Genomic DNA, 115,409 nt, shown 5'->3' with positions numbered 1-115,409 from the left:
ACCAGAGCCCTGCGACATCCATGTGACCTGATGTGGTGCTGAGCAGTGTGCCTGCAGGCTGACTCGCTTGCTGTTGCTAGCTGGAATGTGGACAGAGCATGGCTGGGAGGGAGGTGTCACGCTGTCTGGAGTGGCCCATTACTGCGAGTACAAATCTCAGGGCAGACTGTCAGAAAACAGGGCAGACCCCGCCTCCCCGCCCCACAAACTGGTGGTATTTCCTATAATTAGATTTCATCAAGTTGGTAACAAATGTGCACTCCTGGATCACTATACCAGTCTCACCAGGGAGTCACAGCCAGTCTCCTTAGGCTTGCCAGCCCATCTTGCTATCCAGACAAACTGGACTTAATGATAATGGTCACATGAACCAGAAATCAGGTTACTCCCAATCCCAAAGGATCAGTCACTGACCCTAGATCCATTTGGTACTCTGGATCTCACACCAAAAACAAGGCTGGCAGCCAATTCTCTAGTAAGCTAACTAAAGATTTATTAGCTAAGAAAAAGAGATGAGAGGTTAAAGCAGGTAAAATACATTAACAGGTGAGTCAAAGTGCATAAGTCCAAAGTGATAGCAGAGATGTAGTAATCTGCCAGTTTCCCAAAAGTCTTTCAGGGTTACCCAGAATAACTCTGGGGATCTCCGTCCACTTGGCCAGATATTCCATGCTGTTAGAATCCAAACAGGCCAGAGAGGCAGCATCATTCCTTTGAATCAGTATTTATATCTTCTTCCCTCAGATAACAGCCTGACAAATGTTTTTAGTCACTCCCTGGCTCCTTGCTTTGAAATTTGCATTTCCTGTTACAGGGATATACATCTGGCCATTGCATTATAATAGGAATAGATACGTGAGAACAATACTAGTAACTGTCCATTCGTTTTCATGAAGTTCTAACATCTGATTACACTCCTCATTAATGTACACTTTGATCTAGGGTTAGCTAATTACAGGGTATACATAATGTATAGGCAATGTAATAGCAAACCGGATAGAGATAGGTGAAAACAGTACAGTCAACATCCCCTTTGATTTCTATTAACACACGAGTTAATTCATCTATGCCTACTAGTAGGTTTAACATTTCTTTGGTATTTCACACGCAAGTGAATTGGTCTATGGCCCAGGCGTGGTCTGGTCTGTCAGCATCCCACGAGGGAAGGCTGGTTAGTGGGAGCGGTGTGGGTACTGAGGGTGCACAGGGCAGTTTGGTTATGGGGCACTTTACCCCAACGGGGTTGTGGGGGACAGGGACACAGTTTATACCAACATCTCTGTACTCCAGCTCGGTAACCCTGGCCACCAGCTCTCTCTTCCCCGCCTTTGGTTGGAGTACTCTCTACCACAGGCTCCACATCCGTGGGGTGGGGACAAGCACACTTACCTACCGCACAGGGCTGTAGTGAGGGTTAGCTAGGGTCTGGCAGGTGCTTTGTACACTTAAAGTGCTGAGTTGGGGTGGGTGTACTACAGATGCTCGGGCCCAGCTCCTTACAAGGATTTAGGACTCTATGAAGTGAGACTGGAGAGACGCCCGTGCCACTGTAAGCTCGCGGTGTAGCCACTCTAAGCCAACGGGAGACAGCTCGCCCGTCAGCTTAACTACTCCAGCCCCCCTGAGCGGTTGTAGCTATGTCAGAAGGAGACATACGCTCTCCCGCCGACATAGTGCTGTCCACACCGGCAACTGCATCACGAACTCGCAAGAAAGCAGCATTTCTTTTTCATGGTGTGAAGACAAAGAACTTGTCCTGTGTAACAGCCCCTTCTGGTGACTCCTTCTATAACACTGTTAACAGCTGCCCGCCATGTACTCTCCTAAGGCTCCACACTGAAGTCAGGAGCTGCCTGCTGTAACTAGGTGGCTTGCCCCTTAAGGGCAGGGGGCCTGCAGCCAGCTACCCCTGATTACAAAGCCGCCAGATCTGGGCATGGATCAGATGATTTCCCTATGTTGGGAACACTGGGGCATGGCCACTAGGTAACTCGAGGGGATGGAAGACCACGAGAGTCGATGAAGCCCCCTCGCACTAGGCCCAAGTGTCCTTGGCCCCCCCCGCCTGGAGGCACTCACAGCAGTTATGCTGAGGATCTGCAACAATATGTTGCAGAGTCAGACTGCCTGAAACTGAGCAAGGCCAAACAGGGCGGATATGGAAGAACAATGCTGAATAAAGCAGCTTTATGTATAGTTTAACAAATGATACAGAGAACAAGGGAACTAGCTGGGAACTGGATTGGTTGGCTATATGAATACTTAGGGCAGGTTGCTATTGGATAAGTATGCTGGGAAAAAGGATGTATAAAAGCCTGTGTAACTTCCTGCTCTGGGTGCAGGATTTGAGATTCTATTCTCCCTGTACCTTTTTGCAGCTGCAAATAAACTTTTCTGCTTCTCCACCCCGTTGTGATTATTGGGTGTAGCACACCGGGTAGTGAACCAACTCCAGCTGTTGTTTAGCCTCTCGGCACTGGGTGCCGGCAACACCTATAAAGAGCAGCTGGAGGCTGCAGTGAAGTGGGGGAATTGTTTAGAGTGATCAGAGGTTGTTAGGAATGAGCAGCAAAAGAAGAAAAACTTTTGTTTTGTGTGGCTTTTTGTTGGACTTTAATGTAGGACTTGGAGTTTACTGTGAAGTGAAGCCAAGCAGACCCCAAGAAGGGGAGTGATGAATGGACAGTTTGGAACTGGTTTAAGAAGCCCCTGGTAGGGAAAGTGAGGCAGGTTGCCTGTACCGCAAGCCGATGCCATGAAAGGGCTGCTTGGGGAAGTGGCTGGCCCAGTTACAGCTGTTAGCAGGGATTGGCTATTGATTGTGTTCAGATCAAGGATTTAGTTAAAGGCTGCGTACTGTCTTGATCCACATGGAGTCCCAGGTCTCAGGGGAGCTGCCTGTGCGCATACAGAACCCAGCCTGCTCCCACCGAAGCCCACGGTAGCTCTGCCACTCCCTGCAGTGGGAGCAGGACAGGCCCTAGAGAGCAAATGGGAAGAAGGGGAGCTGCTGGGTGCTCTGCAGAATCTGGCCCTCTATGTTAGTGCCTCAGTAGCAGCAGAGCTCTTCTGGGCGCTGGTCATTACCCCACAAGGCCAGCAGGTTCCCAAGGGCCTCTGAGCTGGGCTCCCGCATTTTGGGGGGTCACAGTCGCGCTTGCTTTTTCAGACGTGCTGAACACTCGCAGATCCAAGTGCAGCCACTGGGAGCAGCAGGTATGTGGGTCTCTGTAAATGAGAGCAGCTGAGGTGGTGACTGATTAAGGTGCCCAGTTTGAAAGAGACTTGAAAGTCTGGCTGCAAGTTATATCTAGCCTAGCAGAGGCAGCTGATTAAACCAGGCAAATGTCCTGTAAGCCAGGCAGTGTAGAGTGCAGGCTGGGTCCGCTCATCTCCTCTTCCACTCAGGGATATCGCACCCAGCTGCATCAGTCCCGCTCTAGGAGTGTGCTGTGTGCCTTGCCCACACGTGAAATGCAGCATGCCTTGTGCAGGGTCTCTGGAGACAGCTGCTCACCCTGGCAGGGTCACAATCCTGGGACCCCACCACCAGCCCTGCTGGCAGGGGGAGCCCTAGAGCAGAGCAGGCTAGCAGGGGAGCTGCTCCACCCTCAGGCTGTCTGTTACAGGGGGAAAATTGATGTTTCTAGATTTGGTTTCAGTGCAGATTGGAGCAAATGGAAATATTTTTGAAATTTCCTGAAAAGTGGGCATTTCAAAAGAATTGTTTTAGGAGACTTCAAATGTTTGGTTTTATTTCAAATTGAATTTTTTGTTCTGAAATTTATTTGATTTTTTTTCATTTCATATTACTTGCCTGTTGTTTCTAGTATGTCATGACATGTCAGTAACTGAAGTGCATATAATGACACGTCCTATCATGTCAAGTCCTAATATGCACCGCTACTATTGACTCATCATTTAACAACTCCAGAAAGTTAAAAAATGACTCCATTTTCCTTCCCATGCAGCACGAAGAGTGGTGAAAGGAGCCCGAGGACACTGTGTGAACATCTGACTGATGGCAAGTAATGTTCACCTCTGTATTTCAAGAAGTGGCACAAAGAATTCTGGGTTGTTTATCAAAACAGGGAAAATAGGGCTGAATATTGGATTACAGGAGGAAATAGGTTGAGAACCACTGCTTTAGAGGATAAACAGCTTGTAGGAGTTCATTAAAAATCATAGGATGTACTTACGTGTCTGACACATTCTTAAAACCAGATTCTGAGATCAATTATACCTTTGTAAATTTGGAGTAACTCTGCATTTCAATGGAGTTACTCCAGATTTATACTGGTTTAATTGAGATCTGAATCTGGCCCCTAATTCATTTACGTTCAGAAGATATTTCTTATCAGTTAATTCAACTTCATGTGATTATGAAGAACTCTTATTAAGGTTCAACAAGTAACATGAGGTATTTCTTTTACATAAATATAACTCTTGTGTTTAATAACCAGTTCCTATGCTGTATTTAACGCACAATTGGTTTAATCAAACCTACCGATATAGTTTTGTTTTTATGTTTCCACTGTAAACCCTCATTATTATGGGTCAGGCACCTTCTCTGTGAAAAGTAGCTGCAGCGGGAACCCTAGCATAGAGCAGAAGAGTGTGTTCAGGGGATGGGGGTTTTGATGGAAATCTGTCTTCAGTAGCAGGTACGCACAGCGTTAATTTTACATGCACCGTGTGGAGCTGCCATCTTAGGTTGCTCATAGTTTTCGTTCTTCGTCCACATCCTATAAGAATAAAGCACCAGTGGTTTGGAGAAATGACTTGTTCTTGTTTCTGATTCTCAGTGCCTTGTCTTCACTGGCACCTAAGGGTGGGTGCTGCCCACTAGCACCCGCTATAGTTAATGCTGGAAAACAGTCTTTGCTTTACTGCTTGTGCTGATTTTTGTCACGTACTCAGGACTTTCTGCCGTTTTATCTGGTGTCCCCCATGTTGCAGCTCTGCTTGTAGCCAAATGAGTGTCAAAAAGCTGAGCCAAACGCTCTCTGAGTGTAGGGAGAATGGAAAAAATACCAGAACGTCTAAGCCCACATCTCCCCTTGGGCTAGGGCAGTTATGGACCAGTGAGTGCACAGGCATTGATGCTCCACCACCCTGAGGCCTGCCCGCAGCTCACTCCTCTCAGCCCTCCTCTGAGTGTCTCTTGCTAGCCGCCCAAGAGCTGGTCGGGGACCCGCCCAACAGATGATTGGCAGCCAACTCCGGCCTGCCCAACAGCTGTGGCTGGTGGGTGCTAAGCACCCCTATTTTTTCCTGGGGGTGCTTGAACCCCAAAGCACCCCTGGAGTTGGCGCCTCTGGCACGGGCGGCGGAAGCTTCCTAAGGGGAGGGTGGCCACCAGTGCCTGAACTGTGGCCCCACCCCTCGCACTGCCCTTTGCCCCAAACCTCTGCCCTCACACTGTCGCTTCCCCTGAGGCCCAAATTCTGCCTCCCACTCACTCTTCTCCACCCCTCGCTCGCCCTTACAGCTGGTAAAAAGGAGGAGGACCCTCAGGCCCCCACTGTTCCGGTGCCCCTGCTGGGAGGGGCTTTGCAGCCCCCAGAGCTAGATGCTGGTTTTTGAATGAAAGCTTCACTTCTGCTGAATGTAGCTGCAGGGAGCCGCCCCCCTGTGTCACTGGCGGCACCCACTGCAGGCTGAGCAGCAATCGCAGGGAGACAGCAGGTCTTGCCACGCCCCTGCCTGGCACCTCGACAGCAGGGAGCAGGCTTGTCCCTTCATCCTCACCCTGTCCCACTGGGGACAGCTGGGAAAGGGGCAACATCCTCCAGCCTCTGCCCTCCCAGATGCTATTCCTTGTCCCTGGTGCAGTGCCGTGCTACGGGAGGGCCCAGCTGGAGTCCGGTCCCATGATCATCTTCTTCTTGTGTCCTTGTGCCGCTTCCCACCACATCGGTGCACGTGCAATTGCTCAGTCGTTGCACTGCGCCAGGTCACCGGAGGAGCATTCGCACTCCAGCAGCTGGCGTCGCAGGAGATGCTTCCTATTTCGAGACTCTCTGATGCAGTACCAGGGAGAGGAGCCAGTGAGGTAGCCCCACTTAATCGTCATGTCTCTAGACCAGCCAATTCCAGTGCAGTCAGTTAAGACCACCCCATATAGCCCAGGGCTGATCTGTACTGGGTAGTAGGAGCTTGACTGGTGGGAGCCAGAGTATGCAGGCTACAGGATGGTTTTCTACTCTTCTTTGCCAGAGCTAAGCCATTGCCTGTCTGGGTGACAATACTGAGGGTGTAACATAGGCATGAAAACTTTGTTGTGACTTCAGTCAACTCAGCATCGGTGTTTCATCATACAGTGGATGTCTTGGATCTGTGTGTTGCCTTGTGCACTTGACTCTCCTAGCAAATTCCCGGCATATATCATGCAGAGCAATACCTGTGAGGTTGTGGGTGGGCTTAAGGCAGCCTGTAATACAGTGACAGGCGGTGTTAAGTACAGAGTCTAGCCTCTTTGCACGAGGAGATTGTGCTCACACTCCCACGTGTATTCAGCAGTGCAGGAGCAAAGCAACAGTGCTGTTGGTCACTGTGTGAACCTGCCTGCACCCCCTTTGATGTAACCAGCTTGCTGAGAAAGTGTCACACGCTAACCTTGGGTTTCATTTTCGCAGTGGGGGTTCTGCAAGCATGTGTGCAGTTGGGTCACACCGAGGTTTATGGAAGCAAGCTTCATCCCAAGCCACCTGATGCTGAGTTCTCATTTGGCCACTCCGTTTTTGAGATGGACTGCGCTGACTTAGGTGAGGCGGGGGGCCCAGTCGGGTGCAGTCCCGTGACACAGAGGACCTATCCAAGTATCCCTGTCCGGAGCCAGTCTGGATAAACCGTCACTGCTTGGGTAATTAGTTTCTCCCGCTGAGCTAGAAACCCGCTGTGTCCTGAAGATCTCACCCAAATGCCCTGAGAGACTGGTGTGAGCAAAGGGTGAGATGAGCTCCTGTGGTCTGTCCCCGCAGAGCAGCTGTTCCCTCCCCTGGCGTGAGTCCCGTTGGGTCTGTGTCCTTCGGCAGCATTTTGCACCAGACGCTTCCTGTTTTCGCTGTGGCCCAGGGCCGTGGGGATTATTTAGCAGGCCTGTGCAGCTGGGAATTCCTGTTTGTGTCCTGCTGACCCGGGGGGCTGTGTGTATTGAGTGAGCACAGCTAGACAGCATGTCTTCCAGTGGGTGGAGGCCTCTGACGGAGGCGTAATAGCAATGTATTGAGGTGTGGGGAAGGGCGGAGAGATGGAGGCTGCCTTGTGCATTCTTTGTGGCCTTTCTAACAAAGCCCTGGTTGGAAGGACATATCTGTCTGTGATCAGATATGTGCTGGCTGCCAGCCACTTCCCGAAAGCCCCTCTCACTACATCCCAGCAGAATTAAGCAGAGCTGCCCGTAACACGGCTGTCCCTTTGCTGATAAGAGACATATGGCTTTGTCAGTTATTCAGTGGTGCGTCCAGCTTTAGGACACGGTGTCTACAGGAAGAGTTCTGGCTATAAACAAAATGCAGAGCGCCACGTCCAGCAACAGAATTCCTTGAGCGGACATGCCGTCTGGAGGAAGCTGCCCTCTGCCAGAGGATCTGCTGGGAATTGGGAGGAATTCGGCTCCTTGGGTTGCCTTCAACAGAAGGTTGTGGAGGTGACAAACGCTGGCACGCAAATGGGACCTTCAAATCCTGCACCCAAAAGGGCCCTTCGAATCCTGCAGTTTAGGAACTTATATTGGCACTCGAGCCCACTTGATATGCTCGAGTGCTGGCCTAGTGTGAACCTGGAAATCATTCTTCTTCTAAGTGGAGCTGGCAACACTGGTCAGGTCATTGATTCAGAGCAATCTGGATCTCTTGCTAAACTGGGTGCAAGCAAACAATATGCATTTTAATATGGCTTAATGCAAATATGTACATCTAGGAACAAAAATGGGCGGGACTCTATCCTGTGGAGCCGTGACTCTGAAGAAGACTTAGGGGCATGGATAATCAGATAAATATGAGCTCCCAAGGTGACGCTGTGGCCAAAAGAGCTAATGCAATCCTGGGATATATAAACAGGGGGAACCTTGAGTAGGAGTAGAGGGGTTATTTTACCTCTGTATTTGGCACTGGTGCGACCACTGCTAAAATACTGTGTCCAGTTCTGGTGGCAACAATTCAAGAAGGACGTTGATAAATTGGAGAGGGTCAGAAAAGAGCCACAAGAATGATTAAAGGATCAGAAATCATGTCTTCTAGTGACTGTCATGGATCCACAGGACCGGTGCTGTGCCCCCAGTTTTGGAACAGTCTCTAGGAGGAAAACTTTCACTGTGTGTGATCCCTGTGGGGTCTCACTCTTCTTCCAGGGTAAGCCATGTGGCTTCACCACCTCCTTAGACTACATCTCTGAGCTGCCAGCGCTCCTGCTTCACACCAAGAGCTCTGTTCAGAGAGTCCAGCTGAGGTTAACTTGTATGCTCTTCAGGGACGAATGCACCATGCGCCAAGCATTTGCAGTGACACTCAGTGTTGGCCAAACAGCTGGGGTTTTTTAGTTCACTGGAACGCAGCATAGAAAGTTGGTTGGGTAGCACAGAGAACTGAAGGTTAAAGCATAGTCCATTCTGGTTAGTCCAGAGCCCAGTCAAGCTGTAGTGAACCCCTTGGTTCAAACTCTGCCTGTCTCTCCTCAGCCGTACAGCCTGAGCTACGCACTATGCATCTCCTGGGCCAGGTAGAAGGGACACTTAACTGTAACAGACAGTAACTAGGGAAGAGAAAACTGGGGCTGCCTCCTCCTCTCTTGGTTAGGATTGCCAACTTTGTAATATTTAAAAACTGGACACTTCAATAGGAGTGCCGGAACCTTCTCCGCCCCGTCTCCTGTTCGCTCTGCTCCCCCCCAGTCACTTGCTCTTTTTCCCCACTACCCGGCTCAGGAGGGACTCACTTGAAGAGCTGGGAGTTGCAGCCACCCAACGTAGGTAGGAGGTGGCCCTGGCTGAGTAGGGGTGGTGCAGGTGATGACCCAGCGCCTCCCCCGCACACACTAACTGAGTGAAGGATCATCCTTCAGGATAGGTTGTAGATCCTTGATGATGCATTGGAGAGGTTTTAGTTGGGGGCTGAAGGTGATGGCTAGTGGCGTGCCATTATTTTCTTTGTTGGGCCTGTCCTGTAGAAGGTAACTTCTGGGTACTCTTCTGGCTCTTCCAACCAGGGGTATTCTATCTGCTACACAAGATCCATAAACCTGGAAATCCTGGACGCCCCATCATCTCAGGCCCTACGCTACCAGCACTCCCAGCTATCTTCGAGACACCACTGACTTCCTGAGGAAACTACAATCCATCAGTGATCTTCCTGAAAACACCATCCTGGCCACTATGGATGTAGAAGCCCTCTACACCAACATTCCACACAAAGATGGACTACAAGCCGTCAGGAACAGTATCGCCGATAATGTCACGGCAAACCTGGTGGCTGAACTTTGTGACTTTGTCCTCACCCATAACTATTTCACATTTGGGGACAATGTATACCTTCAAATCAGCGGCACTGCTATGGGTACCCGCATGGCCCCACAGTATGCCAACATTTTTATGGCTGACTTGGAACAACGCTTCCTCAGCTCTCATCCCCTAATGCCCTACTCTACTTGCGCTACATTGATGACATCTTCATCATCTGGACCTATGGAAAAGAAGCCCTTGAGGAATTCCACTATGATTTCAACAATTTCCATCCTACCATCAACCTCAGCCTGGACCAGTCCACACAAGAGATCCACTTCCTGGACACTACGGTGCTAATAAGTGATGGTCATATAAACACCACCCTATACCGGAAACCTACTGACCGCTATGCTTACCTACATGCCTCCAGCTTTCATCCAGACCACACCACGATCCATTGTCTATAGCCAAGCTCTACGATACAACCGCATTTTCTCCAACCCCTCAGACAGAGACAAACACCTACAAGATCTCTATCAAGCGTTCTTACAACTACAATACCCACCTGCTGAAGTGAAGAAACAGACTGACAGAGCCAGAAGAGTACCCAGAAGTCACCTACTACAGGACAGGCCCAACAAAGAAAATAACAGAACACCACTAGCCATCACCTTCAGCCCCCAACTAAAACCTCTCCAACGCATCATCAAGGATCTACAACCTATCCTGAAGGATGACCCATCACTCTCACAGATCTTGGGAGACAGGCCAGTCCTTGCTTACAGACAGCCCCCAACCTGAAGCAAATACTCACCAGCAACCACATACCACACAACAGAACCACTAACCCAGGAACCTATCCTTGCAACAAAGCCCGTTGCCAGCTGTGTCCACATACCTATTCAGGGGACACCATCACAGGACCTAATCACATCAGCCACACTGTCAGAGGCTCGTTCACCTGCACATCTACCAATGTGATATATGCCATCATGTGCCAGCAATGCCCCTCTGCCATGTACATTGGCAAAACCGGACAGTCTCTATGTAAAAGAATAAATGGACACAAATCAGACGTCAAGAATTATAACATTTAAAAACCAGTCGGAGAACACTTCAATCTCTTTGGTCACTTGATTACAGACCTAAAAGTGGTAATTCTTCAACAAAAAAACTTCAAAAACAGACTCCAATAAGAGACTGCTGAATTGGAATTAATTTGCAAACTGGATACAATTAACTTAGGCTTGAATAAAGACTGGGAGTGGATGGGTCATTACACAAAGTAAAACTATTTCCCCATTTTTAACTCCCGCCCCCCCCCCCCGCGTTCCTCAGACATTCTTGTCAACTGCTGGAAATGGCCCACCTTGATTATCACTACAAAAGGTCCCCCCCCCCCCGACCGCCCGCTCTCCTGCTGGTAATAGCTCACCTTTCCTGATCACCCTTGTTACAGTGTGCATGGTAACACCCATTGTTTCACGTTCTCTGTGTGTATATAAAATCTCCCCACTGTATTTTCCACTACGTGCATCCGATGAAGTGAGCTGTAGCTCACGGAAGCTCATGCTCAAATATATTGGTTAGTCTCTAAGGTGCCACAAGTCCTCCTGTTCTTTTCACAGTACGGCGTTCGTGCTGTATTAATGTTTAACACTTTGCTGTATCAAGGCTAGGATTGCCAGGTGTCTGCTTTTCCACCGAAATGCCTGGTCAAAAAGGGACCCTGGCGGCTCTGGTCAGCACCACTGCCTGGGCCATTAAAAGTCTGGTTGGTGGCACGGCAGGGCTAAGGCAGGCTCCCTGCCCGCCCTACCTCCACGCCACTCCTGGAAGCAGCAGAATGTCCCCCCTCCAGCGCCTATGCAAAAGGGCAGCCAAGGGGCTCCCTGTGCTGGCCCCGCCTCAAGCGCCAGCTCCATAGCTCCCCATTGGCCGGGAACCGCAACCAATGGGAGCTGCGGGGGAGGCCCCTGCGGACGGGGCAGCACGCAGGGTTACCTGGCCACACCTCCAAGTAGGAGCCGGAGGGGGGACAGGCCGCTTCTTCTGGGAACTGCCTGTCCCCTGGAGCCTGCACCCCTGACCTCCTCCTGTGCCCCAACCCCCCTGCCCCAGCCCTGATCTTCCTCCCATCCTCCGAACCCCTTGATCCCAGCCCAGAGCACCCTCTTGCACCCCAAACCCCTCATACCAACCCCAGAGCCTGCCACCCCATGCCTCAACCCCCTACCCCAGCCCTGATCCCACTCCCACCCTCCGAACCCCTCAGTCGCAGCCCCGAGCACCCTCCTACACCTGACTCCTCATCCCCAGCCTCACCCCAGAGCCTACACCCCCAGCCAGAGCCCGCACACCACCCCGCACCCCAACCCCCTACTCTAGCCCAGAACCCTCTCCTGCATGCCGAACCCCTCTGCCTTATCCAGCAGCCCCCTCCTGCACCCCAAACCCCTCATACCAACCCCAGAGCCTGCAACCCCATGCCTCAACCCCCTACCCCAGCCCTGATCCCACTCCCACCCTCCGAACCCCTCAGTCGCAGCCCCGAGCACCCTCCTACACCTGACTCCTCATCCCCAGCCTCACCCCAGAGCCTACACCCCCAGCCAGAGCCCACACACCACCCCGCACCCCAACCCCCTACTCTAGCCCAGAACCCTCTCCTGCATGCCGAACCCCTCTGCCTTATCCAGCAGCCCCCTCCTGCACCCCAAACCCCTCATACCAACCCCAGAGCCTGCAACCCCATGCCTCAACCCCCTACCCCAGCCCTGATCCCACTCCCACCCTCCGAACCCCTCAGTCGCAGCCCCGAGCACCCTCCTACACCTGACTCCTCATCCCCAGCCTCACCCCAGAGCCTACACCCCCAGCCAGAGCCCGCACACCACCCCGCACCCCAACCCCCTACTCTAGCCCAGAACCCTCTCCTGCATGCCGAACCCCTCTGCCTTATCCAGCAGCCCCCTCCTGCACCCCAAACCCCTCATACCAACCCCAGAGCCTGCAACCCCATGCCTCAACCCCCTACCCCAGCCCTGATCCCACTCCCACCCTCCGAACCCCTCAGTCGCAGCCCCGAGCACCCTCCTACACCTGACTCCTCATCCCCAGCCTCACCCCAGAGCCTACACCCCCAGCCAGAGCCCGCACACCACCCCGCACCCCAACCCCCTACTCTAGCCCAGAACCCTCTCCTGCATGCCGAACCCCTCTGCCTTATCCAGCAGCCCCCTCCTGCACCCCAAACCCCTCATACCAACCCCAGAGCCTGCAACCCCATGCCTCAACCCCCTACCCCAGCCCTGATCCCACTCCCACCCTCCGAACCCCTCAGTCGCAGCCCCGAGCACCCTCCTACACCTGACTCCTCATCCCCAGCCTCACCCCAGAGCCTACACCCCCAGCCAGAGCCCGCACACCACCCCGCACCCCAACCCCCTACTCTAGCCCAGAACCCTCTCCTGCATGCCGAACCCCTCTGCCTTATCCAGCAGCCCCCTCCTGCACCCCAAACCCCTCATACCAACCCCAGAGCCTGCAACCCCATGCCTCAACCCCCTACCCCAGCCCTGATCCCACTCCCACCCTCCGAACCCCTCAGTCGCAGCCCCGAGCACCCTCCTACACCTGACTCCTCATCCCCAGCCTCACCCCAGAGCCTACACCCCCAGCCAGAGCCCGCACACCACCCCGCACCCCAACCCCCTACTCTAGCCCAGAACCCTCTCCTGCATGCCGAACCCCTCTGCCTTATCCAGCAGCCCCCTCCTGCACCCCAAACCCCTCATACCAACCCCAGAGCCTGCAACCCCATGCCTCAACCCCCTACCCCAGCCCTGATCCCACTCCCACCCTCCGAACCCCTCAGTCGCAGCCCCGAGCACCCTCCTACACCTGACTCCTCATCCCCAGCCTCACCCCAGAGCCTACACCCCCAGCCAGAGCCCGCACACCACCCCGCACCCCAACCCCCTACTCTAGCCCAGAACCCTCTCCTGCATGCCGAACCCCTCTGCCTTATCCAGCAGCCCCCTCCTGCACCCCAAACCCCTCATACCAACCCCAGAGCCTGCAACCCCATGCCTCAACCCCCTACCCCAGCCCTGATCCCACTCCCACCCTCCGAACCCCTCAGTCGCAGCCCCGAGCACCCTCCTACACCTGACTCCTCATCCCCAGCCTCACCCCAGAGCCTACACCCCCAGCCAGAGCCCGCACACCACCCCGCACCCCAACCCCCTACTCTAGCCCAGAACCCTCTCCTGCATGCCGAACCCCTCTGCCTTATCCAGCAGCCCCCTCCTGCACCCCAAACCCCTCATACCAACCCCAGAGCCTGCAACCCCATGCCTCAACCCCCTACCCCAGCCCTGATCCCACTCCCACCCTCCGAACCCCTCAGTCGCAGCCCCGAGCACCCTCCTACACCTGACTCCTCATCCCCAGCCTCACCCCAGAGCCTACACCCCCAGCCAGAGCCCGCACACCACCCCGCACCCCAACCCCCTACTCTAGCCCAGAACCCTCTCCTGCATGCCGAACCCCTCTGCCTTATCCAGCAGCCCCCTCCTGCACCCCAAACCCCTCATACCAACCCCAGAGCCTGCAACCCCATGCCTCAACCCCCTACCCCAGCCCTGATCCCACTCCCACCCTCCGAACCCCTCAGTCGCAGCCCCGAGCACCCTCCTACACCTGACTCCTCATCCCCAGCCTCACCCCAGAGCCTACACCCCCAGCCAGAGCCCGCACACCACCCCGCACCCCAACCCCCTACTCTAGCCCAGAACCCTCTCCTGCATGCCGAACCCCTCTGCCTTATCCAGCAGCCCCCTCCTGCACCCCAAACCCCTCATACCAACCCCAGAGCCTGCAACCCCATGCCTCAACCCCCTACCCCAGCCCTGATCCCACTCCCACCCTCCGAACCCCTCAGTCACAGCCCCGAGCACCCTCCTACACCTGACTCCTCATCCCCAGCCTCACCCCAGAGCCTACACCCCCAGCCAGAGCCCGCACACCACCCCGCACCCCAACCCCCTACTCTAGCCCAGAACCCTCTCCTGCATGCCGAACCCCTCTGCCTTATCCAGCAGCCCCCTCCTGCACCCCAAACCCCTCATACCAACCCCAGAGCCTGCAACCCCATGCCTCAACCCCCTACCCCAGCCCTGATCCCACTCCCACCCTCCGAACCCCTCAGTCGCAGCCCCGAGCACCCTCCTACACCTGACTCCTCATCCCCAGCCTCACCCCAGAGCCTACACCCCCAGCCAGAGCCCGCACACCACCCCGCACCCCAACCCCCTACTCTAGCCCAGAACCCTCTCCTGCATGCCGAACCCCTCTGCCTTATCCAGCAGCCCCCTCCTGCAGCCCAAATCCCTCAGCCCCACATCAGAGCCTGCACCCCTAACCAGAGCCCTCACCCCCTCCCACACCCTGAACTCCTCATTTCTGGCCCCACCCCGGAGCCCGCACCCCAACCCCCTGAGCCAGCCTGGTGAAAATGAGTGAGTGAGGGTGGGGAGAGTGAACAACAGGGGTGAAGTGGGCAGGGCCTTGGAGAAGGGGTGTTCGGTTTTGTGCGAGTAGAAAGTTGACAACCCTAATCAAGGCTTTCAAATTCTCTGGGTGGATGGCAGGTCGGAACAGTTTATATTACATTTTATTTGGTAATACCACTGGTGTCTACTTGTGGCTGAGTCACATGCTGACTCAACAGAAAAATACCCATGTTGGGGGCTAGGAAACCCTGCAAGATTCTGTTTGGTTGAGGGTTACTTTCTCCTCTAAACCTGAAGGGGGAAGTAGAGTTACAGATTCCAAGACCAGAAGGGACCATTGTGATCATCTCTTCTGATCTCCTGTGTGTGGCCAGAGAATTTACCCAAAATAATTCCTAGAGCTGCTGATCTAGTAGCTTTGCCCATTGTCTGATTTTAAATTAGCCTTTCAAAGAACAATGTAAGAAAGCAAACTGCACGGCCTAATTCTGAGGTAACCGTAAATGTTTTTGCATATCAGCCTGAACCTTAAACAATAGGTTTGGCTGGAGTCCAGTTGGGGGCTGCATTGTGTGCAGAAAGCTCTCAGAACCGTACAGCACATCGACTCTGAAGTAGCCAAAAGGATTCCTGCAGGGTGTCAAATGCGTGTTCCATCTGATGATGATTCCACAGAAAACAGGTACGGGACGGGATGCAAAGTGCAGTGACCTCTCCCAAAGAGTGTTAGCTTTGAGTCGCACATGGCAAATTAGGAGGGGTTGGAGCAGAGAGCCAGCCTGCAATCTAGAACTTGTGATCCTAGGGGGGTTAAAATAGCAGTCGTCTGCCAGAATTTCACTCAGTGCATTAAAAACCAGAAGGTCCAAAGAGCACATCTCAGCAGCAGAATTAGTTGAACTGTTCCCACAACTGGCTTTAAAAGCATCCCAAGCGAAACTTGTAGCTGCTTGAGTTACCAACAGTCATTTGTTTTCTTCACCTTTGCTTAAAAAAAAAAAAATCACTGACAAAAAACTGTTACCCCTGGGGAACCTTACCTCGTGTGTTATCTCATGCCCTTCCAGAGCCTCGAGTGCAGCAAAACTCAAACTTCTAAAAACCGGGAAATGAAGAGTTAAGGATGCATGGACGTTCACTTTAACTGTGCCCCCCCATCCCAAGCTAGGTGTAGCCATCCTAGCTGGCACCTCACAGCCACAGCAATTAATGACAGCCCCACAGCAGCTGGCTCGTCACTGCAGACACCAGCTGCAAAAGCAGAGCCATCGGCTGAAGGGAAGCGTGCTGGTTCCAGAAGAGACCTCGCTGTCTGCTAAATGCAGGAGAGCTCCAGAAGGGAATGGTGCAAGGGAAGGGAAAATTGGAACAAGCAGCTGGCTACAGTCTCGGCCCTAGCCTTACAGATTCCATCCCACGGTCCTTTCCCAACTATATCTTTTTAAATGTATTTTGCTAGCAACGCAGCACGTCCATACCTTATTAAACTCTGCGGGGATTAGCAGGGAGGGGTTAAGGGAGTTCCCCAGCTTGTGGTTTTCCATCACGTTGGATTGCGATGGCTACAGAGGACAGCTCGCTTACTTACCAGATCAGCGGTCGGCATCACCAATGACTGCCTTCCACCATTTCCGGGGGCTGCTCTCTCCTGCGTGCTAGGCTAGCCTTTGAGTTAATTGGGGTAAAAAACATCCCATTGCCGATACCAGCTTCAGTCTCGTAGGTGGCTACATAAAGAATGATTTGAGATTTGTGACAGACAGATTTTCAGTAAAACGCAGATTAAGTATAAACTTAATCACAATATGAGTAAGGCATGAAAAGTAAAACCGAATGACCCCCCATCATGCATACTTAAATCTTATGGGGAACAGCTGCAGTGAGGATGGAAGGGGGCTTGGCTTCCCTGGGCTTGGGGTTAAGGTTTCCACTATCTCACCCTCCCGACTTCCAACTAAGGGCAGGCCGTACACCTCTTGTATACACCTTTCCCTTACACATGTGGGGGGCCATCTTTGATTAAGTCTCCATCCCCTGCCCACGTTCTGGTATTGCAGGTGACCAATTTTAGGGCTCCAGCTGCTTGCCTGGCCAATTTGGGTCAGTGCATTTCATGATGGTTTCAACATGCCCGCGAAGTTTCAAATGCGCGTAAAATACGCGCCGTTAAGCCCAGACTGTTGTCATTCACATGTTTATCACACGATTCAGGACTGCGGCAGGGTTTCAGCAGCATGGAAGCAGTTGCTCAGTAGTATTGCTGACGGAGGGAGGTATCTGAGGCTGCAAAACACGCTCTGGAGCAGAACTGCTGTGTGTATTTTTCTAACTGGGACGTGGCCTCTCCTTCAGTAAAACTTCTGCTCTTGGCAAGGAATTATCAACCAGAGCATCACCCCTTGCACCATATAAGGAAAAGAGACTGCGGTAATGTCAAAAGACAATTCCTGAGTGGCCAGCACATAAATGGCCAGCAACTGATCTTGGCATGAAAACAGCAACTGCATGGCAAGCAGGGCATAAGCTGAACCATTGCTGTGCACAGCCCAGGAAAGCTCACTGGACCTCTGCGACGTAACTTGCAGGTGCCGGATGCAGTCAAGGCTGCGGACAGGCCCTAACGCTGGCAGAGCTTTGGGATTTTTCATGCCCCTGATGTTAAGGTCGGTTTCTTTCCTGGAGGATTTTGTGTTCCTGTGAGACAGCTGCAGTCTTCCCCCAGACTCGCTATCCCAGCAGCAGCTGCTGTGCCCAGTGGCCTGAGCTGAGCAAACACCTGTTTCTAAGAAAGCACTGAACAAGGGGTTCTGATGGGGTCTGCTTGGCAAACTAAATGGAAGCTTTCCCTGTCACGGACAGCTCTGAGCCACCCGGTGCCTTCCTCAAATGGTAGACTGCATCTCGTGTAAAGCGGGCTCCTTCCTCAGGTATTGCTGTTGGGGAGCATCGCCTGGCCCTTTTGTTCTCTGTTAATCACTTCCACATGTGACTCGAGATCAGATCTGTTTTTCTTCTTTCTTGAACCGTGAACATCCGAACCCTTTGACGCCCAGACACGCTTACCTTGCCTGCATTTGTACGGTTAATTTGACCTTGAATGGCCTCTAACCCTGCACCAGGAGTGAAAAGGTCATGAATTGGATCAGGGCCCACCAAGCCTCCTGGAATATTCCTGCTTTGTAGCTGCCATTATTCTTCATGCTTGTTCTGCTGCTTTCTCATAGCACCATGAAGAACTCAGGAGCCTTAGCCAGGCAGCGAATCGTACAGTAAATAATGCAGGGCCAGAGTGTGATGATGTTGAGTTACAGAACACAATCTGTTTTTTTCAAAATGTGTCTAGCCCAGTCCACAGTCATTGGGGGACCACAGCAGAATCAGACAGGCCGAAGGAAGGGGGAGGTACGGGATGAGGAATTCCAGCTCCGTCACAGCACCATGCAGGATGGGATCCCAAGCAACATACCCCCAAGGGATTACATCACTGTGGTTTTAAAATCATTCATGACTCCCACAGTCCAGTATAGTTAGGGCCCTTCGGTTTCAGTTTTTATTTTATTTATTTTTTTCCTGGGCATTTATCGAAGCTTATTACTACCACAACAAAAACAGGTGAAAATCAGTGGAAAAAACTATATTTTTTTCAGGGTAAATATCGGGGTTTATTTTGGTGGACAGAAGGATGGGGGGAAAGTATTCAGTAGATTAATGCTTTGAATTCAGTTCATCAATGTGGTTTGCTGCAGAACTAAAACAGAATTCAAAACACAATGCCACCTCTGAGTTTAAGAAAACAATGTATCTCTAATCCCCAAATAAAACTTTTCATTTGAATAAACAGTTTACTGTTGTAGACTTAGAACTGTTAACCTATAAATATTTACAGTAAGTAATTAGGCCCCACCATTTGCAGACCATACACTCCACTTCATCCTTTTCTCCTGTTTGTTTTTTAAACTTTTGAATACTTCCTTGTGTTCTGAAACATATTCTGATACAGATTTTCATTTTTTTCCCATTTTAGTGTGTCAGATCTTTAAACCATTATCTGCTAACAGTTTGAAATGTGTATGTGGTGGCACGAGATTCATCAGTACGTTCAGATGCGCTTGTGGGCATGCCTGTTTGTTTGCTGTGTGTATCTTCTAAACTAATACATAGCCTTACCTTCAACAGGCAGCTTTGCACATACACATCGACTAATGTATTATCGTAATACATAGATCTCATGCAATGTATTGTGTTTTCCTAATAAAACAAGTTTGTTTTTTTTTATTTGAATGATACAAAAGTAGGGTGAAAATTGGAAAAAAACAAATAATGCTTTTTTGTAAAACCTGGGATTTTTTCAGTAAAAATCGGTTTAAACTGACAACGAAGGGACTCAGCGTTCTCTAATATTCAGCCCCTAGAGCTGGCTGGGCGGCAGGCCACGTTTCTGGAGAGCTGCCACTACCATTTCTTGTCAACAGTCTGTTTTGTTAGCTATGCCTTGCCCCATTCACTCTCCTGGTTCCTTTGAAGCTATCCCCAGCGGTGCTCCCTGGATTAAATAACAGGGTACATGCTGCATGTAAATCCAGCATGTGGACCTGTTCCCACGCTGGAGGAGACCCGTCTAGTCCCTGCTACAAGGGGAGTGGACAGGTCTGGCCATCTGCTTAGATTTTAGACCTGTCTGGACTGTGGGACCACATGGAGCAGCAGTGGGGGAGGGCCAGCGCTCAAGCCCCTTCTGCAGCCACCTCCAGGCTTTCCCCTTCCCACCACCCCACGCCAGTCTTCCCTTATTGGGTGAAGTAGGTCTATCGCTATGATCTTCAAACAACCTAAGCACAGTGTGAGCGCAGGGGCCAGTGAGTGCCTGGGTCACGGCCCTTTCCCCGGTGCTCAGGGGGTGGGGAGTGGCTGAGAGCCCTTCCCTCGAGCTGGGGCTTATGGTCAGTGAAACATCAGGCGGTGCCCACCACCTAGTCTGCCACGTCCATAGTACCAAAGGCGGCCAGATTTGGCACTGATTTGCCCCTGGGTGGGTAGCCTCAGCAACCAGGCATAGGAACATCTGAACATGGGAAGTGCCAGACTGGATCAGACCCAGATCCATCCAGCCCAGTGCTTCAGAGGAAGGTGCAAGAACTCCACACCTGCTGGCTGTGGGGTTATCTGCCTGCCCTACAGGTCTCAGCCTGAGCTCCAGTCGGCAGAAATCGGTTTCGCTGTCCCTTCCAGGATGTTTGCTGTCAATCATTGTACTCACCCAGGCCCAGTCTCTGAGTGCAGGCCACAGCAGGCCGTGTGAGCGTCGCTGCGGGTCAGGGCTGAGGGAAGTTTGCTGCACCACTTCTGTGGATAAGCAGAGCATGTCAGCCCCAGGGCTGTTGGCCTGGCACCAGTCAGGAGCTGTAAGTGCTCCATAAATCCTCCTGGCCTGTTGCTATCATGCACAGCAGCAACCGTTCAACCCTGGGCCTTTGCCGAGATAAATATTTCACAACCTGATGGGTATCAGAATAGCCACAGGTCCAAAGGTCATGAGGTCTCCCTGGGAAAATCCCTCCCGACTGGCTTCCACAAGGGAGTAACTGTAGCTCTCTGAAGGCCAAGAAGCCCTGTTGTCCACCAGGCTGACACACAGGGGTGCGTTTGTAACGCCGACAGACCCCAGTCATCGATGGGCAGGATTGAACCAGGGACTTCTGGAGCTTAGTGCGTGAGCCTCTACAGCGTGAGCTAAAAGCCGACTGGCTGTTAGTTAAGGCTGTAGAGCAGACTCATTTTATCTCTCTCTTTAAGTGGCCTCTAGGTGGGACAGAACATCACCCCCAGGAGGTGTGTGGGTTACGCGTTGTCTGCCAAGGTGGGCTGACTGCCAGACCTGCCTGGGTTGCCACCCTCCTTTCCCATCATCAGTGTTTCGCGCAGGAGCTGGAAATGGGTCACTTCTTTATACTGTGATAATGCTGGTTAGCCTTCCCAGGGCCGACCCTGCAAGCTCTTCTCCTGGGTATAAGCCCTGTTCCCCGGAGTCAGTGCCCAGGCCCAACCGGGCAACCGCGATTCCAACAGAGCCATTTTCAAATCAAGCTAAAAGAATATTTTAACAGCGGGAACAAAATAAAAATACTTGTCGACTGGGCCCTTCCCCGCTCAGCATGAGGAGAGCGCCCAGAGACCAAGGACACGGCCGGGCTCCCGGTGCATTGGGGGGTTGTAACCCCCTGCCTGGCCGCTGGAGGTGTGTGAGTGTCCGAATCGTGGCTTTTATTAAGAATGAGTCCGTTTCTAGCCCTCGGGCAGCGTGCCAGGAAGCACAGCCTGCCTTCGATTCAATTTAGCAGCTCTGGTTTTCAGGCCGGTCTCATGATTTTGGAGAGCCTGGCTCATGGAGGTTGAACACTTCTAGCTAGGGTGACCAAATGTCCCGCTTTTATAGGCACAATCCTGATATTTGGGGCTTTTTCTTATATGGGCACCTATTACCCCCGTGAGCACACAAACACACACACTCTGTCCTGAATTTTCATACTTGCTGTCTGGTCACCCTACTTCTAGGTCATCTATCTTCTGTGTCTACGCCACGGCTGGCCCGTGCTGGCTGACTTGGGCTCGCAGGGCTCAGGCTGTTTAATCACGGTGCAGACATTTAGGCTCAGGCTGCAGCCCGAGCTCCTGGACCCTCCCTCCTTGCAGGGTCCTGGAGCCCGGGGTGCAGCCCAGGCCCCAGCACCTACCCTGCCGTTAAACAGCCCCTTAGTGCGAGCCCCCCGCGGCCTAGTCCACTGGCAGGGGCCAGCTGCAGGCGTCTAATTGCAGTGTCGACACTCTTAGAGCTCAGGGAATTGAGCCTGGGGTCCCAAACCTAGGCTCGCTGGCCTGTCATGGTGATGTCTCCTGGGCAGGGCAGGGGCAGGGCTGGGACTTCTCCTGCACTAGCGCAGGGCTGCTCTTTTTATCCCCTCTATTTTGAAGCCTGCGCCCCCCCGACGAATTCTGGAGCTACGCACGCTCCCTTCGCGAGAGGCCAGCTCCCTGCTGGGGGCCCAGCTACTAATTCAGCACATCGGCCCAAGCACTGAACCACAGAGGATCCATGAGGGGCAGCGTGGTGCAGCCGCATTGCCTGGTGGGATACAGTCCCTTTTGAAAACAAAGCCTGTGGCCAGCAGGAGAGAACCAAGATAACTGGACTCTGGATAAACAGCAGGCCTGGCTCTGGTGTGTTTGGAGCTGTCAGATCCAGCGACAGGGGCATGGTCCTTTGTTTATCTAAAGCACAGGAGTCCACAGTGGACATGCAGGTACATAGGACTCTTGTGCATCCACCCTTTGAGCTGCGAGCCAGGGGTTTGATCCTGGGGTTTGATTCTGCTGCTGTAATAAGAGGAAAGTGTCTCTCCTCACGACACATTCTGCTTCTCCATCTCAGCTAGGTGCACTTCCTTCCCATGTGAACTCCCAAACCTTCGAGCCCATCTCAGCCGGGCTTTGACCGCTGACCTTGCTCTTCCTTTCCGCCTGTTTCGGCCTTTCGCCCTTGACTCTGCTCTTCTGCATTGCCAGACTGCAGCGAGATAGGGCTGCAGGTCGCTGTCTGCAGGAATGTTGGATTTTAAGGAAAGTTGCGACTGCTGGAGGTGCAGCAGAAAGAGAGGAGCTCCGAGTGCGGCCCGCCCTTCCAGAGTGCCACGGCAAAGCACACGTCGTATTTCCTTAAGGCAACTGATTTGGCTTAAAGGTGAATATCTGGTTCCAGGATAGACCTTTGCCTCAGGTGGCTCCATTCCAGTCAGTAGGGTGGCCCCAGGGGTGGATTTGGCCCCACAGTGCTATTTGCTACTCTGGATTACGTATAGGGTGTACCATGGGTATTAGCCCTGTCCTGGCATTCTCAGAAGGCCTTGGGGCCTGCAGGCAGCCCTGCTGCCTTGGGAAGGAACCCGGCTTTCCTGCTACCTGACTGGCCTGCAGAGTTGAGGGCAGGACAGAGGCAGCAAGGGGCTCATAAGGGCAGAGCTGTGGGTCAGCAGGGGGGAGAGGAGCTGCTGGACTGGGGAAAGGGGCCCACTGCTTCTTTGACACTGCTTGCTTGTTCACACCTTGCCTGCTCATCCACTCCCAACTCTCACTGCAGCCCCAGAGCAGCATGTGGGGGAAGCAATCCCTGCCCAGGGAAGTGGCAGCCAGTAGCATCAGCCATTTCTGCCAGCCACTGGCATAGGATGGCAGAGATGCTGAGCAAAGGGGCCACCAGAGAGGGGCCCAGAGAGGGGCAGAGACTCCAGGGGTTAGGGTGGGGTAAAGGGAAGGCAGGAGACAGCTGGATCTGGGAAAGGGGCAGATAGGGAGGGGACACTTTGCATTGATCCCGGTGCTCACATTCTTATTGGCTGCTGAGATGCTCATTGTGGCTTTAATGTAAATCATTTAAATAACGAGTCAGGATCCCGGGATCTGACTGAAGAAGAGTGTGTCTTGCGGGAGATGCTTCTACATTATAGCATTCAGCAGGACTCCTGACACACAGCGGCTCATTTGCATTGCTCAGCTGTCACTGCTGGGGATAGCAGAGTTATTAGCTGCTGCCAAGCCATGCTAAAAGCCCTGGCAACCCTATGGATTTGTGCTGCTGTATAATTCTCCTCAGGGGACTTTCTTTGTCCTGTGGTATAGGAGTGGCCGGAGTCAAGCTGCCAGCCATACGCAAGGCTCACCAAGCTTGAACCTGCCACGCTCATCTTGGCTACTTCACTTCCCAGGCTGGAATTCCCCTTCAGACTACAAGAATGAATTGCTTCCGAACGGTTGTGCAAACTCCCATCAGCTGGTTTTGGCTCTGGCCTGTCTGCAAAAAATATATACTTCTCTTCCACTGAAATACTTCTGAAAGAGAGGGAAGCAAGCAGCCGAGATAGCCAACATTTGAAATTTAGCTCACTGAGGGCTAGAACCTTTTCTTGGCTTGAATGCAACTGGTTTGGATTTAACAGTTTGCCCATTGGAAAACTGAAAATTGAATATGCACAGGAGAAAATGTCCTCCAGTCTACCAGTGTGAACTTTAAACATTGTGTGTGTGTGCACAGCGGGTTAGGTTCACACTTGGAGCAAGGAATTAACCAGCTCTGCTTGAAAGGCTACCTAAACTTGTGTAAATGGTGCAAGATATTTATTTGCCAGACTTTCTTTTGTTCTTCTGTTGTCCTTTTCTCGGAGTGTGAAACCCTGGAAAACGAAATGCAAATAACAAAAGCCGGCACTTCCCACCAGTGGATTTCAAAGCACTTCAAAAAGGAGGGCAGTGTCATTATCCTACTCAGAGCAATGTTAAGGTTGCAAGATGCACTATTCAAAAGCCCAGACATCCCAAAAGTGAAGGTTGCTCTGGCATCAGGAACTTGGCCACACTAGTATTTCCGTTGGTAAGCAGAACCCCTGACTGTATTACTCCGTCTTGCTCAGGCGTACCACACTGCAGCAGAGTAGCTGACCTTACATTCCTGGAATAGCTGTTACATTGGACATATTCAGTCTGAAATGTCTGGACATGCAGCCTTATTGCTGCGCTCACCTCGTGCCAAGTTGTGATGTTTAATAAGGGGAGCTGGGAACACTCGGATCCTTTCTAGTTACGGTGGCTGGGCCTGGCACAGGCTTGGATACGGGTTTTGTTGTTTTACCTTCTCTGTCTCGATGGGGCTACTCCAAAAGGGGCAGGATGGGAGCCCAAGTGACCAATGGCAGGCCTCAGAAAGCCTGCACAAGGCTGGCCTCGTGAGCTGCGCCTGGCAGGGGCCAGGAGGGCAAGCTGCTGTGGGGCAGGGGGGTTAGAGCAGCCGCAGAGGACATAGCGCCTGGGTTGCTCTCTGCTACATGGCACCCACTTCTCTCCGCCGGGGCTATCCCCTGTGCCCAGTCGCCCTCCCTGCACCAGAGCCAGGGACAGCCAAAAGGAACCTCTCCAGCCAAAAGGGTACTCAGCTGTGTACAAGGCACACATTTCGGGGGGAAGGTCTGGGACAGAGAGCTTGCTGGGGTATCTCTGTAGTTTAATTCATGAATGGCTAGCTAGTAGCACTCAATACAGTGTAGCTGGGAGTGATTTTACATGCTAGAGGCTGTGTGTGAACAGGCCAGGAGTGGTTCTCACAGTGTAAGAGGCACTCCGAGTTGGAGAACAGAAGGGACACAGCTGTTCTACACTCCAGACTGCACCCTGGGGAATGTCACAGGGCCTATCTTTGAGGCTGTGGGCTTATGTCTGTCTTTTAGGTGACAAATCTGAGGAACTGTCCTAGACTGAGGTGTCATTAGAGGAGGTTTTTGGAACAAATTGATAAACTAAACTGTAATAAGTCACCAGGACCTGATGGGATTCACCCAAGGGCTCTGAAGGAACTCAAATGTGAAATTGCAGAACTACTAACTGTTGTCTGTAACCTATCATTTAAATCAGCTTCTGCACCAGATGACTGGAGGATAGCTAATGTGACGCCAGTTTTTAAAAAGGGCTCCAGAGGTGATCCTGGCAATTCCAGGCCGGTAAGCCTGACTTCAGCACTGGGCTAACTGGTTGAAACTACAGTATAGTAAAGAACAAAATTGTCAGAAACATAGATGAACATAATTTGTTGGGGAAGAGTCAAGATGGTTTTTGTAAAGGGAAATCATGCCTCGCCAATCTACTAGAATTCTTTGAGGGGGTCAACAAGCATGTGGACAAGGGGGGTCCAGTGGATATAGTGTATTTAGATTTTCAGAAAGCCTTTGACAAGATCCCTCTCCAGAAGCTCTTAAGCAAAGTAAGCAGTCCTGGGATCAGAGGGAAGATTCTCTCATGGATTGGTAACTGGTTAAAAGATAGGAAACAAAGGGTAGGAATAAATGGTGAGTTTTCAGAATGAATAGAGGCAAATAGTGGTGTCCCACAGAGGTCTGTACTGGGCCTAGTCCTATTCAACATATTCATAAATGATCTGGGAGAAGTGGTAAACAGTGAGGTGGCAAAATTTGCAGATGATACAAAACTACTCAAGACAGTTAAGTCCCAGGCAGACTGTGAAGACCTACAAAAGGATCTCTCAAAACTAGGTGACTGGGCAACAAAATGGCAGATGAAATTCAGTGTTGATAAATGCAAAGTATTGCACATTGGAAAACATAATCCCAACTAGTCATATAAAATGAGGGGGTCTAAATTAGCTGTTACCAAGATCTCAAGAAAGAGATCTTGGAGTCATTGTGGATAGTTCTCTGAAAACATCCACTCAATGTGCTGCGGCAGTCAAAAAAGTGAACAGAATGTTGGGAATCATTAAGAAAGGGATAGATAATAAGACAGAAAATATCATATTGCCTCTATATAAATCCATTGCATGCCCACATTTTGAATACTGCGTGCAGATGTGTTCGCCCCATCTCAAAAAAGATATATTGGACTTGGAAAAGGTTCAGAAAAGGGCAACAAAAATGATTAGGGGTATGGAACAGCTGCTGTATGAGAAGAGATTAATACGACTGGGACTTTTCAGCTTGGAAAAAAGACAACTGGATGGGGCGGGGAGGGGGAGAATATGATAGAGGTCTGTAAAATCATGACTGGTCTGGAGAAAGTAAATAAGGAAGTATTATTTACTCCTTCTCGTAACACAAGAACTAGGGGCTACCAAATGAAATTAATAGGTTTAAAACAGCAGGTTTAAAACAAACAAAAGGAAGTAGTTTTCACACAATGCACAGTCAACCTGTGGAACTCCTTGCCAGAGGATGTTGTGAAGACCAAGAGTATAACAGAGTTCAAAAAAGAACTAGATAAATTCATGAAGGATAGGTCCATCAATGGCTATTGTCCAGGATGGGCAGGAATGGTGTCCCTAGCCTCTGTTTGCCAGAAGCTGGAAATGGGTGACAGGGGATGGATCACTTGATGATTACCTGTTCTGTTCATTCCCTCTGGGGCACCTATTATTGGCCACTATCAGAAGACAGGCTACTGGGCTAGCTGGACCTTTGGTCTGACCCAGTATGGCCTTTCTTATGTTCTTATGTCTTTCCATGCAAAGATCACCCTGTGCACCCTTCAGGGGCCCTGATTCAGCAAGGGACTTAAACACCTGCCTAATTTTAAGCAGGAGAGTTCTCCCATTGACTTCAGTGCAGGAGTCGGCATCATGTCTGTACACGGACACACATGTCCCTAGTAAAAATGTTGAGGTCCATGGGGGGCGCTCACCTCGGGCAGCTCCCCGCAAGCAGCTCCCCATCCCTGCTGTTGCTGGCAGAGGTGCAGCCAGCCAGCTCTGCATGCTGCCTCCGTCCCGACTCCCGAGCACTGACTACTCGAATCCCAACCCATTGGCTGGGAACCACAGCCAATGGGGGCTGCGGGGGCAGTGCCTGTGGACAGGGCAGAGCGCAGAGCCGCCTGGCCATGCCTCCAGGTAAGAGCTGAAGGGAGGACATGCCGCTGCTTCTGGGAGTTGCTTGAGGTAAGCGCTGCCCAGAGCCTGCATACACTGCCCGACGCCCCACCCCATTGCCCCAGCCCTGATCCCCCTCCCACCCTCCAAACCCCTTGGTCCCAGCCCAGAACACCCTCCTGAGCCTCAAACCCCTCAGCCCCACCCCAGAGCCTGCACCTGCAACTGGAACCCTCACTCCCCTGTACTCCAACCCCCTTCCCCCGCCTGGAGCCCCCTCTCGTACCCTGAACCCCTCATTTCTGGCCCCACCCCAGAACCCACACCCCCAGCCCAGAGCCCTTGCCCCCCCCACACCCCAAATCCCTCATCCCCGGCCCCACACCAAAGCCTGCACCCCCAGCTGGAGCCCTCACCCCACCCCTGCATCCCAACCCCCTGCTCCAGCCTGGAGCCCCCTCCCATACCCTGAACCCCTCATTTCTGGCCCCACCCCAGAACCCACACCCCCAGCCCAGAGCTCTTGCCCCCCCCACACACCCCAACCCCTGCCTCAGCCCAGAGCTCCCTCCTGCCCCCCGCCAATGTCCATCACTAAGTCCGGTAATTTTGTCAAGTGTCCATCACGCAACATAGTGGTGCTGACCCCTGCTTCAGTGAGTCTATTAATGTGCTTCAGATTGGACATATGTTTAAGTACCTTCCTAAATCAGGGTTCAGATATCTGCCAGGAGCAAAATTAGAAATCAGTGTAACGCAGAGATCGTTCTATTTGTTGTGTAGCTTTGAAAATCTTGGCCTGTCTGACTGACATCTCCTTGTGGATGCCTCGCCATCAACTCACGCTCAACGTGGCTAAAACAGAGCTCTTCATTGTCACACGCCCCATGCCCTCCTTCCTCATCAGCATGGACAACACCGCTGTCCTGCCTGTCACTCAGGCCTGTAACCTTGGCATCATCTATGACTCAGACCTGCCTACATTTAAATCTTGCCAATTCTCTCTGCATAACATCTCTGCGACGTGGCCTTGCGTCTTGTTTACTGCAGTATTCTTCTCTCCGGCCTTGACAAAAGCAGGCTTGCCCCGCTCACGTCCATTCAGAACGCTGCTGAACAGAGCCAGTTCCTAGGCTGGCTCGCTCCTGCTTTCAACCAGCCCGTGATCCCTCCAGCCCCTGCTTGTTACATTTTCAAACAAGCCTCTTTGTGCTGTTGCCCAGGCTGCCCCTCGCTCCTGGGACTAACGCCCGTAAACATCTCCAGAGCGACCTCATTATCCACCTTTAAACCCTCCTCTGCCTGGATGCCTACAAAACACTTGACACCGGTGTGGTGACTGGTGGGTGTGTTGCTTTCCTGCTCCTGTTTTGGTTCCTGGCTCCTGCTCCCTGAACTCAGTGTGATGGTTCCTGTTCAAGCTGGCGGATGGGTGCGCTAGGGTGTCACTCCGGGCCCGTGGCTACATATCAGCCATTTGGACCGTGACCATGTTTTGGTCAGACTGTTGCTGACCTGCCCCGTTCAGGGTTAGTACATGTTTTGATTCACAGCCTACCTGAATTATCAGTCCTCACCCTCAAAGGAAACCTGCACAACACTTTCAAAAGATGAATTGAAGCTCCCAGGCTCATAACTTTGCTAGACACTGAAAATCATGCACTGAATAGAAACACTGGATTTATGGCTGATTACAACAATCTGCAACCCACTAACAATTCCCTCCCTCCCCCGCTTCCTTCGCCTTGAATGGTCCCTTAGAATATATGCTACTTACTTACGCTAAATAATCCATTCCCCCTTGTATTGAGCTGTGAGGCTGGGAATACCTTTCCCAGACCTGAAGAAGAGCCCTGTGTAGCTCGAAAGCTTCTCTCTCTCACCAACAGAAATTGGTTCAATAAAAGATATCACCTTACCCACCTTGTTTCTTGAACCTACCTGCATGTCTTGCTTTGGGTTTCCTGTGGTTTTGGGTTGCTGTTCTGGGGTCCATCAGAGTGTAATGAACAGTTAGGTTGCTAGTGGGCTGAGACCACTGTCCCTACTGGTGTTGTTGCATTCTTTTCTTGTACGACCCTGGCTGTCTGTATCCGTCCATCGTCTCTTGTCTCATACTGAAACTGGTTCCTGCCCCAAAGAGCTTCCATCTTTTTGCTCTATGTTTGTACTGTCCCTAGGACAATGGGATCCTGGTCCAAACCTGAAGCTCCTAAACCTTACAGTAACACAACTCATAATTAATACCTATGACAGAACATCTCTTTCCAAATCTGGTGCCAGCGTTTGCCTCATGGCTGTGAGGAGATGTCTCGTCTAGAGACCAGATTTCCTTGGCATCCCACCGTTTTCTCCATCAGCGGCAAAATTCTTTTCTTTTTGGAAAGGATTATTGCATGGGAATGTTGACACTGTTTGGGAATGCTTTCTCCTCCCACCTTTGGGATGGGAGTCCTTTGCAGGTCGGGCATGTTAGTAAATGGAGTGTTTGTTTTAGTGATTATATGGGAAGGTGGTGATTTTGCAATAGGAGCATTTTACACAACAAAATATCAACAAATAATTCCACGGCTTGTTGGTATGAGGCTAAAATGCCAGATTCCCCCATTAAGTTTCGTTCCAAACGGTTCATTAAAGATCCATAGTTATTTCACAGCAGTGGAGAGTCAGAGATGTGAAAGCCCGAAGGGACTGTCCAGAACATCCACTTGGATCTCCTGCCCAGCACGGGGCAGAGAACCTCACCCAGCAATCGCTGCAGCCAGCCGCTAACTTATGGCTGAGCTAGAGCAGACCTTTTCAAAACAGACATCCAACTATTGCGAGCCGTGGTTGTGAAAACAGTTTAGACCTGTGCAATGATGTTATTGCCTTTTTTTTTAAAGCTTGGCTGGAGTCATTACCACGAGGCTCCATAAATCATGGAGCAGCAATAAACTGTGAAGTGGGACTGGGTTTGTCTGAACTGTTCTTGCCTGGTTCAAATCTTATCTATCGCTCCAGGGTAGGGAGATAGCAAGGGATCATGCTGCTTTATCCCTCCTGGTGTTTCTAGCTCTGTCCTCAGGGTTCCAGGCACTTGTTTGTCGGTTACATGTTACAGCTGGGTGAGGTTTCTCTGGCAGGTTGGTTTTCCTCACAATGCTGGTGATGACAAACAGGCCAGTGAGCATGTTATGACCGGCCACCCCTGTGTCGGTGTCTCACACACCAGGAGTTCTCACGGTGCTTGACAGTTGAATTCCCCAACATCTGGTCCATCCCCTGCCTCTCCGAGGGGTTTGTGACACCATTCCCTGTGAGCTCTGGTGTGATCTAGTGCACTCGTGGATCCACCCTTGCAGTCACGGTGCAAACTCGATACTTCCCATCTTCTCACTGGCGAACACCACCTCTTTCCAGTGGTGTACCGAGTAGCTTCTAGCACTACACAGGCATTTAAGGGCCATATTCCCATATTCAGACTCCTGCTTACGGCATGCCAACTGTGAGCCAGGATTCTAATGGGGTATCAGGCTCTGCACATGTTACACCCAGCAGGCCAGAGGAGTTGATGTTATTTACTGTATGTCACTGCTGACACTCAGAGTATGTGGCCTCTCCTTGCCCTCCCCCGGGGCACACGTCTCGTGCAAGCCTGGAACGTGTCAGGGAGCGCTCACTCAACTAGTGTGCTCCCTAGGGGGAGTAAGGGGGGCCCAATCTAGCCCAGAGGATTTCTAGCCTTTCCGAAGACACCAGGCCCTCTGTTTTCGGGGTGCTGGCCTTCTTATTTTGCAAAATGCTGGGCCCAATTCAGACCTGGTGTAAGCAGTTGCAAGTCCACGGAAGTCAGTGGGGTTGCACCAGCTTACCCCAGTTCTGTATTTGGCCTATTGACTACAAGCTGCTGGAGGCAGAACATGATACCATGCATGCTCGTTTTTGAAAGACGTACAGTACAAAACCCGGACGGATGGCCTCTGGAAGGGAGAAAGCTGCCATCACATCTCACTCAGAAGTTAGCCAAAGCACCGGGGACTCCTAGCTTAACAAAGCCTCCGTGTGTGTGTGTGTTTCGGTGCCCTAGTGACATGTGGTGCATAGTGTGCTTGTGTTCCCATGAATGCCGTGGGTGGGAGAGGGGTCAGGGGGACAGCCCTGGGGACTTCAGCACTCTAGTTAGTCACAAAACAGAGACAGCCCAGACATCTTGCCCTCCAAGAGCGGGGGCCCCTCTCCAGGTCTGTCCAGTTCTTTGCCTTTCTGCTAGAACTTCCAGCAAAGGGGCCAAGAGGCGGACGTTTTTGTGACTTGGTCACCAAACTGATGGCATGTGGGCCCATGAACCTAGGCAATGCCTTTCGCTCGCTACTGAAAGGGGGTTGACTTTCAACCGATGACCTCCCAGATAAACGGCTCCATATCCCATGCGCCAGCCTGTCCGCCCGTCTTTGCATTGCATGGATCGTTCCTGCAGGAGGTGGGTAAATGTTGTATAAAGAAAGGCTGTCTGTGATCATGTCTTACGCTCACCTAGCATCTGAGTCTCCAGAGTGCACACAGCACTATTACCTGCTATTACATCCCATGGGGATGAGGAGAGAAAGTGCCAGGCAGGGCCAGCTGTGTTAGGGGCATGCTATGGGGCAAACACAGCAGCTCCTCAGAACAGGGGCGACGCACTCTCGCAGATAACATGGGGTCCGGGAGACATCTCCTGCGCCCTAGAACACACCTCCCTGGGCAAGGTGTGCAGGCTGGTGTGCTAGCCAAGTGCATCTCTTTGCACGCTCCTGCAAGAGAGCCTACACACTGCTGTTTGTGGGGAGGAAGGCCCCTCCCACCCTGAGCCCCAGTTCAGCAGACAGCAAGGTGGGACCCTGTCTTTCCACAATGATAACATGAGAGACCGTTGCAAAACACTCTGCCAGTCCACACGGGTGGGAGGGGCATTTCCTTACTCTGGAGCAATGGGTTGAATATCTTCTTTCAACTCAGCAGCCATGTTAGTCTGTATTCGCAAAAAGAAAAGGAGGACTTGTGGCACCTTAGAGACTAACCAATTTATCTGAGCATAAGCTTTCATGAGCTGCAGCTCACTTCACTGTATGCATCCCATGAAGTGAGCTGTAGCTCACGAAAGCTTAAGCTCAAATAAATTGGTTAGTCTCTAAGGTGCCCCAAGTCCTCCTGTTCTTCTTTCAACTTGTTGCCGCTCTGGGAGCCAGGCTGGGCAGCACAAGGGTTCAGCACACTATCGCTGCACAGTCATACCCACATGCCGAGAGGGGCAAACGTATCCCTGGTGTCAGGGGGTGGAACTCCGCTAACTTGAAGGTGATTATAAAAATGAGATGTTAGAGCATGGAAAAGCTGACGTTTCTCCTGGGCATGTATGGATAGGTGTGTCAAGACAAAAAGCATGCCCGCTAGCTAAGGGAGCCTCATCATTTGCCACAGTTTGCATTTGATTCCCTCCGAGCACATATATAAGGGTAGGTGGACGGTATGTGTTGAGAACAACGTAAACAGGCGACTCTTTCTGTTTTACACTAAGCGGGGGGCTTGATTCCTCCAGAGAAATGCTGAGCACAATCTGGGTGTGTCACATTCCCCGCAGACCCGAGGCCCGTTGCCAGCACACATTCAGCACTGGTGCAGTGTTAGATGAGCCAGATTCCCAGAGGGCTGGGTTTAAACAGTGTGGCCTGCTCTGCGGTGAAGTCAAAGATCGCTTTCCCTGCTGACTCAGCTGAGCGGCCGTGTCTCAGCTTCTGACACTGAGGTGTGTGCTGAATTACATAGTGCTCGGGAGGTAATTCTTCTGACCTATTTCCCCCCCTTCTTTAATCGTCTATAGTCCAGAATTTCAGTGCCGCTGCCTTTCTGCCAGGGAGATTTCTTTGAGTTCAGACAAATGCTTCTAATAAGAATGTAAGTGAAACTCTAAACCTGGGTGCCTACAGCTAAGCTCCTAAATCGACTGACTTCGGGGGGAGTTGCCGGGGCTCGGCAGCGCTGAAAATCAGGACCATTTTATTGAGAAGCCTAATTATGGATATAGGAACCTAAGTTAGGTGAGTAGCTTTCATTCTTAGGTTTTGTCTGTGCTAGCCTTTTTTCATCAAAGTGTCCCACCCCTGCTACCAGTTCAGCAGCGACCCCAGATGTTTTTCAGCCACTGGTTTGGGACGCGCTGTGTGGTTTCAGGCAGTCTAGGTGCTTCAGCGCTGATGCTTGGGTCACTAAATCCAGTGTCCCTCAACGCCTGGTCCGTGGACTGGCACTGCTCGCTGCGGTTTCCCTGACACTGCTTAGGAAAGCAGCAATCTGGTCCCTGGTCTCAGAAAGGCAGAGAAACACTGCACTGACTAAACCACCCCTTCTAGCAGTGGCCTTCCCCATCTGTGTGAAGGCTGCAAGACACCCTGCTGTCCCTGCTGGAGGAGTGCAGGGTGGGGCATGGCAGGGGTGCAGGAGGTCGAGGAGCACTTGGAAGACTTGAGAAATCTCTTCCCCACTCTGGGAAGCCCTGTGGAGGGGAAGGGGGCCCAGGGGAAGGGCTCTAGGACTTGGCTTGTGTACAGCGTGTGGCCCTGGGCTGGGCAGGGGAAGTGTCAAGGGTGCAAAATGACTCCGTCTTTGCTCGCATTGGTCTGGGGACAGCTTGGTGCCGGTGTGCTTCAGCAGTAAGCAGACCATGCTAGGGGGAGGGAGAATCTGCTGGGGGCTGGGCGGGCAGAGCCCCTTTCTGAGTGAGGGAAGGCTCTGATGGGGGGTGGGAGGAAAGCACTGAGTGGTTCGTATGTGGCACCAGTGCTGCCCTGCTATCAGCTCTGCTGGGAGCCACTTTTCGGCCCACGGTGGCTGGATCAACAGCTGTTGCCGGAGGATAAATGTAGAGTCAAGTGATTCCCTCGGGGCTGTTTCCTTGCTGAAGGGCTCCAGCCTTGTGAAGAAAGCGGGCTCTCTCCCTGTGTGAGAGCAAATGTGTGAATCCTGGGGAGGGACAGTTGCTTGGATCTTCCAGGGGTCTCTCCTAGGGACAAAGGAATCGCTGGGGAAGGCAGGTCCGGCTGGAGCATAGAAGCTAAAGGGCTGGGGGTCTCTGACCAGCACCATCTGGAAACAAAGTCACCTGGGCGCTTCCTGGTGACGCTGGGGCTAAATGCTAATAATTCCAGCAGCATGTCATGGAGATGGCCCCTGCTGCAGGCTCTCCCCCACGCGAGCAGCAGCTGAGCGGAGGCCCGGCAGGGCCCTGGGGGTTACTACTGTGATTTCAGTTAATATTTCACTTGGGGCTGTTTGTTTTAACCTCCCAGGGCAGGTGTGTAAATGCAGACAGCAAAAGGACCCTCATCTCTGTCTGTGGGCTGCTGCTCAGAGGCAGGACAGGGGCAGTCCCAGAGCCTGCACTTATCAGGCTTCGGCTGCATTCCTTGGACCTTAATGTTTTCAGTTGTCTCCTGTGACGGCCAGGTTCAAGGTTCTTAAATCCACCCTTTCCCCACGCCCTCACAAATAGCTGGGGCTTTGCAACAGGTGCAGCCCTGAGAGCACTCATCATTAGCTGGGAATGTTTGCCCTCCCTTCAGGTGTTTGCCAGCTCCGCTGTTCGGCTTTGCAACTTGAAATCTTTTGAGAGGGAAGAAAGGGCTAAACAAGTGAGTGGCAAAGCAAGGCTTGAGGGGCTCAGAGCCTCATACAGGCCAAGTTTTACAACACACCACTCCTGTTTTCCTCCTGCCCAACCCAGGATGCTGCTGTTAGGGAGAAGAGGTGCTGCAGAGAACTGAGTGGGCCTGGAGTACAGCTACCGCTCAGCCCCCTCTCGCTGGAGGGTGTCCTGTATCTTCCACCCCAGCCTGTATTAACAACAAGAGAAGCTAATAAATCACCTGCTTTGCGGCCACGGAGCGAGGAGACCTTCTGATGCAGGCTCCCTCAGTCTCTCCTGTTGAAGCTGTTCCACTTTGGCTAAATGACTGAATAGGGACAGGATCCTGGGTCTCCCACCTGCCAGGTGAACGCTCTAACCACAGGCTACAAAGTCATTCTCTCTCTCTCTGGCCTAGCAATTAGCACACTTTCCGGAGAGGATTTGAACTGGGGTCTCCCACCTTTCTCCCCTGAAGGCAGCAGGGATATTGACCCTGGGTCTCCCCCATGCTGGGTGAGTGCTCTAACTACTGGGCTGACAGTCCTAAGGGAGGTACCACCAACCCCTCCATGTATGAGACCCACCAGCCCTGAGAACCAGGCACTACCCGGCTAGACAACCATGAATGCTAGGGATCAGTGTGGGTAAGGAAGGAGAACATGACACTGCTGCCAACCCCCACTGGTCTGCCCAGTTCAGCACTTGCCTACGTGTCCTGCCCCATGGAATGTGGCCCTGGGAGACGTTACTCACTAAGCTGACGATTGTGTTTTCATTTCTTTCTCAGAAACATTCCTGACGTTTTAATTAGAACTTGACAGGGGCAAAGAAAGGCCCGGGGCTCCCTTTCCCCTGTGCTTCCTTACAAGGAAAGCTGATTAAAGCATTGAGCAGCCAGCCAGCTGAGACATCAGAGAAACCTTCTCCAGGGGCAGGCAGCACATGTCGTTTTGTAGCGCTCTGGTCTGGCCGGGGCTGTGGAAAGGAGGAACGAGGAGCCCCAAGATTAGCCTGGTGCAGAAAGCACAATTCCAACTGGGAATTATTACTGCCAGTTACTGTTGGAACTGGCCTAGTTCCCAATGCTCCAAGCAGGATCAGGGCCCTGCACGTACACCTAGTGAGAGACAGTCCCTCCTGTCCTGAAGTACTCATAGCTCTGGAGAGGGAGGGGGAGCAGGGCAGGCCTTACGGTCTGTCACTGCAGAGGCACCTATCTACGCTCATGGGCATCTGACTTGCGTTTAAAGCCCTGCCTAATGTGAGCTAGAGATGGGCGGGTGGCTGGAGGGGAGACAGTCAAGGCATCCCTTGAGCTCACACAGCAGCGAAGACAAGCCCTGAAAAGCAACATGACCGTGGTGAGGACGAGTCCCCACCTCGCTGGTTGCATTGCTTTGTGTCCCAAGCCAGGGGACATCTGAAGGGATGGGGAGAAGGAAACAATCACTCTGTCCAGGCTGTAATGTGCAGCATATCCACGTTCCACACTCTTCTCTACTGCTTTATCTTTGAAAATAAATACACAGGCGGCAGGATATGCTGCCGTTCCCAGCCTAAGCATCCGGAGCTGGCTGAGTTCTTGTGGCCTTGGGGGCTCAGCTGTCCTCCCTTACCAAACCCCTTGCTGCCCTCTGAAGCTGTTTAAAGATCTTTCAGGCCATTTGGAAATGGTCTTTCCAGAATCTGGAGCATGTCAGAGCCACACGCCAGCAGTCAGGCGAGCAAAAGGAGGCAGCTGAAAGGCAGAGACAACCCCCTCCCTCGGAAAAAGGCCATTAGCTGCCCTCCTCACACAGGGATGCGAAGGGGGTGTTGGATTTCTTTTGCTCTGCTCCTGCTGGGTCCCGGGCACTTCCCCTCTGAGATCTGTAGGTGCTGTGGTACGTGCATCTCAGGTGTTGTCCTCAGTGTGAAAACTTCTCGCCCCACCTGGTGACCAGCTGGTCTGGCTAGCAGCATCTCCCGGGAGCAGGGCTCTCCTCTGGTTTTGCACTGGAAGGCCGGCTGTGCCCCTTGCAGGCTGGGCTCATGTATGATGTGCGGGGCAGAGATGGGATGTTCATTATTTAGATGATCTGCCTCCATATAATAGAGGGCTGGGTCCCGGTATTGTTTGTGGGCCACTCACACCCCCAGCCTGTTGGAGGGCTAGCCTGGCAGGCCGTACCGCTCATGCTAAATGCAATGGCCTTGCTCCCCTCCCCCGGACTCTGGAAGGACCCCTGTATCCTCCTGTCAGGAGGTGGGATTTCTGCCCCCTGCAGGAAGGGACCTGGGACTTGTGCCCAGAGCTGCTGGACCTCAGGTCCTCCCCTGGCTGTGAGCCATGACCCACAACCCGGGGCTCCACAGGAGTGGCGCTGTCAGTTATCAATTGCTGTCAGTTTTTCTGCAGGGCTGGTGAGGGAAGGCAGCACAAGCCCATCACCCTGGCTTCCCCCCACCCCACCCCAGAGCCTGGGCCATGCCAAGGGGTGCCAGGAGGAGCCTGGAGCAGAACGTATCCATTCTGGTGCTGGGCTGGGCTGCTGCCTCAGTTTCCCTTCTTTCCCCAGTCAATCAGCCCTTATCCTGCTGGCATCCTGTCACTAACTTTCCCCTTTCTGGGAGTCTGCTGCATTGGCACAGCTCACATCTTCTCCCAGCCTTCCTAGGTGGCTCACACCTCTGTCCTGCCCCTGCCGCAGCTTTCCTCCTCGCCAGGGCTCTGTCCCTAGGTATTTTGGAGAGTTTCTTAGCCTAGGCCATCTCCCTTCCTATTCATCTCACTCTTTAATCGCTTGCTCACTCCCAGGTCCATGTTCCCTAGAATCTCTCCCCGGACTGAACTCATCCTGCGCCTGGTTAGTCCCAGGTGCCCCATCCCACGGCCTTGTCTTCATTCCCTGCACCCAGGGAGGAGGGCTAAGCCCCCATCAAAGGGCCAGCTCCCCCTGTGACAGAGCCCAGGAAAGGGTGGGAACCCGGAGATAAAACATTCACACGCCTGTTCTCCTTCAGTCCCTCTCCCGCCCCGCCTGCAGCAAGCAGTGGGGCTCACCGTGACTGCTCTTCCCTGGGTGGCTGTTCTGGGAGAAGTGGTCCCGAAGGTTCCTGCTTCCCCGCCTCACACGGTGCTGACATTCAACCCCCAATATTCCCTTTGAAGTCTGCCTGCAGTGTTAAAAACAACTCGCCTTCAAAGGAGGTGCGGCTGGGGGAGGGCTTGGTTCAAAGAAGCGTGGCTCTCTCACGCACCCGCTGCAAACCTTTCCAGCCAAACTGAAGCGGAGGCACTTGTGAAAGGTATTCTCCGGGGTGGGCTGTGGGAGAAACTAGCCTTTGAACCAGAGTGCTGCCGTAAGGCCAGACAACAGCCAGCGTCTAAGCTGGGACCTGGGCCCCAGCTCTGGGCCCCTCTTGCCTGGCTGGAGCAGAGGAAACTCTCTGGAACATGGCCGTGTTCTGCGGGTCCGTTCCCAGCCAGTGATGCAGGGATTGGCTCTCTCTTGGCCACGGGCCATGGCTTCTTCCAGTTTTCCTGCTTTGTTTTTAGCAATTGGCGAGGAGCTCTTTAGGAGGCAGGAAACCTCGGTCAGTTCCAGGCACGGCTGGGAGCGGAGGCTGCTAGAGAAGCACAAAGAGATGGGAAGAGAGCAAAGACCTATGTCCTGTTTGACTCTCTGATGCTCTTGAGGCATATTTTAGCCTCTCCTTGAAGGCTCATTGATGTAGGAAATTCACGTAGGAAAATAATGTCGGGTTTAGACCACCGCCTGTCATGCTGACCACTGTGTCCCATTGTCTACTTGGAGTCCCCCAGCTGTATGGCAGTAGCCAGCTGTTGTCTCTTGTCTGACACCAAGATTGTAAACTGGATGTGGGAGGGCCATCTTTTTATTCCATGTTTGTGCAGCACTGAGCACAATGGACTCCTGGTCCATGGCCCGGGCTCCTACCTGCTGTGGTGCTAATAAACAGCTGTGCCCTCGCTAGCCAGAGGCCGACAGGAGTGTTCTAACGAGCGGGCCGTTCACGGGGCAACAGCAGGGGGCCCCGGGGGCCCATGGCACGGTTGGGAAATGAGTTTCCTCGGTTTACAAGTTGCATCTGGCCATTCCCTAAGAGTACAGACAGGGTTACGCCAAAGCATGTGGTACAGTAACAGTCACCGTAACCATCATGGATACAGGAAATAAACTAACCGAATTCCGCAGCCCAGTGGAACCCTCCCTCCCTCCCCGGGCGAGGCCCATGTGGGTAGAAGGCCTTGCTGTATGCCCAGAAAGACAATTGATTTGGACTGTGTAGGCCTCTGGGAGGAATGAACGGCAAAGCCGAGGCATTACAATCTGGGGGCTGCCAGCTGGTCCCTAGTGGCGATAAAAGGAGTTGCTCATACAGATGACAGGGGCAGGGAAGGAGCGGAAGGTTATGGTACTAGGGAACCGGGCTGTGGTGCCATGGAAAAGATGGGGCTGGAGGAGATAGGGGAATCCCTCCCTCCATTTCCATCGCCGGAGTTATGGTGAGTGAGCTCCTCCCCATCCCTCCTCCCCACCTGAATCTCCCAAGGTTGTATGGTGACAGGTTGGATACTGAAGCTTGGTGGGATTGGAGGTGTGTTACGTTACCCAAGGTTAGGATGCTTTAAGGGCATGAGAACCCAACCTCTCTGGGGAAATGTCCCAGATGAGTGCTGCCAAACCCTGGGAATTCCGGAAAGCGAGAGGTCACCAGACAGGAAATTAACATTTACTGTCTTGTTGGAAAAGTCCCTTTTCCTGTTAGGGGACTGGGGATCCCAGTGCAGGGCCTAATGACCCTCCATGAGATAGGGTAAGAGAATGCAGCTTGTTCTTCAAGACGTGTATTGCACATGTTGGAGAAACTCTTGGATCACCCACCGGTCTGCTGACTTGGCCCTTTCTGGGACAGAAGGCCCAGGTCTGTCTTCAGAGCCCAGGAGCCACTCCCATTCCGCTGCTTGTGGATTCAAAGCTCCCATGTGTCTCAGACTAGGGTGGATTGGCTCCCGCCATAGGATATCCTTCACATTGGCACACGCTCTGCCTCTTCCCTGCTCTCTCAGACAGGGCAATCCAGAGACCTTGCATCTTAGCAGGGTGCCCTTGCTTGAAGACGCGTTTTATCCTTGCTGAGTGAAATACCCTGCATGCGGAAGTGTTTCAGATCCGTTCTGTGAACAGCACACTTGATGCTCGTCGTGGCTGTTCCCTTCTGCTTGTCAGCCAGCCCAGGCGGTGAGCTCCCCGCAGAAAGTGTGGGGGGCGCTCCGCGTCTCAGACAGGCTTGGGTCTCAGCACCCCTAGTGCTTGTCAGACTCTGCCCAGCTTGGCGACTTTCCAGGGTCTGCTTTCTCGGGAGGAGAGCTGTCCCCTGAGACGTGCCCCGTGGAGCCTGCTGGCGGCTTTCCAAAGAAATCAGGATGGGAGTGATTCCTGGGCCCTACCCCCCTTCCTGAGAAAGGCGAGCCCCAGAGTCACAGGAAAACATGCCCCTAGAGATGAAGGGACGGAAGGAAACGCTGGGGAAGTGCAGTTAATAGTGACCCAGTATGTCCCAGGCTAAGCACGTGTCCACACCAGGAGACATAGCTACTTGTCTCAGTTCTGCATGGGAGAATGGTGCCGTTTGAGATTTCAGAGTTAATCACACAGACGTGCTGAGCAATTGCGTATTCCAAACAAGCCGGGGAGAGCTTCTGGGAGCTACCCCCCATGTTGCTTACGAAGCTTTTGGAGTGCAGTTGGATTGCACTCCTCTACCTGCCGGCTTGGTAACATCTGTATCCGGGAGCAAGTCTCTGCTGTGGCAGCCTCCCCTGTCCCAGGCAGACTGGCTGTCCTGCAGAGCAAACCCGTGAGCAGGTGGACATAGGAGTGTTAGGAACTAGCATACGACCCGATCTTTAAAGTTGGCAGGAGCAGGCACAGAAGGGGCAAGGGCTGCAGCATCCATCAAGCTCCTTCTCAGGCATCCTCACCAGTAGTAACAGTTCTGCCGGGACTTCAGATCATGCTACTGACTGTCCCTGCACCACTCCCTAGAAGGCCTGGTGGCTACACAGGGCTTCCTGCGGTCACAGATGGGCCTACGCAGTCTGGTGGAGAGGTGTGAGAAGGGAAGAACCCAGCTTAACTCTCAGATCCCAAGTTGTGCTGGTGGTAAAGAAAACCATCGTTTTACTTGTTAGTTGGAGACACTGGCACAGAAGAAATAGCTCAGATACACGAGGGACGGGTGACTGTGAAAACTAGCCAGCTACATCCCCACAACGGCGTTTTCACAGCGTCACACTGCGGAGTAGTTCCCTGGATGAAAGGCCCCAGGGGGTCACCGCCTGCGTGCAGAGCGGAGCCCCAGGAGCAAGTGATGCAGGGGGAGGATAAGCGAGAGGGGAGGATGCGTGCTATTTCACAGCGTTCGGACGCAAGGAAGCGTAAAGCCTGTGCGGTGCAGAAGCGTCACTGCCAGTAGCCGTGTGCGAAGGAGCAGCCTAGCACTGCCATCTATGTGTCCAGCATGCTCATGCGTTAGAAGTTGGTTTAGTGGCCCGGGTTGCTGGATTCCCAGCTCCACTGTTAGTCAGTCGCGAACCTCTTGCAGCTCTACCTCTTGGCGAGTGTTGTTTCCCTAAGAATGTGGTTCTACGTCTTTGTAGATCCCCGCTCTTTGATGTGGTGTGCAGCTTCATTGGAGACGAGCGCATGGGTGCTGTTTTTAAAGGGCTGAGCAAGTCCTTGCCTTTTCCCCTTTTGCTTGCCCGGGAGTACTAAGCAACCCTTGTAGCTACGGCTCCTTCACCTCCTGGTGTGTTCAGGAGCAAACAAGTGAGGACAGGGCCGTGCATAAGTTGTTTGGAATGATTTTCCTTTCTTCTTTATGTTTAATTCTGAGCAAGAATGAGGAAACTGGAGAACTGGGCTCTGAAAAACTAGCAGCTTTGAACACAAATATTTATTCCGAATCCAAAGCCTTCGCCCCCTCACACACCCCTGGTAGCTCAGGGTGTTGCACAAACTTTCAGGAGTTTAGAGCCAAAGTGAGCTCGGCTTCCTCCTGGGAGTAAAACCAACAGGCTCAGAGCCTTAGTCTCACAACAACCCCATCCAGCAGGTCCCTATGACTGTCCCTGTTGTAAAGGTGAGGAAACTCAGGGACAGAAGGTCCAAGTCACCATTGCCTTGGACTTTGTGCATTTATGCCAGTGACAGGTAGGCATGGAAGTGTAGCATTTCACACCACTTTACACTGGTATAAGTGACTGCACTAGGCCCAGGGCACCGGTGGATTGGGCCTGAGTCCAATATCATTCACGTCAGTTTTATGCCAGCGATCTCAGTGGCCTCGCTCCCGGTTAGACAAGTGTATGTGAGATTAGGAGCAGAGACTTGGAGCGCCTTGGTCAACACCATAGGAGAAGCGTGTGGCAGAGCATGTCTGTGAACTAGGACGAGCCGCGTTGGCCCAGACACTTCTCCCTGTGCTAGGAACCCCTGACTGTCATCACTCAGTTGGCAACATTTGGTACAATTTGCCGTTTCCAGAGAGCTTTGCCACTATCCTGAGGGAAAACGCTTTTCACTTGTCACTTGAAATGAAGACATGCCATGTTGCTTTGCCCCCCTTTCTCTGCTGGCGAGAATTGTTCACAGCACTCCATCACGGAGGGGGGCAGGAGAAACAGACCCCACTGGTGCCTCTGAATAGGAATGCAGCAAGGAGCAAATAAACATCTTCAAAGCAAACACTGCTTCATCTGCACAAGCAACAGCGACCCCCCTCCCCACACGCTGTTACCTGGGAACTTCCGGGTGTGTTCGTGGTGCTGCTCAGACCTTGACAAGGACGCATTTGCAACCTGACCCTTCAAGTTCCCCTCCCCTCGACACAGATGGATGGTCACTTGAAAGCTAATTTTATTTCAGAATTATGCTGTGTTCATAAAAAAGTGACTCAATAATTCCTGAGTCCTCAGTAAGGGGGAGGAGAGGGTCCCATGCCCTGCTCATCAGCAAAGCTGCCCTGAAACACTCTTTGCACCTGACAAAACTGGCGTGAGCTCCTTGCTGGGCAGCTTGAAAGTGAAGAGCGGGAGAGATGTAATCAGCACGCCAGGGAGAGCCTGGCTGCTAGACAACTCCATTGTTAGTCTGCCATTCACATCGCTAGCTGGGAACAGGAGCCAACCCTGCCCAGGCCCGCTCTGCTGCTGGCAAGGAAGGCTGAGGAACCATTATTGGATCATCCTGTTTCCTGAGGAAGTGAAAGAAGCAGCTTCCTCCTTGTAATCAGGCAGAGATCCAGCCCCCTGACTTGTCCCTGGACTTTTATCGGGCCTTCAGGGGCTTGCGAGCCCAAAGCCTATTACATTTTTTTGGTTACAGTCTAGCGTCACAGGAAAGTGCCTCTGACTTCAATCTGGCCTTGGCTTTAGTCTTCATTCAAAAGCCAAAGGACAGCAAAGGTTCAAGGTTGGCTTCCCACGTGTCACTTCAGTAGGAACCCGATTTGGGCTGTGGGTCACAGCACTATCCATTAGGTACCCAGAGCCAGGCAGAGAGAGTCCCTGCTGCAAAGAGCTCATAGGCTTGCGTGAATACAAGGCAACATAAAATAGCATTTTCAAGCATGCCGAAGGGTTCACTGATGTCAAAGGTGGAGCAGTAATTCCCGACTCAAGCAGACATCTCTGTGCTTGCTTTGATCGAGCTAGCACGCTAAAAACAAACACTTGATAAGGGGCTCTGCAAGCTAGCAGAGAAAGATATACCATGATCCAATGGCTGGGAGTTGAAGCTAGGTAAATTCAGACTGGAAATAAGATCCATTTTGAACAGTGAAAGGAATTAACCAGTGGAACAACTTTTCAAGGGTCGTGATGGATTCTCCATCACTGGCCATTTTAAAAACAAGATGGGATGTGTCTCTAACAGATCAGCTCTAGGAACTGTCTTGGGGCAGTTCTCTGGCCTGTGCTATACAGGACTTAGGAGCCTAAATCCCATTTTCAAAAGTGATTCCGGACCAGATTCTGAATGGTATTGAGGTGCCTAACAAGGCAGATAAGTGCGGTTTACAACCATGCCTAACTCCCATTGGTTTCAGAATTCCTAGCCATGTTAGCGCTCCCATGGCCCCAGTAGCTGTGGACCTCCAAGCCTTAGTGAGGAATCCTCCCTGTTCCTGTTGCCAGGCTTTGCCATCAGCTCATTTTGTTACTTTACACGGAGAGGAGGCTTTAGACTCTATGCCCCAACCCTGAAAACCCCTACACACATGGGGGACTCTGCAGATAGGATGTGTCCCGTTGAGGCCAGTGCAACTTTTCCCAGGAGGAAAGTTCCCAGGTTGGGAAAGTTGGGACCAGATGCTCGGCTGGTTTCAGTAGACGTCACTCCAGTGAGGTCAATGGCGCTCTGGGGATATACAGCCGCTGAGGAGCCGGCCTTTTATTTTACTTAAAACGAAAACAGAATGTGCAGAATGTAGTCAAATGCACCCAACAAGATGGGATCTTGAGGGGGGTCCACACGCACGTGCTCCCCAAGGGCTCTTCTGGGCTCACTAGGCTGTGGGTTTCTGTGGGACACGTACATTCGCCCTCGTGTAATTTTCTAAAGCTCTGGCATGATGGGCCACACTTTCAGAAGAGCTCGAAGCTGCCTGCTGAGTGGTGAGCTGAAGTGCTGGCAGCTCCAAGTCCTGAGTATAAAGGGGGTTGACTTTATACAGCTGGATAGCCTCTGTCTTGGCTGGTTTGGACACAAAAGTCCTGCCTCTTGGCAGGGGTTAGACTAGATGATCCTCGGAGTCCCTTCTAACCCTGTGGTTCTGTGATTCGACGACTGTGCAAAACGTTACGATCTCGCAGAGATCTGGGCCCCCTTCAGTCACTCATCAGATCTAAGAGCAGCTGGACAAAACCATCCCAGCCACCACACTCTCAAGCTCTCCATCAACGTGCAAAAGGGTGCACGCCTGACCGTACCTGGCACCCCTTGCAGGGCTGCCCCAGAGATCTGTGAATTCATAGGACTGAGCCAGATCTGGGAACTTCACAACACGATGCCTGGTGCAACCCCGTCACCCGTAGTCACTCTGGCTGGCACAATGGTCCTGTGTGAAAATCTGGCCATTAGTGTTGCTGTGTGTGTTTGAAATCCTGGCCCATGACGTCTCAACATCCCCTCTGTTTGTATTGACGAGTGGAAATTGTTCTTTCGGTCTCAGCAAAGACCCCAGACAGGGTTCCCAGCACTGAGGAGCTGTGGTGCCCTGCTCACTGCACCTTGTCCCCTCTTCTGATCAGTCAGGAACACTCCCTTCTTGTTCCTCTCTCTCTCTGCCTCTTCCATCTAGCTCACTCCTTCTGGAGCGCAGCACCAGCGATCGCCTCTGTCCTGCCGTGCTCGTAATTAATCTCACCTCTGCCCCTGCTTACGCGCTGTCTCTCCCTCTCCCGGCCTGCGGGTGTGACACTTACATCTACTTCTGGGCCGCGATGTAGCTGTTTTCTCCCACCATGAACATTCCACAAGCCAGGGCACCCAGAGCCATTGTGTCTGGCCCCGGCTGCAGGGCCCCCCCCCAAGACCCCCTTTGCTACGCTTGTCTGTAGCAGGCGGCAGGCCCTTTGTGGTGGGCTGGGAAGGGAAGCTGATACAGGCCGTGCCAATGTTGGACCTGCTGCCTGTTGATTACCACTGGTGCGCTCTGACCACGTCCTTCGCAGAATGCCGTCGGCTCTGCCCACTGCGGAACACGGACCTGCCTGACTGTTCCCGTTGCAAACTGAGCTCAGGTGGCACCCGTCAGTCAGACTCGCTAGACATTCAAATCTAAACAAGAGGCACCCACCCGTTGCAGCCTGTGTGCCCTGGTGACGGGTGCTGAACAAACACACCAGCGGCGTGACTGGCATGTTGCTTGCCAGAAGCTCTGGCCTCACTTCAGCACCCTTTCCAGCAGGGAAGCCAGGAGCTGCAGGCATGGGAAGGAAGAGCGTGTCTCTAAAGCGCTGCACGTCTTCCCTTATTTCTATGCTGCTGGTCCTTTAACAAAGAGAAAACGAGTAGGGTTTTGAATGTGCATAGAATTAGAATGGAGCCATGTGAAATGTACATACATTTGCATGCCGCTTGCCTGAGAGGGAGGGAGGGAGAGAAAGAGGCAGGCCGGTGGCAGGGTTGTGCTAGGAATGCAAAGGGGCGGAAAGCCACAGAGGGATTCTGTGTGGCGGGGGAAGCTGGCACTGCATTGACTGGCAGGGACAATGAGGGGGATGAGCTGCAGCACTGAATGCTGGCAGGGGTAGCCCTAGAGTCTCCCTGGAGGCATGCTCACGTGCAAACCAGTCTGTGGGAGTGAGGCCACACTTCAGTGTCTGAGGCCTGACCAGGGGGGTCTCACGTTTGGCCCCCTGCCTAGTAGGATCTGAGTCCTAAACACGTAGCAGGAAGCCAGGCGGCTGGGGCAAGGAAGGGGCAAGCCAGAAGCCCTGTCGTGAAGCTGCGAGAGCAGCCAGAGTTGCTTTGGCATGATACTGTATCCCTGAGACTAATAGCATTCCTTGTCCAGTGTTAGCAGAAAGCACCCCTGTCTGTGTCTGCTTCCCACTGTCCTGTGCCCTGCCCTTCTCTGTCCCCCACCATCTTTGTATTCCTGACAATGCTGGGTCTGGTGCACACCATACAGCCTCCTTTACAGCCCCTTTGGGAGCTAGAGAGACTCCTGCTTGGCAGGTGTGCAGAGCTCTGAGGCCGCAGCCGGTGAAAGGAGCTACCAGGTGCCCCGAGCCGCTAACTGAACACTCACTCCCACAGACGTGCCCGGCATCCAAACGTGGGCCAAGCTCTGCCTGAGGCTGCTGGCCTTGGCAAGGCTGCATTTTTCACCGCACGATTTGAGCGTCTGACAGCGGCAGCCCCAGTTTGCAGAGCTGGCTGGTAGCAGACGTCTGGGGGGGCGCTGGAAGGAAGTGACAGCTGCAGAGGGGCTGTGGAGCCGGGCTGGCAAGGGGGAGGGAACTCACCTAAGAGAGGTGGCTTGTGGGTGGGGGAAATAATCTTTCAGAGACGCCCTATGGACCCGTGCAGTATCCGAGGTGTGCAGAGCAGAGCCCCCGGCTCTGTTTTTCTTCTTCTCTATGTGCAGCCAGCTTGAGCCATTCAGCCTGTACAGCTGCTCTGCTGTGTGTATTTAGACAAGCAGCTAGACAGATGACCAAAGGCTTGGGCCCACAGGGCCTCGTCTACACTCGAAAGCTGATGTAGCTAGATTGGCAAAGTGTAGACCCAGACCCTGAAGAAAGTGTAGCCGCTGAGCCCCAGGGGGCCCTGGGAGTGATGGACTGGAAGGAGAACAGAAGCTGACCTCTCTCCCCTTGCTATAATAGTTACCCCTTTTTGGCCTTCATGATTAGGCAAGATGTGGGATCTAGTGGTTTGGTTCTGTTAGGAGGAGTAATTGATGATGGAGCTGGATATTTCTTTGATGCAATCCTGTTTGCTTATAAAGACTGTACAAAGTCCTGGCTTCCTGAAGACAACAGGGGTCAGACAACAGGAGACAGTTTCTTTGCTCCTAGTTCCAAGTGTCTTTCCAGCCAGCACTCTGCCCAAAATGCGCGCTCTCTCTCTCCAGGCTTTTTCTCAGGGCCCCACTCACAATGCTTGTGCTGGCTGCCCTTGTGCTGGCTGTAGCCTTGTCTTTCTGCTCCTTTTCTCCCCATTTCTGTGGCGTTTCTCTCCACATTTGGCCCACACGCAGCTCCACCGATCAATGCCTCAGCCCAGATGTTTACTACATTAGTCCCTAGGGAAACCCCTTGGATATGTGATTCAGCTTCCACTCAGGTCTTGCCCTTGGCCTGTGCTTTGGATGATGGCTTTTATTGTTTCAATGACCTGGTTCCATAAAGGAGCTCAATTGTTTTTGCACTTATCCTGAATGAAGGGCAAGTGTTATAACCACCAGCTTCAATGAAGTCTAGCCCAACCCATAACACTACCGTTAGTCTATGACAGCTGTCCCTGCGTCACAGTCCTTAAGGACCCTTCTCTCCTAGCGTATCATTGGGCCATCCAGGTTGTTCTGGTTTTTAATTTTAGAAAATGGCCCCCTTAATCTTGGAGTTTTCCAAGAGGACATCCCTGTGACGTTCCCCAGGGTACAAGCTGGACTGCTGAACAGCTGTGTCCCCTCAGTTTGCCAACCTGGGGGTGCCTTTTACACTGCTTCGCTATGAAAGCAACCACTCTTGGTCTGCCCACACACAGCCTCTAGCATGTAAATTACTCCCAGCTGTATTATATGAGTGGTATAGCCAGCCACTTCTGAATTATATTACAGAGCAACACCAGCAAATTTCCAGTCCCCAGAAATGTGTGTCGTCTTGTACTGGCCAGCTCTCTCCTTTTGGACAATACAAGCTCATAGAAAGACTGTCATTTCAATAATAGAAAATGATATGCACAACTCTTATTATCCCAAATGGAGGTTCCCAAACACTTCAATCCAAACATACACTGGTTTAGATAAAACAAGGTTAGTAACTACAGAAAGATAGATTTAAGTAATTACAAGTAATGCAGCATAAAAGTTGGAATTGGTTACATAGAAATAAAAGGTAAAACACAAACTAATACCTAATTTAACAAGCTCAGTGATTTCAAAGCAAAATCTCTCTCTCACCACCTGCTGCATCAGTCTCACTGACTGAGCTCCTTTCAGACAGGATCTCTCTCCCGTCTAATGATGCTTCCTTTGTCCTTCAAGTGTCGTCCGTGCTGTGAGTAGAGATGAAGGGAGAGATCACTTGTGTCCCCTGTTCTCACTTCTTGTAGTTATTTTCCTCTTTGAAAATCATCGCCAGCTGGGGTTCTGGAGACAGGAAGTCTGTTTACAGGGGAACCTCTAACTCAGTGGTTCTCAGACTTTCGTACTGGTGACCCCTTTCATATTGCAAGCCTCTGAGTGCGACCCCCTGTCCTTATAACTTAAAAACACTTTTTTATATAGTTAACACCATTATAAATGCTGGAGGCAAAGCGGAGTTTGGGGTGGAGGCTGACAGCTCACGACCCCCCATGTAATAACTTTGTGACCCCCTGAGGGGTCATGACCCCCAGTTTGAGAACCCCTGCTCTAACTGTTCCCTTGCCAAGATGTAAATTCTCACTCATGCCCTTCTTCCTGCCAAAGAATGGCTTCTTAACCAGGTGATGGTCCATTTGGTTGTGTTGACACCTGGCTGAGGTGCAGGCTAGCCTTTTGTCTCTGGGGAACTGGTTTGAAGCTGTTTCCCCAGACTTGGAGCATGTCTTATACTGTAGAATTTTATAACTTTACATACAGTGTTGCCACACATATTTGTATCAGGATAATAATGTGCAGCAGAGTTTTCAGATGATACCTCCCAAGGCACACCTTGTACAAAATGTATCACAGTCTTGTAAAAAGGGTGAACATAAGGGTACAGACTGTCACAATCCCCTTCTAATGAGCTCCCCTCCTTTGCCGTAGTGCACCACTGTCCCACTGCAAGGCATCTGCTGGCAGATTTTGGCATGAAGGAGGGCAGCTCCACACCGATTCATAATACATTGATTGTGGTGCATAAGGCAGAACCCAAATAGGTCTGAAAATCAATGAGCTGGCTTGAACCTTCACCAGAATCAGATTTGACAGGAGTAGAAGATGCCAAGACACCAAAAGAAAGCCTGTTCTTTGGTGTTTGTAGCCAGCCAGAGCCAGAAAGTGCTGTGACAAAATCCCAGTTCAGGAGATTCCTAGGCTGGGGTCCAGGTTAAATAGAGAGCATTTGAGTTCTGACCCAACGCTCTTCCCATCATTAGAGCTGGACAAACTCACCCATTCCCGTCAGTGTGGGACTCAGCTCACCTTGACTTTCCTTCTGGTTCTCATGAGTTTCAGTATTTTTAAATGAAAGCTGAGAGTCTTACGTAATCATATGGCTTCAGGAGAAAACCCCCAAAACTGTGAGTCTTGCAATACAATTATTAGTGTTGGCGACATTGTAGAATATGTGTGCTTGGGGTTCCAGTTCTTGTCGTTTTAAAAAACAGTCACCTTCATCCTCCCCAGAGAAACTCTGCCTTTGCTATGCGCCCTGGAACTCAGCCCATACTCTCATTTGCAAGAGAAAGTCTTTTGCATGTTTTAAAATGCAACAGTAAATCTCTTCAGTGTAAGGCTGGATTGCCTGGAGAACCGCCATTAACCCCAAGCTTATAGCTGTGCAGGGAAGAGACTCATCATTGGTATGTCAAAATAGTATCAAGTTTACATGGAAACGCCCAAGAGGTACCAGAGATTTAACTTGTAAATCAGCTGCACGTATGCAAGGGAATTGAAACGTTGACATCAGGAGGTGGGGCACTTTTTCTTTAATCTTTCTTTTTTTCAATCCCTTTATACATGACTGGGACCTTCTGAAACACTCTGAGAATACATGATCTTCTACTGGTGCATGTAACACCGAACATTAACTGAGAGATTGGAGAGCAACAATATTTCACACTATTTTGTTAGTTTGTTTTGTGCATTCATGTACCCTACAGTCACTCTGACTGTTCCCTCTCACTAGTTCCCCTGTTCTTCGTGTGGTCTTTCACATAGCAACGGAGAAGGAATGTGTGACTGTCAATAACAAAGATTGGCAAGTGGGACGCAGCGGGAGGCGGGGCCTGGAGCTACTTGTATCCTATTTTGGAATGAGTTTGATTTCGGCTGGGTGGGGCCGCAGAACTTTGGCATTTCCTGCCTTTTGAGTGCTTCTCTTTGAGACATCAACTTGGGTCACTGTGTTAATGACAGGGCCCAAGTCATCCTCTCTGCTGGAACAATCCATGCTGGGGACTCTGAATTTCCCCTCCTCCCCACCGCAGCTAGCAGAGGCCTGGCCTCAGGAAGCTGTTGGAGAGATGGAGGAAGTGCTGTTTGCTTTCTGAGCACTCATCACAAACCAGTGGAGCTGGGCAACAGGGAATCAGAGGAAGGATTCACACACACCCCAGACTTTCCGTTAGGAGCTGGGCTATCAGGAACTCTGCCTTCAGGTATGTCCATACCCACCTGGGGGCTTCCATTGCATCAGTGCCATTCCTATCTTACAGGACATGTGAACTATTGGACTGGAGTGGAGTTCCTCAAGGGTCGGTCTTGGGACCAATCCTATTTGATGTTTTCATTCATTGACCTTGATGCAAAAAGTAGGAGTGTGTTAAAGAAATTTGCTGATATAAAGTACCATCAATACAGACGAGGATCAGAACATTATACAGGAAGATCTGGATGGCCTTGAAGACTGGAGTGATAGAAATAGGATGAAATTCAATAGTACAGAGTATAAGGTTATGCACATAGGGTCCAATAACAAGAATTTCTGCTACAAGCTGGGGGCTTATCAGTCGGAAGTGACAGAGGAGGAGAGAGATCTGGGCGTGTGGGTCGGTCACAGGACAACTATGAGCCACCTTTGTGATGCAGCTGTGAAAAAGGCGAATATGTTCCTAAGATGTATCAGATGAGGTATGTCCAGTAGAGAGAGCAAAGTATTGATGAAATTGTACAAGGCCCTGGTAAGACCTCATTTGGAATACTGAGTACAAGGCTGATCTCCCATGTTTAAGAAAGATGAATTCAAACTGGAAAAGGTACAGAGGAGAGCTACTAGGATGATTGGGGGAAGGGAGACCTGTCTTACAGAGGAGACTCAAAGAGGTTGGCCTAGCAAAACAAAGGCTGAGGGCGGGTAGGATTTCTCTCTATAAATGCATTAGGGTAAACACTAGGGAGGTGAAGAGCTATTTAAAAAGAAGGACAGTGTTGGCACAAGAACAAATGGATATCAACTGGCCATGAACAAACCCAGGCTGGTAATTAGAAGAAAGTTTCTAACCATCAGAGGGGTGAGGCTCCCAGCAGAAGTTGTAGAGGGAAAACAACTTGATTAGTTTTCAGAATCAGTTGGACAAATTTCTGAGGGCGTTGTCTTATGGGATTGCTTGTAATGGTGGGGGATGGGGCTCGGCAGCCCTGAGGATCCTCTCCAGTTTGTCTTATCTTCCTAAATCTCATGCGTCAGTACTTCAGCCAGTCACCTGCAGGGGTCAGGGAGGGATTTCCTCTCTCCCCTCCCCAAATGTATTCTGGTGTCTTTTTGGATTTTTGGCCTCCTTTCTCTGAAGCATCAGGGATGGCCACGTCTGGAAACAGGACACTGGAGGGGTGTATGGGGCGGGAAGCTCTGAGGTGGCACCAAGCATCCTCTCTCTCTCAAGTGCTTGGCTGGCACTTCTAGTTCACATGCTCATGATCGCCATGTATGGGGTGGGGAAGGAATTTCCCCCTAGGTCAGATTGGCAGTGACCTTGGCGGTTTTCACTTTCCTCTGTAGCGTGTGGGTGACTGGCCAGGATTATCCCCGTATCTCTCACTTGAATCCTTTCTCTGCCCTTGCGGGGGCCTCAGGCACTGTTCTCTGCCTGTGGCACGCCACAGTCTAATGTCTGTGGGCTGTAATGTTTTGGTCTCATTTCCGTTGTTGGGTTTGGTGTGCAGGTTGCTGGTGGTGTTCATGGCCTGTGGTGTACAGGAGCTGGATGGCTGGTGATTCCGTCTGGTCTTAAACTGTATGACTCTGGCAAATGTCCTTTGTGGACGGTGCCATGGAGGACGGCCATTCCCCTGCCCAACAAACCTCCCTGAGTCGGCAGAGCCACAACCCCCCAGAAGAGACTGAGTCAGGCTGCGGGATGCTGCTGTCTCTGTGCCTCTCCCCCGCAAAGCTGCACACAGCAGCCAATTCCGTCAGATATTTGTGTGTTTCCTGGCTCCCATGTCTGGACAGGGAGCCGGTCGTTCCCCAAGGGATGTCACCACAGGAGGGAAGCGGTCTGGAGTCTGTTCCCTGGACATGTGGTGAGGGGGGAAAGTGCCTCAAGCAAATTCCAATTAGCTTTGTCTGTTGCCAGCAGGAAGGTCAGCAATTCTCATTACAAGACTTTTCCAACTAAATCTGTGTGTGGGGGGAGGGGTGTCACATGAGGGGGTAGTTGTGTGTTGCTAGTTGAAAATCAAAAGGTAGCTGTAAAATCATACTGCATTAGAGCTTGTCTCCCCACACACTTAGGAAAAGAAAACCACCATTGTGCTGAGGTGAGGAAGTGCCAGAACTTGTCCCAAATATCTCGGGCATCCTGTTACTCAGCCATTTCTCCTGATCGTTACTGTTTTATCCCACTTAATATGAATGCAATTTGTATTTCTGTACACAAGAGGGCATTATGTAAAGAGGGGAAAGGGCACCATCAAATCTCCATGCTGACACATGGTCACTATAAGTCGAGGGACTGAAAGGCCTTTTTTATTATTCCTTTTGAACTCTGGGAAATAGAGTCGCCGCTGTTCTGTGCGGGAGATTTCCCCCCCCCCCCCAATTCCTGTAAATCGCAGTTATACTGGTGGGGGGGGGGTGCGTTGTTCGCCTCCACAACGTCCCTGTTATTCATTGACTGGGTAAGTAATTCAGGGTAATGAACGCTTTTCACATTAGAATTTTGTAAGTGCGACCGTTCAAATGGTTGTACCATTACCATATAGAAACACAACCATGGTGTCTAGTAATATGGAAATATAGGTAGATAAGGAAACTGCTGACCACAGAGAGGTTTTCTTCTTCTTTTTTTTTTAATGGAGAAGGACTGCTGACAGAGTAGTTCTAATCTGGCTCAGATAAAGGGGTCATTGTTGCTTGCAGTCAGCACCACCCAGGTAATCAGACGTACTGTGCGAAAAATCCTTCAACAAGACCATTTCGTGTGCAAGGTTTCTTCAGCATGGCTCCACATTTATTCTTTGTTCCTAACAAACAATATGATTGTCTGACATTCATACAATATCTTCCCTAGAGGTTTGCAAAGCACTTTCCAAACTATAACTCATACACAACTGTGGGACTGGTTCTGCCCTCGCCTCGTGGCATAAATCTGCAGTAACTCCATGGAGCTACACTTCGAGATCACAGTCAGGGCCTGTCACTTCACTTCCTCCATCACTGAAATGCAGCCACCTTTCATGTGTAAAGCAGCAATGCTCTGCATCACTGCACAGAGCTTTAAGCAGGAAGTAAAGGAGTATTTTTGCCCAGGGGGATTTTAGAACCAGCCAGGATGCCCGGGTTCAGAGCCATCTCTTGCAGAAAGTACCACAGGTGGTCAGGATGATAGTTGAAAGACGATTACCCCAGCAATACGGTGTCCCCTAATGCCAAACTGGGGCACTGGTTCCATACACTTCTGCGTCACCAGTATGATGAAGCTGTCCTACGTCAGGGGTGACCAAAAAGAGATTGCCATATGATGGTTTTTTGTGGGCATTAGATGGGTGGGCTCCATCCAGTTCCTGCTGGTGACCACCCATCCTATGCCCATGAAAAGCTATCATATGAGGGCTCACAAACTATTTAAATCAGTGGTTTTCAAGCTGTGGGTCAAGGCCCCCTGGGGGTCCGCTGACCACACCTAAAATTTCCAAAGGGGTCTGCACCACCCTTCAAAATTTTTTTAGGAGTCCACAAATGAAAAAAAGGTTGAAAACAACGTGCTTTCAATAGTTTGTGAGCCCTTTGGTGGTGCTCCCTGTGTTGCATTGGTATGCAATCACTGCTTCTGGAAGTGTGATTGCAGCATGTGTTGACATACCCAAGGTAGCTTTAATCTCGCTAGCTCAGGTATCAATAGCAGTGAGGCTGCAGCAGCATGGACGGCAGCATGGGCTAGCTGCTCAAGTACGTACTAGGGTCCCAGGGAAAGCTTGCGTTGACGTCCGTGCTGGAGTGGCTTCACTGCTTTTCGTGCTGGTTACATTAAAGCTACTGCTGCAATCACACACGGTGATAGTCTGTCCCCCTATGTTCATCCCTTTTTCTAAGTCTGTGATAAATTTCGTGCAAAGTATTCCTTGTGGGGTATTATTTGAAAATTCATACTTCGCTGATCATTATTGTCCTGGTAAAATATATTTGGCAACGTTGTCTGTAAAGTTATAAGATTCTACTGCATAACATTATTGAGACATGTTCCAAGTTTAGAACAGCAGCCACAAACCGATTCCTCAGAGACAAAAGGCAAACTGACGCCTCAGCCAGGTGTCAGTAAAATCAAATGGTCTATCACCTGGTTAAGTGGCCATTCTTTGACAGGAAAAAGGGTGTGAGTGAGAAATCTACATTTTGGCAAAGAAACAGCTGGAGGTTCCCATCCCCACAGACTTGCTGTCTCCTGAACCTCAGTTGGAGATGATTTTCAAAGAAAAAGAGAACTATAAGAATGGGCAACAGATGCCCCAAAATATTTCTCCCTTCATCTCTACTTAGGACACTTGAAGGACAAAGGAAACGTCTTTGGACTGGGGAGGCAGAAGGAATTCAGCCAGTAAGACTGCTAGAACATGTAGTGAGAGAGACTTTTGCTTTGAAATCACTTAGCTTGTTAAGGTAGGCATTAGTTGCGTTTTACCTTTTTATTTCTTTGTAACCAATTCCAACTTTTATGCCTCATTACTTGTAATCACTTAAAATCTATCTTTCTGTAGTTAATAAACTTGTTTTATTGTTTTATTTAAACCAGTTTGCTTGGATTGAAATATTTGGGGAACTCCATTTGAGATAACAAGATTTGTGCATATCATTTTCTATTAATAAAATGACAGACTTTCTATGAGCTTGCATTGTCCCAGAGGGTGCTGGGCAGTACAAGATGCACATTTCTGAGGGGAAGTCTGGGACTGGGAGTTTTCTGGTGTTGCTCTGCAGTGTAATTCATGGCTGGCTGGTTCTCATGCTCATACAGTATAGCTGGGGGTGATTTACATGCTGGAGGCTGTGTGTGGGCAGACCAGGAGTGGTAGTTCTCACAACAAAGCAGTGTAAAGGGCACCTCAGGTTGGAGGATTGAGGGGACACAGCCGTCCATCTGCCTAGATCGTATCCTGGGGAATGTCACACACCCTAATTGCATTGTGGACATACCCTCTGTTTTAGAAGCCAGGCAGAGCAGCAGTGGGTGTATGTAACTAGGCCTTCACGTTGTGTATATTTAGTAAACATGGTTATTCCCCCCCCCCACTGTGCCCATGTGGTTCTTCATGTTATGTTGGTATTATACAGAGCAAAAGACACAACAATGGGCTGGTCAGCTCTCAGAAGGTGCTAGGTATCTGTGGCTGACCATACCCTGGGGCAGGCTGATGAAGGTGATTTGGTGGCTTGCCTAGCTGAATCTAATCTGTCTGTCTCCAGTGTGCGGCTCACCAAAGTACAGTATATCTAGATGCCGATAACCATAACACTATGTCTACAGAACGTGGCCAACATTTCCCAAAGCAGGTGCCTCACAGTGGCATACAAATAATCATTTACTGATAAATCTAAATATGGATCAGAAGTGCTGAGCACACAACACCTCCCTTTGATTTTCAGCGGGAGCCGTGGGTGCCTCACACCTCTGAACATCTGTCCATGCAAGTGATGACATTTTGAGTACAGTGTCTGTAAAGCCTTGTGTGTGTCACTTGGCTGAGTGCATGGTCATTCAGTACACTGCTGAGTGACTCAGTCTCCAGTGCCATCCTCCTGGTGGTTTTCAAGGGCATTATAACCACTTTAAATCCACATGGCAACAAGAGAACAATAAATGCTGAGCTGATGCTTCTGAGGACAGTGGCTGGCTGTTTCTGTGTTACAATAGCATGGTCACTTTTGTCATCGACCAGCAGACAAGAGCAGCGTTGTACAGTGATTTAAAAAGCCAAGTTTCATTCTGGGCACCTGTTCCTTGGTAGCATTCAGTCAAGGGTGGCTGCCTGTCATGGCGAGTAACTATTTGCCAGTTATGTGCTAGAAGAGAATGCCGGTTAAAAATAAACAAAAATGATCAGGGTTTAAAAACAGCAAATTCCTTTCCAAGAGGATATCTACCCGTGACAGCTGATCTAGGATGACCTGGCTGGCCTCTCAGGAGTTTTAGGAGTTACCACATGGCCCGAGGGAGCATATTAGACGGCACAGCTTTATTTTAAGGAGATCCAGTCACTTAATAAGTAAAAGCTTTTCTTTTATGCTCAATTTGCTCGATCTTTTGTAGACTATTCTCCAACAAAACCACCCCTACTGGGAGAGGCATGTCGAAACAGCTGCAGGTGTCCCACAGCTGACAAAGACCCCTTGTTAGTCCACGCTGTCGTATGTCATTTAGTGCCCTCCCCCGCAGCCACCACCTCAAGCAAAAACTGGACACCCAGTCAAAAGAGCTATTATCCTAGACTTTCTTAAGCAAGCAGAGCAGAGGTCCCCCTTGGATACTGTCCCTCCCGAGCCAAGAAATTGCTGCATTGGTCACTGATCGACTTGTTGATTCTCAACACTCTGTGCAGAGATGGGAATTCATAGGATTGTCATCTGGACAAAGGATTAAGCAGTGGCTTTGTTACTGGTAAGGTGTCCCACTATGCCATCAGCGCTGTTACTTCTTCTCTTCAGTTAATCTCAACTAACAGCATTCCTAGTGTTGCTGCATCAGGCCAGCTCCCCATTTTAACTGAAGTCTCACAACTCTTTGAACAATTGCACTCAAGGTGAAGCCAAAAGTTGGACATCACTTCGGTAATGCTGCCCAGATCCTGTGAAGGACAGGTTGCAGCAGTGCATGAAGCAAACTAAAGCAATGCCAGAGATAGAGAGGAATTTGGATTTTCAGGGACAAATTTGTTAACACTGTTTGAGAAGCAGCATGGTCTGATGGACTGGATGTGGGTCTGGCAGTCAGGAGCTTTGGTTTCTAATCCCAGCTCTCCTGATGACTTGCTACATACATACGAAGCATCGATAACAACAGTGCGGATGCTTTGACCCAGCAGATGTTAATAGGGAGTTAACTTTGTTGGGGGATGATTCAGAGACCCGTTGAAGATTTCCCTTTTTTATGTCTTATGTTAGTAATCTCAGCCCAGAAATGTGGAGTTTGTTAGCAGGGTTCTAATCCAGGGAAGGGCAAACTTTTTGGCCTGAGGGCCGCATCGGGTGTCTGAAATTATATGGAGGGCTCGTTAGGAGAGACTGTACCTCCGCAAACAGCCAGGCATGGCCTGGCCCCCGCCCCCTATCTGACCCCCCACACTTCTCGCCCCCTAACGGCCCCCCCAGGACTCCTGTCCCATCCAACCTCCCCTGTTCCTTGACGGCCCCCCAGGGACCCCTGCCCATACACACACCTGACCACCCATGGACCCTCCCGCCCCTAACTGACCCTCTCCGCCCCATCCAACCCCCCCTCTCCTTCTTGACTGCCCCCCCGGGACCCTTGCCCCATCCAACCACCCCTTCTCCCTGACTGCCCCCGGACCTCTCGCTCCTAACTCCAACCCCCCTCCCCTTCCTGACTGCCTCCCCTGGGACCCCTGCCCCATCCACCCCCCCCGCTCCCTGTCCCCTGACCACCCCCCACAGCCCTATCCAACCCCTCCTCTCCTTCCTGACTGCCCCCCAGAACCCCTGCCCCCATTCAACCCCCGTTCCCTGCCCTCTGACCGCCCCGACCCCTATACACGCTCCTGCCCCCTGCCCCACCCCCGAAACTCCCCTGCCCTCTATCCAACCCCCCGCTCCCTGCCTCCTTACCGTGTTGCCTGGAGCACTGGTGGCTGGTAGCGTGGCTGCACCAGGACAGGCAGCCATGCCACGCAGCACAGAGCCCCCGGTCAGGCTGGGCTCTGCAGCCCCCCCGCCCAGAGTATGGCACCACGTGGTGGCATGGCTGCGGGGGAGGGGGGACAGCCTCCTGGGCCAGGAGCTCAGGGGCTGGGCAGGATGGTCCCGCGGGCCAGATGTGGCCCGCGGGCTGTAGTTTGCCAACCTATGTTCTAATCCCTTGGGAATCAGGAAGAAGGGAAGTATGTGAGATTTGGGCGGGTCTGGCCTGTCTGCTTTGGAGAGAAGTCATGAGGGCTGCTTATTGGTTCTTGGCCATGAAGGGGTGCAGCTCCTGCAGCCAGGGGAGGGGGAAGGAGATAGCATGGTTAGGATCCTCTTGCATGTAATAGGAATGAACTGAGAACTGGGGTGACTGCCCACATGATGATCTTAGGTGAAAGGGGCCTTAATTGTCACTCAGCGTACAGCACTCCAGGGATCTGATCCAAAGCCCATTGATGTCAAAGGAACTTGTCCCATATGATAAAGTGCCTGAAATGTTTTTAGATTCTTAATTATTCTGCTACTGTTATTACTCACTTATTATAATAAGGCTGGTGGGTGGAGGTTTTTCCACTGCTTTGTTACCTCTGACTTAATCGCAATAACATTTTTATGACTGGGATGTGGCTCAGGCAAGCTGCCTCTTAGACAAGCCCCACCAGTGAGCTTTCACCCCAAAGCTCTCAGCTGACCCGGGGAGACACCGCACAGATGCATGGACCAGTGCCACGGCGTAGGGTCAGTCAGAACTTTTCTCCCCTGACGAGCTGTACTGGTGTGCAGCACCCTCCACTGACCATTGACAGGTAAATAAATCCTGGATTTGCTAAATAAGAATGTACAGAGAGCATTTAAATATCTGCCACGCTCCCTGTATCTCCATTCAGAGGCTGAGACTCTCGGGATGGAGACAGCCATTTTAATGCTAATTTCTGTCAGGGGCTCAGTTTTGTAATGCAAAAGATGGACTGTAAAAGCACTGGAAATCAAGGAGTTCCAGCCTGCACATTCGGGGGCTAATAGGACAGTTGGTTTAACTAGTAATAAATTTATACTTCTGAGAGCGGGAGGGGAGTTCGAATACCCGATAACAAACATCCATGAAACTGATCTTCAGTGCTTTCTAATTCTCCACCCTGGCCAGCTGGGAACTCCTTGGTTTGCTCATACATTTTTCAGCCTTGTTATATCTGACACTCTAAAAAGAGTTTGTGATCGACTCTCCTTTTGTAACAAGGTGAAATGCTCGGCATATTGGAGTTTTCATACACAAATGTGCCTCTGGGATTGCTTTAGGTCCTATGATACACAGTTCATTCAGCACTCAGGGAAACTAGGCAACAGATGAGCACCTGTTGGAGGTTATCGGAGGTGCTATAATCTCATTTTATCATTATTATATGTTTATATTTTACGGGGTGTGTGTGGGGGGTGTGTGTGTGTTTAGAAGCAGCTTTCATAGAATCACAGAACAGAGCTCATAGGGACCTTGAGAACTCATTTAGTCCAGCCTCCTGCACCGAGGCAGGGCCAAGTAAATCTAGATCATCCCTGACAGGTCTTTGTCCAACCTGTTCTTAAAAACTTCCAGTGATGGGATTCCACAAACTCCCTTTGAAGCCTGTTCCAGAGCATAACTACCCTGATCATTATATGTTTTTCCTAAAATCTCATCTAAATCTCTCTGGCTACAGATTAAAGCCCATAGTTTCTTGTCCTGCCTTCATTGGACATGCAGAATAATTGATAACAGTCCTCTGTATAATAGCCCCTAACATATTGGAAGATTATTATCAGGTCCCCCTTCAGTCTTATGTTCTCAAGACAAAACATGCCCGTTTGTTTAACCTTTCCTCAGAGGTCAGGTTTTCTAAACCTTTGTTCATTTTTGCTGCTCTCCTCTGCAGTCTCCCCGATTTGTCCACATCTGGCCCAAAAGGTGGTAGCTAAAATGGGACACTGTTCTCCAGTGGAGGCCTCACCAGTTTAGACAATTACTGCCCGGATCTTATGTACAACACTCCTATCGATACACCCCAGAATGACATTAGCCCTTTTTTCCCCCACATTGTTGACTCATATTCAATCTGTGATCCACTATAACCCAGGGATCCTTTTCGGCATACGGTACTACTGCCTTGCTAATTATTCCCCAGTTTGGAGTTGTGGGGTTGATTTTTAACTTCCTAAGTGTAGTACTTTGCACTTGCCTTTTACATTTTATTTTTATTTAATTATGTATTTAATAAATAATGTACTCAATTGCTGTGAGAGGCTCTAGGGGAGGGCTGTGGGGGTGCTGAGGGAGGCAGTTGCGGGGTGCTGCTAGGGAAGGGCCATGGAGGGGCTGGGGGAAGATTGGGGGGGCTGCTGGGGAGGGGTTGGGGGGGGAGTGCTAAGGGAGGCTGTTGGGGATGGGGGTGCTGCTGGGGGAGGCTCTGAGTGAGGGCTGTGGGGGTGCTGCTGTGAGAGGATTTGGGTATGGAGCTGTGGGGGGTGCTGCTAAGGGAGGCCCCTGGGGGAGGGTTATGGGGGGCTGGGGAGGCTCTAGGGCAGGGCCATGGGGCGGGTCGCTGGGGGAGGATTTGGGGATGGGGCTGCGGGGGGGCTGCTGGGGGAGGATTTGGGGATGGGGGTGCAGGGGGAGGCTCCAGGGCAGGGCCGGTAGGGGGCTGCTGGGGGAGGATTTGGGGAGGGTTATGGGGGGCTGCAGGGGGAGGCTCTAGGGCAGGGCCATGGGGCAGGCTGCTGGGGTAGGATTTCGGGATGGGGCTGCAGGGGGGGCTGCTGGTGGAGGCTCTAGGGCAGGGCCATGGGGGGGTCACTGGGGGAAGATTTGGGGATGGGGCTGCAGGGGGATGCTCCAGGGCAGGGCCATGGGGGTGCTCCTGGGGGGATTTGGGGATGGGGCTGCAGGGGGAGGCTCCAGGGCAGGGCCATGGGGGTGTTCCTGGGGGGGATTTGGGGATGGGGCTGCAGGGGGAGGCCCCAGGGCAGGGCCATGGGGGTGCTCCTGGGGGGGATTTGGGGAGGGGGCTGCAGGGGGAGGCCCCAGGGCAGGGCCGAGGGGGGGCTGCTGGGGGGGAGTTGGGGAGGGGGCTGCAGGGGGAGGCCCCAGGGCAGGGCCGAGGGGGGGCTGCTGGGGGGGAGTTGGGGAGGGAGCTGCAGGGGGAGGCCCCAGGGCAGGGCCGAGAGGGGGCTGCTGGGGGGGAGTTGGGGAGGGGGCTGCAGGGGGAGGCCCCAGGGCAGGGCCGAGGGGGGGCTGCTGGGGGGGAGTTGGGGAGGGGGCTGCAGGGGGAGGCCCCAGGGCAGGGCCGAGAGGGGGCTGCTGGGGGGGAGTTGGGGAGGGGGCTGCAGGGGGAGGCCCCAGGGCAGGGCCGGGGGGGAGCTGCTGGGGGGGAGTTGGGGAGGGGGCTGCAGGGGGAGGCCCCAGGGCAGGGCCGGGGGGGGCTGCTGGGGGGGAGTTGGGGAGGGGGCTGCAGGGGGAGGCCCCAGGGCAGGGCCGGGGGGGAGCTGCTGGGGGGGAGTTGGGGAGGGGGCTGCAGGGGGAGGCCCCAGGGCAGGGCCGGGGGGGGGCTGCTGGGGGGGAGTTGGGGAGGGGGCTGCAGGGGGAGGCCCCAGGGCAGGGCCGGGGGGGGGCTGCTGGGGGGGAGTTGGGGAGGGGGCTGCAGGGGGAGGCCCCAGGGCATGGCCGGGGGGGGCTGCTGGGGGAGGCCCCAGGGCAGGGCCGGGGGGGAGCTGCTGGGGGGGAGTTGGGGAGGGGGCTGCAGGGGGAGGCCCCAGGGCAGGGCCGAGAGGGGGCTGCTGGGGGGGAGTTGGGGAGGGGGCTGCAGGGGGAGGCCCCAGGGCAGGGCCGAGGGGGGGCTGCTGGGGGGGAGTTGCGGAGGGGCTGCAGGGGGAGGCCCCAGGGCAGGGCCGAGGGGGGGCTGCTGGGGGGGAGTTGGGGAGGGGGCTGCAGGGGGAGGCCCCAGGGCAGGGCCGAGGGGGGGCTGCTGGGGGGGAGTTGGGGAGGGGGCTGCAGGGGGAGGCCCCAGGGCAGGGCCGGGGGGGAGTTGGGGAGAGGGCTGCAGGGGGAGGCCCCAGGGCAGGGCCGAGAGGGGGCTGCTGGGGGGGAGTTGGGGAGGGGGCTGCAGGGGGAGGCCCCAGGGCAGGGCCGAGGAGGGGCTGCTGGGGGGGAGTTGGGGAGGGGCTGCAGGGGGAGGCCCCAGGGCAGGGCCGGGGGGGGGCTGCTGGGGGGGAGTTGGGGAGGGGGCTGCAGGGGGAGGCCCCAGGGCAGGGCCGAGGGGGGGCTGCTGGGGGGGAGTTGGGGAGGGGGCTGCAGGGGGAGGCCCCAGGGCAGGGCCGGGGGGGGGCTGCTGGGGGGGAGTTGGGGAGGGGGCTGCAGGGGGAGGCCCCAGGGCAGGGCCGAGGGGGGGCTGCTGGGGGGGAGTTGGGGAGGGGGCTGCAGGGGGAGGCCCCAGGGCAGGGCCGGGGGGGAGTTGGGGAGGGGGCTGCAGGGGGAGGCCCCAGGGCAGGGCCGGGGGGGGCTGCTGGGGGGGAGTTGGGGAGGGGGCTGCAGGGGGAGGCCCCAGGGCAGGGCCGAGAGGGGGCTGCTGGGGGGGAGTTGGGGAGGGGGCTGAGGGGGAGGCCCCAGGGCAGGGCCGAGGGGGGGCTGCTGGGGGGGAGTTGGGGAGGGGGCTGCAGGGGGAGGCCCCAGGGCAGGGCCGGGGGGGAGTTGGGGAGGGGGCTGCAGGGGGAGGCCCCAGGGCAGGGCCGGGGGGGGCTGCTGGGGGGGAGTTGGGGAGGGGGCTGCAGGGGGAGGCCCCAGGGCAGGGCCGGGGAGGGGCTGCTGGGGGGGAGTTGGGGAGGGGGCTGCAGGGGGAGGCCCCAGGGCAGGGCCGGGGGGGAGTTGGGGAGGGGGCTGCAGGGGGAGGCCCCAGGGCAGGGCCGGGGGGGGGCTGCTGGGGGGGAGTTGGGGAGGGGGCTGCAGGGGGAGGCCCCAGGGCAGGGCCGAGAGGGGGCTGCTGGGGGGGAGTTGGGGAGGGGGCTGCAGGGGGAGGCCCCAGGGCAGGGCCGAGGGGGAGTTGGGGAGGGGGCTGCAGGGGGAGGCCCCAGGGCAGGGCCGGGGGGGGGCTGCTGGGGGGGAGTTGGGGAGGGGGCTGCAGGGGGAGGCCCCAGGGCAGGGCCGAGAGGGGGCTGCTGGGGGGGAGTTGGGGAGGGGGCTGCAGGGGGAGGCCCCAGGGCAGGGCCGAGGGGGAGTTGGGGAGGGGGCTGCAGGGGGAGGCCCCAGGGCAGGGCCGGGGGGGGGCTGCTGGGGGGGAGTTGGGGAGGGGCTGCAGGGGGAGGCCCCAGGGCAGGGCCGAGGGGGGGCTGCTGGGGGGGAGTTGGGGAGGGGGCTGCAGGGGGAGGCCCCAGGGCAGGGCCGAGGGGGGGCTGCTGGGGGGGAGTTGGGGAGGGGGCTGCAGGGGGAGGCCCCAGGGCAGGGCCGGGGGGGGCTGCTGGGGGGGAGTTGGGGAGGGGGCTGCAGGGGGAGGCCCCAGGGCAGGGCCGAGGGGGGGCTGCTGGGGGGGAGTTGGGGAGGGGGCTGCAGGGGGAGGCCCCAGGGCAGGGCCGGGGGGGGCTGCTGGGGGGGAGTTGGGGAGGGGGCTGCAGGGGGAGGCCCCAGGGCAGGGCCGGGGGGGGGCTGCTGGGGGGGAGTTGGGGAGGGGGCTGCAGGGGGAGGCCCCAGGGCAGGGCCGGGGGCGGGCTGCTGGGGGGGAGTTGGGGAGGGGGCTGCAGGGGGAGGCCCCAGGGCAGGGCCGGGGGGGGGCTGCTGGGGGGGAGTTGGGGAGGGGGCTGCAGGGGGAGGCCCCAGGGCAGGGCCGGGGGGGAGTTGGGGTGGGGGCTGCAGGGGGAGGCCCCAGGGCAGGGCCGGGGGGGGCTGCTGGGGGGGAGTTGGGGAGGGGGCTGCAGGGGGAGGCCCCAGGGCAGGGCCGAGAGGGGGCTGCTGGGGGGGGAGTTGGGGAGGGGGCTGCTGGGGGAGGCCCCAGGGCAGGGCCGAGGGGGGGCTGCTGGGGGGGAGTTGGGGAGGGGCTGCAGGGGGAGGCCCCAGGGCAGGGCCGGGGGGGGGCTGCTGGGGGGGAGTTGGGGAGGGGGCTGCAGGGGGAGGCCCCAGGGCAGGGCCGAGGGGGGGCGGCTGGGGGGGAGTTGGGGAGGGGGCTGCAGGGGGAGGCCCCAGGGCAGGGCCGGGGGGGAGTTGGGGAGGGGGCTGCAGGGGGAGGCCCCAGGGCAGGGCCGGGGGGGGGCTGCTGGGGGGGAGTTGGGGAGGGGGCTGCAGGGGGAGGCCCCAGGGCAGGGCCGGGGGGGGGCTGCTGGGGGGGAGTTGGGGAGGGGGCTGCAGGGGGAGGCCCCAGGGCAGGGCCGGGGGGGGCTGCTGGGGGGGAGTTGGGGAGGGGGCTGCAGGGGGAGGCCCCAGGGCAGGGCCGGGGGGGGGCTGCTGGGGGGGAGTTGGGGAGGGGGCTGCAGGGGGAGGCCCCAGGGCAGGGCCGGGGGGGGCTGCTGGGGGGGCTGCAGGGGGAGGCCCCAGGGCAGGGCTGAGGGGGGGCTGCTGGGGGGGAGTTGGGGAGGGGGCTGCAGGGGGAGGCCCCAGGGCAGGGCCGGGGGGGGGCTGCTGGGGGGGCTGCAGGGGGAGGCCCCAGGGCAGGGCCGAGGGGGGGCTGCTGGGGGGGAGTTGGGGAGGGGGCTGCAGGGGGAGGCCCCAGGGCAGGGCCGGGGGGGGGCTGCTGGGGGGGCTGCAGGGGGAGGCCCCAGGGCAGGGCCGAGGGGGGGCTGCTGGGGGGGAGTTGGGGAGGGGGCTGCAGGGGGAGGCCCCAGGGCAGGGCCGGGGGGGGTTGCTGGGGGGGCTGCAGGGGGAGGCCCCAGGGCAGGGCCGGGGGGGGGCTGCTGGGGGGGAGTTGGGGAGGGGGCTGCAGGGGGAGGCCCCAGGGCAGGGCCGGGGGGGGGCTGCAGGGGGAGGCCCCAGGGCAGGGCCGGGGGGGGGCTGCTGGGGGGGAGTTGGGGAGGGGGCTGCAGGGGGAGGCCCCAGGGCAGGGCCGGGGGGGGGCTGCAGGGGGAGGCCCCAGGGCAGGGCCGGGGGGGGGCTGCTGGGGGGGAGTTGGGGAGGGGGCTGCAGGGGGAGGCCCCAGGGCAGGGCCGGGGGGGGTTGCTGGGGGGGCTGCAGGGGGAGGCCCCAGGGCAGGGCCGGGGGGGGGCTGCTGGGGGGGAGTTGGGGAGGGGGCTGCAGGGGGAGGCCCCAGGGCAGGGCCGGGGGGGGGCTGCTGGGGGGGAGTTGGGGAGGGGGCTGCAGGGGGAGGCCCCAGGGCAGGGCGGGGCTCAGCGCCCGGCCGCCGGCAGCGCTGCCCCAGGAGGAGGAGCCGGCAGCCCGGCCCCCGCCCCGCCGCTGTCCCGGGCGGGCGGGCTCGCAGGGCGGCGCGGCGCGGAGCCGGCGGGCGAGGTCGGTGCGTCCCCGGGGGTAGGGGCCGGCGGGCCGGGCACGGGGAGGCGGCCGGGCCGGGCTGGGCTGGGCCGGGCCGGGCCGGGCTGGGCTTGGCTTCCACGGGGGTTTCGCTCCCCCCAGCTTCCTGGGGACCCGATCGCTTCGCGCTCGGCAAGCCAGCGGCCTGAGCTCTCCTCGCCGCGACTGCCTGGCTGGCAGCAGGTAAGTCCCGTGGAGCACATGGCTCCCACAAAGCCACCGGGAAGCCCCGCCCGGGGCTCTGGCCGGGATGAGCTGGCCAGCCCCGGCGTCCACAGCCAGCTCGGGAGGAAGAGCGAAGCGTTGGCAGAAGCTTTGCCAAGGGGGACCGGGAGTTTTGCATAAAGTTGTCGAAGGCCAGAGTGTTTGCCCGTGGACGGAAATTGGAAGCCGTGGGACAGATGTGCTCTGCCTTTGCGTTTGTTTGACTTGAGCTTGGTTTCACGCTGCATTCCTGCCGTCGATTGGGCTACAGTGCACCTAAAAAAAAAGGTCTTAACATCGTGTTTCGACTCTTAACTCCTTGACTTTATTTAGCCAGTGTAAGGCTGCCATTCCTTCTTTGCCTGCCTGTGCTTCTTTCCTCAGGAATATCTAAACCTGGCTAGGTTGAGTTAAAATTGCCTTGGTTATGCCTGCAAGTCAGACCCTTATCACCTTGGCATTAGTTTAACAGACTTTACAACCAGCTAGCCTCTATTTTTCCATCACCCAAAAGCATGTGATATCTTTTAGTGGCTTTTTATTTCATTGAAAATTTGGATTCTTTGAACTTAGTGATTCCAGGAACATTTGGTTTAGCAAGTTTCTACCTGTTGCTTGTATTTAATTTCTTGTATTTTGCAGTATTGGGAATTTTTGTGCATTTTGCAGTAGACGTATACATTTAAAATTACATTGCAAATCTATATTTATGGAAATCCTCTAGCATTGTATTGACTTCACAGCTCCAAGTGACTTGATTTATCATTAGTGGAAATGTTATGGACAAATTTTTATATATAGATTCCTGCTGAATAAGATTTTGCATGGGGAAAAAAAGGAGTACAGCTAAGTCTGTGACTGATGTCACCCTTTTGCAGAATTTGCATGACTGGGATACTTCTATTACTCCCATCATTGCTCTTCTGGACCTGTGATAGTATCAAAACTTACTGTGTAAATTTCCTTTGATTTAAAAATAGTCATTCTATACTACATAAGGTAGATACAGGGTAAAGTTTTGCTAACAATTTAATTACTGCAATGTGGCTGTATGTGGTGGTAGTTGTTCTCAATGTTGATGTTACAAACCTGCAGCGATTCAGGAAGCCTTTTTCAAACAAACAAAATCAGAATGTGATCTTCCGTTCTTGTCCTTTTGGCTCCACAGATAACTTTAGGGATGCAAATAGGTTTACCTTTTGAGCATTTAATGCTGCAGAATGTGTAGTTAATTAAATGTCTGAGAAGAATGTACACTTGTATTTTCAAATGTGAAATTATAAAAGGTGCATGCAGTGACTTAAATGACATCTTTGGCCATATGTGGCACAATGAGCTAAAAAATTAATGAATTATCATCATCTATTGCAGAATTTCTTTTTGCCTAATCCACTGCAAAGGATTTGGGGATATAGAGTCACAAGAACAAAGGTGAATGGGTTTGTGGGTCACAGGTGCAAAAAGGTAGAAATCCCCATCTTAGTATATTCTTTAGAGTGGTTATTAATGAATTTTAATTAAATAACATTAAAAATGAAAATTAGAAAAGAAGCAATTTCTAGCTTCTTTGATATGGATTTAAATGAACTTGGCTGTTACTGCCCTCCTCTCCAATTATTTTTATTTGTCTTTAAGTTGTGTCACATGACACAGTAGCTCTTCTTTCAGAGTAGCAGCCGTGTTAATCTGTATTCGCAAAAAGAAAAGGAGGACTTGTGGCACCTTAGAGACTAACAAATTTATTTGAGCATAAGCTTTCGTGAGCTACAGCTCACTTCATCGGATGCATTCTTGTGTGGCTAATTTAGCAATTTTTGTCATGGTATTAAACATGTTTCCCATTATAATCCTTTTGCCTACTTTTTGATCCCACTACTGGTATAAAAGGGAAATTCTGCTCTCCGTCTGTCCAGACATTCAGAGTTCTAAAACCGTTAACTACTGCGTTATAAATCAAAAGCAATTTGAAAAATCTGGAGGGAAAATAAAGCAGGAATATATTATTTTTAAAAATTTGTAGGCTACGGTAATGTGTTAATTATACTGAATTGTGGAGCTCTAGCATTCACCCCATAGTTAATGTTGCAATTGAGTTTCCATTAGTACCATATTTTCCTCCTTCTGGAATCTGCCAAAAAGTAACTTTTGACTCGCTTTCTCTCTCTCTCTGTCTCTCTCTCAGAACTAGTGCAGAGCACCAAAGTTTAGTTGATCAAAGTCTAATTTCAAAATGAACTTTTAAATTTGGACCATGGCTAAAAATTGTTGACTCTTGTGAGCTTAGTATAATGCATCAAATGACTGAGTTTTTTTTTAAATAAAAGCGCAGCAATCTTTAGCCCCTTTTCCTTGCAGAGAGAGACTTCAGAATGTAAACTAATTATTAGGGAGTCTTGTCAGCGTAAAAAGGATTGGTTTTCAACCAAACAACCCAGGAGCTGCCAAGTCTCCTAAGGCTTGCACGGGACTGATGATTCCTTCAGCACTCAGGAGGACCATGGTGATATGTGCCTACAACGTTAATTTCATTTTAATAATGTTTTTGTGCGGCTGAGACTTAGCATATGATGTCTTTGTAGTGCCACCAAAGGATACTGGAGCCTCAGTCTGGTAAAGCTAGTGCTCTTTGCTTTAGGGGATTTTGTTGATAACACTCAGCTGTTGCGATGGGTTAATACACTATAACACAGAGGACCATGTATACAAAAGCTCTTATTCAGAGTTCAGTACTGAGGCCTAGGGGTACTGCTATCCAAAGGATTTGGGAATGACTTTGCTTCAAACCCCAGAATTTGTCTCTCACTCCCTAAAGCCCTGATTCTTGGAGTGCCCCAAACTAGTGAGAGTTCCTAGGAAAGAGAGTTGCTTCACCTTCCTTTACATTAGCATCTGTTGACCAAAGGAAAGTTTTAGGAATAAAAGGCTAAGGGAGAACTCAGTATGGAAGGATTTTCATTGAGAGACATGTTTTATCTGCACATCTTCCCTTCTCAGCAACCCCATGGTTTTCCTGGGGACAGCTAAATTGTCCCTGATTTCTGGGACTCCAGTCCCTAAAGATTTCTCTTAGAGGTTAGTTTCAGGTAGCTGTTGCGAGAATTTGGTTAAACTTGGCAGTAAAGAAAGGAGAATGACCCAAAACAGAAAAACTGTTCCTGGGGAATTTTCTCTTTCCATTACTAGAGAGGAAAGAGGGACAGGATTCCTCGTCTGTAACTAATCCAGGAGCAGAGAGTGGTTAATCTGTGAGTGTTCAATTTCAACCTTGCAGACAGTTAACTGAAACTATTATTTGTAACTACAGGTAACACAGATAAAAGCTTTCTTTCTCTCAAATCAGATCCAACAGCAGATTAACAGCTTTTGTTTCTGTGTCACCCTTTTCTTGGAAATGGTTTCTATTACTTTCCCATATAATCCTGATTTAGGGTGTAACTACTGTTAAATTTCAGGGGGATATGGTGGCTGCCAGGGCACTGGGTTACAGGACTCTGAACTCTACCCTTTGCTTCACTAGTCCTGTTTCTTCCAGAAGTAATTTTATGTTTAAAGGGAATTCCTCCCCCACATCCCACTTTCACAACCATGAATGGATATTTACAAGACACACCCTCTGTATCAGTTGCCCTTACCCTTGGTCTAGACCCGGTACGAGTCTGGTTATATGTGCTTGTTAAACAATGAATTACTTCTTGAAGGAATGCTGCTTGTTTGTTGTACGCTCCGTCCTTGTAGAGTTATGCATAGAGGCTTTTTAGGTGATTGTATAGGCTTTACCTAGGCAATGAAAGAAGCCTTATAAACAGCGAGCCTTTGTAGTGAAAGTAGAGTAAGTGTAATTATAACCTCCCCCACACCCCCCTATTTAAATGAAAATCTTCCAATTGTCATGTATAAAACGTTCTGCCTTTCCAGGTAGCTCAGCTACAGGACAGTCTAAACCTTTAAGACCATCTTCAAAGGGTGAATGCAAAATGAACAGCAGAGCTCAGTACACAAGATGCAGAGGGCCATCTGTCTGAACCAGGAGGACTTGAAAATGTCTGTGTGCAGTAACTTTGTGGAGCACATTTGGAAGCCTGGCTCCTGCAAAAACTGTTTCTACTCCAAACGTTCTCACAGGCTGCAGGCATCCCTGGAGCTGGAAGCTAGTAGCTTGCCCTCACGCACCCTGAATGGAATTAGAGCAAAGGCTGAGGATACAGCTCTGGAGGATGTGTGTGTAACTGCCGCACCTTACTCGAAGCCAACGATTGCAGTGAAGCCAACAATGATCAACCCAGATGTTTCTGACATCTGGGCGGATGTGAATATGAATGCAGATATCTCGCAGGTAATGATTAATAAGGGGTGTGGTATCGTACAGTGCTGCGCCCGTTATAATATTTGCTTTTGGTGGGGAGCAATAAGGGTATTTGCTATGACAAGACTATTGCGTGTCGACCTCCATTACTTTTTATTTCTGGGTGCATGTAAGCCAAGATCTTTCTTTTCTGCCTCATCTGCTTTCCACTGGGTTTTAAACCCCTCGACACCAGAGGTTTGTGTTTCCGCTGCAAAATGCTTGGCTTCCTGCAACACCACTCGTTAAATCTAGTGGGACCTTTTGTAAATTAGATAATACTGACCAAGATCACAAACAATTCTTGAAGAATCATGTATAAATCAGATACTTTAAAATAATGTTAGTCGCTCAGTATCTTGTTACATTTTTAATTTTTAATTTTTTTTTTTCCTGGTGAAAATTTTCTGCTTGACAACCTAAGGACTGAAGTCCTCTGTTTATATGCTGTCTGGGGCAAACAGGGCCTGCTTCCCCTCACAGCCCCGCCATGTGTCCCTCCATCCTGACTGGCAGGGACCACCCGTAGGAGTGAGAGGATCTTCATGCCCAGGTAGTCCTTGGCCTCTCTGCTGAGACTGAGAGCAAGTTTGCCAAATGTAGCCGTTGCTGTGGTGTAGATACCTGCTCACTAATAACTGAACAATTTATTTCACACAGACCATCAAACCACCATCAGCTGTTAATGGTTCGCTGTCAGGGTGGGCTGATAACCTGGCAGCCTAGTGAGTGTTTCTCTGTTCCACTGTGAATCTCCTGAACCATTCAGTCCCCCTTAATATCTTCCTAAATCTGATGGCTGAGGGGAGAACTGCGTATTGAGCAATGGTTACATCCAGAGATGGGACTAAGCAGCAGAATTCAGCTCGGTGTTTCTCCCGAAGTCTGGGGGCATTCAGCTCTGGAGTTTTGATTCCCAGCCTTTCTCGCTATGCCAGATAAATGCTTGGTTAGGAGCTTGAATACTATGTGTTTTATCTTTGCCCGATCCTACTCGCTTCTCTCATATCCTTGAAATCTCTGCCTAAGCAAACTGATGACTAACTGTGCTAACCCCCCCCCCCCATACACCCCCCCACGACTAACCAGTGAGCAGAGGGGATATGTCAGTGATACAGCTGCAGGGCAAGGTCTTCCTCTGGTGGCTGATCATTATAGCTATGTTGAATTCATCCTGCACCAGCCAGCCCTTTCTTTGAAACAAAGACTGCTCCCACCCAGCCACAAAGCTGGAGGATTTCCTAATGTGTGCCCTTCTCCCCACCTACAGTGGGGGCTGCTGATAATATACTCTGCTATAGTGGACCATTTTATAGTGAAGTGGAATAAAAGTGCTCCAATGCATTTTATTAGAGTTTCAGTACTCTGCTTTGCTTCTTTTTAGGGCCAAATTCTCATTCAGGTAAACACAGCTTAACTTCATTGAAGCCAGTGGAGTTATACTGGTTTTCCTCCTGTTAGTGAGAGCAGAATTTGGACGATGGTGAAGCTTTAGTTCCTTATAAGTGGATTCTACCATGTCAAATCCCTAGGAATGCAACAATTTAGCATTTAACAGGCATGGGTTGCACTCTGCATTCCATGGGATTCTCACTTCTCTTCCCTTATTGAACAGAGGACAAGAAGATTTATCACAATCTCATGGGGGAGGGAGGTGGCAAAGAAGATTCCTTGATTCCTGGTCTTGCTACAGCTCCTCTCCAATGGGAGTAAAGATAAGGTCTTCCTGAATTCGATGGGCATGCCCCCAGATACAAACAGTAGAACCTCAGAGTTACGAACTCTGTTTGGGAATGGAGGTTGTTCGGAACTCTGAACAAAACGTTATGGTGGGTCTTTTAAAAGTTTACAACTGACCACTGACTTAATACAGCTTTGAAACTATTATACAGAAGAAAAATGCAGTTTTTAACCATCTTAAATTAAACAAACCCAGAAACAATTTCCTTACCTTGTAACATTTTTTTTAAACTTTCCCTTTATTTTTCTAGTAGTTTACATTTAACACAGCACTCTACTGTATTTGCTTTTGTTTGTTTGTTTGGTTCTGCTCTGCCTGATTGCGTTCTTCTGGTTCCAAATGAGATGTGTGGTTGACCGGTCGGTTTTTAACTGGTGTTCATAACTCTGAGGTACTACTGTAGGTACGAGTGCCTCTGGCAAGGGCAGGAAGGAAGAGGTACACTGCTACCACTTCCAGATGGAAGAAGAAGGGATCTTTTGCCAAGTAGGCCCTCTCCTGTTACAGTGGAAATTCCACATATAATGAAGTGTTTTTCATGAGGGGAATCCTTAGTTATAAGAGGGTTCCATTCTGTAAGATGTACAGCTACAAAGCTGGTTTATAAAATGGAAAGGAGACCTAATGACCCATGGAAGATATACTCTTTGTAATCTATGCCTCTTTAATTCTATGTCGATGGCTCTAAATAGAAAACACACATACCATGCGACAGGTTGAAAACGTTATTGCCTGTCCTGGATAAGAACCTGACTAGGAAGGAAAGGTGATGCCTTATTCACTGTATTGACATAATTAATAATGCAAGGACTGCAAAGGGTGCAGAAGGTAGGACAAGTGTAGCTTCAGCAGACAAGGCTGCAGTAATCACCTGTGTGGTGAGTACGCAGGTGAAGAGCAGAACTAACCACACACCTGAGGGGAGTCGGCAACAAAACACCATTTGCCATTTTTCTTTTTTAATGCCCATCCTGAATGTGTGTTTTTATCTTTGGCCCATGTAGGTCAGCTGGAGAATGGCGTCTGAAACCCACCTCATTGTGAAGCCAGGAGAAGCTCAGAGGACATGCGTCGACCACTTCAGCACCAGTGCTGTGAGAAAGCCCTTCGTTCATGATACACCGAATGACTGTCCTCCTCAGTTTCTCCCAGGCTGCTCCAGGGCGGGCCTGAAAAACAGAGGGGAAAGAAATATCCCCTTCAACAGTTTGGTGTTGGAGGGCGAGAAGGGTGGATGGGAGGGCAGAGCTATGCTTTGTAACAAGGAGAAGCTCGCCTGTCCACAGAAAGGGTTCTGCCACCAACCATCCATCTTTGCCGACCGAAGCACTGATTCCACCCTGGACTCTACTGGATGTCCAGCCTTTCGGCAAAGGGAAGGCACACCGCTGTCCTCAGAGAGCAGTGACAGCTGCTGCTCTCCTGGCTCTGAGAGCGAAAGTGGGGAGTACTGTTCGATCGCAGACTATTGTAGAGAGAGTCCTGTCCTACTGGACGCTCCCTGTCCACAGAGCAAGGTGGCATGGCATGACAGTGAAAAGCCAGCCCCGAGGTTCTGGGGGCAGCAGGAGGCTGCGGGGAATCCACTGGCAAAGACAAGGGCAGTCAAGTTTTGTGAAGATGAATGCAGGCCATTGAACTTAGACTCGAGTTTGCAAAGGGGACACTGTTTACAGGACTCTCTACAAAATAATACATGTTCGGAGCGAAAAACATTAGCACTTCTCTCTGGCACTACAGTCCTGTCAGACAGTGTGGTGAGCAGCAACAGTAGCAGCAGTCCCCTGACTTTGCCCCAGGAGAACGATTGCTGTTCTCTCCTTGAGCAATCGAGTCTCGTGCGAGACAACCCCGGGGAAAGCTCGAGCGACCCTCTGAGCACCGTCCCAGCACCACAACATGCCCCTCACGCACAGCCTGCCCACAGCGAGCCCATTTATGCCGAGAGCACCAAGAGAAAGAAGGCGCAGGTAAATAATTCTGGCGTGCAAACAAAGAGAGAAGGGCCGGCACGCAGCCCTCTCAAAGAGCAGGCCCATGGCCCGTGGCGAGATGGGGTGCGGTACCTGAGCAGCGAAAGGGAGTACCAGGATTCAGCCACACAGGTAGCAGCAAAGATTACCATTATGGCAGCGCACACAGACGAGGATAACAGGACAATATTTCTGAGCAGCCCAGACTCCGCTGTTGGGGTCCAGTGGCCCTGCACTAGCCCCACCTCTCATCCAGACTTTGCGATCCCTTCACCTTCCTTTGGGCACAGAGAAGGCTCTCAAGCCGGCAGTGAGATGGGTTCGGGTGAAAGCAGCCCGAGGTTTCACCAGCAAACGCAGAGCAAGGGCGTAGTTAATGAGAGTCCTGCTGTTCCCCCAAAGATGTCCACGAGCAGCCCGCCTGGCAGCGAGGGGACTACCATGCCTTCAGTCAAGTCTCCTGGGGCACAGCTCTGTGACAGTAATGGCCACGGTGACACCAGCACCCAGTTCTCATCAAGGAACTGTACAGATCCTAGTGCCTTGGGGACTCTGCCTTCTCTCTGCTCTCATAGTAACAGGGTCTCTGCAGAGGAGCTCAATCCTCCAGGCTCGTCCCATGAGAGGAGGCATAAATACTGCAGTGCAGGGTGGAGCAGGCAGTGCCGGATAGAGGAAGAAGAGGAGGAAGAACAGGGCTTTTTAACCTGCACGCAGGCCAGGGAAGTGGAGAATGGAACAGCTTGTCCCCATCACGGGGAAGACTGCTCTGGGCAGGACAAAAAGACTGGGATGAGCAAATCAGCATCTTTTGCTTTTGAGTTCCCTAAAGACAGCAGTGAAACTGAGGAATTTGCACCACCTCCTCCACCTCCAAAGAAACAGCCCAGGTATAGACCGATGTGCGCGAGTGTACATGTGCTAATTTACATACTGTGGATAGTCACAAATGATCTGTTCTAAGTCAGTGGTTCTCTACCTAGTTACCATTGTGGGCCGTGTATGAGGCCAACAATGTGTTACGTGGGCCGCACCCAACACTACCTGTGTGGCCCCGTGGATGTCACACATGGGCCGGAACTTTGTTCTGATTGGGCCACAGGTTGAGAACCACTGTTCTAAATTCTCCCAGCCAAAATGTCTGCTGCAGGGAGAGATTAGAAGGAAGCTTCCTCCTTTTGTCCTTAGTTAAAATCTAAACAGCCCGATAAAAACTGACTCCCTGGAACATAGGGAACTGCTGTGTAGCTATATAATTGCTTTCTCAGCATACCAGATTGCCTGTAAGCCCCTCTGCAAATGCTTTGATTAGTTATGGCAAGGGGTCGGGGCTGATACGAAGAAATAACCTGTTTTGTTTCTCCTTTGATCATTGTATTCATATGCCAATCACATAAAGATCCAGGAAATTCAGCATTTCCCTGACATGGGCAGAGAAGCCCTCGCATGTGCAGGTATATTCTGGTACAAACTGATGAACGTGATACAAGATCCTACATTATTTATCGGCCTCTGTTATGAGGGAGCTTATAGCATTGCCTGTCGATAAGGTTGCTCAACACTTTCCATAGTAAGACCCTGTGTTCAGTTGCTTGTAACTTTGCCACACTTTAACCATCTGCGCTGACATTTTCCATGCTGGGCATCTGCCTCGGTTGAATTTGTTTGGAAATTTTCAGCTAAAATGGTTCAAGAACAAAGTCGGGGAAAATACCTTGTTTAGTGTGTGTTTAAAAAATAGGGCATTGCAGACATCTGGTTGAGAAGCTCTAGCACCTCCCTGCTGTGAAACAGGGACTTGAAATTTGGTGGTACAGGATGTGATCATGTAACTAAAGACTGTATCATGATGTGTATACACAAGAAGGGAGAATTAAGGTTGCACAAGCCACCTTAATTTTGGCGTATTCTAACTTTGTATATATATGAGTGAAAGCTGTCCATCTGGGAAGGACATTGTTGTGCTAGGTATTAAATCACACTAGGCTTCCGCTATATAATTGGCACTCTCAAAATGCGTTCAATTCTTTATCTGTAGCTGAGTGTCCCTCAAAATTGCAATCCAGTCAGGAGCTCGAGTAATGAGGGGTAGTGACTTTCCTCTTCCAGTCACTGGTTTGAATTCAGCCTAGGTCAGTAGTGACTGAAGTACTAACACCTGATTGCTGCCTGGTGAACCGGGAAAGGCATGTGGTGGGCTCTGTCCCATCTCAGTACCCCGGTGACCCCGTCACAAAACCCAGATCCATACCTGGACGTCCCCAGTGAGTGTTAATGGAGAAGCTAAGTATTTCAAGTGCATGGAGGCTGAGCTGCCCTCTCCCCCCTAGCTAGGGCCCTCTCAGGCCATGGTTAAGGTATATTTATTGGCCGAGGAGAGTGGGGAATTTTGCAGGCCTGCTGCCCGTGCCCTCCCTGTATTTGTTCTGGGCATAAATGTCAATGGAGGAGCTCAGCCTGCAGGGCTGTCAGCAGTTTCTGTCAGAGCAACTTGAAACAACTCAGCCCAATGCCAGATCTCTCAGTACGATTGCACAGACTGAAAGCTCTGCCAGCCAGGTGCACAGCCACTGCAGTGACGCGGGCCACGCAAGCCCTTAGATCAGTGGATGTGAGTGAGGGTCACCGCCACACCTGAGAACTGGGTTGGGGGTGGTAACGTTTGAGCTGCCTGGCTGCGTGTGAGATGATAGATTCACAGTGTAGCCGGAGTCAGGGGGTGACTTGCGGCACCACCCCGGGAGAGTGCTCGGAGAACAGACCCCGGTTCCCTCGCTCATGTGGGATATGAAGGTTTCTTACAGCGTAACTAAGAGAAGAAATGAGCTTTTTGAAATGGTTTAACAGTGAACAAATGACATTGGGGGGAGGGAAATGAAGCAAAGAACAAAAAGCTTTAAAACTCATCCCAGGCCGAGGGACAAGAGTGCGTTCCTAGCATGGCATCTTTTCTGAACAGACCTACCTTATGTGGCCCCTAAGCAAAGCCAACTTCAAACGCTCTTCCTGCTGAACTGGGGCACCTCCAGGTTGCAGGCACAGGCAAGAAAGGGGCTACAGAGAGAATGAGCTTTCATGCTTTATTTTGAGCCTTTAAAGATATCTGCCGAGACATTTTTAGCTGTGAACCCAGGAATTTCCTTTCAGGGCTGTTCCCCGCTCTGTATCTCGCATTAAACTGTGGTTTATGATTGAGATTTGGTCTAGTTCAGACCTAAGAAGCAGAGAAGGTTGTGGTGGCTGGTTGCTATTGGGAAAGGATAGTTTTAGGACCTCCCTGAGTCTCACTTGAGCATGCTGGAATTCATACAGGAAATGATTCATAGGAGAGAGAAACAGAAGTCCCAGGCAGGGCCGGATGAAGGCAATCTGCGTCCCTTGACACCATCAGTCCCCCTGGCCCTGCCCCTCCATTATGGTCTCAATTACCATTTAGCGTGGCAAGGAGCTCCCTCCCTCGCCCAGAGAGGCAGGAGCAGAAGTAGGGAGCCCCTTTTTCCCTGGCAGAAGCAGCAGCAAGGATCGTTGTCCTCCTCCTGTGAGCAGCTGGGGTCTTCTTTCCATCTAGAATGGCAGCAGGACCCCTCAGTTCTAACACCCCAGTAGCTGGGGTATCTGCTTGAATGGGGGAGTCAAGCCTGCTGCATTCTTCCCCTCCTGCTGGGCTGGGGTTGGAGTTAGCACCCCTCTGGAGGCAGGGGGCAGCTCCCTGCTCTCAGAGGTATTGTCTCAGGCTCTCTGAACACTCAGGGTGAGGTTACTGCAGTTGTTCCTCTTGAGTCACCTTTAAAGCTTTTCTTCACATCTTTGACGGCCAGAAAGTACTTAAAAATACTGCGATTCTGACATCCCTGTTGCATGGCTCCCGTAGCTTGGGTCCTAGTTACGGGGGTGGTTCTATCCACTTGTACCTGGATGACAGACATTGGTCATTATGTCTCACTAGCAAATGCCTTGATCCAAGCTGCCAAATCTACCTGCTGTCACCCAAAGAGCACAGACTTGCCCAGCTGTCAAATCTCCTGCAGCCACCACAAGAAGCTACCTGATCAGGGGCACAGCTGCTCCAGTTGGATAAATTCACAAAGATTGGGGTCCTTTTGAGTGCCCTCATTTTCCTTTTAACCTCTACTTCTTTGAGCATGTTTCATGCACAGGATGCTGTGCTCTTATTTGTGTGTATGCGTGTTTGTGTGTGTGTACGGGGGTGTGTGTATATATTATTACTCCTCTTGATCTTTGACAAATGCTGCAAGCAACAGTTATATAAACTATTTATTTGCTTAATATATGAAAGCTTAATAAATATTATTGATTGAAGTGGTCAGAACGCAGTCAAAACTTGGTCATGGAAGATGGGAAAATCCATTTCTTTGGCTTCCATGACATTGAGACTCACGTGGACGTGTGAGGCTAGATCCTTACCTGTGGCTGAGGAACACTCAGTGCAACTTGGAAGGGGAGAGGTGTGCGCAAAAGTGACTTTCCGCCAACTTTGCACTCCTCATCCGGGGCAGTCTGTGTGCAGGCCTGGCCCTAGGCATACGTTGGAATTGTCTAAAGGCTGCTCTCAATTTTGCTAGCTGTCCGTGGCCTTATAGCAGCCATGCATTGCCCGTGTGCAGGGAGGCACAGAGCATGCCCGCTGTCCACCAGCCAGGCCCCCTATGCCAGCCTGAGGGAGGAAGGGTGGCATAGGAGTCACTGTGCCAGCTTTATGGCACTGAAGGATCTTTCCACATTGGCATGATCCTCCCATGGCCTGCTAAAATGGGTTAGGGCCATTTTGTGCTAGCAGAGCTATGTAAAGCAGACTCAGTATAGGCGAGAATCTGGGCCTTAATATTTCTTGCTCATTTAAATGTCTAGTTAGAATAGTAAACAGATCTTTGCTATGCACTAGAAACCAAACAGAAGGTGGCATTAGTTTTCGGGAGACTGGTGAGCTTTCCCACTTGGTAGTCAGGCTAATGGAAGACCAAGCATGTCATAGAACCAAGCGGGGAAATGGCTTTTCTTTGGGGCGTAGATAGGGAATGCTTGAAAATAGTTACCTTAAACTGTACCTTGGTGAAAGGAGCTTTCCGCATCTATCAATGTATGGGGAAAGTAATGGGGAGGGAAGAGAGAGAAATATGAAGGCAAGAATGGTCCTTTGAAGGTGTCTGACTTTTCAAGGTAAAAGGCATTTCCCATTAACTTCTGTGGTGCCTTCAAGCAGGAGTCGCCTTGAGACTCGACAAGTATAAACCATGTGTCCTGACAGTTCGACAGTGCAGGAAAAGAGAGTCACAGTAACACATTGTATATTGAAGTTAAGCCTCACGCACTCTTCCCAGCGTTAAATTTATTCGTTTTTCCTTTTACATCTTGTGCTTTACTGCATGCGTGTGGTTTTGTGCGGGGAAAATGAAACCTATTTGATTAGTTTTTTCTAATGACAATTACTTATTTTAAAGCAATCTAGAATATATTTTCAAAGTTGAGAAACAAAGACCAAACATGTAATGTGTTAAGGTTGTTCGCCCTCAGCTATAACCGTTTTAAAAAAAACAAACCAACAAAAGCCACCTTTGCAGTATTTTCATGGTGCAAATAAGGCTGTGGTCTGGAATGAGAGTTCTCTCCAAGGTAGCTGCAAGCACATTTACAGACAGGTTTTAAATAATGGGGTTGTGCCCCTTTTTTTGTATTTTTGGATATATACAAAAAGTTCTGGACCTCTTCTGTATGTTTAAGGGGGAGGGGTACTGCGTGTTTTAAAATTAGACTGTTAGAGCTGGTCTCTCCTGGAACTCTGTGGAAAACCAAAGAACTAGTTGAATTATGACATCACAAGAAAAGAGATTAAAAGCTGATTAATTGAAAGGGGAAGGGATGTTTAGTCGGTTTCAAATTAATTAGCCATTGTAACAGTTTACAATGCGATGTGGTAGATTCTCCGTCACTTGGAGTCTTTAAATCAGGGGTGGGCAAACTATGGCCCAGGGGCTCCCACCGGGGAGCAGAGTCCGGGGCTTGCCACGCTCTGCGTGTACAGTGGCTCTGCGCGATTCCTGGAAGCAGCGGCATGTCCCTCCTCTGGCTCCTACACGTAGGGGCAGCCAAGGGGCTCTGCATGCTGCCCCCGCCCCAAGTGCCACCCCTGCAGCTTCCATTGGCCAGGAACATGCTAATGGGAGCTGCAGGGGTTGCGCCTACGGGTGGGATAGCATGCAGAGCTGCCTGGCTGCGCTTCCGTGTAGGAGCTGGAGGGGGGGGACATGCCATTGCTTCTGGGAGTTGCTTGAGGTAAGTGCCGCCCCAGCCAGAGCTGCCCCCCCGCACCTCAACCCCCTGCCCCAGCCCGGAAACCCTTCCTGCACACTAAACTCATTTCTGGACCCACCACAGAGCCCGCACCCCCAGCTGGAGCCCTCATCCCTTAACCCCCTCCCGCACCCCAACCCCCAATTTTGTGAGCATTCATGGCCCGCCATACAATTTCCATACCCAGATGTGGCCCTCGGGCCAAAAAGTTTGCCCACTCCTGCTTTTAAATCATCATTGGATGGCTCTTTCTAAAAGATAGGCTCTGTTTCATTCACAAGTTATTGGGACTGATGCAGGAATCCCTGGGTGAAATTCTCTGGCCTGTGTTATGCACCAGGGTCGGACTAGATGATCATAATGGTCCCTTCTGGCCTTAAGATGTATGACTCTAATCTTTTTTATAAGCCATTAAAAAATCTCTAGGTTAAAGTTATTTTTGGCATTAGTCTCTAATTGTTCCAACAAAATTAATACATCTTCATAATATATTCTAATAAATACATGACTCGTATTTTGAAAGCGAATAGACAAGTATGGCTTGACAAATTCTGTTGTTAGTCTGTGCTGTAAACCAGACGATAAATGAGATCAGGGCACACAAAGGCTGCCTGTTTGAGGCTTGTAGCTTTTGACAGAGGCTTTAGTGTCTTACCACGAAAAAAGGAAAGAGAGATACAAAGTGGTGATGGTAGAAACAGAATCACAAGGAAAAAGCTTAAAATGCAGAGAGATCAGATTCATTTCTAACTGGAAATGATTGCCAAATGGATGATCACGCTAGATCTGGCTTTGTGAATTAGTGTATGATTTTACATGATTGTAATGCTAGCTTTCAGAATTTTATCATCTATTTAAAACCCCCCACAGGGCCAGCTTCTGCTATTTGGATTTGTGAGAGTGGATCAAGTGGCTGAAATAAAGTAGTATTCTGGCCGCAATACACTTTTCTTTATAATTTCCTTTTTGTTGAATTTTTTTAGGCATACAAAGTCTATTCAAGTGAAAAGAAAGAATGATGGAAATCAACTTTATTTTTAACTTCCTATTTCTAGGACAATGTAAATGTAACCAGGATCATTAAAGCAGTCTTAAGATAGCCCACTTTAGTTGCCATTAGGACAGCCTTAACTAAAGTACTGTAAATATTTAATAGTGAGGAAAGTAGAGAACAAAATACATCTCCAGGACATGCAGATGTTGACCTGGAAGCACTTCTCGTGCACTAGAGAGTGTTTCATGGGGCAAGGTGGCTTCAGAGGCCAGCTCAGCAAAGCATTTAGGACTGTGTCCAGCTCTGCTGAAGTCACTGGAAGATTTGCCACAGATGCAGAATCCGGCAGTTAGACGTGCATTTCAGCATGAGGTTAAGTGCTTTGCAGAATGAGTGACAAAACCAGGAACGCTTCTGGCACTGTGGATGCGTCGTCCGATTCTCTTGTTGGGACGCTTTCTGACATGAAGGGACAAAGGGAGAATCCGTGTTCTAGTACAGAGAAATAACTGATTTGCAGTAGTCTCTGTGGATGTGGTGTCACTAGATAGATGGAGACACTACAAAAATACAGATAAGAATCCATATGTAATGATCATAAAGGTGAACATTAACACTCAGTCCCTTGATGGGGATTTGGGACACTGGAGAATTTTAGTTCCATAAAAAGAAGCTCTTGACTGCTTGGCATAGTCTGCCCCCGTGAGCGTGTTTATGGGTCGAGTTAGAGTGCAAACCAGTGTGTAGGGGTAGGGGATTGGATTGCGGGTAGGGGATTGGATGGGGGGAGAAATCCAACTAGTATCTTGGTTTTTGTTTAAAGGGAAACGATGATTGTTGGCAGGGGCTGGGATGGTGTCAAATGTAGATCAGAATAAATGGAAACAGGAAACGTACTTACTTTTAAAAATAGTCCCATATTGAAATAGCGATTGAATGACTTTATGTCCGTTCATGTCTATGGTGGCCGGGCATGTGCAAGAAAAGAAAGCAAAACTCAGACAGACACAGGACAGAGCTGGCTTCTCAGGCTTAGCATCCCACCAAGTTTTGTGTGTGATAGAAAATCGTATGTTGCTATCTCTGTGTATGATTCTTCACATGATTATTGCTTGGTGTGCTGGACAAAGATGCATCCTTTATTGACTCGGGCGACTAGTCAGCAAAGAAGGGTTACGTGGGGCCACCCTGTTCTTGTCTCTTGTACCTAGTGTGAATAGTTGCTCTACTTCCGTGCCCTGGGGAGGAGCTGGGTAGTGAGGCATATCCTTTGCTAACAACTAGGGTGAGCGCTGGGTACTGCTGAATTGGGGCTCAGCATGGTAGTACTACGAAGGAAGCCGCGTTCAGAAAGGGGTTTCTGCAAACTTGTAATTCTCTGTTTTTAAAGCTTGTTTTCAGATGTTCATTCCAGTGCAAGTGGAGGGAGCTTGTTCACATACCCTTGTCCCGGCTGCTCCAGGACAATGATAACCTCATGCTTTTCCACCATACGCCCCATAACGTATGATCCCTGGAGAGTGAACGGGAGGAGAGCAGGTCCCATCGGCAAAGATGGTGCCCACACAAGTGTGCCCTCTATCCCCCTCCACAAACACAGCCCGAAAATCATTATAGCTGTTCCAAGCCATTGAGATTTATAATGATTTTACCAGGTGTTGACTAAGGCTTCTGGAACATGCTGAACATGATTGGTCCCTGTATACCAGGAGTGGGCAAACTTTTTGGCCCGAGGGCCGCATCTGGGTATGGAAATTGTATGGTGGGCCATGAATTCTCATGAAATTGGGGGTTGGGGTGCGGAAGGGGGTGAGGGCTCCTGCTGGGGGTGTGGGCTCTGTGGTGAGTCCAGAAATGAGTTCAGTGTGCGGGAAGGGGCTGGGGCAGAGGGTTGGTGGGGGGGGGAGGGGGAGAGGAGGGCTCTGGCTGGGGGTGCAGGCTCTGGGGTGGGGATGGGGATGAGGGTTTGGGGTGCAGGAGGGTGCTCTGGGCTGGGACCAAGGGGTTAGGAGGGCAGGACGGGAAACAGGGCTGGGGCAGGTGGTTGGGGCATGGGAGGAGGTCAGGGGTGCAGGCTCCGAGCGGCGCTTACCTCAAACAACTCCCAGAAGCAGCAGCATTTCCCTCCTCCGGCTCCTACGTGGAGGTGCAGACAGGCTGTTCTGCATGCTGCCCCATCCGTAGGCGCCGCCCCTGCAGCTCCCATTGGCCATGGTTCCCGGCTAATGGGAGCTGCGGGGACAGCACTTGGGGCGGGGGCAGCATGCAGAGCCCCTTGGCTGCCCCTTCGTGTAGGAGCTGGAGGGGGGACATGCCGCTGCTTCCAGGAGTCTCGCAGAGCAAGCCCCCGACCCTGCTCCCTGACCGGAACGCTGGAGCGGGGCAAACCCCGGACCCTGCTCCCCGGCGGGAGCTTGAGGGCTGGATTAAAATGGCTGAAGGGCCAGATGGGCCCCTGGGCTGTAGTTTGCCCACCCCTGCTGTATACGCTTGTAGCTAGGATCATTGTAGTTTGTGGTATGGACTAAGCGTCAGCAGTGCCTAAGATATAATTAATAATAGAACTCAGTAAAAAATGAACTGTTAAAGTTGATGGTGTTCCTTTGAAATCAAACCCCAGATACGAGACAACTTGTTTGTCTTTGAATGCTGGCCGTCTGTTTTAACAGTAGAGTTCCATTATTGTTATTCCTAGTTACAATAGGCTAGGTTAAGTATACATAACCAATGAGACCTCTGGATTTTATGGCGTTTTCTTGCCAGTTTAACCCAGTTTTAATGTGGTTGTCAGGTTTGTGCTTCAGTTTTATTTTGTAGTCGTCAAATTGGAGATGTTTCCTAAAATGTTGAGGCATCTTATAGTGACTCTCAGATTAAGTAACTGTCATAAAAAGTGTATTGACCAGTAGCAGTGTCTGCATGTAACTTGAATTCAGTTGTTTGCAAACGGAAAAATAAAATGATTCCCTGGCTTTATAGATTACACATGTATAGCTCTTGCGATTCTGAACTGTCAAGCAGTTATGTTAAGTGTATGAAACAACAGCACTATACAATGTAACCATCCAGCCCCTTCTTCCCAGCTTGGAGGCTTTGTATTATGCTGAACAGATGGGCCTTTGCAGTTCATTTCTGCTTTACACAGCAGAGCGCTGCAGACAGCACTAAAATATAGCCTTTCGGGGATGGTGGACGGTGTTTCTCATGTACAGCACCTAAAGCTATGACCCTTTTAAAAATTGAGCCCCAGGATCACAATGCAGTCTGTCAGAAGAAAAGAACGGCAGCAGAATGGTATGGCCCTATTTAGGCAAAATGAACAAACCAGAAGAGAGCATTGCACTCCATTATGGAGAGCTAACGGTCTTTCCAGAGTAGAGGCAGCGATTAGGTTTCTGTTTTAAACCACTGTTTGGATTCCTCTTTTGATTTCAGTCTGGGATTTCATGTGCTTGTTTCTGCCAGAGGATTATTTTTTAAATCTGTGATTTATCAGACAGGTCGTTTGGGGAAGATGACTTCTTTGGAAATGAAGGCTATACGCTTCTTTTTTTCCCTTCAAGTTTCCCGTCTTTTTTGCCACTTCAAAAAGTAGCGTGGCTTGAAATTGCTAATTGTTGGCCTTATTGGGGACTGGTGGTTTTTGCATCTTTTGGAAAGCATACTGGTTTAATTTGTGCAATATTTCTAGGTTTTGCAAGTGTCTTAGATCTTCATGCTCCGTACGCTTGGTGTGCCCCCTATCTTCTTCCATGCTACAGTAAATCCCTTCCAAACGGAAGGAAAGTGCAGTGCAAGTTGTTGTACCTTTTTTGCTGTGTGTGTGTGTGTATTTATGCAGAAGGAGAGCATTTAGGACGAAACTATAAATACTTTAAAACTCGCACCTCCCATTCCTGAGAGTTGCGATGGGCTCCCTTTGGTCTCCAAGGGTATGTCTGCACACCAGCGGGGGAGGGGGGGCGCGCTTCCCAGCGTGGGTAGACCAAGAGGCAGTTGCTCTGCGCACGCTAGTGGCCTCAAGTAGCAGTGTTGCTGTGGCAGGACAAGCAACGACTCATAGAATCTCAGGGTGGGGAGGGACCTCAGGAGGCCATCTAGTCCCACCCCCTGCTCAAAGCAGGACCAATCCCCGATCTTTGCCCCAGGTCCCTAAATGGCCCCCTCAAGGATTGAACTCACAACCCTGGGTTTAGCAGGCCAATGCTCAAACCACTGAGCTATCCCTCCCCCCAACTCGATCTAGCTGTCTGACTACATGCTCACCCAACCCCCTTGGTATGTACGCAGGTGGTAGCCTTAGCCATCACCCATGCCGCAGTGGCCACGCTGCCATTTTCAGCGTGCTAACTCCCATAGAGCAGTGCATGTCTGTCTGCCTGCTCCGGGAAGCAGGCCCCCAGCTGCTGTGCAGGCATATCCCATAACTGCAGACAGCCCCGTGTTCAGGTGTGCTCACGTCTCTTGACGTTTGCACAGTGCTTGCATTCTGGGCTACATTTGCGACACTGCAATATTAGAAGAAAAGAGATTGCGAAATTCTTTGCCTTATCTCTTGTGGGTTGATGGATTTTTCGTGGGTTGCGCACCTTGACAGAAACGGAAGGCAGCTGCTGCAGCAGCGAAGGGGGTGGAGGTTAATAAGTATGAATGTTTCAAGGTGGACAAACGTGCACCAACACAATGCTCCCTTTCATGTAGTAATTGCACCACGGCTGCGCTGGAGGAATAGTGCTGGCTAATTTATTTGGGCTGTTTCTTCTCTTTTGTTGTGTACAGCTCATTTCCCCCTCTCCCCCCCCCCCCCTTTCAAGAGAATGCCTTGCAAAAATATCAACCAATTTTGTCCTGGGATTTTGTTTGTTTGTTTTTCTTACTTTCTGTTTCTTCCTGTGTTATTTATCAACATTGTCTTGATCACTCTAGGTCCAATCTTTAAAGCAGCTATTTAAGAAAAAGTCCTGCAAAATCCCCTTTGGGGTAAAGTAAATGTCCACAAGTTGAAGAAATAGAAACCAAAAAGGATTTCTCTCTTAGTATTATGAAATGTGTCCGTCTCTCATGTTAACATTGGAGGCCACTAACTGAGGCCTTCTCTATATTCAAAGCTGTACCTGTTTCAGTAAAGGTGGGCTCTGAAACCAAATTAATTAAACCAGTGAAAAACCCCTAGGGAATACCTATGTTGCAGCTGGGAAGTGTGATTCCCAGCGCTGGTAGACAGACTTGTGCTAGCTCAGCTCGTGTGCTAAAAACAGCAGGGTGGACATGGCAGCTTAGGCAAAGCCCCAAGCTCAGACCAGGGGCTTGGAATTAGGCAGCTCACCTTACCCACCATTGGAGCCGCAATGTCCACACATGCTTCCAAAATACACAAAGCAAGGAACCCAGGCAGGCCCATTGTATCTGGCTGCGACACTCTTACGGAAGGACTCAGAGAAACCATCCTCAAACCACTGACCACCCAAAGGGCCAGCTTCCTCCAGAGCACAACCGACTTCCTCCACAAACTCCACAACATTATCAGCCAAGAACACCATCCTTGCCATCATGGATGTCACTTCTCTGTACATCCCTCACAGCGACAGCATTGTTGCCTGACTCTAGTATTTACAGGACAATGGACAATTATCTTTGAAAACTCATGGCGATCGGGGGAAGTCCCGGACGACTGGAAAAAGGCTAATGTAGTGCCCATCTTTAAAAAAGGGAAGAAGGAGGGTCTGGGGAACTACAGGCCAGTCAGCCTCACCTCAGTCCCTGGAAAAATCATGGAGCAGGTCCTCAAGGAATCAATTCTGAAGCACTTAGAGGAGAGGAAAGTGATCAGGAACAGTCAGCATGGATTCACCAAGGGCAAGTCATGCCTGACTAATCTAATTGCCTTCTATGACGAGATAACTGGCTCTGTGGATGAGGGGAAAGTGGTGGACGTGTTGTTCCTTGACTTTAGCAAAGCTTTTGACACGGTCTCCCACCGTATTCTTGCCAGCAAGTTAAAGAAGTATGGGCTGGATGAATGAACTATAAGGTGGATAGAAAGTTGGCTAGATTGTCGGGCTCAACTGGTAGTGATCAATGGCTCCATGTCTAGTTGGCAGCCGGTATCAAGTGGAGTGCCCCAAGGGTTCGGTCCTCTGGCCGGTTTTGTTCAATATCTTCATAAATGATCTGGAGGATGGCATGGATTGCACCCTCAGCAAGTTTGCAGATGACACTAAACTGGGAGGAGAGGTAGATATGCTGGAGGGTAGGGATAGGATACAGAGGGCCCTAGACAAATTAGAGGATTGGGCCAAAAGAAATCTGATGAGGTTCAACAAGGACAAGTGCAGAGTCCTGCACTTAGGATGGAAGAATCCCATGTACTGCTACAGACTAGGGACTGAATAGCTCGGCAGCAGTTCTGCAGAAAAGGACCTAGGGGTTACAGTGGACGAGGAGCTGGATATGAGTCAACAGTGTGCCCTTGTTGCCAAGAAGGCCAATGGCATTTGGGGATGTATATGTAGGGGCATTGCCAGCAGATCGAGGGACGTGATCGTTCCCCTCTACTCGACATTGTAGTGTAGGGCCCAAAACTGGACATCTGGAGTACTGTGTCCAGTTTTGGGCCCTACACTACAAGAAGGATGTGGAAAAATTTGGAAAGAGTCCAGCAGAGGGCAACAAAAATGATTAGGGGTCTGGAACACATGACTTATGAGGAGAGGCTGAGGGAACTGGGATTGTTTAGTCTGCGGAAGAGAAGAATGAGGGGGGATTTGGTAGCTGCTTTCAACTACCTGAAAGGGGGTTCCAAAGAGGATGGATCTAGACTGTTCTCAGTTGTAGCTGATGACAGAACAAGGAGTAATGGTCTCAAGTTGCAGTGGGGGAGGTTTAGGTTGGATATTAGGAAAAAGTTTTCACTAGGAGGGTGGTGAAACACTGGAATGCGTTACCTAGGGAGGTTGTGGAATCTCCTTCCTTAGATATTTTTAAGGTCAGGCTTGAGAAAGCTCTGGCTGGGATGATTTAGTCGGGGATTGGTCCTGCTTTGAGCAGGGGATTGGACTAGATGACCTCCTGAGGTCCCTTCCAACCCTGATATTCTATGATTATATTGACAACCCTCTGAGATGCACCCCAAACACACCAAGAAATCTGTTACCTACGGCCAGGCACGCAGATACCACAGAACATGCTCCAAGAAGAGAGTCCGGGATACACACCTTAACACACAGAAAACCACCTTCACCAAACAAGGACATTCCACCGGGGAAGTAATTCACATCATGGAATGGGCCTCTCAAATACCCCGAAAGAATCTGGTTCAATACGGAAATAAAACCTCATCGACCACACACCCCTAGTTGTCAGCTACCACTCCACCCTGGAACGCATACAAGGTATCATCAAACAGCTACAGCCCATTTTCAGTGGGGGACCCCATCCTGAAAGAAATCTTTCCTGAATCCCCTTATCTGGCCTTCAAACAACCCTCCAGCCTTTCCAAGCTCATCATCAGAAGCAAGCTCCGCATCTAGGGGTGCTGGAAAAATGTGTACAGTGGGGGTGCTGAGAGCCACTGACCCAAACTGTAAACCCTGTATATTATGGAAACCCCTTCAAGCTGGGGGGGGGGTGCCACAGCTCCCAAGCACCCCTAGTTCCAGCAACTAAACCACAGACCAGTTTCCAATGCAAACTGGAAATGAGGTGGAAATTTTCAAGTGAAGGTAATTAGCCGTTGGAGCAGTTTGCCCAGGGAAATGGTGTTCTCCCTCCTTGGGAGTCTAAAATGAAGATGGGTATCTTTGTCCAAGTTCTGCTCATTGAGGAATAGACCCACAAAGGGAGCTGAGGTCTGTGTTGCAGAACATAGCATTTAGGCACCCTGCCATGGAATGGAATCCAGAAGCCCTAGTTGGGGGGCGGTCATGCTCCCGGCACAATGCACAGGGAGAGTTTGGCACCTGATAATGGGATCCCCAAAAGCCAGCAAGCTGAGCGGGGTGCCTAAGCCAGGCAATGGGAGATGCCCAGGAGAGGGGTGTGGCCTCAGCCCCGCCCCTCGAAAGGAGTTTGAGCCTCGGTCGGAGGCGGCGGCTTGGGGTTAGCTGCAGGGGTTTGATCCCTCGTTTCCCAGCTCCCAGGAGAGCGCCCTGACCCTGGGCTATGGCTCTCTTCGTCTGTCCCGTCGGAACTCTTCTACTGCAGGTAATGAAATAGCCGTTGGAGCGGGTCCTTGAACGTGGGTCTCTCGCCTCCCCGGTGAGTGCCACAACCAATGGGTGACAGCCATGCTGTCCCTTCCCCCGGCTCGGTGAGTCGCCCTTTCTGCACCGTGGAACGATTTCGGTGAGAGAGACTGAAAGGCACCCGCCCCGGAATGCCTCGGGGCACACTCCTGAGAGGTGGGTGATGGGGGAGGGGGAATTGCTCAAGCGGGGGGCAAAAAGTTGTAAACGGGGGGGCGGGGGGGGAGACAGCACCACTTCCTCCTCCATTTTGTACGAGGCCTGAACTGCTGGCTGCTGTCGGAGCACTCCTTCCAGAGCAGCCCCACCAGTAGGATAGATAGGGGGACACCTCGTTTGAGGATCCCGCTGGGGCTTAGGGTGAGAGAGGTGTGCGGGTATCAGGACCAAGACAGTTGTGCACGTGCCCAGTGGCAGATTTTTGGTACTGCAGGGATTTTATTGGCAGAAGCTTAGGCACCTGCAGGATTAGGGAGCAGCTGAGCTGGGGTTTTGAAGACCTGAGTTTTGGATTTAGGTGCTGAACGTTCAGTTACGTGCCTAAATCACTTTTTGTAAATCCGATCTAGCCCTGAGTGACGTTCTGTGGGCTGTGCTATGGTGAGACTCACTAGATGGTCGTAACTGTTCCTTCTGTGGAGACTAACCATTGTCGGCATCTTTTTCCTTCGGTGGGAATAGCATCCAAGGAACAGCAACAGGCAGGTGATGAACATATCCTAAAAGAGCAGGGAGTGTTCAGACCAGTTCAATTAGGCAAAGCTTCATTAACTTCAATGGAAATTGTATCTGAGTGAAGGGATTTGGCCCTATGTTTTTCTGCAAATAGTCTGTATAATCCTTCATTATTTGGCTCTGACCCTATTGGCCTGGTGAGCTGTTCTTTGGACCCTGGTTACGGAAGAGGGGGATGTGGAGCAGAGACATCTAGATCATATTGGAGATTATTCACTGCCCTAGCAGTCACATCTGAGACTGAGAGCTGCATGCCATGTGGGAAGCAGCAATTTCTATTTCAGTTTTCTGCCTATTCAGGAAGTGCATTTTACATAAGTCACTGAGGTACTGGGAGGAAATAGAAAGCTCTCTGTACATCTGACTTCACCGCAATGCTGGGTTGTGCGAATGCAACTGCCTTTGCAACAGGATCACTCCGTTCCAAAATGGTGGCTCAGAACACTCTGTTGTGTCACTGTAGTGTGTTGAAGGAATAGGTGTGGCTGTCTGCAAGGACATTGGACCCTGCTGAACAAAGTTTGATCTCATAATCTCAGATTCTGTACCAGGATGGTAAGACACCTATGCATATTTTGGTTTTGTTGACTGAAAAAAAAAAAAATCAAAGGAAGGATTTTAAATAGCTTTGTTTTCGAATTTATTTTTAAAAGCATGATTGTGTTACAATAAGACATTTATTTATTTTCTATACAAATTAAGAAATTAAGTCTAATTTTAAGTCTAATCTTACACTTTAAACATTTTTTCCTTTGGATCTTTTCCAAAATATCACTTAGACTTCTGGTGCTTTTATTGATTAAAATAATGTCTTGATTCACGGGTGTGCGTGCCTGTGTGCATGAGTGTCTGAGTATCATGTTGTTGACAGAAATGCCCAGCTAAGTTTTAGTAGTTTTGGGGAGGGGGTATTTTACAATGAATGTAAAAATACACATATTGTGTGTGTGGATATTTTTACGTGTTTTATTGTAAATTAATTTAAATTTGTAAGTGTAATTTTTAATTGTGAATTATAAGGTACCCCTGAAGTTTCATTAATTGCCTAGAAGAAGCCTGCTGCAATGACAAACTGTATGTGCCACATTCATCCTGGACATGTGGCCATTGTCTTTAGAGGAATTATGCCCAGGGTGAACTCAGCCCTTAACTTCCCCTTAATATTTTTAGATCAGGCATGCTCCTACAAAACGAGAAGTCTGACAACGGTTTCTTCCTGTGCTTTTCTTCAATTTTCCTGTCAGCATAGCTAGAAGAAGACTGTATTAAGCATTTCCTCTCCTTCTCTAAAAAGCATGAAAAAATTAGACAGCTTACACCATTTGTTGTGCTCAGAGTTTTTCTAAAGAAAAAGTAACCATATAGAAAACAGTCCCTGCATTCCCTCCAAGTGCCTCATTGGTGCAATGCAGAAGAGAAATTCTGTGTGACTGGTCTGTTTCAGGATGGTAGGAAAACATCTGTTTGTTTTTTGTTGTGGGTTTCTTAATAGCTATTCAGCTTTCCCAGTAGGAAAGGTAAAGACTATTTAGGGGTTTTTAACTCGTCAGGCAGCAGGCACCATGGAAATCAATTCTCCTTTTGTAAATGACGTGTTATCCTATTTTGATTTTAAGAAATATTCTATTTTATCAAACAATTACATTTTAATTTCATTTGACAATTACTTCCAAATAATCTAACCTTCACCAGTCTGTCGGGATACAGTCAGAAATTATGAACGGTAACAGAGCCGGATGCATTTGCAGCATTGTAAAATGAGCAACTTCCAAGTCTGTTCTATTATTTGCCAGGGGAAAAAATGTAGAAAAGGCATGGGTGTTGCTTGCATTAAACGAAAGTTAATAGGTAAAAGTTTGTGCCTTACTACAAATTATTCATCTAAACTATAACGTTGGTATACTGTAAACAACGCTTCTATGTTTCTAGATAAAAATGTGCCTAGAAAATAATGGAACTTACTTGAAAATACTTTTTTTAAGTCTTCATCTTTTTCATGCTTTTATTTTCTGTGCAGTATTTCCTTTGTCTCAAAATAGGTGAGAAGACTCTGCTTCCTGCTAAGCAGTATCAGTACAAAGGCGGCTTTCAGTGCCAGACCCAAGAGCCAGTCACAGTTATGGAGATATGGAATCAGTAACAGATAGTGTGTTAGGTCAGTGCCTCAGTTTCCCCGTTTGTAGAATGGGGTTAGTGATACTCGCCTTCTTTGTAAAGTACTTTGAGATCTGCCAGGTTTAAGATCCACACTCGTGCCATCTGCTCTGTCCATACAGGACTTGAACTCTGAGTGTGGACTGACACTGACCTTAGAGACACTGCCAGGGCTTAGTCAGCCGTGACGCAATGTGGTCGAGGAGCCCAGACTCAGTTTTAGCGGGTAAAAGGGGCAGCAGACTAGAGTGAGGGAGTTGTTTGTTGTTCAGCGCGTTGGTTTCTGAGTGCTGGAGCACAGCGTGTGTAGGCGTTGGTTCATGCCCGCGTTGACTCCCTGCACTGACCTGCTGGCACAGGGAGGTTCTTGTGCCAGAGCTGGGAAGCTGGAAGCTTTCCCTGTAGCGCTGTGTTGACAATGAAAGGTTTGCCATGTCAGAGTGTCGGCACTGAAAGGCTTTTTGACACCAGCTTCCAGGACTGGGGTGGAGATTTTACTGACAGTGAGTGGGTTTCGATACAACTCTTTTTTTTTTTTTTTCATTTACAAAGTCCACTATGCCTTGATGTGTGTACCGCTACCCGTGGACTGTGAGTCTGTAAATCTTTCCATTTTGCCGCGCAAAGCTACAAGTTATTCATCTAAACTATAACGTTGGTATACTGTAAACAACGCTTCTATGACATTCCAGGGTGCAGACCAGTGAGGTGTTGTCAGCCTTGTCCTACAACTTGGGGTGCCCCACAATGCTTTGCTGCTGTAACTCCCACCTGGTTCATTCACAGACAGCCTGCAGGTCACACCCTGACCCCAGCAGCTTGTTAACAAACACCAACCACACTCCGGCTTCCAGCAGCCTTTGGTGACTACTTACAGGGAGACCCCGACACATTCCCAGTCCTGGGTTTTCTGCCCAAAACATGTGTTCTGCACTGTCCAGCCCTCTCCTGGACAATCCAGATATATTGGGTCCCTTGCCCCTCTGTAGGGATCAATATAGGACAGCCTGCTACCTTAAATGGAATTACCCAAATAATTCCTGACACTAGGTTGGTTTTAATTAAAGAATAAAACAAGTTTACTTAACTAAAAGGAGACAGGTTTTAAGTGAGTACAAGTATAAGGTACAAGTATGGCAATCAGAAATGGTTACAAGAGAAGCAGCTTTCTAATCTTAAACTAGACTTGGTTCAAAGTGAAATTCTTGCAAATTCCCAGTAACACTGCTGACCAAGTTTGAGGTCACGATCCCCTCCCAAAGTCCAGCAGCTGTTTCTTTCCTTTTCTTAGGTGAAAAGGAGAGAGATGGATAGGGAGAGAGAACTGGGGGTGGTTTTGCCCCTCACTTTTATAGTCCAATCACCCTTTGAGATGCTTTTTCCTGAGGGTTACCCCTAGATAAAGTTCATTCCCGCTGTGAGGTTGGAGTAAAGGAGTTTGATGGTGAAAGAGGTTTCATGCTGTTGTTTGCTAAAATGTAGATTTGCCTTGTCTCCCCCTTGCTGGCTCAAGGACCTTGTTTATTACATATATGTAAATGGAGGTAAACACACATTCCTTTTGTTTGAGACCTGCTTGACCAGTTCTGCCTAAACAGGGCTGCGTGGATTTGAACATGGGCTACCAACAACCATTCAGGGGAATTCATAACTTTACATATAATGTTGCTGCGTACATTTCATCATATTATTGACCAGTGAATTATTAGTTTTCAAATGATCCCTCACAAGACCAATTCTGCACAAAGATTATTACAATAGTGTGTAGGGTGTGAATACAGGGGTTGCATTTCGTCACACAAGGGCAATAACAAAATGAGGTTTTTTTCCAGTATGCACGAGGGCCCATGTTAGCCAGGTGTACCCCCTGGATCCAGGGCCTTCCACACCTGGGCCTTGTGCCTGCAGGCCAGGTCTGACCTCCTCCGCGACAGCGTGGTCGTGCTGGAGAGACCCTACCCTAAGAGAGATCCCGACTGCAGGAGAAGCGTGTCCGTTCTGTATTGGGCAGGTAATACATGTGGAGTGTGTGTGTGTAGGTGCCCAAGTATGGCTTCTACAGTAATGAACAGGCCAACCCTGCCTCCCTGGTTTTACTGCAGGAACAAGAGGTCAGACCAAATCGGGCTGATGTTTGTCTGCGAACGGTGCAGCGATGCGTCTTCCCCAGACAAGCAATGATTCCGTTTGTTGTTTAACTTTCTAGGCACGCTTTGAAAATGAACAAGAGTAGCTCTGAGCTGGAGAAGGTTAGCAATGGCTCTGAAGAGAGCCTCGGCCCACCTTTCCAAGGGATCCACGTCAGCTTCGTGGCTGGCTCCACAGAAAGCCTCAACTCTGACACAAGGACTGCCAGTGATGGAGGTAATTAAACTGTTTTTCTGTGTGTGTGTGTGTGTGTGTGTGTGTAAGGCTCATGGAAGGGGCTACCCACAGCCCAAAAGCTGAGATCCCTTGTTTGTGCAGTATATGGACCATAGAACAAGTACAACATCGGCAACACAAGCTTCCCCTGCACCGGTCTCTGACTGTATAGCTCAGCCCTGGCCTGGAGGAAACAGCTCTGGAGAGGAGTTGAGCTTCCATACCTATGTGGGACTCAATGCTGCTCCTACTGTAGTCAGCGGCAACGCTTCAGTTGATGTCAGTGTAAGCAGGCTCTGGCCTGTGCCCCCTCTGCTGAGCCTGCCGGCAAGGATGACCGAGCTGCTTGTGATGGTCGGAGAGGAAGGCCACCTGCTGTCTTCACAGTCCCGGACCACCAGGCAGCCATTACACTCTGTCACAAAAGACTAGTGCTGGGTTTGAAGCTGGTGATCTCAGGTGAAAGAGGATGTGTCCTGTTACCAGCCTCTGAGCTGTCCAATTCTCCTAACTCTTACTGATTCTCTCTGGACAACTTGGGCTGAGTCAGAGCAGCAGACTTTCTGTAATCTATTTGGCCAAGGCCAAAATCGTTCTTCCTGCTGTTTTTCTTAGACTCAAGACCAGCCAATCCCACACCTCCTCCCAGGACAATCTATAGACGTGCTGGACATGCTGCAGGATCAAAGATACAGAGGGTCGTTCATCTTTGACGTCATTTCCTCAGTGGGTTGCAGGGGTGACAGAGTTATAGCTCTACTAAAGGACACCAAATGTACCGAGAGGGAAAGGGGTTAGCACAACATGGCGCGCACAAGTATTTCTTGAAGGAGGGGGGAAGTGCCCTCTTTCATTAGTTTGGATTTTCTTTGAAAAGCAGATATTCTACCAAGTCGTTTTTCCCCTAAGTCTATTTAACTTCGACATGTACTGACACATTACACAGTCCAGCAACTATTTCCTTTGCAAATCGCCATCTTCATATAATGGAAGTTCTGCCTCTCCAGAAGCAACAATTCATAGCGATAAAATTCAGACCTAGTTGTCTGGAAATGACATTTTTCCAGTCCTAGCTCAGAATTTAAGAGGGAGAGTGTGCCAGGAAATTATAAAAGAGAAAAATCATATTACATGTCAGACTTATGCTCTCTCAACCTATAGCTGTCAGATGTGAACAGAAGGGGAAAGTGGTTTCCTTGTTCTCTCCAGTGACACAAGGAATTTTAATTTTCTTAAGAAATTTAAAATAAATGTTTGAGATTTTTTTTTTTTTTTTTTTTTGGCTAATGTAAATGAGGAGCAGAACTCATTGGCCAGAGCAGGAATAATCAAGATCCAGTTGATTTCCAGGCACGCTTCACCAAAAATTCAGTGGCAAGATCCATGCATTCTGCAGTGGTCTGGTGCAATCTGTTGGAGGCTCTGCCCTAGCTTCAGATAAATTAAAAGAATGAGGCACTGATTAAAGAACATTTTGAAGTGGACAGTCCAGTCAGTGCAGTATACTCTGTGCCAGGCACTGGATAGTAAATTTGATTTATTTTACCCTGCCTATGCACGTTGAATTTTCAGTGCGTGGTTCAATTTTGCACTAGAGACTATTAGGGAAGTAGTCACGGGAAAGCTGGAGATGGTGGTGGTTAGGCAGTGCCCAGATGGACCCTTACAGCATGTGGGAAAGGTCTAAGGCAGTCTACGGTTGTGGACTCAGCATGTTGTTTGGATGTTAAAATACTTTACAGTGAAATAGAAAACCATGTGGACATTGAAATGTGCATCATTAGCTTTCAAAGTTGACAGCTGCCTTTATGGTGAATGGGGCAGGTCACATCTCTCAGAACTCTGATTTTTGGCTGTCTGCAGACTCAGGCAGACCTAACTGCACTGGTTTACTCTATTTGAAGGATTTCTTCACAATCAGAAGGGCAAGAAACCTAGGGCCAGATTCCTGGGTGCGGCCGAGCTTTGTCCAACACAGGACCCAACAGGGTGAGGCAAAGGTGGTTTTAAGCAGGTTCTGGCTCCCCGGATTATTGGGCTAGTTGGGTTCCCAGCCAGCCCCTGGCTCAGTTTAGAACAGCCTCAGGCCTGATCTACCTTACTTATATTGTAAGCTCTCCAGGGCAGGGACTATCTTTTCATTACTTGTTTGTCCAGAACCTAGCACTGGTCAAGGCTTCTAGGCAATACTGCCATATAACTAATAAGTGATTATAGTAATCTAAACTACATTCAGCTGCAACAGCACCCATGAGACCATCTAGCAGCCAAGATTAGCTGGAGGGTAGCATAGATACCAGGGCCAGAAAGGCCTGTTGTGATCATCTTGTCTGACATCCTGTATAACACAGGCCAGAGAACTTCCCCAGAATAATGCCTCCTACACTGGCCATGCCTCCATGCTGCGGGCTGCAAGAAAGGCTGTGTAGTCATTCTTGCAGTATACACCAGCTGGGGGTATTCCCCGGTGGCCAGGCGGAGCAATGAATCAGACCCTCTCTTCTGTTTTTTTTAATGCACGCTTGAACTCTGGAGCACAAATGTATTGGAAGGCGTGGGCTCCGCAGTGAATTCTTTAGCAATAGGACAGCCAAGTGTGCATAATGCAGGTAGGCCCTGTGCTTACCTTCCTAGATCTCCGCCAATAGTCCTTCAGCCTGATTCACAACGCCCAGACCACCAGTGAGAGGAGGATGCCAGCAGGGTGGTGATTCCTGCCCTAAAGAAGTGATCTGGGTGGCTGGTGACACAAACGCTCCCTGGTAGGGAAACCTTTTCCTGCATTTCACAAAGGAAGTGAATGGGAAGCCTTCTCTTTCTGAAGTTTGCTTTCCCATACACATATGAGCATGTAAGTCAACATGCCCCATGTTGGTTAGCCATTTTAAAATCATCAGTACAGAAATCGGAGTAGCAGCCGTCTTACAAATAAATTTTAGTCTCGAAGGTGCCACAAGTACTCCTTTTCTTTTTGACAATACAGAAATGGATTTTCCTCCAGAAAAGTGGTGGCCTATTTGTACTCCATCCGGAGAATCCAGAAAGCTGCTGGATTTACAGCCCTGGTGAATGAATGTTCACATTGCCCCATCAATGTGCCTTCACTGGGATCTAGCTGCACGATCTCTAGGGTTGCAATGATGGTTCACGCTCTGTGGCCATTCAACCTTCGGCTTCTTGGCTAAATTGGCCAATGGGATTACCAGTGAGTACTTATGGTGGGGGATGCACCTGTGAAGTAGACAACCGGGACTGCTAAATTTACTTCAAACAGGACACGGAAAGGCTATCAAAGATAACAGCACTGTTGCTAGCTGCACTTGAATCAGCAACTTACAGGTGAAAGGTGCTCTCTCTCATTACCAGTCTCCTGTGTCATCCAGTTGTATGAATTTCTGTTTCTAGAAAAAGGCCTTCATGAATATGTGGCCAGTGTTTCACTTTGATAATCTGCACATGATCTGTTAATGTCAGCATTGGAACCCAGGAACCAAGTTCAGAGAGGAAACAGGTTTTACTGCTGCCTTGCTCACAATGAGCAAAACTCTGCCATGAGGTTTCACAGATCTGGCTCTGTGTACACACATGGTAGAGGGCTATGCAGTTTAGGAAGTTTTTAACCTAGTATTAAATTATTTCAAAATATTTATATTGTCAGTACAGATATTTATTCTCCTAATTTCCCATGACACTTTAATATTCAGATATCCTGTGCCGTAATTTTTCATCTTTTCTAAACGATAATTATTACTCTTACATTTTTTGGCTGTGATCAAACACTTTTCCCTTTTTCCCCCATGACAAACGACCAGCCTTACTCCTGGCCAGTTTTAACGAGATAGGAAAACTTTCATAAAGTACAGCTGACTGAAACGAGCCATGTGCCAAGAGCCACAATCTGGTGCGCGCCCATGGCTCAGCTGAGGCATGTGGACAGAACTCCATTCGTAAAGCAAATAGGTTTGAGACTTTGCGGAGTGAATCAGTGGAGGACTTTGCAGCAGGGTGGAGTCAGCTGAATCCCTGTGCCTCCCCTCCAGGCTTGTCCTGTGTGGGGCAAGCTGTGGAGTTCAGTGTGTCACTTCTTTCGCGCCACTCTGACAATGCTTAATCTACAGTGCAGTGGGGAACATGAGTCAGGCTCTCCTTTCTTCTGCCTTGCCTAGCCTGTTTAATTGCTGAGTTACTGTGGCATAAAAACTAAACCGGCTTTGTTTGTATAGTTGTTGCCGAACAAGTATCCTTCAGTATTTCATTCTGAACTCCTCTCAAGTGACTTCACAGTTTAGCTATTTCCCATAGACCAGCTTTACTACTGTTTGGCAGCTTGCACAGTGTTTCTTCAAACTACCATCGAATGTCAGCCTCTTCCTTCCAAACACCCCTGACTAAATCCGATTCAGTCACTTACACTGTAGATATCCCATTATGCATGATTTGCAATAATTAATTAATTGGCAACGTGCATTGGATTTGGGTGTAATCATATTGTTCACATCTGCATTTCAAAGCCAGCTATCTTGTAGAACTTCCTGAGGTTTTAAAAACATCACGAGTCATTGTAACCACAGCGAGTTAAGAAATGCCTTAAGATACAGCTACAGTGCAAAAAAAAAAAACAAAAAAAACCCACGGCAGCGAGTCTCAGAGTGTGGGTCAGCTAACTCGGGCTCATGGGGCTTCTGCTATGGGAATAAACACAGGAGTGCAGACATTCCTGCTCAGGCTGGAGCCCGGGCTTTGAGTCTCACTGCTGTGAGGTTGTGTGGTTTGGGGTTTTTTTTTTTTGCAGTGTCGATGTCCCATTAGTGCCCCAGGGAGAGTTCCAAGAGCACCTTTTCCCACCACAACAAAGTCCATGGGAGGGGTCTCAGGCGGAGATAATCACTACACTGTTCCCTACCTGCACCCCGCATGGTCCCACTGAAAGGGGCTATCTACACCTCCCACAGAAAGGCCCTAGGGTCCTGTGGGAAGCCAGGCTTGGAGGTTCTGTGTCTCTGCACCAGGCCCCCTGCCCACCCCAGGTTCCCGTAGCAGTGCAGCTCATGTGGTGCCAGGCTACCAGGGCCTCCCTGTGGTGCGGGGGAAGAGCCCTGTGGGAAAGATGATAAAGCTTCAGGCTGTATTATCCTCTGAGTAACTTCCCAGGGGCACGGCCGGGCTTGCATGGCTTCCAGCGAGCCCACTCCTCCTCCAACCCATCCTGTCTCCACCCTCTTCCCCCAGCTTAGACCCCTGACTAAGGGGCAAGAAATGCTGCTGCATAGACAGCCGAGCCCCTTTTGCAGGCAAAGGGAAGGAGAGCTGCACATGGAAGGTTTCCTCCATGCAGAGGCAACGGGGTATAAGCTGGGGATCTCTTTGGGACGTCAGAGGGGACCAGATGCCTGTAACGCAAACACAGAGAGAAAATACTGTTTCAAATCAATTAAATTAACCCTTCCTGACAGCAATCTTTGGTTCCCATTTCTCAGGAGGGGGAAAAAGGCATGCAGATAAGGGAAAAAATACATCAACGGAGCCTGCTGTGCTTTGCACCCCTGTGCTTTTCTCTGGGGTTTCTAATGACAATATATAGTGACCCCTGCAAATGATGCTTAAGTGTTGTTGGGGCTGTTTTAACCTGACGTTCAAGAAACCTGAGAAACAGTCTCCACAAGGTACGTAATTACGATTTAACTCGCTGGCTTGCAACAAAGACTGGCACGTTTTTATTCCGTTCAATTAGAAGTCTAGATGTGAAGAGGAGTAGCCAGTCTAGGTACTTGAGAGGGCATTTTGCTCCAGCGATTGAGATTTCATGTGTAAAACTGGAGTTTTGAGCTGTGGCTCCTGGACTGCAGTGTATTAAATGTTTCTATAGGAACAGTATATTGCTGATGGGTACCATACACTATCCCCCCTGTAAAACGCAAATACTGCTGTAAAAGTCTGCTCTCTTTGGCGCTGCATCACACAGTAGATAGAGAAACACAGGCTAAATTATCTCTGCTACATCTCTGTACTCTCCATTACAATACCCTGTGCGCGATCAAGGTCTTTTGACAGTAATTGTCCAAACTTTGCCTCTTGTTTGTTCACAGCTAAGAGGCATGTGAGCCCCTGATGCTGGCATGAGCCAGCTCTGTTCTAGGCTGACCAGCCCTGAGTATGCTGGTTGGGGACAGAACACCATGGGGAATTGCTCCTTGCCTGGTGCCGGAGGAGGTGACCGCATGCTCTTGCGGATTGGCGGGAGGAACAGGTGGTTACAGCAGTACATTGCCTTTGGGAAGGCTGTGGGGAGATGGGGATGGCGTGTTTCCTTTTGGCTCTCTGTAAGCCACGTGGCCCGTGCGTGTTTCCCAGCTGCCCATACAGTTATTCCCTCCTGCAAGGAAGGTATAATCAGTCCCAGAGCTTCCCACCACGGTCTGAGCTGGCTCCATGGACCATGCAAGATGGGTGAGAGCTGTGGACCCACCTCTGATCCCCTACTTGCCCCAGGCATGCATCAGCGTGCATATGTAGACCACAGCCCTGCTGTGTGCGGAAAGCCCCCCCCCCCCCCCATGTCTGTTCAGAGCTCCGTTGAAGTGAGTGGTGCTGGGCGTGGGAGCCCGGGACTGCCGGTACCAACCGGAGCGAGGGCTGAGGCCGAAGCTTGTAACCCTGGTGACGTGCCGTGAGGAGCTGGCCACATCAGGCCTCGCGCAGGCTAGCCCTGCCACTGCCATTCATGGGAACAGTCTGAGTCCACGTGCTCCGCACTGAACTGATTATCACTCCATGAGGGTAGCCTGCACCTCCTGGCGATGGCTGTTGGCTGTGGTACAAAGCTCCCTGTACAGCCACCTTTCCTGTTCTCTTAGGAACCTCCCTATTTGGAGCTGCTAATGTGCTGAGCCTCCGCTCTGGCTACTTACTGTACAGCAGATCTCCTGCAGCAAACACAGACGAGCTTTCCACCTGCTGTGTTCCAAATGAGGGACACACGACAACTCATAGGAGCTGGAGGAGGCTTATAATGGCGTGGATTGAGGACGTGATGATGCGTATCATAACGTCTATCGCTTTGGTTTCATTACTCGGCATTTGGGTGGCAAATTATATACTAAGACCCCTAACTCCCATTGATTGATTTGTAAGGGTGCCTGACTGTGACTTGTGCCTTTGAAGAGCTCATCTTGTGTTTTACAGCAGGAGCATCCAGGCTAATAAGGGACAAGCGGGGGGCACGGCTTCATAAAGCCAGTTATTGTCGTCGTGTCTTCTAGGACAATCATCTGACCAGAGCCACTCACCCTTTTGCACTGAAAAGCCGATCTTTTCTTCTGTTCCTTTCCCTGCAGGCTCCAATCAGGACAGGTCTCTGGGCACACCTCTACAGCCACCCCCTCTGCCACAGAAGAAAACCGTAAGCCGAGCGGTTTCATCACCTGATGGCTTTTTCTGGGGCCAAGCCCCTCTGGGTAGAACAGCGAATCCCACCAGCCCCAGACTGAACATCAGTCACTCCGAAAGCAACGTCTGCGTCCGAAGGGAATCCCCGTTCTGCTATGTGGGAAGCACCCACCACTCATTCTCCTCCTCTGAATCTCTAGAAAACGCCTGCAAAGGAAACGGCCATTGGGGTCCGACTTCAAACAAAAGCAGTAGCACCTGCGTCCAGAACAGAAACCTGCAGCCATTTTCCTCCTCTCCGCTCAGTGCGTCCAGCCAGGTTTCCTCAGTCTCCAGCCTTCAGCTCCGTAATCTGCTCCTCAACATTGACAGCAAGGAGGGGGTGTATGCCAAATTAGGGGGGCTTTATGCAGAATCCTTGCGCCGCCTCGTTGCAAAATGCGAAGACTGTTTTATGCGTGATCAGAAAAATGAACTGCATTTCAATGAGAACAACTGGTCTCTCTTTAAGCTGGCATGCAACAAGCCCTGCTGTGTTTCTGGGGATGCCATCTATTACTGTGCTACTTGCTTGAAGGACCCTTCCAGCACCTATGCGGTGAAGGTACGTTTACTTTATTTGTGTTGGCTTTTTTGCTGTCTCTCTGAGCGCTTACTGGTAGTGAACAGGAATATACCCTCTGGACTAAATTGGGTGTTGGTCCACTGAAGTCCATTCCTGGGAAATTATTCCAGGCCTTGATAGCATGTGAAGCACAGCTGTATAAGCCAATAGCTTTACCTTCCAGACAGTAATCCTTCAAATATGCAATTCCACGAGGGTTCACTGCTGTATTCGTTTCTGGACAGCTGTTGCATAACTGAGTGTTCCTCAGAGAGTGCCATTGGTGTTCACTAATAATACTTAGCACTTACAAGTTCTTTACAACCGTAGCACTCTTGTGAGGTAGGTGATCATATACCTGTTTTATATGTTGGGGAAACTGAGGCAATCCACAGCCACAGAGGAAGTCAGCAGCTGAGCTAGATTGGAAAGCAGGAGTGCCTGAATTCTCCTCTCTAGAGCATGCGGTCTGTTTAGAATGCTGTGACTATTTCTGGGTGTAAGCTAAGATTGGACATTAGAATATATGGTAAAACCTTGGTAAATTGCCATCAGAATATGGTGTCATCTTTTATGAATGGTTGGCTTTGTCTGTATCAAAGTTAACCAAGGCGATACTGCAGAAATGGGTGTCGTGTTTAAGTAATCCCTTCATAAGTCATCAACATTCTTTCCCTTGCTAAATTCATATCGGCGAAAGCATTCTTCGTGTGGTTGTAACGAAGGCCAGTCACACATTCGTTGGTAGGGACTTACAATGAAATAGTAGCCGTAGTTTGGTCTTCAGTTAGCACAATATTTTCTCTTTATTGCATAGTGATGAGGATCGCTTTTCACTCTGTGCTAGGCCTGTCTGCCTCCAACATACACAAGCTGATTGAAAGTCGCAAAAAGGCTGTTTCCTTTCTGGCTGACAGCGTCTGTCCGAGACACCTTTGAGTCTACAGGTTATCTTGGCACCATGTGTATTAAGACCTTATGAACCACAGGAATTGACAGAGAGATCTTTACTTACCATCTAAATAAAAAGTTTACACGCTTAACATAAAAACTGGCCTGTCTCTTTTCACGTATCCTAGTGTGCCTGTTTGAAAGACAGATTTTAGACTAGAAAGTTCAGCTTTCTTAATCTGAGACAGATGCAGCCCCTCTTCCACACACATCCCAAAGCACTCAAGTGTTGGGGAGGAGGGCTGAATTTTCTCCTTGTATAGTTGTGATGTTTGTCCCCTTCTGTACAGTCCCTAAGGCCTGCAGAAAGGGAGCCCAGATCCTGAGGGCCTCTGCCTGTCGCAAGCCTGCAAGCTTGCTTAGCTCTGTGTAATAGAGTCCTTCTGCTAGGCTGGGATTTTCAAAGGAGCATAAGGTGTCTAACTCCCTTAGGCTTCTTTGGTACTCCCAGCCTACAGCCCTGCAGAGTTCAAGGCACAGTTAAGGTAACATAATATAAGGACTGGTCCAAAGCTTGTAGCAGCCAACGGGTGGCTTTCCAGTGGCTTCAGTGAGCTGTGGCTCAGATTCTCAGGAAGTATATAAAGTAATCCCCAGCTCGCGATGTGTGTAAAATCACTCCAGCGGCCTTAAAATTTGACCTGACAGGGTTACAGCATAACCATAGAGCCCTTAACGCCAGCCACATACTGTTCTGCTACCATTATTTTTTAAAGAGAAAATAATGCTCAGACCAAAAAAGAGTGTTACCCTAGAGAGTTGCACAGACTGAGAACAACTCCAAGGATGTTTTAGTTGAAAAGGGGCAAAGATACATTTGCAATTAACATTCCAAACAAATCAACCTTTCGTCATCCCATTTAACCGGAGGATTTTAAGTAGGCAGAATATAGTTATAGACTGAATGCTGGTCATAACACCCCTAGATCAATGCTTACAGTGGAAAGGTTTAAAGAGAACCTTTACTGTACCGTGCATAAGGTTTTACTGTACCGTGCATAAGTGCAAGTTCATTTGTACCTTTTCTGCCTCCAAAGAAAAGTCTGTACAGTGGACTGGAATAGCCCTTTTCGTTGCATAGCACAGAATGGGTTCACCCTGGGCTGATTTGCTAAGAAGAATTTAGACCTTTCCGTTGTTTGTACAACCTGACTTGATTCTTAGTCCCAGTGTGTGCTTACCATGGGGGGGAGTTGTTGTAAAAGAAGGAAACAACTCTGTTTTACATAGCAGGACTGTACTTGTGTCCCCATCTCGAATGTGCATTCATTCTGTGATCCTCGCAGACCGTACGGATCCAGAGCAGACAGAGGTAGCCTTGCTGTGCACTAGTGCAAAGTGTGCGTCAGCAATTTTCCCGAGTCCTTTCATTTTCATTATTAGAATGTGACTGATAGATGGTAATTGAGAGGCTTAGCAGCTGTCTGGTTCCTTTCCATGCCTGTTGTAGTATTGCACAGGGTTTCAAACAGGAAAGAGGCAACAGACCTGCAGTTAAAATTAGACGTGGACAAGCCAGACAGTTTGAAAGGTTTAGCTGAGCCAAGTGTCTTCCGAGCAGTCAGAGCCAAAACTTTGCGCTGAGGTCTTGGCATTGATTATAGCACACACAGGCATGTGCGAGCACTTGTGTGCACACACTCGTCTGGGCTCACACTGACTGCTGGGAAATCAAGCCAAAATATGCTCACTGCCTTGGCTTATACCTTTGTTCAGGCACACAGTGCTCATCCAGAGACAGGATCTTATCTTGATCTTTCATTGTCATGCCCACCGTGTATTAAAACATACCAGGCGCGCACACAGTTCTGTGATCTGTCTACACACAACTGGCATGATTTACACAGGAGAAACCCGAACACATTCTCCAAATTGACACTTGATTTCGATGCCTCTGTTCACTCCAGGAATTCATACTCCAGTGAGCAGACCTATAACCCCTTCTACTGGGAGTGAAGGTAACGGGATTGGAGCCTAATCTTGGTGGTCTGTGCAAAATGTCCCTGGGATTGCAGTGCCATGTAGGGAAAGTTGTAGTAGAATTACTGAGCAGATGAGCAGGTGCTTGCAATAAAAAAAGAAATGCCCATATCGTTTTTCTGTATGCTGCTTATAACAGAATTATTAGACTGTACAGAATACATAACAAAGGAATAGCAAAAGGCATACATACACCTACAGTAGCAAACTGATTGAATATAAAAACTGAAAGCCCTGTCCTTCCTTTTATAGATCTTTGATGCTAAGGCTCTGTAGGGTCATGTGTTAATTTGTAATATATCCATGGGCTAGTTTCCTTGAAACCATCCTTTAACAGCATAAATGTGCAGGCACGTCAGACCCTTTTTACTTAGAAAAGAGAAATAAAACAATCGATTTTAAATAGCTCTTTCCCACAGTACTCTGTCACTAGAATTAATGCCCTGCAGAATCTTAGTTTTAAAGTATTTTGTCAGGAGCACAAAAGAATCTCCGCTCTCTAAGTCTTTCTTAGTTATTTTTGCCCTCGTTTTAACTTAGATGGCAAAACTGATGTCGTGTCCAGGTTTGCACACATTTTACAAGAGAGAAAAATTTGCTCCAGGGTTTGAAACCTCCTGTGCTAAGTTCCAGCCCAGAGCAAATTCACGTGGCTGAAGTCTAAATAAATCCCTAAATAAAAGGGCTTACAATGGAAATGCTGAGAGGCCTGTAATTGTTGCAGAGCTAATGGATGTTGCTACGATAAACCTATTTTCCTGCAGTTATTCATGCTGTCACAATGGGAAAGTTTAAAATGTAAAAAAAAAAGTTTTTAGTGTAGATTTATGTGAACTTTGACTGGGGTGGTGGGCCAGGAACCTACATAATGCTCTCCCTTTTCGTTTTGTGTCGGTGTTTTTGTTCTTCTCTCTGCCAGTCATTCCTAGTCCTCCATTGACGTTTGTTTTCTCTTTGTGGGCCTCATTTTTCTTTTTGTCACGAGTATTGTCGTGAGGCTGGGCCGTTGACTTGAGCTGCCTTTGTACTGCTAGCTGCTTAGATTGTCCATCGTGCCAAAACCAGAGCCTTTCGCCGGCTTTTCTGGCCACCATTCAGTGCTTCACTAGTACGTGCAAGGCAGACGTGAAACAAAGTGGTGGGAGAAGGAACAGTGAAAATAGTTTTAGGGCTTATGGGAGAGAGATGTATTCTGACTGTAACCCCGGAAGGCAGGAACTCCTGAGGTTAATCCCAGTTTGCACACCAATGGCCGGATAGTGGCACCTGTCTATATCTTTGGGACATAAGTACCTTTGAAAAAGTGGCCTCAAGTCCTCTGTGGTCTATAGGCAGGTCACTCTGATCCTGTCTTCACTACAAAATCAGTCATGTCTGAGGACCTGGGTTCAATATAGCTAAAATCGTGCCTCTGTTGCAAGACAGAATGGGGTTTTAACCATGTCCAAGGAGAAGAGTGCGTGTACCCAGGTCCCATGACATCACTGTATCATCAACTTTTTAGCCTTTGTTTCCCTGTCTGTGAAATGGGGATAATGCTACATATTTCCATACCTCCGGAGTGTTCTGAGGATTAGCTGCTGTCTGTAAAGCACTAGGTATTATGATCAGTTTAGTGGCCAATAGAACAAACAGTTCATAGACCCACATTTTAAGCTGGGTATTTTGTCTCTGACTTTCCTTACGATTACCCGGTGAAGCCATTGTGTTCCATCAGCTATGGAAACTCAGCGTGCTTTTCCCATCTCCTGTTTCTGCCCCTCTGGCCAGCGGGAGCCAACTGGAGGTGGATCAAGCTGCTGGCCAGAAGGATGGTGAGCACAAAAGGTGAGGCGGGGCAGGGAAAGATGGGTGAATCCTCTGAGCTGAAAACACGTTCTGAGCAGGGACAACAGGCTGTTGCCCATCTTCTTCTACATACAGCCCTGGACTCCTCAGCCCTAAATTAGCTGGCACCGCTCAAGAGAGAGCTCTTGGAGTCATCACGGCTAGTTCTCGGCAAAACATCTGCTCCACGTGCAGCAGCGGTCAAAAAAGGGAACAGCGTGTGAGGAACCATTCGGAAAGGAGGGGATGATAAGACAGTAAATATCCGAATGCCACTACACCCACACCTTGAGTACCGAGCGTAGTTCTGGGCACCATCTCCAAAAAGATATGTTAGAATTGGAAAAAGTACAGAGAAGGGGAACACAGATGATGAGGTGGGTGGAACAGCTTCCCTCTGAGGAGAGATTAGAAAGCTTGGAAAAGAGACGACTAAGGGGGGACATGATAGAGGTCTAGAAAATCATGACTGGTGTGGAGAAAGTGAATAGGAAAGTGTTGTTTACCCCTTCACATAACACAAGAACCAGGGGCCTCCTGATTTAAATTAATAGGCAGCAGGTTTAAAACAAAAGGAAGGACTGCTTCACATAATGGACGATCAATCTGTGGAACTCATTGCCAAGGGAAGTTGTGAAGGCCAGAAGTATAACCGAGTTCAAAAAAGAATTAGATGAGTTCATGGAGGATAGGTCCATCAATGGCTATTAGCCAAGAAGGTCAAGGATGCAACCACTCTGGGTGTCCGTAAACCTCTGACTGCCAGATGCTGGGACTTGGCCACAGGGGAAGGATCATGTGATGATTGCCCTGTTCTGGTCATCCCCTCTGGGACTCTGGCATTGGCCACTGTCGGAAGACGGGATGCTGGGCTGGATGGACCATGGGTCTGCCCCAGTATGGCCGTCCTAATGTCCATATGTTATGCCCTAAAGGAACAGTTTCCTGCTAAGCTGGAGGCACCGCTGTTGGAGCACATTTTGCCAAGCAGTTGGCGACTGGGTGAGCGACCATCCTAACCCACCCTGTTATCTCTTGTTTTCTCTTCACAGATTTGTAAAACTCAAGAATGCAAAGTGTCTGCTTCGTACCACAGCCCCTCGGTGCCAGTTCACTTCAACATCCAGCAGGACTGTGGACACTTCGTAGCCTCTGTGCCCTTCAGCATGTTGCTCTCCTCTGACGTCGCAAAAAGCACTTCTCCTCCAGATGGCCCCGGCCTCTCCCACTCTGCCAGCGAACGGGATTGTGTGGTCGTCATCACCCGCGAAGTGCCGCACCAAACCACAGCCGACTTCATGAGGGATGCGGCAACTTGCCATCAAACCAAGCCAGAGGCGTACGAACGGCGGGTGTGCTTCCTGCTCCTCCAGCTCTGCCATGGCCTGGAGCATCTAAAGGAGCATGGCATCGTACACAGAGATCTTTGTCTGGAAAACTTGCTACTAGTTCACTGCAAGCCTCTGACTGGCTGCAGTAAAACCAAAGACGAAAAGCACTTGCCCAGGCTCATTGTGAGCAACTTTTTGAAGGCCAAGCAAAAGCCGGGGGCCGGGGACTCCAAACTGAAAAAGAACCAGGCCCGGCTGGCCCCGGAGATTGTGTCGGCCTCTCAGTACAAAAAGTTCGATGAATTTCAAACGGGCATCCTCATCTATGAACTTCTCCACCAGCCCAACCCTTTTGAGGTGAGGGCCCATCTCAGGGAACAGGAGTACAGCCAAGATGACCTCCCCCAACTCCCCAACCTTTCCATTTACTCCCGTGGGCTCCAGCAGCTTGCTCACTTGTTGCTGGAAGCAGACCCGATCAAACGCGTCTGCATCACAGAGGCAAAATGGATCCTGCAGTGTTTGCTCTGGGGTCCCAGGAAAGATTTAACAGACCAGCCTCTTAACCACGAAGAAGCCCTCTTCGGTGCTCTCCAGAACTGGATCGACATGAAACGGGCTCTGCTGATGATGAAATTTGCAGAGAGGGCAGTGGACACTGAGCGGAGCATTGAACTGGAGGACTGGCTCTGCTGTCAATATTTAGCTTCTGCAGACCCAGTTTTCCTCTTTAACACATTGAAACTCCTTCAGCTTCTCTGATCTCAAAAAGCATTTCAAACCGAGCAGCAGCAGCAAGGAAAATGAAAGATGTTTCTAAGGTTGACATTCACTCACGGATAATGGTACAAATCACTTTCACACTGATGGCAGATCACTTACTAAGAACGGGATCCAATCTTTTTCTCCCCATTGAAAAAAAAAATCAATCTATGTACATTTCAGGTTAATTACATTGTTTTGAACAGTTTTCAGAGTAGCAGCCCTGTTAGTCTGTATTCGCAAAAAGAAAAGGAGTAGGTGTGGCACCTTAGAGACTAACCAATTTATTTGTTAGTCTCTAAGGTGCCACAAGTACTCCTTTTCTTATTGTTTTGAATACTGTAAACTACAAACAAACAAAAAACCGGATGCCTGCTATTTTGGTATGGTAACTCTTTGGGCAAATAAAAACTTGTGCGTGTGTATGTTTCCTAATGAGCAGAACGAGTTTGTGTTGAATTTCATGGCAGACATAGATCCCTGTTGGAACCAAACTTTATTCCCCATAAAAGAGGGAATATTTGAGGCAATTTGCTTATTAAATGATCTCCAGATTTGCAACACGGTTCTCTTGTCCATGCGACCAAAATTGCAGCAATGCAAAATGCCAACAGAAAAGAGCCAGACTCACTCTGTGGGTTTTCGGGCTTTGCTCAGGAACAGGTAGGATTAATGTAACAGGATGGGGACACCCCTCATCCCCAGCAGAGGCTGGGACTAGAGAAGCTGCAAAGTTTAAAAGGATTGTTTCCAGAGCAGCACCAGGTGTATGTACGCATAGGAACAGTTCTTTTTGCTAACCTTTTCAGGACCCCATTTCTGTAACCAGCTTACAGCAAGCACAGATTTGTCATACATAGGCTAATCTCTGCATACCCCAGGGAAGGAGGGGCGTACCCAGAATTTCCCAGTGTTACCACCACCAGGTCAGGTTCGTTGGGGGTCTTCGGCAAGTCACTGCTCTCTCTGCCTCCAGCTCTGCCTTGTACAGTGGGGAGAATGATACCTGCTTGCGGAGACCCTGTGGCTGAGATGCCCTTGGAAAGAGCTGAGTATTATTTTTGTTTTTGTTTTGTGGTTGCAACTAGAGGCCCCGATCTGGGAGCGGGGTCGCGTTGTGCTAGGCACCATACACCCGCATTGGACGCACACACGATTGAATGTATCAGAGGGAACAAGGGACAATTGACGTGTGCGTTGCAAAGGGAGGCGCCAGCAAACTCCTACAGAGCATTAACAGCAAAGCTCTGTCTGAGCTCCGTTTCCATGTGTAGACGTGGATAGGAACAAAGAGCTTCTCCTGTCTGTCAGCCGCTCCCTCTACCTTTTTCGCTTTGTCCTTTGGGTAGTGTCTTGCGCCCCCGTCTGCTCGTTCCCACACGCTTACACTCCGGACCAGCGCAGGGACCTCGGGGTTGGGCTGCGTGCGGTGCATTCAGACAGGATGGGCTGCAACTTAACCCTGCTGCACATGCCATGGGCTTGCTCTCCAGGAGGCTCGACACGTGGTATTTTGTTTTAATGAAGAATCGAGGCGGCTTGAAATCAGTGTGTTTCCATGCCAGGACTTGGGTGACTGATTTTCATAAAACCAGGGGGCTGTCCCCTAACCTCCTTTACGGCCTCCGTGGGATAGCAAAGTTGTAGGGCAGGGCAGGATTTGGCCTCCTTAGTCATTACTCCTTCAGCACAAGATTCTGCCATCTGTAAAATGGGTGACTAATGCGTGAGCAGCCTCACTGATTGCAGTGGGACTCTGCAGTGGGCAGCAGAATCCAGCACACAGAGATGCCGCAGTCCAGTGTCCGACTTTTTACTTCGGAGAGAGGGCTTGGATAGAAATCAGTTCAGCTTTTCACCCTTCCCCTGCTGCATGTGGGTGCAGCTTTCTTGCCAAATTGTCTGGAGCCCCTCACTGAATTACTCATTTCCCTGCCTTTGCATGGGCCTCCAGCACTGGGCGCCTCAGTCCTTCCTGTTCTCTGCCTGTCACCCATCCGAGTCCAGGCAGCTGTGGGCTGTGATACCTCGCTCTCCGTTGTTGGGTTTAGCGTGCGGGCGCTGGTTGGCATTGGTGTCCTATGCTATGCGGGAGGTCAGACAGGATGGCCAGATCATCTGTTCTGGCCTGGAACTCTTTGGCCACGTTGTGTCACTGGAAACAATTCTAAGGAAATTCCCATATGCTTCCCGCCTGCCCTCATTTGTATCCAAACCCAGCAACTTTTCGTCAGGGCTTTTAAACAGCAAGGGTTAGTGCGGGGATATTTGACACTTCTTTATAGCTGGGCAGCACCTCTTTACCCGCTCTGCATCAACTGCTAACATTTCTTTCTTTCTTTCTTTCTTTCTTTCTTTCTTTCTTTCTTTCTTTCTTTCTTTTTAAAGAGTTGCTTTTTCATCTGTGCATCAGGTTGCTCCCATCTTTCCCCACCGATCTGTAGCACCTCCTGTGTGATGAAAGAACAATGCAAAATAATCTTTTGGTTTCCTCCAAAATTTCTGCTGCTGTTGTGAAATCCCTTCCAATGAGCCTTGTGAAACCGCCCTGTTAAATCGGCGACGCTTTGAATGCAAACATAGCAGTTATTAAAGTTCTGTTTAACTGGGAGTCTGTCTGAAATGGTGAGCAGCAAGGAAATTCGGCAGGAAAGCTTCCGCTCTGTGTTGTGCTCTGCCTGAGTGCTGCAGGCGTTTCAGAGCCGAGGGCGATCTCGCATATGCTCCCCGATGAGCTGCAAGGTCGAGGCACAAGGTGGCAGTTAAGGATAACGGTTAATGGCCAGGCTTGCTGCACTCAAGCCTCGTGTGACAATGAAATATGCCCAGATTTCAGTGCTGAAAGCTCCGGGCAATCAAGCCGTGGGGATCACTGGGCACAAATGTGAATTTTAACAAAACTCTGAACTTTCCCGCCCACCTCTGGTACTTTCTGGTTCACTGCAGATGTTTATTACCATTGCCTAGGGAGCCAGCCGTGGGTCAGGGACACGTGATGCTAGGTGCTGTACAGACATGTAGCAAGCGAGATGGCGCTTTCCCCGGAGAACTCTCAATTGACATGCCGGGCTTCAGCAGGGGAAGGAAATTAGATGAACAGAGCTGGGGAGGTGTTGGGTAAGGGAATGCTAAAACGAACTCTCTTTAACACAAACGCAGCCAGGCCAGCTCCCTACCTCCCTTCTAAGGCTGTATGTAAAGGAGGAGAAGTGGCAGCTTTGTTCGGTTTGACGATTTATACCACATGATGCCTCGGTTTGTGACCGTGCACATGGCTACATGGCTCCATCCCTGGAGCATCGTCACCCAGGCAGCCCCCGGGGTCTCCTTGTGAGCCCTGGACGTAATGATTGATGTCCCAGAGCGGCGCGTTGTGGAGATCACTTGTTCTCTAGGAAGCAGCAGGGGAATTTCATTGAGAGGGAAGAATTGCTTTATAGTATAAATACAACAGCTAAAACCCGCAGCTGGGGCTGAGTGCGCTTTTGATCTTGCTGACGGTGCTTTAGATCAGGAGGAACTCCGGGCCAGGCAGAGGAACTGAACCACTGCCAGACTGCTGAGAGTGAGACCAGGATCAGGCCCTCGGGCCTCCCTGCAGCCCAGTGCCAGCTGGGGAAATGCCTGTGCAAAATGCCATCCCTGCTGCCCCAGGGCAATGGGTAGGCTTGTGGCTGCCGTCCTCGCTGGCAAAAGCTGCTTCCACTCCCAGGAAATCACACACATTCGCCCCCTCTCCAAAGCCAAACATCGTCTGGTTGCCCCTACTTGGCTTTCTCTGGCTGTGTGCTAAGGGGTCTGAATAAGAGCTTTCCACTCCATATGAGCATCTAACTCCCTGGGTGCTATGGAAGGGGAAGAGACGCTATTGTTCACTCAGCTCCCCCAAAGGCCCCCTCCAGGCCCTTCAGAGGAAGGTGAACAAAGCTATAAGGGGCCTGCCATTGGGGTCTAGGGGCTGGCCCTTCCTCCCTGGCTCCATGGAGTAATGGGCTTGTGCCCTGCAGCAGGAGCAGCCCAAGCGGGAGTGCCCAGAGTCTGAAGCCTGTTGTGCCAGCTGATTTCCTCGGAGGCTAGGCAGGGGTGTCTGTGATACTTAGAGAAATGGGGGTGCTTGGAGGAACGTTGCATTCAGTGCTTGCTTGGAGGAGACGGGAGAATCTAACCCCCGTGATTCCTGCATCAAGCCAATAACCTCTAGTGGAGCTAGAAAAGGTATTGATTTGAAAAGCATTTTATCTTTCAAATATCTTAACTCTACGCATAGACAAAGGGTGACCCCAAGCGAACAGAAATCCGCCCTCGCTGGCTGTGCTGGCTGCCTTTCAGCACGTGGTTCCCTGGCGGGCTCGTTCGGCACAGCAGTGAGTGGACTCCCAAGAGCTGTTCGCAGCAGCAAAAATAAACTTGCTGGGCCCGGCCAAGAGCATTACTCAGCAATGAGCGCACATCCCGTCAATTCAGAGAGGCCTTCGTAAACTAGCCGTGACCAGAAAGAAGGAAATGCTCCAACACCTATCAGTCCAATCTGCTCCAAGAGGAAGGTGTGGAACAATGGAATCCCTGCACAGCCGGCTCCTTGCTACGCGCGGGGCTGCAGCATCTGCTCCGTTCAGGGGGGCAGGCTTGGACGTCCTCCCTCTCTTCCATGCAGCTCGGGGAGGGGAGGCCGACGGGTGCTGATGGGTGCGCAGCACTATTGAAAATCAGGTCTTTTAGGCTCCTTTTTTTAAAAAAATCTTGGCCTTTATTTTTAGGAGTAGGCGTGTGGCTGGAGCCAAATTTACAATTCAAAAGAGCATTTGACTCCTTGTTACGAGACCCTAGTGCATGAAAAGGGACAGTAATGCCAATGTTCCTGTAGTCATTTCTGGTCCTGTCCTAACTCAGGACGAATATTCCTGTAACTGAGCGAGGTCCCTGGGGCTCTGTGTGCTGGTAGCTCGGGGAGGTGACGCTGTCCCTGGTAAGGAGGCGAAGCCAAAGGCAGACTCTGCTCAGCGGCCAATAGGGAGTGAGATGCCCTTCCCTGGGTGCTCAGGATGAGGGGGAAAGTGATTCTGGAGCAGTCTGGAGCCAGGCCTGCATGCAGGGTCCTCCTGAGAACTGGCCTCTGGGGACATGAGAGCAAAATTCCTGAGCCTTTCCCGCTGGGAAAACTTTCCCCTGGCAGGCTGAATTAGCCCCCTGCCCCGCTCTCCAAGTGAGAGGAGTCCCCACATGGCCAGCTCCCCTCTC

General features: G+C 50.8%; 1 protein-coding gene across 4 annotated transcripts; it reads left to right on the top strand.

Annotated features, from left to right (window-relative positions):
* Positions 1 to 33,149: 33,149 nt before the first annotated feature.
* On the top strand, positions 33,150 to 110,732 carry PRAG1 (PEAK1 related, kinase-activating pseudokinase 1). 4 transcript variants are annotated; one of them, XM_084626614.1, is made up of 6 exons: positions 33,150 to 33,170; positions 70,391 to 70,808; positions 73,563 to 75,421; positions 95,173 to 95,330; positions 102,665 to 103,320; positions 109,131 to 110,732. In XM_084626614.1, the coding sequence occupies exons 2-6, from the start codon at positions 70,443 to 70,445 to the stop codon at positions 110,169 to 110,171; spliced, it is 4,080 nt and encodes a 1,359-aa protein (XP_084482740.1). In that variant the 5' UTR covers positions 33,150 to 33,170; positions 70,391 to 70,442; the 3' UTR covers positions 110,172 to 110,732. The 4 variants fall into 4 exon arrangements, with proteins under 4 accessions (XP_084482740.1, XP_084482737.1, XP_084482738.1 ...); XM_084626611.1 differs by lacking the exon at positions 33,150 to 33,170 and adding an exon at positions 66,148 to 66,250; XM_084626612.1 differs by lacking the exon at positions 33,150 to 33,170 and adding an exon at positions 66,323 to 66,454.
* The last annotated feature ends 4,677 nt before the right edge of the window (positions 110,733 to 115,409 follow it).

The sequence above is a fragment of the Lepidochelys olivacea genome (assembly GCF_965140295.1).
Source record: "Lepidochelys olivacea isolate rLepOli2 genome assembly, chromosome: 4".
Classification (NCBI taxonomy): domain Eukaryota; kingdom Metazoa; phylum Chordata; order Testudines; family Cheloniidae; genus Lepidochelys; species Lepidochelys olivacea.
This window is presented reverse-complemented; position numbering and strand designations above follow the sequence as displayed.

Excerpts from the sequence above, each read along its gene's own strand:
- PRAG1 (XM_084626614.1), top strand. The coding sequence starts at position 70,443 with ATGCAAAATGAACAGCAGAGCTCAGTACACAAGATGCAGAGGGCCATC. Across the intron at positions 75,422-95,172 it reads CCTCCAAAGAAACAGCCCAG|GCACGCTTTGAAAATGAACA; the intron begins GTATAGACCGAT and ends TTAACTTTCTAG. Across the intron at positions 95,331-102,664 it reads AAGGACTGCCAGTGATGGAG|GCTCCAATCAGGACAGGTCT; the intron begins GTAATTAAACTG and ends CTTTCCCTGCAG.